Source organism: Lissotriton helveticus, chromosome 5_1 (genome assembly GCF_964261635.1).
Source record: "Lissotriton helveticus chromosome 5_1, aLisHel1.1, whole genome shotgun sequence".
NCBI classification, from domain to species: Eukaryota; Metazoa; Chordata; class Amphibia; order Caudata; family Salamandridae; genus Lissotriton; species Lissotriton helveticus.
The window spans coordinates 500,686,665-500,815,717 of record NC_136065.1 but is presented as its reverse complement, the minus strand read 5'-3'; the positions used below and the strand labels follow the sequence as shown (position 1 = coordinate 500,815,717).

Sequence of the window (129,053 nt, the reverse complement as noted above, 5' to 3'; positions counted from 1 at the left end):
GCCTCACACCCTGGGAGAAAATTACCAGGGTGTGAAGTTCATTAGCTTCTTGTTTTTCAAAATCTAAACCCAGCTCTGGGAGTTTAATTGTTCGGTGAAGGGTTGAGAATTAGGGCAGGAAGAAGTGGCACTCGAGCAGGTACGCAATGTAGTTAGAGATGTGATGAATAAATACGGTGCCACAAGGTCAGGGAAAAAAAAACCCTAGCAAAACAACCCGTACGAATATGTGGGTCAGGACCCACACTGTGAAAATAGAACCAAGTCCTGTGCACAAGTTTTCAAAAGGTTTTAGTGTAAAAAACATTCTTCAAAGTACTTTAGGTTCAGAAATCATGAAGGTCGACATCAGGAATATATTTAAGAAGTTTCTTTTATATTAAATCATGTGGGTCAATACAGAAAGAAAGCCAGCCGACGTGTTTCGTCAATAAGGAATTATCCTGTGACTCTTCAGGGCTGTGGGAGTGAACCACACGGCTGCGTGGAAATCGCTAAACCGGTAATATTTCTGACCCGGTCGATAATGGGCTAAATATTAAATAACGTTGAACGTGGAAATGCCATGAGAGTGGTCAGGGAAGGACAGATCCGTTGCTTACCCCAAGTGCTCTGTAATGATAGAAAAGTAGGGGGACGTGTGAGTCCGTCCTACGGGTGGACTGTAGATGCGGGTCCGTAGTGAGATCGCTCCGTCTCGTGTTCCATTATTCAGAATACGAGACGGAGCGATCTCACTACGGACATCATCCAGTGAAAGTTGTTTGGTTCGTTATTTAAATATGTATTATATATATAGCAATCTGCATTGAAGAGTGAGTGGATATATACATATCTGGATGGAGGATTTAGTAGCAGTGTGATTGACTGTTTACTTGACTAATTTATAGTGTCTCACTAAATATATTGCATAGTGACTAAACTGTGTGAATATCTGTATCACTTTGTCAGTTGTGTAAACCAGCCGCGGGCCGTGGAGGGAGTTCTGGTGGGGCAGGGAGGCGGGGAGGGGGAGGGGCAGTGTGGAGAGGGCTAAACACCGGCATATGGATAATTACAGGTAAGTAAACAATTTAATTATTTTATTTTTATTTATTTTTTTCTCCCGTATATCTTTTTCTATTTTTTCAAGTCTTATTTCCATTTTGTTATAATCAGTGTCGTAATCGGCCATGTTTTCATAAAGCCCCTTCAATTTACTTGTCAATTCTTCGATTTCATTGGAATATTTCTCAACTTCCTTTGAAGCGTATTTAACCAGTAATTTAAGCATGAACATGGAACATCCATGGCTGTTTTCAGCCCATTCTTCTACCAACTGGGGATCAGGCTCATTGGATGTGGGGGTAATGTAAATACGAAGGCCCCTTGGGATTCTATTCGCTTCTAAATATTTTTGTAGGGCTCGTGCTTCCCACCACTTATTCTGCTTGTTTTTCATCGCCTTCTAAAGTTGATTCCAGAGTGCTTGTTTGTTTGTCGTATTGCTTCCAGCCGCCCCCGAGTGTAATCGCTGTTCACGGGTGCATTTCTACTGTCACATAAGAACATGGTATCCGCCATCTCTGCTCTTTTCTTATTCCTAGTTGAAGCCATAGATATATCAATTGCTTCAATTCCACTTGAGGCACGTCTTTGTTCTGTGCCCGCTCGTTTTTTTCTGCAGACTGTGGCAGCCGTGTTAGATTTCCGGCGTTTCAGTCTATCCGTTTGCCCTTCCGTGAAATCAATGACAATCCTGAGTCTCCGACTTCACTCCAGGAAAATGGAAAACAAACAGTCGTGCACACTCACCCGATATTGTGTGAATCAGTTCTACGTCCTCCGAAAATGTGATTACGGAGGTCTTCTGTAGACACACTAAATCTATCCGGTGTGTGTTGCTCTTCAATCAGCCGACTGCGGCTCCCTCGAGATTTGTCAAAGCACTCGATCAGTGTTACGGATGGCGGGCGGGGGTCAAACACAGTCAAATCCAAAGCTATTTTTTCGCTCGGAACCCCTGCCACTCAAAACAGAGGGCCCAGACGGGATAGCGAATCCCAAGATAAATCCAAACTTAGATCCAAGATTTGGTAATGAAAAAAGGATTGTCCGGGCCAGCTTGTTGCAGAATAACGAGCTCTTTATTTCGGCTCCACTCGACGTGTTTCGAGAAAAACTTTCTCTTGATCACGAGCGTGAGTGTAAGTGCATTGGTGCTTTAAATATGGTCACATGTTAATGGACATAATTAACAGACTCCCAGGTATGAACTTTGCGAGCTACAATGCCCATTTGTTTGTAACTCAAAATTGTGAAAAACAATTTAGACACGTTATACGGCAATATTAATGCATTCCCATTTCAACATATTACCATTTTATCATTTTTAACATTTTCAATGGCATTGCACTAAACCAAGTAAATAAACAGTGTGCACTAGTGAACCACTTATTCTTTAGTGTAATTTCACAGCATGTGTCCCGCCCAAGTGGGCTGCCCCGTGTCATTACCTCAAAAAAGAAACAAACCGTGCCTCCTTACAGGACTGTACGGATAACCGCCTTGATAAGCGAAAGTTCTCAAAAGCCCTAGTGGGCAGTAATGTTTACCACGTTCTACGTGAGTTCTCACAGTGCCGCCCTAGTGGGCATAACCAAGAGGCATGCTTGCTCGGGCACAATAGTCCCAACGGGGTGATGCAGCACCAGTATTCCAATTCATACGTGCTCAACTGCCATACGTGTCGTAAAGTTAAATGATGGTGCAGTGAATTCTCTTGTGCATCCTTTCAGAGATCTGATAAAATAAAATAAAAATAAAAAACAAAACATTGTGACCAAAAGTGAAAAGATAAAAACATGTGCATGTCAGTAAATTACACAAACAACGAACATCTCACAGACCATTAAAATGTGACTAGCTAGATTGGCATAATATGATACCGCAATAAATTGTGGACACTGTGGGGCAGCTAACCTAGATGCACTTCTAGTTCTTCATCTAATTTGTGCCCTCTTGGCTGCATTGTGTGGTATTTGATAATCAATTTTGATTCCAGTCTGCGTAATTCTTGAAGTCTGTCACCTCCCCTTTCTCTCAGAGGGACTGACACCAAGACACAGAAGGACAAAAGTTTAGCATTACTCTTATGGTGAGCCTCGAAGTGTCTGGCTATGGGATAGCTCCTGTCTTTTTTCGTGATGGCCCTCATATGTTGCAGTACCCTGTCTTTGGCTGGAAGTTTTGTACTGCCGATGTAATTGAGTTTGCATGGGTATGTGAGGGCGTAGACAGCATAGTCAGTGTGACATGATGTGTGAAACAGAATTTTGAATGCCTCCAGGGTTTTAGAAAGTTTAATAGTCTTGGTACTCCCACTGTGTCTGCAAGCCTTGCACTTCCCACAGACAAAAAATCCCTTAACAGGATTTGATATTGTTTTCCCGGGGATAAGACTGGTGCAGACAATATCTTTGAGAGATTTAGCTCTCCTGAAAGTAATTTGGGGATGTAGAACCGATTCCTGCAGCAAGATCTTTGTCCAATTTGAGGACATTCCAATATTTGTCGAAGGCTTTCCTAACCTCTCTTGTTTGGCCATGATAGTCGGTAATGAATCTGGTGGTGTTGGTAACTCTGTCATCTACATCTTTGTTCCTTTCTTGCAGGAGGTTGCCTCTGTCAAGTGTATTGACTTTGGCAATGGCTGACCTTATGCATTTGTTACTGTATCCTCCGACTCTGAATCGGTCTGTCATAATCTTGACCTCTTTGGTGAAATCTCCTTCATTGGAGCAATTACGTTTGGCCCTGAGGAATTCAACCACCGGTATTGAGTCGACAAGATTCTTGTGGAGACAACTGTGAGCATGTAGGAGACTGTTTCCTGCAGTCTCCTTTCTGAACAAGACAGTAGTGAGTACATTGTCCACCATCTTAACCTTGAGGTCAAGAAAATCTATCTCTTGACTGTCCGAATGGCAGGTAAAAGAGAGATTAAATTCATTATTGTTAAGAATTTTCACAAAATCCAGGGCTTCTTCTTTGGTGCCATTCCAGAGGACGAAAATAACGTCAATATATCTAAGCCAGGTCATGACTTTTGATTGAAACTCCTGGGACTGTCGGACCACCTGTTCTTCCCACCAGCCTAAATACAGTCCAGCAAAGCTGGGAGCAAAACAGGATCCCATATATATATATATCCTCGCAAAAACTCCTTCTGGACCTCTCTCAGGACCTGTGAAGGGTGGCGCGCACGCCGGCGGAGCACACCGGCAATTAAATGTTCCAAAATGCAAGTAAATAAGCGCGCTCTCAGGAAAATAGAAAACAGCAATTCCAAAGGTGTTTCAGTTGTTTAATCCACAACGCGTTTCGCCACACGAAATGGCTTGATCACGTGAATAATGCGCACACCAATCAGCACATATGTACTACACGAGTGTATCAACATAGAAATGGGACTGTGTTAACCCACAATTGGCATCATATCTCATACGTATGTACAGCCACGTATCCAAATAAAGCACGCTGTTGCCAAATGATACTATAAAGTAATAGAATCATGAGACATACAGAATTTGCAAATGCGTAAATAAATACATCACATCGGTAATTGGAAAATTAGATAATCACATAGAATGTCAGTGCCCCGTATGGATAAAATAAAATGTACAGTACAATTCTTCACATCTTGATTGTTGCTTTCAAATGTCTGTGCGGCCTCTGTACAAAGATATAATAGACATAGTGCGTATCAGTATGTCAGAAGGGAACCGCCCCTGAGAACACGTGGTCACCGTCTCCGGAGCTCCACCACCCCTGCAATGTGTGACGCATGAGGCGTGAGTGTTGTACCGATTTAGCAATAAAGTTCGGTATTCAAAATAGCAAAGCAACACAAGTACTGAGGTATAAATAAATATACTGTTTATGCCAGAAATAAGCAACAGAACCTCCCAAAATGGGGCAACACACATTTTGGCAAGAGTTCAAAATATGGCAGTATTGGCAAGTGCCAGAACAAGTAAATGTGTGATCATCACACAGGCTGGGGCAAAGTCTCCAAATTGATGAACTCAAAAATAAGCAAAAGAAAAGTGATAGTGATAACTAATAACAGTGCCTGACTGTGCTTCTACGATATAGTCAGAGTCATGTTCAATTGAGGCAAGACGATATAACAGAGACTGGAAGCACACAGAAAGCAGCTGAAATAACAGCTGAAAAAACACAGTTCCACACATGTGTGTTACCCGTGATGTCAATGGTGATGGTAAGCGCAGCAACGTCCTGGTGCTCGTGAGTAAGAGAGGAAAAGAGAGGGAAAAAACGCCTGTGACAGGTGAGTGCAGGTGACTTTGGCCCCTCTCTTTCCTCCTAGAAAACAAACAAAAGTAGAAAAAGAAGGTTAAAAACAGGCTGAGATAGCTGGTCAGCCCGTAACATGTTTCATATAGATGAAAAACAAGGGCACCAGACTGTAAAAAAATTACACAAGGAATGGAGAATTATGTGGAAACCAGAGTATGTCGCAAACATTAATCTTTTAAATGCACTGATAATTCTTCCTCAAGATTAAGACCCCCCCGGATCCTTTGTTTGGAAGTCTATGATCATCTTAGTCAAGTCAAGTCAGAAAATTTATATAGCGCGCTACATACCCAGAGGGTCTCAAGGCGCTTGAAGAAGGGTGGGGAGTTATTGGTCGAATATCCAAGTTTTAAGTTGTTTTCTGAATGCTGGGTGGTTTTGAGTGAGGCGAAGGTGAGTGGGAAGTGAGTTCCAGGTTTTAGCTGCCAGGTAGGAGAAGGATCTTCCTCCCATGGTGGTTTTGTTGATGCGAGGTACAACAGCAAGGGCTTGGTTGGAGGAGCGTAGCTGGCGGGAGGGGGTGTAGAAGGAAAGTCATGTGTTGAGGCATTCGGGTCCAAGTTCGTAAAGTGCTTTGTGAGCGTGGGTTAGGAGGCGGAATGTTATCCTCTTATTAACGGGGAGCCAGTGGAGGTTTTTCAGGTGACTAGAAATGTGGTCTTTAATCGGGATGTCTAGTATGAGTCTGGCTGATGCGTTCTGGATGCGTTGGAGTTTTTTCTGATTTTTTGCGGTGGTACCGGCGTAAAGGGTGTTTCCGTAGTCCAGGCGGCTCGTGACCAGTGCGTGGGTGACCGTTTTTCTAGTTTCGGTGGGAATCCAGCGAAATGTTTTTTTGAGCATGCGAAGAATGTTGAAGCAAGATGATGAAACGGCGTTGACTTGTCTGTTCATCGAGAGTGAGGAGTCCAGGATGACGCCCAGGTTCCGTGTGTGGTCCGTCGGGATGGGTGCTTTTCCGAGGGCCTCTGGCCACCAAGAGTCATCCCAGGCGGAGGGGGAGGTACCTAAGATAAGGACTTCTGTTTTGTCTGAGTTCAGTTTCAGACGGCTGTGTTTCATCCACTCGGCTACTTCTTTCATTCCTTCATGTAAGTTGGTTTTGGTGGTGTTCGGGTCATTGGTGAGTGAGAGGATCAGTTGGGTGTCATCAGCGTAGGAGATGATGTTGAGGTTGTGTTGGCGTGCGATGGTCGCGAGGGGGCTCATGTATACGTTGAAGAGGGTGGGGCTGAGTGAAGATCCTTGTGGCACGCCGCAAATGACTTCAGTGGCCTCTGCTTTGAATGGTGGAAGGCGGACTCTCTGAGTTCTTCCGGTAAGGAACGAGGAGATCCATTCCAGTGCTTTTCCTTGGATTCCGATGTTTCTGAGGCGTTGTAGCAGGGTGCTATGACAGACTGTGTCGAAGGCTGCGGAGAGGTCAAGGAGGATGAGGGCGACTGTGTCTCCATTGTCCAGTAGAGTGCGAATGTCGTCTGTAGCTGCGATGAGTGCGGTCTCAGTGCTGTGTTTTGCTCGGAATCCGGACTGTGAGGAGTCGAGGGATTTGTTGGTTTCGAGAAAGGCGGCAAGCTGGTTGTTGATGGCTTTCTCAATGACTTTGGCCGGGAACGGAAGGAGCAAGATGGGGCGGTAGTTTTTGAGTTCGGTGGGGTCAGCTGTGGGTTTTTTCAGAAGGGCGCTGAGTTCGGCGTGTTTCCAGATTTCCGGGAAGGTGGCGGAGTTGAGGGAGCAGTTGATGACGTCTCGGGGGTGTGGTGCAATGATGGAGTCTGCTTTGTTGAAGATGTGGTGTGGGCATGGGTCTGTGGGGGATCCTGAGTGGACGGAGTTCATCAGGCGGATGGTGTCTTCGGTGGAAATTGGGTTCCAGTCATTAAGGATGTTCAAGGGGGGTGAAGGTGCGGCAGAAGGTTGTGTGGGTCGGTCTCCGGGTTGGTTGTTGAAGCTGTTGTGGATGTCTGCGATTTTGTTGTGGAAGAACGAAGCTAGGGAATCGCAAAGGGTTTGGGAGGGAGTGATGTCGTTAGAGTTGGCTGAGGGGTTGGTAAATTCTTTGACGATGTTGAATAGTTCCTTGCTGTTGTGGGAGTTGTTGTCTAGTCGGTCTTTGAATGCGGTTTTCTTGGCAGTTCGGATCAGTTGGTGGTGTATGCGGGTGGCGTTTTTGAAGGCGTCCTTGGTGCTGGTGTTTGGGTCTTTTTTCCAGGCCTTCTCAAGGGAGCGACAGAGTTTCTTGGATTTCTTAAGATCTTTGTTGAACCAGGGAGCGTTTTTGCTGCCTAGTTTGATTTGACGTTTTTTCAAAGGTGCTACGTTGTCGGCGCTGTTAGTTAGCCATTGAGTGAAGTTAATGGCTGCTTGGTTGGGGTTCGAAGAGTGGGCAGGGGGGTTTTGAAGAAGCGATGAGGAGATCTGATCAGTGGTGATTTTGTTCCAGTTTCTTTGCAGAGTAGGTTGAGGATGGTTGTGGGTTGTGATCTTTTTGTAGGAGAAGTGAACGCAGCTGTGGTCCGTCCAATGGAGAACTGTGGTGTGACTGAAGGAGATATGTTTGCTGGAGGTGAAGATGGGATCGAGTGTGTGACCTGCGTAGTGAGTGGGGTATTAACAAGTTGTTTGAGTCCGAGGTTGGCGAGATTGTCCAGAAGGGTGGTGGCGTTGCTGTCGTTGCTCTTTTCCAGGTGAAAATTGAGGTCTCCTAATAGAATGTAGTCCTCGGAGGGGAGGGCGTGTGGGGTGATAAAGTCAGTGATGTCTTCACTGAATTGTGCACGGGGTCCAGGTGGCCTGTAGAGGAGGGTGCCTCTGAGTGTGGTCTTGGGGTCGGTGTGGATCTGGAAGTGAAGGTGTTCGGTGTTCGCGAGGTTGATGTCTGAGCTGGTTGAGATGCGGATGGAATTCTTATGGACGATTGCGATGCCTCCTCCTGTTTGTTTGGTGCGGTCCCTACGGATGATCTTGTAGCCGTCCGGGATGGCAATGGTGATGTCTGGGGCTGAGGAGGCGTTCATCCATGTTTCTGTTAGGAAGGCGACGTCCGGAGAGATGGTGTCTAGTAGATTCCACAGGTCGATGGCGTGTCTGTGGACCGAGCGGGTGTTGAGCAGGATGCATTTAAGGTGGTTAGTGTCGAAGCTCTGTTTGGTGTTCGTGGATGAGGAGTTGGTCTTGGTGCCGTCATACTTACAGGAGTTGCAAGTGAAGGGTCCATGGGTGTGTCCAGGAGCGGCTTGGGCGCAGTTAGGGAGTCGGCCGGGGTTTAGGGCAAGGAGGGTAGAGGCGTCGTAAGTAATGCGGGTGGGGAGGGTGGTACGGGGGCCAGGGGGTCTGGCGCTGGGCGCAGGCTTGGCGCGGACGGGCGTAGACGGGCTTACCTTTGGCACACCTTCGGCGCAACTGGGGCGCGACCGCTGCGCGTGAACGCTGCGCGCAAGTGCTACTGACATAAATGGGTGGAGGGGGAGGGGCGAGGGGAGCTCAGCTGGGAGGCGGGGCGGGCTCTAGAGGACGGGCTTGCAGGAAAAACAACAACAACGAAATGGCGGCGGATGGTAAAGCACTATCAACAAAGCGCCAGAGATGAGTGCAACGAAGGCACAGTGAAAGTAAATGCGCAACAAGTAATTGTATGCTGAAAGAATGAGGCAGACTTCAATAGTTATCGTCACAGCAGTCACAGTGCAATTATCGCGCTACAAGTTTATATGCCAGATCTCAAGCGCAGCCCAGTGCAATTATCACGTTACAAGTTTAAAAGCCAGGTCCCAAGCGCAGTGCAACGATACCAGTTCAAGCAGGGAGCCAGGGGAGCGACCGCTCACAGACTCCTTGTCTTAGTGTTAGGACCCTATTGCCTCCCCTCGGACTCTTGGTAACCTGTTCTAGGATGATGTAACTGAGATCTTTGGTGTTGGAAAAGTGATTCTCCCTAAAATGGCGTGCCACGGGGTATTTGGGGTCAAAATTGATAATGGCCCTGGTGTTCTCCAAAATCCGCTTCTTTGCCATACATGTGGTACTCCCAATGTACCACTTGTTACACGTGCATACTATGACAGACCACGAATTTGGAGCTACACGTGAGAAATTGGGCGATGTTTTTGGTAATCCCATTATAGCAAACCTGTTTATGGCTCTTACTTTTGGCGCAGGCTTTGCAGTGGCCGCAAGGGAAAAAAACATTGAGGCCCTGCATGGTGGTTGGAGGGTATGTCATATTATCGCTGTGTACCAGCATGTCCCTGATGTTATTGTTACGCCGGTAGGTGATACTGGGTCTGTCTGGGAAACTGTTCCCAATCACAATATTCGACTTAAGTACCCCCCAGTGTTTTACAAGGATTTTCCTGATGGCCTGGGCATCGGAGCTGTAAGTGAAGACTAGTCTTGTGGTGTCAATTTCACTTTCCATGTCTGAGAAATTGTCAGCAAGGGTGTGCAACCTCTCTACTTTATTCACTCCTTTGAGAGCAGTTTTCAACACCCAAATCGGTAGCCTCTTTCTCTGAACCTTTCCGCAATTACCTTACTTTCCAGTCTGTAGGATAGATCGGTGTTGCAGTTCCGTTTAGCCCTCAGCAGTTCCCCGTACGGAATGGACCATTTGAGATTGTCCAGATGACTGCTGAGGGCATGCAGAATGCTGTTCCCAGCAGTTGCTTTACGGTGCAGGGATGTATGGACTTTGTTGTTTTTTATTTCTAACTTGGCATCAAGGTACTCAATTTCAGTCTTGCTCATGGTACCACTGAGTACAATATTACGATCATTGTTATTAAGCTTCCTGATGAGGAGGTCCGCTTCATCAACGGACCCTTTCCATACAATGAACAGGTCATCGATGTAGCGAAGCCACATCAACACGTTCATAAAGTCCTGATGGAATGTAGGATCAGACCGTATGTTCTCCTCCCAGCTTCCCATAAACAAATTGGCAAAACTGGGAGAAAAACATGACCCCATGGCTGAGCCATTGACCTGTCGATACAATGTGCCGTTGAACAAAAAAATATTATTACTCAAACAATACTCCATCATGTCAAGTAGCATGCGTGAATGTTCACGGAACATGATAGGTCTGTTGGCTAGATACCATTTGCATGCCTCCAAACCCTGTTGGTGGTCAATGATGGTGTACAGGCTCTGTACGTCAAGAGTGATGAGTACATAGTCCGTATCCCATTCCAATCCCTCTATTTTATTCAAAAATACAACCTTAGTATCACCACCATTTGGGAACGCTTACTTGAGTGGAGAGATAAGGGTATCCTCACTTGGCAAAAGTATTGTTATCTAAAATGTGATCACCCGGTGCTCCCAGTACTTTACCTCCTGCCCAAGGTTCACAAGCATGCCACTAGACCACCAGGCAGACCCATAGTTTTGTCCCGTGGTAGTGCATCAGAACGCGTGTCCAAGTATATTGATCATTTCCTCAGGAAATCTGTTACCGACCTTGAAAGCTATGTGAAAGACACAAAGGATTTTTTGAACAAAATAGAGGGATTGGAATGGGATACGGACTATGTACTCATCACTCTTGACGTGGTAGTCTCCATGGGTGGAATAAGTTGGTGGAAGGAGGAAGGCCAGATAGCAGGTACCAGACCAGTTACGGGGGAGGCAAGTGTAGGCGGCAATGCCACAGATAAAATAGGTGTTGGGGGATGCCACGAGCTTTGGAGGAGATGTAGATTTTAAGGCTTTAGTGATATCACACGTACTGGTACCAACTTTCTTAGTCCCTAGTCCATGGATGCAGACAAGGCCTTGCACATTTATAACATTCAGAGTGTTTCGTTCATCAGGCAGTATCCTTCTGGTACGGAATCTAGAAAATGTTCGTCGAGTGGTTGAGTTGAATACTACCATCTCACCGAGTTCATATGGTGGTAGTAGCAATGTGGAAGAGCTGGTTGGGCAAAAAGGAGCATTGGCATTGCCAGATCTGTTCCGCCAGAAGTCATCGCGGAATGTCCCAAGGACAGAATTGGCAGTACCATTGACAGTGTAGGCCTCCTGCATCAACATCCACCAGGCAAGACAAGACCCAGAGATGGAAAATGGGTAAGGAAAGAATGGGACAGGGTGTATCATGGAATGCGGCATCAGTCCACACACCCAGCAGTTGGAAGTGTTCATGATCAGCTGGTGATGATGCAACATTTTTGATGAAGGTGTTGTTGAAGAATTCTGCACAGCGGGGTAATTCGTGTGCTGGTAGCGTGTAATATTGGTGCTCTGCAGGAGTCAGTGTAGGAGTTGGTGAGGTAACAGGATGGTAGATTAGTAACAGCCAACCAAGGATAGACAGGATGAGGGAGACAAACAGTGTCACCACGGTGGCCATGAAGCATTTACTATGTCAGAGACTGACATCTGGTTTCTGGATTTGGGCGTTTTGGACGGCTGCCATTGTGCTAAGCCAGGGACCTCTAGTGGCTGTCTGTGATTGGTGGTATCTTCACTGGGCGCAGGTGCCAAGGAGCCCTATGGCATACCTTAGTCTGACACACCAGCACTACTCTCATCTGGGAAGATCACAGCCCTACAGCCTATCGGCACTTGGCGAAATCAAGGGCAAGCCTTCCCTCGTGGGCGCAAGTTATATCGGTCGGAAGTAGGAACAGTATGGTCGGGAAACAATTGTTCTTGGTGCTGAGCAGAGATAAGCAAGGGTTCCACCCTTCCTTTCAGTATGCTGTCACTCTCTGCTTCCGTAAATGTAGAATGCAGACTGGCATCGCTGAACGGGACAAACGTCGGGACTGTTTCTGTTTCTGCGTCTCCTTGTCCTTCCCTTACCCACTGATCATAGGGGAGGGGCAGAGGCACACGCCTGCAATGCGACGCATGCACCCAATTCTTCCTACCTTCTACTTTCACGGCGGTGCGGGTGGCCAGCAACACCTGTCAGGGCTGTGTCCAGAGGGGCTCGAGGCTCTTGGTCCATTGAAAATTTCTTATTAGGACATATTCTCCAGGCTGGATAACGTGTCCTGGGCCCTCGCTTTTGTCAGGTATGGTCTTGTGCAGCTGGTGATAAAGAGTACGAAAGCTATTAGTTAGACTGTACAGATAATCAGTTAATACAGGGTATTCAACATCAGACAGTTTCTTAGGCTGTGGGACACCCCATATATTGGCAGGCCTCCCGAACACGATCTCGTGGGGGGGATAGCCCTATCCTGGTGTGAGCCATTGTTCTTGTCGACAGTAGGGCTAAGGGCAGAGCATCAACCCAAGCGACACCTGTCTCGGCTACTATTGTGGCCATTTTAGTTTTTAGGATGCCATTGTACACCTCCACTAGACCTGCTGACTGGGGGTGGTTAGCTGCATGAAATTTCTGTTTTATACCCGTTGCTGTACAGATATATTCTATAATTTGAGCCGTAAAGTGGGTCCCGTTGTCACTCCAGACCAAGCGGGGCAAACCGAATCGTGGGAGGTATTCTTTTAATAGCACTTTGGCAGTAGTGATAGCGGTGATGGGGTAGGCCTCCACCCATCGGCTGAAGGTACAGACCACCACCAGGACATATTTTAGATTGTTACATCTGTCCATCTGGATGTAATCCATTTGGAGGACTTCAAAAGAGAAGGTAGGAGGAGAGAATTCTCCCTTAGGAGTAACTGTGCTTTTTCCTGGGTTATACATTAGGCAAATCGTGCATGTTTTAACCAGCTTTTCAGCATGTGCTGGTATCTTAGAGTTGTACCATGTAGGTTCCAACAGTTTACATATCCCTTTTGCACTAATGTGAGCAGGACCATTGGCCATCGTAGCTACTGGTGGCACGTGACTGTCAGGTAACATTCATTGTCTTTCCATAGTCCTACGGACCCAACAACCATCAATTCCCTCCTTTGCTAATTGCTTCTTCAACACCCTTAGTTCCTCAGGAGTAGTATGGGACTGAATATCAATCACACTCTGTACTGTGTTTTCAACCATGCCTTCGTCTGCCACCCACCTAGCGGGACCTCCTACATACATTCCTTCCCTTTTCTTAAGAGCTGTTTGTCTGTCCGTATGGTCAGCCAGAGCATTGCCTTTCCCAACATCATCTTTCACTTTCTTATGGGCCTTACATTTTATAATGGCCACCTTTCTGGGGAGTGTCAGGGAGTCTAACGGTGAATTAGGGGGCCATGTTGAATCTTGGTCCCAAGGGAAGTAAGGAAATTCTTTTCTTTCCACTACCTCCGGAAGTTGTGGGCCACCCCAAAGGCAGACTGACTGTCAGTATAGATATTTACTGTTATTCCCTTGCTTATCTCACAGGCTTGAGTGAGGGCCACTAATTCTGCTGCCTGAGCAGAGCACTGCGGAATCTGAGCTGTTTCTACTACTTGCCCCAATGCCGTGAGGGCGTAGGCGGCTGAGATGTTACCATCTGGCCCTCTGAGACATGATCCGTCCACATACAGTGTACCTTCTGGTTCTGCTATCGGGGTATCCTGTAAGTCAACCCGTCCCTTCATTCCTCCTCTGTCCTCAATATGCAGTCATGTGGGTCTAAGCGGGCATCCTGAGTATCCAGTGGGAATAATGTGGCGGGGTTTAGTGCAGTGCATCTTTTGATGTTAATGTGGCTGGCAAAGAGTGTCAGTTCATATCCTGTAAGTTGTGCGCTAGTGAGGTACTGTGTCTTGGTGTTATTAAGGAGGGTATCTGCAGAATGGGGGACCATCAGAGTCAGGGGGGAGTTCATGACGATTCCCGCACTCTGACGGACCATGAGGGTGGCCGCAGCTGTCGCCCGTAGGCATCCTGGGAGAGCCCTTGCAACAGGATCTAAGGTGGCTGAAAAATAGGCACATGGCCGTTGGTGCCCTCCAAACATCTGGGTCAGGACAGCGCATGCACAGCCGTCTGTCTCATGTACAAAAAGAAAAAATTGTTTGCTATAGTCAGGAGTACCGAGGACTGGAGCAGTACACAGGGCCCTCTTCAAATCTTGGAAGGCCTGCGCATGCTCTGTAGTCCATGGAAAGGATCTGTCTGATATGTCTTTAGTGGTGAGGGCAAGAAGAGGTTTGACCATGGCCGAAAAATTGGAAATCCACTGTCTACAGTATGAGGTTAGGCCTATGAAGGCTCGCACCTGCTTTTGTGTTCGTGGGGCCGTCATAGCATTGATAATGGCTACACGATCAGCTGTGAGCTGCCTTTCCTCCTTCGAAAGGAGATGACCTAAGTAGGTCGCCTTCTCTTGACAAAACTGAAGCTTTTTCAAAGAGACTTTGTGGTTATAGAGGGCAAGGTGGCGTAACAGACAGAGAGTAGCTTCTTTACATGTTGGGGCAGAATTTGCAGCAATGAGGAGGTCATCTACATATAGTAATAGTGTGGAATGATCAGGGAGTTCCAAGGAATCTAGTTGACTTTTTAGGGCTTGACTATAGATACTGGGGCTCTCTGTGAAACCTTGAGGGGCGCGGCAGAATCTAAAGCTCCACCCACCAAGGGAGAAACCAAAGAATTGTCTGCTGTCAGGATGTATAGGAATGCTGAAAAAAGCATTCTTCAGGTCTATGACAGAAAAGTGCGTGGCGTCAGAAGGAACCATTGTTAAGAGGGCTGTAATGTCGGGACAACAGGGTATTGGGAGATTGTTATTTTGTTAAGGGCTCTCACAATCACAAATCTGTATATTTTAGGGGAGAGAGCATTTCCATTGGTCTTTTTAAGAACCGGAATAATGGGACTGTTACAGATATTGCCACGTGTCTCCTCCACTACGCCCTTGTCCATCAATTCAGATATTATTGTGAAAAGGGCTACTTCTCCTTCAGCGGGCAGTCGATACTGCCGGAGGCGGGGAAGAAGTGCACCTGGCTGTATGCGTATCACATGAGGGGGTATGTTGAGACACCCCACATCAGTGTCTGATGATGCCCAGAGGGAGGAAGGTAAAGACTGCAATTCTGGTGGGAGGGGACCGGACAGATAATGTAGGAAGCTGCGGTGGGGGAAATTGTTAGGGATACACCTTGGGGACTACATGATATGGTCGCATACAGAGCTTTCAGTAAATCCATGCCTAACAAGTTTTCACTGCAACCTGTAGTAAGGACCAAGGGAGCGTCAACATGTGCAGGGCCAATATTGAGAGGGAGGGGTTCAGAGACAGGGCTGGTTACAGGTGTTCCTGCAAAACCCACGGAGACATTCATATTGCCAGAAAGGTGTGCCTCCGGGACTGACAGACGTGCAATAGAAGACCTGGTGGCACCAGTATCCAAAAGAAAATTCTTATTGTTCCCCACAACTGACATTTGAACATACGGGCCCCTTTGATCCACTGGAATTTGCACTCTGGTAATACCCCTTTCCTGGCTGTCCTATGCTTGGTAGGATCCTGTCTCATCAACTTCGTCATAATCATCATTGTAATAAGTGTGTGTTGCTTCGTACTCATCAACCTATTGGCTGGGCGCGGCCGGACGGGAGCGTCATCCCTGGGCCTACGTTCTTTATCCTGTGGATGGGGCGGGCCATGGTCCCTAGTCGGCCTCGCTTCCCTAGGAGCGCGAGGCCGAGTCTTCCCTGTTCTTATGTTTTCAGCTAACAGGGCACACTCATCTATCCATTGGCCGTACCCCTTACAATAAGCACACTGATCTGTTTGGAGGGCTCCCGAACATTGAGGGCTGGAGGGGGTAGACTGGCAAGCCCTCGGAAGGGGTTGGAGTTGAGGTCTAAAATTACCGCGGGCATCGGGACCTCGGGGAGGGTAAGCCTGCTGCAGAAGTGCCTTAGCCTGCTGCAGAAGTGCCTTAGTCTTAAGATCCCTAACCTTCTTACTTTCCCTGTCTCTATCTTCATGTTCTCTATTCTCGTGATATTGCGCCATAGCCAAGTCATAGTTTGGGCAGACCACGTACTTTCAACTTTCTTAAGCCTGGCGGAGATCTCAGGAAGCAGGTTGCCGACAAACTTATCGACAAACACTGGGCCAGAACCTGGGGTCCGTGGATCCAAACCACTATGTACGTTGTATTCTGTCTCAAAACGGGTAAAGAAGTCAGTCACATTCTCATCTTTTTGCTGCCTACAGGCGTTTATTTTATCCAAGTTAATGACAGTTTCCGGCAAAAGTGTTTTCATAAACGTCATTATTTTACCGGGTAAAGTCAGGATGGCAGCTTCTGGTTTAGTCCCTCCTACCCTTGCTTCATCCATAGCCTCTAGGTCAGCCCATTTACCTCCTAACGCTACTTCAAGTCAAGTCAAGAATTTGTATAGCGCACTACTCACCCAGAGGGTCTCAAGGTGATAGGGGGGGGGGGTCCGTTACTTATCAAATAGCCAAGTTTTGAGTTGTTTTCTGAAGGAGAGGTGGTTCTGTGTAAGGCGGAGGTGGGTGGGGAGAGAGTTCCAGGTTTTGGCCGCTAAGTAGGAGAAGGATCTTCCTCCCATGGTGGCTCTTCGGATGCGTGGAATCGTGGCGAGGGCTTGATTGGACGATCGTAGTTGGGGGGTGGGGGTGTAAAAGGTCAGGTGCGTGTTGGGGTATTTGGGTCCCAGGTTGTGGAGGGCTTTGTGTGCGTGGGTGAGGAGACGGAACGTGGAACTTCATGGTCAGTATGTCGAATTTTGTCCCAAATTTCAGTGGGGACAACGGTACCAAAAAGTAAATCTATATCCTCAAGAACGAGAGTACCTGCAGATATTATCTGACCTAATTCTCTGTAAAAGGCAGCCGGATTCTTCCGGGGATCTAGTAATTGTCCTTTTAACTGCATTACTTCTGACCTTTTCCAAGGAACATGAACCCAAAGCCTGCGCCAGTGTGTTTAAACAACCCCTCGGCCATTTTTATGGGCATCGGTAAGTGCGTTAATAAAGACAGTGGCCGCCTCTCTCATTGGCATAGCGGTTTCCAGAGGGTGTTGAGAAAAGCTGTCATATCACAGTAAGCCATTAAAGCAGACATAGCGCCAAACATCCCCTCTCCCTGAACATCGCCTTTTTTTATTTGGGACCTAAGGTCCATTAATCCGGCGGGTATCTGCATAAGCGCATTCTCTTTTTTTTTTTTTTTTTTTTACTTTTATTGAGCAATCAAATAAAGGTCACAAGGATGGGCCTACAACCACACGGGCTGGCCGCTAAAATCAAGGCACAATGTAAGATCATACGATCACTTCCGTGGTCAGGCACAAATCAGATACCAAATGTTACTCGAAGTATAGAACAGGACACAACAATTTTCTGTTATATACATACAAAAAACAACAAACCACAAAAAGGCGAATGCATACTAATCAAAGTCAGCCCAGAAGGAGGAGGGGAAACTCACTAATCAGGAAGACGGAATCACAATCGATAGGACTCGGCCAGGCGGGGGGGGGGGAACAGCGGGGAGGAAAGGCAAATCATAAAACAGCATAAGAAATCTCGGGAACACCAGCCTAGGGAGATAGGGTAACATCGGGTGTGTCAACCAAGGGAGGAGTACAAATATTCCCACGATATTCGTTCCACTGACCCCAAATCTTCGTCCACGCCCTGGGTCTGCCCCTAGCTATATAGACGGTCTTCTCGCGGAACATGGACCAGTCCATGTTGTCCTCCCACACCGAGACGTCGGGAGGTCTAGATGCACCCCAGAGTTGCGCAATGTCTCGCTTTGCAACCATGTATCCCAAGGTCGCCCATCTGGTCTGGGCCACAGAATAGTCGGTGGGTTCCCACACATTCAACAGGCATCGTCGGGCCTCAGGCCGTAAGGCAATCCCAGTCACAACTGCCATCACCGCAAGTACTTCAGTCCAGTAGGCCGCCACCCCCGGGCACTCCCAAATAATATGTAGAAACGTCGCACTCATTCCACATCCACGTTTGCATAGACCATCCGGGGAAAAACCCATCACAACCAGACGCGGACCAGTAACATACACCCGGTGGAGGATCTTAAGCTGAACCAAACGGAGACGGGCAGGGATGGCGACCTCTTTCGGAGAAGAGAGTGCCGATTGCCAATCTTCGTCATCTAATTCCAGCCCGTCGCCGATCCAAACCTCCCTAAGTCGGACAAGTAAGTCAGTGCGATTATTGATCAGCTTCTTGTAAATCGGGGAGATAGTGCTATCGGGAAGGTGGCCATCCAGAATGCGATCCTCGAGGGGAGAGGACTCGGGGAGGGCCACATCAGGAGTCAAAACAGAGGCCAGGGCATGTCGGACCTGCAGATAACGAAAAAATTCCCTATCACTCAAGTCATATTCGGCCCGAAGGGCCTCAAAGGACTTCATTCTACCATTCACACAGACATCACCCACTCTACATATTCCAATCATATCCCAGCGGTCAAAGCCCTTAGAAGACCAGAGACATCCCAAACGCTCGGAAGCATAAAGCGGCGTCGCCAGTGTCAGACGATTCTCCCATCCCAGACTCACATTCGCGGCTCGCCACACACTGACTGCAATCTTGGACGGGCCCATAAGATGGCGCCCAGCCGACCTGGAATAAAGCGCTCTATTAAAATCCCCTCCCGGCAGCTGGAGTCTGTCCATCTCAAAGGCCGGATCCCGACCCGGGGAATACATTGCATGGTTAATGGCCGACAGCTGGGTAGCCCAGTAATATCTCTTGATATCAGGGAGCGCCATGCCCCCGTCAAATCAAGGGATGGTAAGTTTCGCAAGGGCGATACGTGGACGCCCGTCCCAAATCAGCTGCCTTTGGAGACTCTCAATCTCTCGGAAATAGGTAGCGGGAACGTCATCATAGGAATTCTGAAGTGCGTATAGGAATCGTGGCAAAGACATCATTTTGAAAAGGGCAGCCCTGCCCAGAGGGGACAAGGGCAACTTACGCCAGCGAGCCACATCCAGTCGCAGTCTAAGAAGCGGGGGGAGGAGATTACGTTCAAACCGGAGTGAGGAGTCCAGTGTAATAAAGATCCCCAGATATTTGAAGCCAGACTGGACAACCTGGATAGGGAATCTATCCGGCAACGGGGGCAGAACACCCGAAAGAACATATACACAGGACTTAGCCCAATTAATAACCAGACCAGAGTTAGCGCCAAACGAAGTAAGAAAATCAAATAGAACATTTAAAGATTTGCGCGGGGAAGTAAGGTAAAGAAGAATGTCATCCGCGTAAAGCGAGACGCGGTCTTCAAAATCTGGTGACCAACGGATCCCTTTGAGTGAAGGTTCCCATCGAAGCCACGCAGCTAACGGCTCCAAGGCAAGAGCAAAAAGTAGCGGAGACAAGGGGCACCCCTGTCTGGTCCCCCTACCAAGGCAAAAGGGAACAGAAACTCGACCGTTGACCACAACCTGCGCCAGGGGTTCGGCGTACAGTAACTTCACCCAACCAATAAATCCAGGGCCGAAACCAAATTTCTCAAGAGCTGCCCAAAGATAGGGCCACTCTATCGTATCAAAGGCCATCGAGGCATCAAGCGAAGCCAAAATGGCCGGCTCCGTCAGATGCCCCGCCCTCGCAATGACTCCATGGAGACGACGCAGATTAAGAGCCGTGTTACGATGCGGGATAAAACCGGACTGGTCCGGATGAATCAAGTCGCTAATAACCGTCAGGAGGCGGGTAGCCAGGAGCTTAGCCAGAACCTTGGGCTCAACATTCAACAGGGAAATGAGCCTGTAAGACGAACAAAGGTCCCGGGGTTTACCTTCTTTAGGAATAACAACGATCGTAGCCAGCCGCTGATCGTACGGGAGAATACCCCGTTCCCGGGACTCCAAAAACATGGTACGAAGATAGGGCGCCACCCTATCAGGACGTAGCTTGTACAACTCAATTGGCAATCCATTCGGGCCCAAAGCCTTGCCCGAACGGAGTGATCGAATGGCAGTCGCTATCTCGTCCGTGGAGAAAGGAGACTCCAAAGAGACTCGGTCTAAATCGGAGACACAGGGCAGAGCTATATCACACAACAAGAGGCGAGAGTCATCCACATCCCGTTCAGACACAGGGGAATAAACCACACGAAAATAGTCTGCAAAACATTCCACTATTTCAACCGGGTCAGTCACTCTCACACCATTCAAAGTCTGAATCACCGGTACCACACGATTCGCCCTCTCCTTCTTGTCCAACCACGCCAGCAATTTACCCGCTTTGTCCCCCACATCATACAAACGACCCTGTTGTTCCCGAAACATCATTTTAGCTGCGTCCGTAACCAGAGACCTATAAGCAAATTGTTTCAGACCCAGGGCGTGAAGTTTATCAGGAGTAACAGTCAATTCCAAGTCAGCCTCTATCCCAACAATCTCCCTCTCGAGTTCCACCACCTCCCGATTCCTCGCCTTTTTGGATTCAGCAATAAGGGAAAGGGCCTGCCCGCGGATCACTGTCTTAAAGGCCTCCCATAGGGACACCGCAGAGGAGACGGACCCCTCGTTGTCTAGAAAATAATTGTCCAACGACTTAATCAAGAGACCACGGGTCTCGGGGGAGGATAGATACCATGGATTGATAGGAGCCACCCGGCCCGCCGCCTCCACCCCCATCTCAAAGCAAAGCCAAAGCGGAGAATGGTCAGAGATGCCCCGGGGGAGGTGTCTAATCTCCCGAACAGCCGACGACTGCGCCGCAGGCATCAGGAAATAATCCAGTCTAGACAGACTCCCATGGGCCCCGGAATGGAAAGTGTATTGAAGCTGAGTAGGGTGCATGAGTCTCCAACAATCCACCAACCCAAAAGTATCCAGAAACCCACCCAGCCATTGTTGGACCGAAGGAGTGTCCCTAGGGGGGTGACGATCATGTAGACCGGAGAACACAGAGTTAAAGTCACCCGCCATGAAAAGAGTACTATCTGGGAGGCTCAACAACACTCGGCCCAAATCGGAAAAGGTAGAGGTCTGTAGACCGGGGGGCACATAAACGGCAAACAGGGAAAGGGTCTGACCCTCATAGCGCCCCACGAGGACGGCATAACGCCCCCGATCATCAAGGATCACATCATCAATCGCCAGGGGGAGGGAAGCCCGGACAAGGATGCCCACCCCCCTGGAACCCGTGGTAAACCCCGAATGTGTGACGAGGCGATAGCCCCACCTGTTCATTTCGCGACAAGTATTGCCCACTAGATGAGTCTCCTGCAGAAAGACAATATCAGGAGACAAACGTCGTAGACATTGCAACACCACACCCCGCTTTATACGATCCCCCAGACCATTGACATTCCACGAAATAAACCTCAACCCGCTACCCCCCATCCCACACAGTGATGCCGGACCCCTCCCCCAATGAGCATGACATCGAAAATACCATTAGCAAAATAGAATCGCCTGGAAAAACAAAACACAAACATCAAACTTCCCATCAACCCACCCCCCAACGACCAAGAAAACACCCCCCACCCTGCACCCCTGCAAGAAGCTAAAAAGCCACCCCAACATGCAGTGTGCCTGTCGCCCAGAAACCCCCATTCTACAAAAAGACCCCGGAGGAGGAAAGGCCCTGTCCCACCCGCCACCCCGAACAAAATAAAGAAAGAGGAGAACACACAGAAAATAGAGGCACTTAGGCATAGAATCACAGAAGAAGTTTCGTGGCACGGTGACCGAGGCATAGATCACAAGTTCAGCTCTCTACACCACCCTCTGCACCACCCAGGTGTTCGGCGGGCTCAGTCCTAGGAGGTCGGTCCGGCAGAGAGTCCAGCCAGTCATTCACGGAATCAGGCCGATCAAAGAAAAGGGTCCGGTCATTGTATTCAACTCGCAGCCTGGTTGGAAAAAGCATAGCGTAGCGCAGTCCCAAGTCTCGGAGACGCTTCTTGACTCCACGGAAGCCTATACGCTGTTTCTGCACCAATTGAGAAAAGTCCGGGTAGAAGTTCACCGTGGCATTCTCAAAGGCCACCGGGCCCTTCACTCGCGATGCCTGCAGGATAGCGTCCCGGTCCCTATAGTGAAAGAGTTTCGCAACAATAGGCCTCGGCGGGGCGCCAGGCTTGCCCTGGCCTCCCGGAACACGATGGGCACGTTCCACTGCGAAGAATTTACTCAACCCAGACGGAGAGAGGTAGTTCTGTATCAGGTCCTCGACCAGGAGATCAACAGAATGCAGGTCCGGATTTTCCGGAACGCCAACCACACGCACGTTACAACGACGTGCTCTGTTTTCAAAGTCCTCCAAGCGCCGGGTCATGAAATCGTTCACCCTTCGGAGGTTGCCAATCTCCGTCTGTATCTCCGAGACGTCGGCCGTGAGGCTGGATGACTTGAGATCCAACGACTTCACCTTCTAGTTGGTTTTAGATAGGTCGGCCCGAATCAAGTTCACGTCAATGGCCACGGTGTCAATTTTGTGGGCCAAAGCTTCATACTGTTGGCCTAATGTTTCCTTCATGCCAGAAATGGCGCCCATGATGTCCTGCAAGGAAGGCTCCGTCGACTCTTCCATGGTGTGGCCAACCGCACTCGGGCCAGGCAAGGCGGCTGCAGGGGACCCCTTCGAATGGGTGTACCGGTCCATGACATTAGACTGGACCGGGCCCCCGCGAAGGGGCGTTTTGGTCTTCCGTGTCTCTCGGTCCCCTCTGCCCGCCATGTTGGAGACCGCGTCCCAGGGGACTCACTCGACCCGGTGAAAATGGCCACAGGAGAGCAGGGCGTTGTAGCCGAAAGGCAGCGGCGAGGGCACCTCTAGGTGTGAGCCAGCCCGGAAGGACAATAAGCTAGCCAAAGGCACAACAGCAGTCTCGTGCCGCCGGACCCAGCAAGGGCCAGACTCCTTTGCCAGATGCACAGTCTGAGGCAGAATCGAAACCGAAACTTAAGAGGGGGACCCACCAGTCGAATCCCCCTGCCGTTGTTGTTCAACTCAGACACGGCCACTGTGCCTCACCCAGACCCGGGCGCACCTCCAGGGCGGACCCCGAAAGTTCGAGTCGTCGTATCTTCGGTGTCCCTGGTCCAAATCAAAATTCAAAAACCACAGGAAGATCAGCCCAGTGTCCTCTAAACAAATCCTCGGGAAGAATCAGGATATGTTCAGGATATTATGCCGGGAGTGGCGGGGGTCCGGAGAGCTCTGTGCTCACGCGGCCATCACGGATGCCCGCCAAGCTCCTCCTCTCCATAAGCGCATTCTCAAATTTTTGCATGACCAAAGTACACATATATTCAGCCCAGGTGGTCTGTTTCATAATCGTCCACTGAGAAAAGGTGGACCATATTTCTTTAAAGGTATAAATATTCCCGTTATTTATCCAACATCCACACTGTTGCCTCTGTACGTCATTTTCTCGAAGGGACGAAAAGCTGACTGCAGATCGCAGGGAGGCCAGTCGGGGGGAATCCAACAATTTATATAAATCCTGCTTAACTGTAGACCAAGGGGAAGTAGGAAAAGGGCGGGTAGGGGTAAGGCCGCAAGGGTTGGGCGGATGGAGACTTGTTGTCATTCCCGCATCGAGGACAGTGTTAACGGGCATGGTTGGTGTCATAGGAAAAGTCGGGAGGGTCGGTGTGAGCGGGCGAACAGTAGGAGGGGCAGTGGGGGCAGGAGTGGGCTGCGGCGGGGAGTACATGCGGGGTAGGAGGCGTCAGGGCAGGGTACATTGGGGCATATGCAGGAGGGATTTCTAGCATGGTATCAAGCAAGGAATCACCTTCTTCTCCCCCTTCCATGTGGCCCTTGCCTTTCTCCTCACGAGCTGGATAACATTTTTGTACCCGAGCCCCATGCTCCCTATCGGCTATTTCTACCAATTTAGTCATTTGATTTTGTAAATTTTCTCTAGCGTGGTCGGCCATTGACATACGTTCCTGTTTCCTTTCTTGAGCCTTCTGCTTTCTAGCTTACTGCTCTATCTCTTTCCTCCAAAATCGGACAGATTCAAACATAGATGGGCGCGTTTTTCTTTTCATTAATTGTTCCTCTAAATTGGCGAGAACTTGGGACTTAAAGGAGCCATAAAGTGGCCACTGTAATTCCGCATAACTTTGTTTGGTATACTTTACCCAAAATGAGGAAAACATTATGGCAGAAGGGCCATGTTTAACATACATCGTATGGCCAGGGGTCCCTTCTGGAGGAAGCGGACAGGCCGCTGGGAGTCCTGCGTACACATACAACAACATATTTTCTTGAACTTACTACTGACTGGCATGCTTAAAAACAGATAACAGACACCAGCGGGTTTCTAAAACTCACCTCGCTTGCTTGGCTTTTGCAAAAGTCAATAACAGCAGAATCATACAGAACAGACACCAGCGGGTTTTTAAAACTTCACCTCGCTTACTTGGCTTTGGCAAACGTCAATAACAACTTGGCTTTTGCGAAAGTCAATAACAGAATCATACAGAGTTTGTGGATGATCAGTCCACCCTTACCTTACAGGGGTAGTTCTCTTCTGCAGACATAGGGCTGTGTCCTGTTCCAGAAATTATTTGCTAGGGGACTCCAGCGAGGACGCGGTCATGTGGCCCAGCCCGGGCGGGGAGGGACAGCGGGCGAGTAGTTCGGTCTACCGGAATACAAGAATCCCTCGGGTAGGGCGCCTCCATCGGAGTCTCTCCGTGCACCTCCTCACATCCACCGGGCTTGACCTTTGTGCTCGTGGAGTCCCTATTCGGGCGCCATTTGAAGAACTGGGATAACCCACTTACTGGGTCTCGGCGGCGGAGGAACCGCCCAAGTCTTCCATACTTAGTAAAAGGAGACACAGGAGCCTTCCTCTGCAGGAGGAACCCAGATTTATTTCAATAGCCCGGGCTATGGAACAGAGTCCCAACCTAGTCAGAGGCAGGACAGAGGAGGCTGCTACTTCACTCTGTAGCTTACAAGTCTTTTATACATTTTTCATCCCAGTCTTTTGGTTGTTAGTCCATTGTTCAATCAGGGCAGTGTTTGCAGTTGATAACCAGATCCAGACGATGTTTGTAGTTGGTGACCTGGTCAAGGCTTGGTACACAGATCATTGTTCACTCGGCTTGATCAAAGCCGGTCTTTCAAGTCATTGTTTAATCACCCTGATCAGGGCCCAACAGTCAGAGCATTGTCCAGATAATCTGATCACGGTGTCAAGGATGTTTACCAGGCTGGGAGCAGGAGATGGAAAACAAGCTTGTTTACACAGGGCATGGGTGTCTCATGGCTTTCTGTTGAACTGCAAAGAACAGGGGGTTGGGTGTGCGACAGTTCCTCTGTAGAAATGCAGGCTGCAAGATGGTCTCTGTCGTGTCAGTTTATATTTTCCTCATGCATCAGCAGAAACGACCAGGTGGGTCTTGTGGAAGTGTTTGACACGAGATGGCAATGAAAAAACAATGGAGTCCCGGTACAAATGATGCCGATCAGAAAAACACTTTTCCTCAGTGCCTTTGCTACATCGACGACCTGTTCATTGTATGGAAAGGGTCCGTTGATGAAGCGGACCTCTTCATCAGGAAGCTTAATAACAATGATCGCAATATTGTACTCAGTGGTACCATGAGCAAGACTGAAATTGAGTACCAAGTTAGAAATAAAAAACAACAAAGTCCATACATCCCTGCACCGTAAAGCAACTGCATGCCCTCCGCAGTTATCCGGACAATCTCAAATGGTCCATTCCGTACGGGGAACTGCTGAGGGTTAAATGGAACTGCAACAACGATCTATCCTACAGACTGGAAAGTGAGGTCATTGTGGGAAGGTTCAGGGAAAGAGGCTACCCGATTTGGGTGTTGAAAACTGCTCTCAAATGAGCGAATAAAGTAGAGAGGTCGCACACCCTTGCTGACAATTCCTCAGACATGGAAAGTGAAAATGACACCACAAGACTAGTACTCACTTGCAGCTCCGATGCCCAGGCCATCAGGAAAATCATTGTAAAACAGTGGGGGGTACTTATGTCGGATAATGTGATTGGGAACAGTATCCCAGAAAGACCCAGCATCACCTACCGGCGTAACAATAACATCAGGGACATGCTGGTACACAGCGATATTACGACATACCCTCCAACCACCATGCAGGGCCTCAATGGTTTTTTCCCTTGCGGCCACTGCAAAGCCTGCGCCAACAGTAAGGGCCACAAACAGGTTTGCTATAATGGGATTACCGAAAACATCGCCCAATTTCTCACGTGTAGCTCCACATTCGTGGTCTATGCCATAGTATGCACGTGTAACAAGTGGTACATTGGGAGTACCACATGTATGGCAAAGAAGCGGATTTTGGAGCACACCAGGGCCATTACCAATTTTGACCCCAAATACCCCGTGGCACGCCATTTTAGGGAGAATCACTTTTCCAACAGCAAAGATCTCAGTTACATCGTCTTAGAACAGGTTACCAAGAATCCGAGGCAGTAGGGTCCTCACACTAAGACAAAGAGAGTCTAAGATGATCATAGACTTCCAAACAAAGGATCCGGGGGGTCTTAATCAAGAGGAAGAATTATCAGTTCATTTAAAAGAATAATGTTTGCGACATACTCTGGTTTCCACATAATGGCAGTTCGGGCTGGACTGTTCCCATGAGGCACAGGGTCAAGGCTGATTTTTATATGGCCATGTCTGAACTGGGGTGGTGTGGAGTGCAAAAAAACAATGGATTTAGGCCCAGATCTCTGTACTGGGGTGAATGTATGACAGTGTTCTGCATTCTGTCCATCAACTGTTGTTAGGTCTCGCCTGTCGATGCGCATGCGCATCGAGCTTGCGAGCCTATTGCGGCTTAAACAAGCTTTAACTAAGAAGCAAGGAATCGTGGCGATTCCTTGCAGTGCCCGTGACTTTTAAGCTCAATGCGCATGTGCATTGAGCTTAAAAGCGCGTGCACATGCCCCCAGCCGCCTGGATGTCTTTTCCCTCAGCCGCACTCCTCCCACACCCCCGCTCCGCCCCCTCCCCTGTCTGCCGTGTCGCATTTCTTCAGGGCACTTTCTCCACGGCCGCCAGGCCACATCAAAGGCTTCCCCAGCACTGCCCCACCCATCAATCACCATCCCACTGCCACCCCCCTCCCTCTCCATATGGTGCGCTCTGCCTCAGGCCTCTCTAACTCGGCCCCCTCCTCTGCCCGTCGTGTCGCATTTCTCCTCCCCCCTCCCCTTCTCTTCCTTACCTCCGTCTTGTTTATTTTAAACATTTGCACGACTTCAGTGTTTGCCTTCCTCTCTTCTTGCTGCCCCCTCCCCACTCTCTCCCAGCACACCCCCCCCTCAAGCCCCCTCCCCTGCCCGCCGTGTCGCATTTCTTTTCTCCTCTTTGCCGCTTTCCCTGCTCCGCCCCCTGTACCCGCCCCCTCCCCACTCTCTCTCCCAGCACACCTCCCCCTCCAGCCCCCTCCCCTGCCCGCCGTGTCGCATTTCTTTTCTCCTCTCCTCATGTTAGACCATCTGCTGACCAGTATGAACAAAAGCAGCCTTGGAAAGATGGCAATACCCACTGGACAGAACATCTCACCCACACCAATACGGCACAGACGTGCCACGCATTCAAGAGATGCATCGATATCAACAGAACTAATACAGCCATGCTACGAACAAATTGGACATTTCCAGTACCGATCGGACATGCCACACTCCAAGCAAGGGCTAACCGCTGGGAAACTGGCCTTTGTCGACCTAAGACATATAGGTCAGCACTCTGCCTACACCACTCCCAAGCTACAACCCAAAACCCACAACTCCATCATTAAGGTTCTACCACCCTGCTTCAACCTGTACACCAGACACTGGACATAGCCGTCTTAGGGATGACTCACAATACAGTGCCGGAAACGACTCATATTGAAAGAGCCACGCAAGAGCACACATCCCCAATAGCCCACACAGTACTCCAGGCCACCCAGCAGGAGGCCATACTGCACTCTACCAATGTTGATAAAATTACTCTAAAATAAGCAAATTTCAGTGACCAAGAGTTAATGTAACAAACTTTGAGGCCGATGTACGTATTGTCTCAAAATTAAATTCTGTTTTAAGCAAATACAATCTGCAGCCTGAATATTTTACAAAAATATCCCTGTGGTCGACTTTACTATTGGACGTAGAAGGGTAGTACTCTCCATATGGTGCGCTCTGCCTCAGGCCTCTCTAACTCGGCCCCCTCCTCTGCCCGTCGTGTCGCATTTCTCCTCCCCCCTCCCCTTCTCTTCCTTACCTCCGTCTTGTTTATTTTAAACATTTGCACGACTTCAGTGTTTGCCTTCCTCTCTTCTTGCTGCCCCCTCCCCACTCTCTCTCCCAGCACACCCCCCCCTCAAGCCCCCTCCCCTGCCCGCCGTGTCGCATTTCTTTTCTCCTCTTTGCCGCTCTCCCTGCTCCGCCCCCTGTACCCGCCCCCTCCCCACTCTCTCTCCCAGCACACCTCCCCCTCCAGCCCCCTCCCCTGCCCGCCGTGTCGCATTTCTTTTCTCCTCTCCTCATGTTTACAACATGGTATGTTTCCCCTATCAGTGCTGGGGGGGCTAGGGTGGCACCCCTGTGTCCCAAGTGTTCTCCGTCGGGAGCCTGCATGTTTCTCCCCACTCGGTGGCATGCACGGACTGCACGGATGCACCCAGCTCGCCTGCCTGCAGTGTGAGTGGAGGCCATTAATAATCCCAGGGCGTGCACCCATTGCACTCAGCGATGACTTCATTCCCAGGGCCACCCGGTCGATGGCAGATGCACGCACTGCATTTCAATGCGCACCACTGGAAGGCAGCCCTCGAGCATGAGCACACCCCGACCTGACCGCATGCAGACGCCAAACCCAACTACCCCCAAAGCAGAGAATGCACTCCCAATATCCACCGGCCACTTTTCCTTCTTACGTTATTATGCATACAACGGCGCATGTTCTGAATGTAGGTTTGCAGGATTGTTTCTGAGGCATGGTTAGCAGTGCATTATTTGTTGGAAATGTTGTGGCGGTTTCTGTCTGGTAACTTTGCATCCAACAACTTACTAATGCAATAGGTCTTGCATTTGCGAGAGTTAAACCTATTGGTATTGTAATTGACAATGCCTTTTATTTACGTTTTAAAAACCAACACAAATAAAAGGCAGTGCCATTTACAATGCCAATGGCTCAAACTCTAACAACTGCGAGACCTATTGGCTATGCCAATGCTTGTTTTTGCATTTGTCACCCCGAGTGTGGACGGGTATGCTCAGACGTGAGTCCTGTGCTCTCCACACCACTGGAGTCAAGCTATCCTGGCTGATGACGGCTGATAGCCAGAAACCGGTCCTAGGATGCTTGATTCCGGTCCAGGGAAGACATGGCTTGGCAGTTCGGACTGGACTGTTCCCATGAGGCACAGGGTCAAGGATGATTTGCATATGGCCATGTCTGAACTGGGGTGGTGTGGAGTGCAAAAAAAACGATGGATTTAGGCCCAGATCTCTGTACTGGGGTGAATGTATGACATTGTTCTGCATTCTGTCCATCAATTGTTGTTTTTGCATTCCACATAATTCTCCATTCCTTGTGTAATGTCTTTACAGTCTGGTGCCCTTGTTTTTCATCTATATGAAACATTTTACAGGCTGACCAGCTATCTCAGCCTGTTTTTAACCTTCTTTTTCTACTTTTGTTTGTTTTCTAGGAGGAAAGAGGGGGCACAAGTCACCTGCATTCACCTGTCACAGGCGTTTTTTAGGGCTCGCCTGCTGATGCGCTTCAGCGCATAGCTGGCGAAGCTCTATAGGGGCTTATCCAGTGTTTATCCACTGGCGATTCCACTGGCGATTCCTTCAAGTGCATGTGCTTTTTAGGTCATTGCGCTTGCGCAAGCCCTAAAAAGCGCGTGCACAATGCCACCAGCCGCCTGCCTGCCTGCCTCGCATTACCACATCAAAGGCAGCCCTCCGAGCGCATTTCTCACCCCCTAATTATTCACGGCCGGCCGGCAGGCACATCAAAGGCTGCTGCTGCCGTGACTCGCATTTCTCCTCCCTCCTCCCCTATCACTGCCCAGGCCGGCCGTACTTTCTCTTTACAAGGGCGCCCATTCCTGAATCACTTGAAATCTCTCCACATTATTTGCATTTTGTTAATTAAAAAAATTAACTTCAACACAGCGTTGCACATTTTTCTCGACTTCGGAAGGATGAGTCCCAATCTCATTTGTACAAAGTGTTGTAATGGGATTATTGGAGAGTTAGAGAAACGTGCTCACAAGTTACATTTTTATGCAAATCATCTGAGTAAATAAACAATAGCATGGTGCCGTTTGCGTCCTTGACTTGATCTGGTTTTTATTTTTATTTTGCTATTATTCTCACAAAGGCTAAGAAGGTCTGCCTACTTTAGTATTAAGTGCTATACGTCGCATAAGCAACAGCTAACCATTCACTCACCCACGCAACGCCACTCACCCATGCAACGCCACTCACCCACGCAACGCCACTCACCCACGCAACGCCACTCACCCACGCAACGCCACTCACCCACGCAACGCCACTCACCCACGCAACACCACTCACACACGCAACGCCACTCACACACGCAACGCCACTCACACACGCAACGCCACTCACACACGCAACGCCACACACGCAACGCCACACACACACGCAACGCCACACACACATGCAACGCCACACACACATGCAACGCCACTCACACATGCAACGCCACTCACACATGCAACGCCACTCACACATGCAACGCCACTCAACCACGCAACGCCACTCACACACGCAACGCCACTCAACCACGCAACGCCACTCACCCACGCAACGCCACTCAGCCACGCAACGCCACTCAGCCACGCAACGCCACTCAGCCACGCAACGCCACTCACACACGCAACGCCACTCACACACGCAACGCCACTCACACACGCAACGCCACTCACACACGCAACGCCACACACACACACGCAACGCCACACACACACGCAACGCCACACACACACGCAACGCCACACACACATGCAACGCCACTCACACATGCAACGCCACTCACACATGCAACGCCACTCACACATGCAACGCCACTCACACATGCAACGCCACTCACACACGCAACGCCACTCAACCACGCAACGCCACTCACCCACGCAACGCCACTCACCCACGCAACGCCACTCACCCACGCAACGCCACTCACCCACGCAACGCCACTCACCCACGCAACGCCACTCACCCACGCAACGCCACTCACCCACGCAACGCCACTCACCCACGCAACGCCACACACACACGCAACGCCACACACACACGCAACGCCACACACACACGCAACGCCACACACACATGCAACGCCACTCACACATGCAACGCCACTCACACATGCAACGCCACTCACACACGCAACGCCACTCACACACGCAACGCCACTCACACACGCAACGCCACTCACACACGCAACGCCACTCACCCACGCAACGCCACTCACCCACGCAACGCCACTCACCCACGCAACGCCACTCACCCACGCAACGCCACTCACCCACGCAACGCCACACACACACGCAACGCCACACACACACGCAACGCCACACACACACGCAACGCCACACACACACGCAACGCCACACACACACGCAACGCCACACACACACGCAACGCCACACACACACGCAACGCCACTCACCCACGCAACGCCACTCACCCACGCAACGCCACTCACCCACGCAATGCCACTCACCCACGCAACGCCACTCAGCCACGCAACGCCACTCAGCCACGCAACGCCACTCAGCCACGCAACGCCACTCAGCCACGCAACGCCGCTCAGCCACGCAACGCCGCTCATCCACGCAACGCCGCTCATCCACGCAACGCCGCTCATCCACGCAACGCCACTCACCCACGCAACGCCACTCACCCACGCAACGCCACTCACCCACGCAACGCCACTCATCCACGCAACGCCACTCATCCACGCAACGCCACTCATCTATATGCAAAACGAAAAATGTCAAACTCTTCTATTGCGAGACCTATTGCATTTTCAATGCTTGTTCCCTTTCTTTTCCTCTCTTACTCACAAGCATCAGAACATTGCTGCACTTATCATCACCATTGACATCACGGGTAACTCACACGTTTGTGGAACTGTGTTTTTTCAGCTGTTATTTCAGCTGTTTTCTGTGTGCTTCCAGTCTCTGTTATATCGTCTTGCCTCAATTGAACATGACTGACTATATCGTAGAAGCACGGTCAGGCACTGTTATTAGTTATCACTATCACTAAATGAGAATGCAATTTCAAGGGGGGGGTCCAAAGGACCCCCCCCTGCTCCCCTGAAATGTACCTTTAAGTACTTTTTACACACACACATGCCCCAAGGGCATGTGTGTGTGTAAAATGAAACTTTCAAAAATGCACTTTTGTGCATTTTTGAAAGTTTTCGCAAATTACCATGAAGTTTAACTTCATGTTAATTTACCACTTCCTATTTGCGATTTAGCAATTTAAAAAAAATCATGCATTGCATTTAAGAAATCGCAAAATTGCGATTTCTTAAATTCAATCGCAATTTAAGAAATCGCAAATAAATTGCGATTTCTTAAATTGCGAAAAAAGCAAAAAAGCTTGATGCATCCCAAATCAATGAATTGCATTCGCAAACGGACGAATTTTGTGATTCGCACCGTTTGCGAATGCAATTCAGTTTGATGCATGTGGGCATTAGTCTATTATATTTTTGTACAGAGGTCGCACAGACATTTGAAAGCAACAATCAAGATGTGTAGAATTGTATTGTACATTTTATTTTATCCATACGGGGCACTGACATTCTATGTGATTTTCTAATTTTCCAATTGCCGATATGATGCATTTATTTACGCATTTACAAATTGTGTATATCTCATGATTTTATTACGTTATAGTATCATTTGACAACAGCGTATTTATTTGGATACGTGGCTGTACATATGTATGAGACATGATGCCAATTGTGGGTTAACACAGTCCCATTTCTATGTTGATACACTCGTGTAGTACATATGTGGTTATTGGTGTGCACATTATTCACGTGATCAAGCCATTTCGTGTGGCGAAACGCGTTGTGGATTAAACAACTGAGACACCTTTGGAATTGCTGTTTTCTATTTTTCTGAGAGCGCGCTTATTTACTTCGATTTTGGAATATATATCTATATATATATATATATATATACACACACAAAAATGATTAATGGAATGCTGAACAGGGCCAAACACTCACATTCAGTCTGAGACTAAATGCATCGTTTTTTTGCTCACCAAACCTTTCTAGTTTGAACCTAGCCATATGCAAATCAGTCTTGACTCAGCTCCTCATGGGAAGATTCCAGTAGGAACTGACAAGCCACATCCTCCCCGGACCAGAAAACATGCATCCTGGGACTGGTTTGGGGGTATCACCCCACATCAGCCAGACTAGGTTAAAACAGGTAGCGTAGCGTCCACAGGATCCACGTGTGGGCATACACTTGCCACTCAGGGCAAAAATGAGAAAACAAAGATGATGGATGGAATGCTGAACAGTATCAAACATTCACCCCAGTGAATATATATATATATATATATATATATATATATATATATAAACACAGTTCACCCCAGGCAGGGTGAAAAATTGGACGAACTCTCGTGCAATGGCGATTTTGCTATTTTTATTATTTAATTTTCACCTTCAAATAGATATTTGTGGCAAAGTACAAACAACACAGATCAATGCGTTTCGGGAGCCTTCTCCCTTGCTCACGATCACCTGTTCACAGGGTGAATTCACATTTAAAGGGACCCTGTGTTACTTCCCGCTCATTATTCGTATTGCCTCTAAGCCTTCTGGAGCTTTTAGTTTTTAATGTTTTCTCTTTTTTTTATATTTCTTTTTAATTACTAAAAAATTCAATGTCCCAACAGTCTCTGTCTTTTTGAAAAATGTTGTATTTTTGTCTCTTAAGGAATTATATTGCTTTTTTTGTCTTTGATTAGTCTCTACAGTTGCTTTACATTTCGTTAACAACTGCGCCACACACTTGATGTGAATCATGACATTTCATTTCGCCATGTAGACCGTGTCCATCATCATTCTTCTTGAGTGGTTTTCAATTTTATAATTAGTTCAGGGTTCTTTTACTTCCCCAATATTCTTTGGTCCCCCCAGTGGGTAAACCTAATACGATTTTCCTTATTCTCTTATGTTTATTTTTCATGCATTTTTCTTCTTATGACTTCCTGACCTCCAGTGATCATTACTTCAGATGTTATTTCTTTTTCACTTCACTCTTCTTGTTTTCTCTTTTGACATTGATTCTACTAATTCCTATGTTGATTTTTGACATTTTCTTATCTTTTATTCTTTGGTTTCTTGCATTTATATTTTTAATTGCTGTTGCTTCCTTATGTTTTCCTTTTTTTATGTTTTGAAGCCTTTCTTAGAGTTTCTTACTGGTACTATTCTCCTTAAAGATTGATGTAAAGTTCTTCCGATTGGTTAAGACCAAACTGATGCATTGTTCTTAATTTCAGGACATAACACGATTCCTTTTGGCGCAATTCCTTTTCACGGTCTCCACCCCTTTCCTTTTTTGGGACTGTATCTATTCCATAGAATCTGAGTTGTTTCCAGTCTCCCTGATGATAATGTTCCATATGCTTTGCCACAGCATTGGCACGATCTTTATGTACGTGTTCCAAGATCCGTTTTTTGAGCTCGCAAATAGTACTTCCCACATACTTTAATGGGCACGGACATTCAACTATATACACTGTATATTGAGTTTTACATGTTATCAATTAACGAATCTCCCAGACTTTGTTGTTGTTCAACTTGATCTCTTTCGTCTGTTTGGCAATCTGGCACACCTTGCACATATGGCATTTCACGAATCCTTTCGTATTGAGCCATGTTCCGTCTTTCTTTTTTGGTTTGAAGTGACTATGGATCAAATGATCCTTCAGATTTCTTGATCTTCTGTATGTGATGATTGGGTGTTTACCTGCTACTTGTTTTACTCTGTTATCCAGTTGTAGGGTTTTCCAATTTTTCCTCAGTATGCCCACTATTTGTTTACATTCTACCGAGAAGTCTGTTATCAAACGGATAGGTTCCACCTCCATTGTATTTTCTTTTTGTTTCGGCATTAGGCATTCCTCTATTGGTTTCAAATTGGTTTTCTCCCAGCTTTTCAGAAATATTTTCTTGTTGTATTTCCTCTTTTTAAATCGTTCCGCTGTGTGAGTTCCGTGTTTCTTCCACTCCTCATCTTCACTACATATTCGTCTGATTCTCAAAAACTCCCCGTAGGGGATACTTGCTTTTAGGGATTCCTGATGAAAGCTAGTTGCTTCCAGTGTTGAATTGGTGGCTGTACTCTTCCTATGTAGGGTAGTGTGGATTTGGTTGTTTCTTCTATAGATTTCTGTATCTAAAAATACCACACGTTCTTTGCTTGTTTCGAACTTGAATTTTAGTTGGGTTGTACTGCTGTTCAATACCTCGAAGTATTCTCTGAATTCCTCTGCTGTTCCGTCCCATATGATCAAAAGATCAACAATGAATCTTTTCCAACTTATGATCTTACTTAGAAATCTGTCATTTTCTGGTCTCCATGCCACCTCTTTTTCCCAGTATCCCATGGACCAGCAGGCGTAACTGGGGCTAAAAGAAAACCCCATGGCTGTGCCATTCCGCTGTCGATATACTTCATCACCGAAAAGAAAAATGTTTTTCTTCAGACAAATTTCAATCATTTGTCTGAGAATGTTGGTATGATCTCGATATTCCATGTTGCGCTCTTGAAGGAAAAAGTTGCATGCCTCTATGCCAAAGTCGTTCCCTATGGTGGTATGCAGGGATATGACATCCATGGTCACCAACAAGTATGTCTCCTGCCATGGAGTATTTTGTAACATTCTCAGAATGCCGTTGTATCTCGTATGTAGGAGCTCAGTTGTGTCACGTAAGGTTGCAAAAAATAGTCTATGAAGTTTGCCATAGGTTCTAGGAGTGATCCCTTAGCAGAAAGAATAGGTCTCCCTGGGGGTCTTTTTTGATCTTTATGTAGGTTAGGCAGGAAATAAATTGTTGCCATTACAGGAGGAGTCACTGTTAGATATTTCCATTCTTCCTCATTTATTTGTCCATTTTTCACCCATTCTTCAAGTTTTGAATCCACTGATTCTTTTATTTCCAAAGTTGGGTTATTTTTCAGTCTTTCATAGTAGGCATTGTTCCACAATTGGCGATGAACTTCCAGAACATATGCCCCTTTCTCCTGGATGACGATGTTCCCGCCCTTGTCTGCGATTTTGATCTCTATTTGTGTATCCTTTGTCAGATTTTATGGGCTTCTCTCTCCTGTTTTGACAAATTGTCACTATGATCTCGTCCTTCCAGTTTGTAGTGGTCCTCAATGACAGCTTCCTGGAACAAGTCAATTTTATTTCCTGATATCAATTGTGGGTACAATTTGGATTTTGGCTTTAGACCACTCAAGCCCCCACATTTTTGTTCACATGTTACTTCTAATGGGATTTCCTCCCCTTCCAATGTGTGCAGGTTTAGTAATGTCAGATAATTCTCAGAGTCTTTAACTGGTAGGCCCCCAATGTTTTCAATTGGTTTCATTCGTGTTGTCATATTTTGTTTCTCCCAAAAATATTTTGCCAATTTGATTTTGCGCAAATACAGATACAGGTCTATTCTCACTTGGGCTATATCCATTCTTTTCGTTGGGTATATATATAAAATAAAGAAGGCTTCCTACCGTTTCCTCCAGGGTCTCTGTCTCTTTTCTTTGGAAGGAGTTTGTGTGGATCAATGGCAGCGTCACCCAGAGACGCTTTTCAGAGACCCCCACCTCGTTTTGGGCACCGGCTTCACTGGGACCTGAACTGTTGCAGTTCGTTTTGTTTCACCAGCATTTGTTGGAAAGGCCAGGAGTCCGCCACCGACACCGGGGGGAAAGAAAGCAGTTTTAGGATTATTAATCCCATGCCGGGCAGAGCACATTGTGGATCAGCCCCTGCTCTACAGACTCTCTGGATAACGTGGCTGAGGTGGTATTGGGGGACCGGAGGAGGCATTCGGCAATTTGCACACCAAAGCAGGAGATTCTATCTCAGTGTTCTGTGGGGCGCATGCTGTTCCCTGCCCCCCCGTAATGACATTTTGGCATTTGTGTCTCGCTCCTGCACCGCAGTTCCCAGACTTCATCACTCTGCATTCTGGGATATGAAGTCCTGCTCTACATCCGGGACTTCACACAGGTGCGGGAAATCATTACAGGGAGTGGTGCTGGCTTGCAATAGCAAGTGTTTAGGAGGAGGGACTTACTAGCAGCTTGTGACTACGCTTACAGGACGCTGAAGAAGGCAGAGGACTGCCGAAATGCATTCGCCATTGTGCAAATAAAAGAAGGCTTCCTACCATTTCCTCCAGGGTCTCTGAGTCTTTTGTTTGGAAGGAGTTTGTGTGGATCAATGGCAGCGTCACCCAGAGACGCTTTTCAGAGACCCCCACCTTGTTTTGGGCACCGGCTTCACTGGGACCTGAACTGTTGCAGTTCGTTTTGTTTCACCAGCGTTTGTTGGAAGGGTCAGGAGTCCGCCACCGACACCGGGGGAAAGAAAGCAGTTTTGGGGTTATTAATCCCATGCCGGGTAGAGCACATTGTGGATCAGCCCCTGCTCTACAGACTCTCTGGATAACGTGGCTGAGGTGGTATTGGGGGACCGGAGGAGGCATTCGGCAATTTGCACACCAAAGCAGGAAGTTCCATCTCAGTGTTCTGTGGGGCGCATGCTGTTCCCTGCCCCCCCGTAATGACATTTTGGCATTTGTGTCTCGCTCCTGCACCGCAGTTCCCAGACTTCATCACTCTGCATTCTGGGATATGAATTCCTGCTCTACATCTGGAACTTCACACAGGTGCGGGAAATCATTACAGGGAGTGGTGCTGGCTTGCAATAGCAAGTGTTTAAGAGGAGGGACTTACTAGCAGTTTGTGACTACGCTTACAGGACGCTTTGGGCGCTGAAGAAGGCAGAGGACTGCCGAAATGCATTCGCCATTGTGCAAATAAAAGAAGGCTTCCTACCGTTTCCTCCAGGGTCTCTGTCTCTTTTCTTTGGAAGGAGTTTGTGTGGATCAATGGCAGCGTCACCCAGAGACGCTTTTCAGAGACCCCCACCTCGTTTTGGGCACCGGCTTCACTGGGACCTGAACTGTTGCAGTTCGTTTTGTTTCACCAGCATTTGTTGGAAAGGCCAGGAGTCCGCCACCGACACCGGGGGGAAGAAAGCAGTTTTAGGATTATTAATCCCATGCCGGCCAGAGCACATTGTAGATCAGCCCCTGCTCTACAGACTCTCTGGATAACGTGGCTGAGGTGGTATTGGGGGACCGGAGGAGGCATTCGGCATTTTGCACACCAAAGCAGGAGATTCCACCTCAGTGTTCTGTGGGCGCATGCTGTTCCCTGCCCCCCCGTAATGACATTTTGGCATTTGTGTCTCGCTCCTGCACCGCAGTTCCCAGACTTCATCACTCTGCATTCTGGGATATGAAGTCCTGCTCTACATCCGGGACTTCACACAGGTGCGGGAAATCATTACAGGGAGTGGTGCTGGCTTGCAATAGCAAGTGTTTAAGAGGAGGGGCTTACTAGCAGCTTGTGACTACGCTTACAGGACGCTTTGGGCGCTGAAGAAGGCAGAGGACTGCCGAAATGCATTCGCCATTGTGCAAATAAAAGAAGGCTTCCTACCGTTTCCTCCAGGTTCTCTGTCTCTTTTCTTTGGAAGGAGTTTGTGTGGATATATATATATATATATATATATATGTGTGCGTGTGTGTGTGTGTGTATGTATATATATATATAAATTCCTGTACGTCACTTGAATAGGGCTGTGGTGACATTGATTAGTGCATAGTGGCATTGATCACCTCAGATACGCTTACTATCAGGTGTAGGAAGTACAAATGGTCATGTCAAAGAACTGTATTATATTTATATCAGGGCTAAGGGGTTGTATTTGATGTCACAAGTGGGCATCCTATCTGATTTGTGCAGAATGGCACCAGTGAGAAGGGACAAAGTACATTATCCTGAAAAATGAAGCGACCGGAAGTGAAGGAAAAGTGGGAAACTGAAAATCGCTGTCCTCCCATCTGGACAATGTAATTTCCTCTAATACCGTTTTAAACCTATTATGACTCTTAAATCTACAATTTGGACATTACAAGGTATACATTTATATTTTTGTTGACCAGAGGCACATAGCATGTTGTTGCCAATATCACTGCTCTGCATACAGCTCCCCTTTATGGCAGTAAGTAGCACACAACTAATTTAATAAACAAAAATGAATAATGATGAAATACATTTTATAGAGGTTTCTTAGTTTCACTAATATTATCATTTTTAGGTCGAGCTGACGTTAGCATTCATGCGAAGCATGAATGCTGTCAGCTCGACAACTAATGTGATCCGTTTTTAGGAGAGTGGACACCAAAGTGTTACGAGCGTTTTCAGTGCCGGATTTCACCTCGGGAGCGCGCAGCATTGTCTGCAGTGGCAGTGTCAGTTTCGCTTTTTTATTACTTTCGTTTTTCCCGAGGCTGGCTGAGGCTGGCTTGGAATGAACAGGCTTGCCCCCGCGCATGCGCAGAGTAACTCACAGCCCTTGTTTATATTTGTTTTAGTTCCGTGATGCTCCGATCTTTGCCCCTTCCGAGTGGAGCTTCCGAGTGGAGCTTCCGAGTGGAGCTTCCGAGTGGAGCTTCAGAGTGGAGCTTCAGAGTGGAGCTTCAGAGTGCAGAGTGGAGCTTCAGAGTGGAGCTTCAGAGTGCAGAGTGGAGCTTCAGAGTGGAGCTTCAGAGTGGAGCTTCAGAGTGCAGAGTGGAGCTTCAGAGTGGAGCTTCAGAGTGGAGCTTCAGAGTGGAGCTTCAGAGTGGAGCTTCAGAGTGGAGCTTCAGAGTGCAGAGTGGAGCTTCAGAGTGGAGCTTCAGAGTGGAGCTTCAGAGTGGAGCTTCAGAGTGGAGCTTCAGAGTGGAGCTTCAGAGTGCAGAGTGGAGCTTCAGAGTGCAGAGTGGAGCTTCAGAGTGGAGCTTCAGAGTGGAGCTTCAGAGTGGAGCTTCAGAGTGGAGCTTCAGAGTGGAGCTTCAGAGTGGAGCTTCAGAGTGCAGAGTGGAGCTTCAGAGTGCAGAGTGGAGCTTCAGAGTGGAGCTTCAGAGTGGAGCTTCAGAGTGGAGCTTCAGAGTGGAGCTTCAGAGTGCAGAGTGGAGCTTCAGAGTGCAGAGTGGAGCTTCAGAGTGGAGCTTCAGAGTGGAGCTTCAGAGTGGAGCTTCAGAGTGGAGCTTCAGAGTGGAGCTTCAGAGTGGAGCTTCAGAGTGGAGCTTCAGAGTGCAGAGTGGAGCTTCAGAGTGGAGCTTCAGAGTGGAGCTTCAGAGTGGAGCTTCAGAGTGGAGCTTCAGAGTGGAGCTTCAGAGTGCAGAGTGGAGCTTCAGAGTGGAGCTTCAGAGTGCAGAGTGGAGCTTCAGAGTGGAGCTTCAGAGTGCAGAGTGGAGCTTCAGAGTGGAGCTTCAGAGTGCAGAGTGGAGCTTCAGAGTGGAGCTTCAGAGTGGAGCTTCAGAGTGGAGCTTCAGAGTGGAGCTTCAGAGTGGAGCTTCGGAGTGCAGAGTGGAGCTTCAGAGTGGAGCTTCAGAGTGGAGCTTCAGAGTGGAGCTTCAGAGTGGAGCTTCAGAGTGGAGCTTCAGAGTGGAGCTTCAGAGTGCAGAGTGGAGCTTCAGAGTGGAGCTTCAGAGTGGAGCTTCAGAGTGGAGCTTCAGAGTGGAGCTTCAGAGTGGAGCTTCAGAGTGGAGCTTCAGAGTGCAGAGTGGAGCTTCAGAGTGGAGCTTCAGAGTGCAGAGTGGAGCTTCAGAGTGGAGCTTCAGAGTGCAGAGTGGAGCTTCAGAGTGGAGCTTCAGAGTGCAGAGTGGAGCTTCAGAGTGGAGCTTCAGAGTGCAGAGTGGAGCTTCAGAGTGGAGCTTCAGAGTGGAGCTTCAGAGTGGAGCTTCAGAGTGGAGCTTCAGAGTGGAGCTTCGGAGTGCAGAGTGGAGCTTCAGAGTGGAGCTTCAGAGTGGAGCTTCAGAGTGGAGCTTCAGAGTGGAGCTTCAGAGTGGAGCTTCAGAGTGGAGCTTCAGAGTGGAGCTTCAGAGTGGAGCTTCGGAGTGCAGAGTGCAGATTCGGAGTGGAGCTTCAGAGTGGAGTGGAGCTTCAGAGTGGAGCTTCAGAGTGGAGCTTCAGAGTGGAGAGTGGAGATTCAGAGTGGAGATTCAGAGTGGAGAGTGGAGCTTCAGAGTGGAGCTTCAGAGTGGAGCTTCAGAGTGGAGCTTCAGAGTGGAGCTTCAGAGTGGAGCTTCAGAGTGGAGCTTCAGAGTGGAGCTTCAGAGTGGAGATTCAGAGTGCAGATTCAGAGTGCAGATTCAGAGTGCAGATTCGGAGTGGAGCTTCGGAGTGGAGCTGAGCTTCAGAGTGGAGCTTCAGAGTGCAGAGTGGAGCTTCAGAGTGGAGCTTCAGAGTGCAGAGTGGAGCTTCAGAGTGGAGCTTCAGAGTGCAGAGTGGAGCTTCAGAGTGGAGCTTCAGAGTGCAGAGTGGAGCTTCAGAGTGGAGCTTCAGAGTGGAGCTTCAGAGTGGAGCTTCAGAGTGGAGCTTCAGAGTGGAGCTTCAGAGTGGAGCTTCAGAGCGGAGCTTCAGAGTGCAGAGTGGAGCTTCAGAGTGGAGCTTCAGAGTGGAGCTTCAGAGTGGAGCTTCAGAGTGGAGCTTCAGAGTGGAGCTTCAGAGTGGAGCTTCAGAGTGGAGCTTCAGAGTGGAGCTTCAGAGTGGAGCTTCAGAGTGCAGATTCAGAGTGGAGCTTCAGAGTGGAGCTTCGGAGTGGAGCTTCGGAGTGGAGCTTCAGAGTGGAGTGGAGCTTCAGAGTGGAGCTTCAGAGTGCAGAGTGGAGCTTCAGAGTGGAGCTTCAGAGTGCAGAGTGGAGCTTCAGAGTGGAGCTTCAGAGTGCAGAGTGGAGCTTCAGAGTGGAGCTTCAGAGTGGAGCTTCAGAGTGGAGCTTCAGAGTGGAGCTTCAGAGTGCAGAGTGGAGCTTCAGAGTGGAGCTTCAGAGTGGAGCTTCAGAGTGGAGCTTCAGAGTGGAGCTTCAGAGTGGAGCTTCAGAGTGCAGAGTGGAGCTTCAGAGTGGAGCTTCAGAGTGCAGAGTGGAGCTTCAGAGTGGAGCTTCAGAGTGCAGCTTCAGAGTGGAGCTTCAGAGTGCAGAGTGGAGCTTCAGAGTGGAGCTTCAGAGTGGAGCTTCAGAGTGGAGCTTCAGAGTGGAGCTTCAGAGTGGAGCTTCGGAGTGCAGAGTGGAGCTTCAGAGTGGAGCTTCAGAGTGGAGCTTCAGAGTGGAGCTTCAGAGTGGAGCTTCAGAGTGGAGCTTCAGAGTGGAGCTTCGGAGTGCAGAGTGCAGATTCGGAGTGGAGCTTCAGAGTGGAGTGGAGCTTCAGAGTGGAGCTTCAGAGTGGAGCTTCAGAGTGGAGAGTGGAGATTCAGAGTGGAGATTCAGAGTGGAGAGTGGAGCTTCAGAGTGGAGCTTCAGAGTGGAGCTTCAGAGTGGAGCTTCAGAGTGGAGCTTCAGAGTGGAGCTTCAGAGTGGAGCTTCAGAGTGGAGATTCAGAGTGCAGATTCAGAGTGCAGATTCAGAGTGCAGATTCGGAGTGGAGCTTCGGAGTGGAGCTGAGCTTCAGAGTGGAGCTTCAGAGTGCAGAGTGGAGCACTCTACAGCACCCCGCACTCTACAGCGCCCCACGCTCTACAGCGCCCCACGCACTACAGCGCCCCGCAGCGCCCTGCACTCTACAGCGCCCCGGGCTCGACAGCGCCCCGCGCTCTACAACGCCCCGTGCTCTACAGCGCCCCACACTCTACAGCGCCCCGCACTCTACAGCGCCCCGCACTCTACAGCGCCCCGCACTCTACAGCGCCCCGCATTCTACAGCGCCCCGCATTCTACAGCGCCCCGCACTCGACAGCGCTCTACAGCGCCCCGCACTCTACAGCGCCCCGCACTCTACAGCGCCCCGCACTCTACAGCGCCCCGCACTCTACAGCGCTCCGCACTCTACACCGCGCTCTACAGCGCACTGCACTCTACAGCGCCCGCACCGCAGCCTACAGCGCACCACAGCGCCCCATACTCTACAGCGCCCCGCACTCTACAGGGCAACGCGCTCTACAGCGCAACACACTCTACAGCGCAACGCACTCTACAGCACTCTACAGCGCCCCGCACTCTACATCGCCCTGCACTCTACAGCGCCCTGCAGCGCCCCGCATTCTACAGCGCCCCGCACTCTACAGCGCCCCGCACTCTACAGCGCCCCGCACTCTACAGCGCCCCGCACTCTACAGCGCACCGCACTCTACAGCGCCCCGCACTCTACAGCGCCCCGCACTCTACAGCGCCCCGCAGCGCCCTGCACTCTACAGCGCCCCGGGCTCGACAGCGCCCCGCACTCTACAGCGCCCCGCAGCGCCCCGCAGCGCCCCGCACTCTACAGCGCCCCGCACTCTACAGCGCCCCGCACTCTACAGCGCCCCGCACTCTACAGCGCCCCGCACTCTACAGCGCCTCGCACTCGACAGCGCCCCGCATTCTACAGCGCCCCGCACTCGACAGCGCTCTACAGCGCCCCGCACTCTACAGCGCCCCGCACTCTACAGCGCCCCGCACTCTACAGCACCCCGCACTCTACAGCGCTCCACACTCTACAGCGCTCCGCACTCTACACCGTGCTCTACAGCGCACTGCACTCTACAGCGCCCGCAGCGCACCGCAGCGCACTCTACAGCGCACCGCAGCGCCCCATACTCTACAGCGCCCCGCACTCTACAGCGCAACGCGCTCTACAGCGCAACGCGCTCTACAGCGCAATGCACTCTACAGCACTCTACAGCGCCCCGCACTCTACAGCGCCCCACGCTCTGCAGCGCCCTGCACTCTACAGCGCCCCACAGCGCCCGCACTCTACAGCGCCCCGCACTCTACAGCGCACCGCACTCTACAGCGCACCGCACTCTACAGCGCACTCTACAGCGCACCGCACTCTACAGCGCACTCTACAGCGCCCCGCACTCTACAGCGCCCCGCACTCTACAGCGCCCCGCACTCTACAGCGCCCCACACTCTACAGCGCCCCACACTCTACAGCGCCCCACACTCTACAGCGCCCCGCACTCTACAGCGCCCCGCACTCTACAGCGCCCCGCACTCTACAGCGCCCCGCACTCTACAGCGCCCGCACTCTACAGCGCCCCGCACTCTACAGCGCCACGCACTCTACAGCGCCCCGCACTCTACAGCGCCCCGCACTCTACAGCGCCACGCACTCCACAGCGCCACGCACTGCGCCCCGCACTCTACAGCGCCCCGCACTCTACAGCGCCCGCACTCTACAGCGCCCCGCATTCTACAGCGCCACGCACTCCACAGCGCCACGCAGCGCCCTGCACTCTACAGCGCCCCGCAGCGCCCTGCACTCTACAGCGCCCCGCAGCGCCCTGCACTCTACAGCGCCCCGCACTCTACAGCGCCCCGCACTCTACAGCGCCCCGCACTCTACAGCGCCCCGCACTCTACAGCGCCCCGCAGCTCACCGCACTCTACAGCGCACCGCAGCGCCCCATACTCTACAGCGCCCCGCACTCTACAGCGCCCTGCGCTCTACAGCGCACACACTCTACAGCGCACCACGCTCTCAGCGCCCCGCAGCGCCATGCACTCTACAGCGCCCCGCGCTCTACAGCGCCCCGCAGCGCCCCGCACTCTACAGCGCCACGCACTCTACAGCGCCCCGCACTCTACAGCGCCCCGCACTCTACAGCGCCCCGCACTCTACAGCGCACTCTACAGCGCCCTGCACTCTACAGCGCCCCGCACTCTACAGCGCCCCGCAGTGCCCCGCACTCTACAGCGCCCCGCACTCTACAGCGCACCGCAGCGTCCCGCACTCTACAGTGCAACGCAGCGCCCCGCACTCTACAGCGCCCCGCACTCTACAGCGCCCCGCGCGCAGAAACTTTTACAAATAATAGAAATCCCACCATCGACAGTAGTCAATTTATCCACGAAAGTATTGACAAGGGATGAGGAATCTGTCCTCAATCTAGGTTTAAAATGTGTTCCCAGTCAGCAAACATACAAGGCAGCTCCAATAATATCCTATTGGCGAGCTAGTCCTGACAATAGTGAAGAACGAAATTAGCAGTATTTCACTATCATGACATGTAATACATACCTACACATGTCCCACCTTTAACATACACTGCACCCTGCCCCTGGGAGTGTCTTGGGCCTACCTTAGGGGTGTCCAACATGTAGTAAAAGGGAGGCTTAGGGCCTGGCAAGAGACTGCACTTGCCAGGTCGACTTGGCAGTTTAAAACTGTACTCAAAGGCACTGCAATGGTAGGCTGGAGACACGTTTACAGGGGTGCTTATATGGTTGGCACAATCACTGCTGCAGGCGCACTAGATGCATTTGATTTACAGGCCTTGGGCACACACAGTGCACTTTACTAGGGACTTACCAGTAAATCAAATATGCAAATTATGGAGAACCCAGCAGAATTAAAAATGACAGAGGTAGCATTTGCACTTGAGCACTGATTAGCAGTGGTAAAGTGTACGGAGTACATAAAACAGCAAAAAAGAAGTCCAGCATAACATCAAAAATACAGGTGGTAGAGCAAAAAGACAGAGGAAAACACGTCAAGGATGCCAGGTCTTGCAACTGCTTAGAGATCTTTAAGTGATGACAGGTCACATTGCCTCTCTCTCATCGTCTCATGACCCCAAAAGACAGAGGTCAGTCGCAGGTGTCTAGGGATAATTGGTGCACCTGAGCCCACTACAAGAGAGCGCTTCGATCCACGAGAATCCACTGCAATAATCAATCTAAATTACACCGCGCTGTGTTTGTTTACACTTCCTCTCTCGGGTGGGTTCTTTTCAGATGTGATCCCATTTGTAGCTCAGCAGACAGCAGCTTACCCTGACAGAGCAAGAGAAGGATGATCCGCACTCTGCTGCTTTTGGTCCAGCTCTCTCATTTATGTGTATTTTGTTGCCTGCGAGTGTTGTTTTTGTTATCACAGGAGAGGGGCTTGGCCTGATTCTACTCCCCACTACGAGCAAGGAGCCACGTGAATATCACCTGTGTATGTCCATTACGAAGTGATGCTAGAACACGTTTTATTTTAAAAATGGATTAGGCCCCAGAAGGTGTTCAAACAATTTCGAGGCATGGTGCTCATCTTCTCAGCATGAGAAGGATGAAATGCTGAGCCGAACTTGCTTTGATTCCAAACTAGTGGCCATTAGGTTGCAGTTGCATCATTGTAACAGGTGCATCAACCAACTGAGCTAGCTTGAAAAATTCCGGAGTGCAAACATACTAGATTAATAATGTAAGGTTCCTTTTGTAACACCTGCTTAGGACAGCTGCTAATCACCAAACATCTGATGCAGAGACACGCATTTTTTCCTTGACTGAAGCAACTATAACGATGATGCATATGTCATAAGTACATAGAAAGCTCACGAAAGTAAGCATGTGATGCTGAACATTTAAAAACATGATGGAATAACAATCTAGTATTTTAGCTATTCATCTTAACAAGACCAATGCATTGAACACCGTTACGTTGGCTGATAAAAGCGCATTTTATTTACAGTAGTCTAAAAGAGCAAAACTGCAGGAAAATGACCACTATACAAAATAAAAATAGCACTACTCTGCGCGCCGCCACTCCCGTGCACCATTTTAATTATGAAGACCCGGCCCGGCTCCAGTGCGTACCACTACCAACTATTTAATTAATTTTAAAAAGGCTCAGGCCAGGCCGGTAGGGCGTGCGCACCACGGCACCATAATTAATGTTTATAGGCCGGGGCCCGTTACCATCCGTCCCTGGCGTGCGTTGCGCACTGTAACTATTATAATATAGGCTTGCCTGCTTGCTTGCTTCAGCAGCAGCCGAGGGCAAATGGAGCAGGCGAGGAAGCAACAGGGGTTGGGGGGCTGGTTGAGTGCAAGGGCGAACCCAATATGGAGGGAAGCGGCACACAGGCAAGAACAGAGAGCAACACTGAGTGCGGCCCCGGGAGCAAAGAAGTACAGAAGCGAGAAAGCATGTTCTATAGGAGGGACAAACACGAGTGACAAGTTGGGACATAAATAAGAAGCAGGCAAATGCGCGACAGGAAAGCAACTAATTAGTGCACGCAGCAGGCCTGGAGGCAGGCAGCCAGCAGCAGCCCTGCCCCGCCGGTCGGTGACGGAGACGGAGTGACAGACTCTGAGTGACTTACTTTGGTCTTCGGACTCGGATTCGGAAATCGGACAGGGCAGCTCAGCGTGGGCGGGCCTGGCCGCCTGGCTGCTTTGTCTTGGACTTGGAAGGCAGTTAAGTTCGTAGTTTTCGTTGTTCTTCTCTTGTCTTCTTCTTTGGCTATGCGCGCCGCCTGCCGCGCCCCATATGCCACGCACAGGGGCTTACTGCTTATTGGCCCGCATGATGTTGTGCGTGCCCTGGGGCTGCCTGGCATTGCTCACCACCACTCAGCAGCAGCCAGCCCTGCTGCCCACGCCCCCCACGCACGCGGCACGCGCATACGCGGCGGCGGAAGTGCGGAACGGAAAGTGAAAGAAAAGGATAAAGGCCTGTCCCGCGTCCCGCCGCCATTTCATAGAATCAGGCGGGCTTAGACTAAGATAACAAAAAGTGCCTTACACACTGTGTAAGGCACGGTTTGTTATCATTGTCACTTTTGCCTCATGTAATGTAACGTTTGCCTTTGTATTTTGTTCACTAGTAATGTTCTCATGTATCAGTTCTGTTTCTATTGTGAATTCGCTCTGACACCTTCGGGTGAAGTCCGCACATCCCTTCTTACTCGGCTTGCTTAGCTGGCAGAATGGTGTTGCAGCGTTGGCTAGGAGTTTATTATAGTTGAGCTTTTTTCTTTCAGTCAAACAATAAAGTAACATTCATACAACCTAAATTCAGGATGCTGCCTCCCTGCCAATGTTTTAGTCATCTCTCTTTTTAAAGTCGGGAACATTCTGTTAAAACAGCTGTTTAGGATGTAAGGTATTACTTCTCACGAAACACACTGATTTTTGATAATGTCCTGAATGCAGCAAGGACCGTCTGAATCAATGTAAAGAATTGCAGTGTTCCTAATGTTCTATATGCGATTTGCCTTCAACTAGTAATTACCATTGGATCATTGTGTGCTGTCTCACTCTTAATGCCTGTTTAAAAAGAGTGCTCTTTATGCTGGACCCAAGTATGTTGCTATTTAAACAACACCAGCGATCAATGCACGCTTCCACCACACGCACACAGAACCAGACGTCGGTGCACGCTTTCACCAGGCGCACACACACACCACCAACCGTCAGTGCACACTTTCACCAGGCACACCCCATCAGCCGTCAATGCACGCTTTCACCGGGCACACACGCCACTAGCTGGCAGTGCACACTTCCACCAGGCACACACACCATTAGCCATCAGTGCACATTTTCTACAAGCACACACACACCACCAGCCATCAGTGCACGCATCAATGGTTAGCACATCCACAATTAACTATTGTAGCAATCGCAGTATGGCGCACTTTACTTCTAAACATGTCAGTGCACGCTTTTCCACCATGCACACACACCATCAGCCATCAGTGCACACTTTCAACAGGCACACACACACCACTAGCCATCAGTACATGGTTTCATCAGGCATACCCACCACCGGCCGTCAGTACACACTTTCAACAGGCACAGACACCATAAGTCATCAGTGCACGCTTTCACCAGGCACAAACACCACCAGCCGTCAGTGCACGCTTTCACCGGGCACAAACACCAACAGCCGCCAGTGCACCCTTTCACCAGGCACAAACACCAACAGCCGTCAGTGCACGCTTTCACCGGGCACAAACACCACCAGCCACCAGTGCACCCTTTCACCAGGCACAAACACCACCAGCCGTCAGTGCACACTTTCACCAGGCACAGACGCCATAAGTTGTTCGTGCACGCTTTCACCGGGCACAAACACCACCATCCGTCAGTGCACGCTTTCACCGGGCACAAACACCACCAGCCAATACAGAGTTTGGAAAAGAATTCATGCAACACATTGTCATATACAATGCCAATAACTCAAACTTGAATGCTGCGAGACCTATTGCATTGCAAATGCTTGTTTTTATTGCTGTAAAACTCCAGAATTATGTTTTCTCATGGTGAGCCTCGGCCTAGAGGGAAGAACACTAGTGACATGAACGTGGTCAAAATTAGCTTTTTTCCATTTCAAGGGCTGTTTGATTTATCGGTGGCATTTTTGATGACGTCTTTTCTGTTTCTTTCCCATCTTGTGGAATCGCCTCTCTTTTCAAATGTGCGTCTCTTCTTTTGACGATAGGCCAAGCTATTTTGTTAATCCCACAAACGCAGTACACACATTACTGTATGCAAAATAATTTTATGTTTTAATCAACTCTACAGCATATTTGTTTCTATGCTTAAATACACGTACATGTACGTCAAATAAAATAAGGTTTCAAATATTCACGCAGTCCTCCTGGATTTCAAACATGTGGAATATTTTAGTAATGATGTTACACACTAAGGGGCAGATTTACAAGCCCCTTGCGACAGTTTTGCGCCACCGTTGCGTCACTTTTGTGACACAGCGGCAGCGTAAAAAATGCGACCAATTTACAACATGACACATCTAGGGAGATGCGCTACGTTGTAAAGCCCTGAGTCACATTATACCTGCGTCAGGTATAATGTATGCAGGGTGGGGTTCCCACGCAGGAAAACCTCGTAAAAGTGATGCAGTGATATCTACAAGATTTCACTGCGTCACTTCTAGGACGCTGCTGCTTCAAAACCTTACGCCTGCTTGAAGCAGGTGTAAGGAGTGACACAGTGTAGTGTGAATAGGACTCAAAATGCATTGCTGGAGTTGCGTTGTGCTTGCGACATAACTCCAGCAGTGCGTGACTTTTGCCCCAACAGATGTGTCAGAATTTCGCATCTGTCAATCCTAGCGCCATGGTGCGCCGTATTGTAAATACGGCACATCCATGGTGTGGTGCAAGGATTTCTCAGAAAAAGTGACGCATCTCTACAGATGTGTCCCTTTCTTATAAATCTGCCCCCAAACATATTATTGAATACTTTCCCTAAACAGTCCTGTGTTTAGAAATTTCTGGTGTATCACCTGAATGATTGGTTCTTCGGAGTTCCTTGTGTAATTCAATCAGTTAAATGTATTGTATAGCGCCTAAACCCTAGGAGAACGGCACCAAAGCGCTAAAAACAACAAAGGAAATTGCAGATGAAAGTTTAAATACAAGTGTAATTTACTTCTCATCAAAACTCCAAGGATCCTAATCGTTCAATCACACTTTTTTATGCTGGCCAACCGTCTTCATGTTCAGATGGTACTTTTACCAAGAAAGGTGCCAATAAGTATCAGGAAGGTGTAATTATGTGACATTAGCCCATCAGCATAATTACTGTCTGTTTCAGAAACCCACTTAGCACTGTTGGGGGGGGGGGGGGAAGGATGCCTGAATTTTCTATATGTCTTTGAGAGGGTTCTGCCACTAAAAGTCTGTTCATTTTGAAAAACTTTCGGATTACTGATTAAAAATATATTTTAAAAAAACAGGAGAGATACAGTGGACGGGAGAGAGATCATGGAATCACATTAGCATAATCCACTCAAAGAGCTAGTAATCGATTGACATTCATACATCCAAAATTGCATTATTGTTGCAGATACTTGCCCTGTTCATTTTGATCTCAAGATCAACAAAGCTAATGCTAGCTAATATTAATACACTATCTTTGGGCATTGATCAGTTAACCACAGATTACAAGCGTTTGCACCAGAATAAAATATGATAATCAGTGGTTAAAAAATAATTCTTGTATCATGTTAACTTTTTTCCAACAGCACTAAAAACCTTCATTTTCATCACGATCCTGGTTGTTTTTCTGCTGTCATAAGCTTTAATTAATATAGATTCTGTCCGCAGAATGTTCTTGTAAGGCTATGTTGATGACTTTTAAACACTTGTGTAATTCCAGATGCTTACAGATAATTTTTCTTTAAATAGTTATGTTTGGCACTAAACTGATAAAAAAGCCTTGAAAACCTTTCCCTCTTGTCCAAATATCCAAAAAGTTATTCTTATCAAATTGTGTAATAAATAACAACACATAGAGCAATACAATATCATTTGCAACTCTATTCAACTTTAATTTAGTAAATATGGTGTAAATATAATTTTAAACCGATTACTCAGTGATTTCTTTTATCCAATCAAATGTCATTATTAGACTAATAAATATGCACTGATAAAGAAATTATGCTTAAATCTAAAAAATAAATATATACTAAATGTTCGTAGGCAAGCCCACTTGCCTGTCTTCAATGTGGGAGAGCTCTGCTATGTTTCATAGCTCTCCTACGCCACTATGAAAGGTAAACAAACAACTTGTAATCTTACATACAGTACAACTCTTCAGAGGTAGGTCAGGAAAAAGTATTAGAAAAAAAGAGCTTTTTTATAAGGTGTAATCGAAGTATCACTGAACATTGAACAGTAGCTGTTGTCATAAGTACAAAATCCTCAGCATAAAAACTCTGATTTTTAAAAAAAAGTTTTAAAACTCAATTTTGAGATTTGTTCATGTGACACTGTCATCCCAAACGCTAAAACGATCTTCTTGAAAGTAGAAACATGTAGGAAAGATTGTTCATAGAACCAGACTGCATTTGATCAGTCTTCTTGATGCGAGCGTGAAGCAGAATATGTTCAATTATGGAAAAAAGTTTCTGCGCATGAATGCTCACACATTCTTGACAAAAATAAGTGTCTTTTTTAAATTAAATAAGTGCCTGGCAGGAGTTTCACAAAACAATTCTGTGATGAACATAATAAAAAGTAAAAACACATTCAGTTCATTGCATCAGTCCCATGGCATCCTTTGAAGAGGTGATCCGCCATCAACACTCTTTTGATCTTCTTATTGTGAAATGGTGGTAGGAAGGATTTCAGGCCTCCTTATTTTCACCTGTATCAATAAAAAAATATAAACACAAGTCACTGATGTTGCTCACTATGCTTACTGTAAAGTTATAAATATAATCAACTTTGGTTAAGAGATGATAGTTTCTGTGTTACTATTATTCAATGTATGTTGATGTCATTCGTAGAGTCAGAGCCAGTCCAAAATGCCTCTCTATGGTAGTGATGTCTGATCAGCAGATAATGACTGTATTACTTAAAAGGAATTATCATTATGCTGAGTCCAACTCTCCCTCCTCCCAGTCCTTTTAGGTTGCAGCACTGTGAGAATGTGGGATCCAGAGGAGGATGCAAAGTCAGAGAAGGGGTTGATCAGGAAAATGAGGTGGAAAACTATAATGAAAAAAATCTTGCTTTTTAGGGAGATAGCGATTCCTCTTATACTTTTTCGACAGACGCCCCTCGCAATTTTCAGATTCCTTTGCTTTATGCCTCTATTCTGTATATTCTGTGATCCCCAAGCCATCATTTCATACCTTGTACAGAGAACAATATAGTGAAGCAAGAGTGAAGCTGCTTCCAACTCCTGACAATGAGGAGGAAAGGCCAAACTTCCTGTCTACTTGGTTCTCTGGGAGACAGGAACTAATACAAGGAATCCATCTAAGGTAAGAAAAAAATGTGTGTGCTTTGGCGGGACATGTCACAAAGACAAGATGTCCGTGCATCTGAAAGCATCTTGCTATGTTGTTTTGTGAATTATGGAGCCTGTGTGTGTACCCTCTAGAATAGGACATTTCACTCTCAGTGACTTCAAGAAGGTCCAATGTAGAAAGCACACAAACAGTGCAAACAGTGCATACCTTTCGCTCAAAGGAAACACAGAAATTTGGCACTGTCCTTGGCCTTAAGAATCAGGACAATTAAAAAAACATTAAAATTAGTGCCATCTTTGACAGACAATGAACACACTAGAACAGAGGATCAAATCCCACTTCGCCCTCCCGCTCAAACTTTAATCACAAAAAGAGAGATAAAAAATATATTTCATAAAGATAATAGGTTTCTAAGAGTGAGTGAAAGGAAAATACACCTTGCTTTTTTTTTTTTTATTCTTTTTATTGAAATTAACAAAAGAAACTAGCATCAGGTGAACAATAATTGACATCATTGTGAGGTTTAGGCTGTCATTCGTACAGAGCAATAATCACAATGTACATAAAATTTGGGATCACAGGGATTCCTGTGGTTCTACTTCCCTTTGTCGCATCGGGGGTGTACAATAACTATTTCAAACCCCCCAAATCGTCCCCCACTTCTCTGGACAACCCCTGGCCACATACACTGCCCTTTCTCTGAACATGCACCAATCTAGATCCTCGGCCCATTTAGTAATCCGGGGTGGCCTGCTGGCTCCCCACAGCTGAGCAATATTTCTCTTTGCCACCATACATGCCAACCTTACCAACTGTTTCAAATATCCATTCAAATCCGTGGGTTCCCATACATTCAAGACACACCTCCGGGCATCTGGTCGTATCTCCACCCCCATTACTCTTTTAATCTCATCGTGTATCGCTGCCCAGAAGGTTTGTATCTCCTCACAGTGCCATAATATATGCATGAAAGTGCCAAGTTCCCCACAACCCCTCCTACATTCTCCGCTTATCGCACGCTCCATGTGTACTAGCCTAGGCCCAGTGATTTATGAGGTGCCGCTCATTGCCTGGAGATCGCGGATACCAGAGGACCCTCTGAACTCTGACCGGGTGTTCTACTGACAGCGGAGGGCTGAATCTGTGCCTTCATCTGTGTTGTTCCTGCCCCGGAGACTGTGGTGGCTATAGAGACGGGACTGCGAGGACCAGCGTGCCTAGCGGCCCCTCACCTGCCGCACTTGGTCTTCTTCACAACTCCACCTCCTCCTATTTAGCACGCCCACTACCGCGCTCGTGGGACGTGCCCGGGCAAAGCCCGGGCCAAGGGCGGGCCCGTTGTTGCCCGGTGGAGACCGGACCGGGCCACCCCTCTTTGCTCTGTGCTCTTCGGCTTTAGCTTGAATTACTGCAGTCTGCTACTTGCAAGTCCTTTGTGGAGGGAACCAGTACTGCTATTTCCAAAGGGCATTGTGTATTATGGCTGTACGGGAGCCCAATAGCAAAGGGCATAACAACAAACTCACAGGAACACTGGATGATTTCATAACAAGAACCAACCTAGCAATTGACCAGGGTATTAAGCAACTGGAACGAAGGGTCTCGCAGGACCTACTTATGGCCAAAAGATCCTCGCTGGGACCCTTTGCGAACGCTCGAACACCAGAGGTTCCCAGGCTTCCAAACGTGGACAACGTACACATGGACCACGTTTTAATTACTGCCCAAATTCACTCACCGAGACAGGACTTGGCTCAAACTCCCCCTCCCATCCAAACGATGCAACATGATATTTCCGTGCGATCGGACACACCTACCCTGGGTAATACTCCAGAGAGACCAATTACACGGCAGTTCCATAGTAACCGCACGGGTGCAATTCCCAAGAAAAAGCAGCTCATCGAAAGAAAGACCGGAGCAAAACCTGCTCAAAACCGCAGAAAACAGGTAATCCCTCCAAGCCCCGAGGTCGCGGAGACGCAAGGTCCAGGTCCTGCACCCGTTTCATCTATGCAGCTGGGAAATTATGACTGCAATAATGTGCTAGGTCCAGGCTCTTTCAGGATCGATCCATTGGCATGGGAGTGCAAGACAATTACTGCCCACCTGAGTGCCTTATTACGTCCATTGGAAGAGAGACTTGCTAGTATAGAAAGCCAACTATTTAAATTTGAACAAGTAACAGTGGCCACCTTAAATAGTCTGGTTAACAATGCATTAATTCAGGGCAACCAGCACATGTCAACTGAAGTGGGAGGGGCTACGAGGCATGAAAATCCTTAAACCCCTGTGACACAACAAAATGCTGTTAATTCTATAGAATCCACGGGGGGAGTAAAAGCTTTGCCAAATAAAGCGGGTGGAGGGTGCAGGATTGAACAGCAGACAGTGCCCAGTAGTGTAGGAGAAGCTCAGATTGATACTACTTCCCAAAATGGGCGGGCTATTGCGGATGCAGGAATAAGTAGGAGAACTCGAACAGAACCCCGAGTGGACCTACCACCTGAAGTCAGTCCCTATCTAATCATTCTTACAGGGGTCCCAGAAATCAGCATGTCGAGTGTTGAATCATTTTCAATCTTAAAAAACAAAGTTATTTGCTGGCTTAATGTGCATAGACCTCTCCCTCCACACATGAGTACTGAAATAACTATGGTCAGAAGGGTAGGATGGGTAGGGCGCACTCCAAAAACTTCAACCGGCGACTGTGTATTGGTCAATTTTAGGAATCCACTCATTACAGATTACATATGCAACTGGAACCTAGCCAACGTTGGTACAAAGATAGAAGTTAGACCTCTTTCCCACTTTTACCCCAGCAATCAACTGAGAAATTCAGACTAGGGCTGGTCCCTCGTACCACATCACAGAGCGGCGAGAGGTGGGAAGTTTAGGGACGGCCACCAACTATCTGTTCACAATCAGATCCCATGCCATAATAGGTTTAGCGGCTTGGACCAGGTCGACTGACTCATTAGGGTCGACCAGGTTACACTTGATGATGCCCAGTCGCTCACAGTGGATACTAGGGCTGGCCGAACTTTGGTGGAGAGAGACGAGGCATATGAGCTGTCTGGAGCACAAAATCCCCCAATAGGGCATTTGAGGAATGGTGAATTGTATGTTTTGGACAGGGCAGTTGAAGACCATCCACCTCTAACGCCCCTACCTTCTAACGGGGCTGAAAATTTAACGGGGAAAGTCAATACCACTTCGTATTGCATACTGCCTAGCATAGGAAACACAAACTCTATGTCAATTCTATCATGGAATGTGGCAGGTCTACCAAATAAGTTGGCCTGCCCAGAGTGGGGTACTTTTGTGGACAGTAGTGATATTTGTGTATTTCAAGAAACCTGGGCCAGGGAGGACCAACATAGAGTTGGGTTCGCTGCATATAATATTGCTGCACGATGGGGAGGCAAGGGTCGCCCATCGGGGGGCCTCACAACCTGGGTGGGTCTAAACTTGGGGTGCACGGGCGAGTCTATCCCAACGTACTCTGATGATATCCAGTGTGTTCTCCTGTCCTGGCCAAACCATTACAAACTTGCTATTGTAAACGTTTACTCACGGCCGACAAGTGTGGCAAACGAGTCTAAAACCATTGAAGATCTATCAACTTTCCTTGGCTCCCTTAGCAGAGATACCCATTACATGGTCGCGGGGGACCTGAACTGCCATTATGAGCCACTCAATGGTATAACGATGGAGTACTGACAGGCGAGGATGAACATTGGGGAGTCCCACCCTGCCAGTCCCCACACCCAAAGTCATGGTCCCCTCTGGCCACTCAGATTCTGACCCTAACCCTGAATAACTCTATCAGGGCTTGTAATGGTCACATGCCCTCTGACATTCCGTCCAAGTGCACATTCAACAAAAGGGGACAGGAATCAAGATTGGACTACATTATGGTGGAGGTATGTCTATGGCCAAAGGTCATCGACTTTGAGGTACTGCCCAGGCTGGACAGTGATCATAACGCATTGAGTATGAGGATAGAGTGCCCATGGGCTAGGGCAAATGTAAAGGAATCTGGCCTGGAAGTTGTAGATGGGTTGGTCATAACTAACAACAGGCTCAGAGTGAAGTGGGACAAACTGGTTGTATCACGTAATGCATTACCTAAACTATACAGTGCTGCTGTACCCATTCTTGAGGAAGTGGCCTCCCTAATTTTGCAGCCTTTGGTAGCAGATTTTAATGACAATATGCTGCGCGTCCATCAGGAGCTAGTTGCTTGCCTAGCAGAATTTCTTAACCCGCCGGGCCCAAATAGGAGGCGGAGGGTGCCTGTATCTACATGGTATAACACCTCATGTAGGAAGGCAAAATCAGAGCTTATAGGGGCCCTTAAAGACGGGAGAGACAAAAATAATATTCGCACCCTAAGATCACAATATAAAGATATAATGCACCATGCAGGAAGGAGTGGGATATGGAAAAATGGTCTAATCTTTCCTCCTCACTGGATTTCAGATACGCACGCAGATTCTGGGCAATAGTTAACTCAGGGTCAGGAGAGCCCAGATCGGCAATTGAACCCAACATAGAGGCGGGGGTCTGGGAGCTTCATTTTAAGACCTTATATGCAGCAGTCGCAGGTGTAGAATGTTCGCTGGTAAATACATCCAGACCAGGGGAAGGTACTGAGCCAGAATTTTTGGTTGAAGAAGTCTATACTGCCATAAGTAAGTTGGCCAAGGGCAAGGCCCTTGGCCTTGATAGGCTTCCCTGTGATCTATTTGGAGAACAACCGTTGATTTGGGCCCCCTACCTTTGTGCCCTTTTCAACGCGAGCTTGGGAGGCATGGAGATACCAGGTACTCTGCTCCCAACCAATTACAGGCCCATTAGCCTCATAGATGTCCCTCAGAAAAAAAAATTCCGACTAATTCTGGATCGCCTACAAGATTGGATTGACGATAACGACATCCTCAGCCCCTACCAGGCGGGTTTTAGAAAAAAAACATCTACCGTGGATCAGATTTTCCGTCTCCTAATGCTATTCTGGAAGACGGCAACTTTGGGGGGTGGTAGCCTCTATATGGTCTTCGTGGACCTCCGGTCCGCGATTGACCTAGTACCTAGGGGCAAATTGTGGGCGGTGCTCCAGGACATGGGAGTCCCAAATGCAATTTTGGCCGTCCTGATAGGCTGCATACACAAAACTATGCTCAGGTTAGATGTGGTAGGGAAGGAGTGTTGTCGTCCCGGTTTCCGGTCGCTAGGGGGGTCAGGCAGAGGTGCGTCCTGGCACCAACCCTATTCTGTCTTGTGTGAAGGGTGTTGTATCGCACCTGGATGCAGTCCCCAACAATAACGCACCGAGATTGGCAGGCAGGAGGGTGCCAGCGATAATGTTTGCCGATGACACCCTCCTGCTTTCCAAGTCCCCCATGGGGATCCAGCGAGTGTTGGATGGCTTTATCGACTTCTGTCGACGCCGGGGACTCGAAATCAATGCTGATAAGACCAAATTCATGATTTTCAGTCCCCCGGCACACACTCGCCCAACACCGCTCCTCGGTAGGGTCAGACTGGAGAGGGTACAGACTTTTCAATACCTGGGGGTGACGATCGATGAAAATCTTTCTTGGGGTCCTCAACAGGTGAAATCCCAACTTAAACTCTCCCAGTTAGCGGGTGGCATCCTTAAAATGGTAAATACATAAACTTTTAAACCAGTGAGCCCCGCAGTGAAGATCTACACAGTCAAGGCAAGGGCATCGGCACTCTATGGTGGGGAACTCTGGGGGCAATCGTGTAACTCTGACATTGTTAAAGTGGAGAACAAGTTCATGAGGCAGTTACTTGCACTTCCTCTAAGTACTCCTCTCCTTCCACTGAGATTGGACTTAGGACTGAGTTTTATCCAGGATGAGCTTGCTCTGAAACCCTTAAGGTTTTGGCGTAGGCTATGGATAACACCAGAACTGTCCAACTATAGGCATGAATTGAAGGATGTGTTGAGCCATGGTAGTGCAGTTAAAATCCCCTGGCTTGTATTCGCGAAAAAAAACCTAGGAAAAATGGGACTACTGGACCTCTGGTACGATCCAGAACGGGCATGCAGGGGGGTTTCCAGTAAAATGCTTGCGAAAGCCTTCATGGATCACAAACAGAATATATGGTTGCAAGATTCCAAAGCTGGCTCCCTGACAATAACTTTTTTAACACTCAAACACTCTTTTGCTTTTGAGGAGTTTTTGAATGCTATCTACCCAGTAGGAGCAAGGAAGTTATACATCCAATAGAGGCATGGATCATTACCGCTAGGGGTATTTGTAGGCAAGTGGTCGTCTCCCATGAGTAAACCTTGCCCTGGGTGTGGTGCGTCTAAGGAAGATGAAATGCACATGCTCTTCTTCTGCCCTGCCTACAGGAAAGCCAGAAAGCACTGGCTTGTACCCCTATGTAAGAACATGGGTTTGATAAATGCTCTGTTGCAATGAGAGTTTTTAAGACAGATACATCACCACATATAGTTTTTGCACTCTCAAAATTCCTCTTAGCAATGTGGTCCAAAAGATCCTCCCTCATCACAGCGGCACCCAGAGGTGTTCTTATATAGTGACATTGTATATTTCATGACAATTTTTATCTGTATTTAATTAATTGTATGCTTTTTATGTACAATGTTTTTATTGTAATCTTTTATGACTGAAATAATGTGGAAATCAAGATTTAATGAATGATTTATGACCTATGCAAGATCTTAAGCTGTACCAATCTGAGCCTCATCTGGATTGCAACCACTTTGGGGGAGGAGACTGCCTCTACCCAGTCTTCATCGTCTAATTCCAGTCCGTCCGCTCCCCATGCTGCTCGAATACTCCCCAACGGGTCATCCATATTATTACCAAGCTTCCTATAGATTAAGGAGATAGTCTTGTCTGGGATGTGTCCGTCTAACACTCGGTCCTCGAGAGGAGAAGCCTCTGGAAGTTCCGCATCTCCGGGTATGTGGGTAAGAAGAGCTTGTCTAATCTGTCGGTACCGAAAGTGTTCATTATCATTCAACCTGTATTGTTGTTTTAAAGATTCAAATGTCTGCACACTGCCCTTCCCCCACACATCCCTAATCTGGCTGATCCCAATGAGGTCCCACTTATCAAACCCCTTAGATCTCCACAAGCTCCCCAGCTTTTCGGAACAGAACAGTGGGGTGGCCAACGTCAATCTTCCCTCCCACCCTAAATTTCTGGTTACAGCGTGCCAAACTTGTATAGCGTGTGCTGTCGGGCCTGCCAACATGAACCTCCCGGGTCTGGCATACAAGGCTTTCATAATATCTCCACCCAGTGCCTGCCCATGATCCATAGCATATCCTGGGTCCCCAGGGGGCCCATAAACCCTGTGATTCACTGCCGCAAGGTGGGAGGCCCAATAATGTTTCCTCAAGTCCGGGAGACCGATGCCTCCATCGTACCACGGGAGGGTTAACTTGACAAAAGCTATACGGGGCCTGCCTTCCTAGAGAAGCTGGCGTTGAAGTGTCTCAATCTCCTTAAAATACAGTAGCGGTACAGGATCCATTGTGTTTTGGAGCATGTACAGAAACCAAGGTAAGGCCATCATCTTGAATAATACCGCCCTCCCGAGTAACAAGAGGGGGAGAGCCCTCCAGCGCTCCACATCCTTTTTAAATCAATCCAAAGGGGACCCCAGGTTATTAGCATATCTCATCTTCGGGTCTAAGGATATATAGATACCAAGATACTTAAATCCAATCAATTCAATCTTTATCGGGCATGACTGTGGGATCACAGGCCGCGCTTCCGACAAAACGAACAATACCGACTTTGACCAGTTAATGGCAAACCCGGAGTATCGGCCAAAAATGGCCAGGACATCCCAAAAATTACTCAAGGACGCCCTGGGGTTAGTGAGGTATAGCAAAATATCATCCGCATAAAGCGAAATTTTGTCTTCCCATTCACGTGTCCACCGCAGGCCACGTATCGACCGGTCCCACCTGACCCATGCCGCCAGAGGCTCCAACGCCAGCGCGAAAAGAAGTGGGGACAACGGGCACCCCTGTCTCGTGCCTCTTCCGAGGGAAAAGTCCACCGAGTTACAATTATTTACAATCACTCTGGCCAATGGGGTGGCATACAGCAATCGAACCCATCCGATAAACACCAGGCCAAAGCCCAACTTGGTCAAAACAGCAAATAGATAGGCCCATTCGACCCTGTCAAATGCCATAGTGACATCCAGGGAAACCAAGACTGCCGGCTCCAGTATCTTGTGGGAACCACCCAGGATCCCATGCAGCCTCCGCAGGTTCAGGGCCGTGCTTCGACATGGCATGAAGCCGGATCAATCGGGGTGTATCAGGGTCGTAATGACCTTGATTAATCTGGTAATTTCGCCAAAATCTTGGGCTCAGCATTGAGAAGTGAGATGGGCCTATATGAGGAAGGAGATGTCTTAGACTTGCCGGTCTTGTGAATGACCACAATGTTTGCCACCCGCTGGTCGTACGGAAGCTGGCCCAGCTCCCTACTCTCTAGAAACATGGCCCGAATATGCGGAGCGACCTTATGGCCATTCAGTTTGTATAATTCTATCGGTATCCCATTTGGACCCGATGCCTTCCCAGACTTTATGCCTCTAATCGCCTGTGTGAATTCATCATCCGTGAAAGAGGAGTCTAGGTATTCCCTATTGTCTTCAGATAGACTCGGCATGCAAATATCTTTGATCATTTCCGCATTTACGGCCTCCGCATAACTGCCCATTGAGGTATAGACTTCTTTGAAATATTCAGAAAATACATCTGCCACTGCCTGTGGATCCGTGACTCTGTCGGATCCCGACCCCTCTATCTCCTGCACCAACCTAGAGGCCATTTCTCCACGCTCCAACCAAGCAATCAGCTTACCGGCCTTGTCCCCATGCTCATAAATTCCACTTTGCAGGGCCTGGTTATGAGAAATTGCCCTCTCCCTGGAGAGGCCCTGATATTCCTCTTGTTTTAACTTCAGTAAGTGGAGGTCTCCCGGGACAGCAGACTCAGCGACCCGTTCCTCTAACCTTATCACTTCCGCCTCCACCCTAGTCACCTCCTCCTGTTGTTTCTTCTTCCTGCCGGCAACCAGGGAGAGGACTTCACCAATCAGCACTACTTTATATGTCTCCCACAGTGACTGCGTGGAGTCAACAGCGCCCACATTCACACGGAAATAACAGTCCGACCCCGGAGAATCTCCTTCTTAGTGGCCGGGTCTTTCAGCTGCCAAGCATTAATCGGAGCTACCCTGCCAACCGCTGGTTGCCCGAGTTCGACCTGCAACCACATCGGAGAATGATCTGAAATGCCCCTGCCAAGGTACCATGCGTCTCTAACTGTGCCCGCCATAGCAGCCGGTATCAATATGTAGTCCAACCTGGAAATACTTTTGTGCGCAGCGGACACATGAGTAAAGCATCTCTGAGTCGGATTGTGGACCCTCCAACTATCAATCAACCCCAGTGTTTCCAGGAAATCAGGGAGCCACCTCTGCGACGGGGTGCAAAATCGTGCCGGGTGCCGATCCAGTCTCCCATCGAGCACTGCATTGAAATCTCCACCCAGCACCAATAGCCCCAAGGGCAGTGTCAGAAAAACGGCACTCAAATCTCTGAATGTATCGGACTGAAGGCCGGGCGGTACATATATAGACAGGAAAGTAACTGTTTTACCTCCCAACCGTCCCGAGACACTCACATATCTACCTCTCTGGCCTGACCAAGTAGCCTGTATGTCCAACGGAAAGGAATTCTTTGTTAGGATACCCACTCCTCTAGAACCCGATGTAAACCCAGCGTGTGCCACAAGTTTATATCCCCCTTTATGGAGGGCCATACACCGATTCCCGACAGGATGTGTCTCCTGTAACAATGCAACTTCTGGGGAATGTCTTCTGATTAGCTGATTTACCATACTTCTCTTTATCTTGTCACCCAGACCATTAACATTCCAGCTCAACACCCTTATCCCCGATCCCTGACTAGTACGTGACATTCACCCCACACCTCTAGCATCTAATTGCAATGCTGTCACCTGATGCAAAAAGCAAAGACATAGCATACCCCCGAACTGTGCATGCTTTAACCAAAGAAAATGAGCGAACCCTGGATCCCCTCCTCCCTCCCTACACCCCAGATTAAGGCTTACGCCCATACCCAACTGGCAGTGTGCCTGTCGCCCCTCACTCAAACTCACACTTCTAACTAAATGTAGTAACAGGGAGGAGAATCGATGTACTACGCCCCTCCCCCAGCTCTATGTCAAACAATAATTCGGTGTTTCGGAGGCACTCTCCCGCTCCCCACAGCCCCGCCCCTGCATTTCAATACTACAGCGGGGACAGCCCCTTGATTGACCATAGTCTCAGTGTCTCGATCCCACCCTCCGCTTTCACTCAGCCTCCTGCCGGTCACCCTCTCCCTCCTGACCATGTCTCTCCGGCTCCGTCGAGTGGAAGCAGTCTATCCAATCCGCCGCCACCTCGGGGTTATCAAAAAAACATGTTTTTCCCCTTGCCTCCACTCTCAATTTCGCCAGGAACATCATTCCATATCGCAAGCCCTTGTCTCTCAGTTTCTTCTTTACCGGCAGGAAGCTTTGGCGTTGTTTCTGCACGAGTTGTGTAAAGTCTGGAAAAAAGGAGAGCGAGGCATTTTCATATTGGAGGGGCCCCCCTGTGCGGGCCGCCTGCAGTATCACATCCCGGTCCCTGAAATTCAGGACCCTTGCTATCATCGGGTGGGGGGGGGAGCACCAGGCCTGGGCCTGCCCCCTGGTACCATGTGTGCCTGCTCAAACGTGAAAAATTGCCCTAGTCCCTTGGGCTTAAGATGATTGAGAATAATATCCTCAACAAAAAGATCTGGGGCCGGATTCTCCGCTTTCTCAGGGACCCCAAGGATGCTCACATTGTTTCGTCTGGCCCTCCCTTCTAGATCGTCCAGCTTCCTATCCGCCAGGGCCTGAGAAGCTTTAAGATCACGTACCTCCTGCTGAAGTTGCGTCACGTCCTCCATCAGGCTGGCAGTCTTTATATCCAATATTTTAACCTTCTCATTTGCTTTTGTGAGATCTGCCCGAATGAGGTTGACTTCTATTGTCACAGTGTCCAATTTGCTATCGAGAGACTCCATTTTCTGCCCCAATGACGCCTGGACTCCTTCGATAGCCGCCATCACATCCGACAACGTTAGGTCCATCGGCGCGTCCGAGGAGTCTCCACTCATCATTTGGGACCTTTTCGCCTCCTCCGGTGATCCCCTAGGCATGGTATACCGGTCCAGCTTGTTGGACTGGACCGGCTTTGGACCTCTTGATGATCTGGGCATAGGCTTGTCAGTATCTCCCCTGGCCGCCATAGTGGTTGTTCCCCATGGGATTCGCTGCTTCGTCTCCCCACCGCCTCGTGGGCCGAAATTTAAGTCAGACCCACCAAAAGACCCACTCTCCCGTTACTACAAAATTGCCGCCTGAAGCCGGACCGGCCAGATGGTATCACACGGGAAGCAACAATCCACAGGTTGGAAGCAGGCCACTAAATCACCACGCTAATAGCGCCCAGATGGATCAAGGCCTCGGCAACTCAGGGTCCACTCCAAAGCGCATTATATGCAGGAGCGTCCACCAGGGTTCAGCGGTTCTAGCTAATAATCAGTCATGGGGCAGTAGGAATAACCAGGCGAGGCGCTCCAACAATGCTCGCCTCGCCGAAGAGCGCGCGAGGCCAGGAGCCACGGGGTCCCTTCAACACTACTCCGTGGGCCGACGGTGGGACCGGGTCATGCAGGCCACCAAGAGCCTCAAAGACAGAGGCAGTCAGCCCAGCCGGTGCGACTCGCCCCCTTCGGACCTTGTCGCATGAACTGGACCATCAGCACCTCTCACTGGCAGCACCTCTGCCCCCAGGCTGCCTCCACGCAGTAGGGGGGGGGGAGAAAAGAACAGTCCCGGCACCCCCGACTCCGCTGAGCATGGCCGCTCCTCTCCGGGGTCCGGCCAGACAATTTCAGGCTGCCGGCCCTGCGGCGAACTCACTATGCCGCAGCCACCAGCAGCGATGCTCCTTGTCTCCTCCCGCACTCCAGGGCACCACTCGCGATCGCCTCAACTCCGGTCCTCGGCACCACCACGGGACCGGAGAGTCACGCAGGACCCCAGCCAGCAGGTGGTTACTTTCGGTGTCAATTCTGCCACTTTTCGTGGGCCGGGCCCGGGCACTTCCGGTCGCCGGCGCCGCTGTTGTTGCACTTCACTCCAGCCACAGGAATCACGCTGGTCCCGGGGCTCTCCCACACCGCAGGCCGCAACTCCTCCATGACACAACTTCGGCCCCCGTCACCGCAGCGGGACCGGAGAAAATAACCGGAGCTGCAGTGGCGCCTCGGAAAGCGGGAGGCACCCTTCAACATCAGGATTTCAGGCAGGATTAGCGAGCTGGGGGGTTAGCTACGCGGAGCTGAGGTCCTAGGCGGCCATCATGCTCGACACGTAGCTCCTCCGTACCTTGCTTTTAAAACTGCCCTCACACACAGCAAGCTGTGTCATGCTTCATCATAGGGCTGCTAACACACCTCCATGTTTACCCAACACTGGAGGTGGAGCAATAGAGTGGGAAAGACAAAACAACATACAGTGACTAGTCAGTGAAAAATCAAGGGTGAGAAATGGTGCAGACGAAGTGGTAGTAAAAGCTGGTCCCAGGGAATCCTTATTACAATTTTAATATTAGGTCCCCGGTCCAGGATTAAAAAGAAATTAGTGGATGCAAGGTAGAGGAGCTTGTAAGGAGACTCCACCGACTCCACTCTGCATGGGTATCAACATGTTTCAGCCGGCAATTGACAATGCCCCGGCTCACCTCTGTGACCCTGGGTGCAACCCCTCCCCTTCTATCAATTCAGAAGTGAAAAAGGGGGATATCACCTTTCAAAGAGCCCTTCGCCTGTGAAGGGGAACCTAGTTTATATTAATCTAAAACTAGAAAAGGCAGGGGAGGAGAACAGCCTCCTATTAGCACTCTTGCTTGCAAGGTAAGCTGTTACCAATCAATGTCGTCTCTCCAGCACGCCGTGTAGAACTGACTATTCACTGTATGTTGTATTGTCTTCCCCTCCCTATTGCTCCACCTCCAGTGTTGGGTAAACACGGAGGTGTGTTAGCAGCCCTATGATGAAGCATGACACAGCTTGCTGTGTGTGAGGGCAGTTTTTAAAAGCAAGGTGCATTTTCCTTTCACTCACTCTTAGTAAACCTATTATCTTTGTGAAATATATTTGTTTATCCCTCTTCTTTTTGTGTTTACGCTTTGGCAGACAAACAAAAAGGGCATTTAGGATAGGGCAGTGACTAGAGAGCACTATTTTTTAGTCACATTATGAATGCAGTTAGTTAGCTGGTTGGGAAGGCCCCACATATACCACAAATAGGTCGAGATGTAATTCATAAAGGGAGCTGTGACCAACAATTGAGTCTATCTTGGAATGGGTTCAGCCTGCGAGGAATAGGACGATTAGAAATAGGGTGGGAGATTGTAATTCCCATTGGTCTGACATTCCTATGGTGATAGTACAATAGTAGATTGAATTTCCCCAAAGTTTTTTTTTTTTACCTCCCCTCATCTTTATTTTGTGGAAGATAATTTTCATTAATTATTTTAGGACTAAAGAATATGTCATTCCAGAATTTCACAATTATGATGATGAAACTTCAGTGTGAATGTGTTTACTTCTCCGGGTTCACAGTGATGTCACTCTGTTTGTGCCCTGGTAAAAAAACACCACCCATTTTGTGATGGGCTAGAATAATGATCTCTCTACACCTCTCCCAGTGACAGCGGCGCCTGATCCAGGTAAACGCGGTGAGGCGGGCGCAGTGTGGTGGGAGCGGACGAAGTCGACTGGCGACGGAATAGGTATGAATAAATAAATAAATAATGCCTATTCCGTCATCTGTCTACTTCCTCCTCCTACCACGCCCCACAGCCCCACGGCGCTTACCTGTGCCGGCCTTCGCTGCCCAGTGCTACCTTCAAAAGCCAACCTGCATCACTTGCTTGTTACGCTGTTCCCTTTTATTTATGACTCTACCTCATTTACTGTGCTTACTTTGCCTCAACGCTGATCTCCACATAGTGGAGATATTGCTTACCTTAATGTTCCTCCTGCCTTAAAAGACCATTCATTGCTGCTTAACTTGCCTCATATTTTCTTGTTAATCTGCTTTATAGTTTGCTGTCTGAAGCGGCTCATTTTTGGCTGTTCACCATACCTTCTTTATCTCATCGCTGCTGCTTACTGATCCATATACTGCTGGCCAGTCCCACATATTACACTTGTGATGACTCTCTGTATTACCAAAAGTTCAAGATTAAAGTAAATAATTGAAAGAAATTACAAAGAAATGCATCTAGTTCGAATGGAAACGTCTGTTTCTAAATTATTCCTAAATGACAATTTGTACTGAAATGGACATTGGTTTGAAAATACTTTTATTTGGTAACTGAGTTTATTTCACTTTATTCACCCTCACCCTTAAGACAAATCCTATTAATAACACTGATCTTAATCATAATCTTTATTGTAATCTAACCAGAAACATAATACCCCTGACTCTAACTCTCTAAACAACGATGTGATCCTAATAACATCCCAACCATAATTCTTAACCTAGACCTGATTTACACCTAAACTTAATTCTCACCCTCACCCTGAGTCTGAAACTATCCTTTTCCCTAGCCCTAATCATAAATGTTGCCACAACCTTAACTTTCACTCTCACCGTAATCAAAACCATAACACTAGAATAACCCCGTACGCTTACCTTTTTTTAAAAAAAGAACTCCCTTTGTGTTCTCACTAAATCCTGTTTCCAACCATTTGTTGTGCCCTACATACAATTTGCACCAAATTAATCAAAGTTACAAAAGTGCAATGAATAAAACAGAGCCGTCTGTTCTGCCTTAACCCTGTTTGACCTTACTAACACCAGCTATACCCTGGAAAGTGGGATGAAGAGTCACCCATAAGAATACATGCATCAAAATCTCCTTGTATGTGAGTTTGAGTTGGACTGCAGACCCATAAGTGAATTAGCATGAGCTCTTATGAATCTAAAACAAGATTCCCTCATTACCCTAAATGAAGCAACCCAATCTGCATTGACGTTCTCTATCGACAGCACGTGACACCCTGAATAACTCTACCCTCCTGAAATGGGTCAAGGAATGGTTGGGGAGCTGGGACAGCCTTAGGGTTGATCTTTTTCCCTTTTCAGCTAGACTAAAGACTAGGAATCATGCACATGAAGGGTCTCATAGGTGTATGCTGACGATACCAGAATTAGAATCCAGCAAAAAAACGACTAGGGAACCGTACAAAGATTGCTGAAGGCCTAGACCACACATGCAACTGAACAAGAGAGAAGATATCCTGCATGTTTGGAGAAAAACTAAAATCATGGCTCGAGGCACACTTCGAAGCACATTTTCTTTAGATAGGTAACCAAGCTGGGGAAAATCCAAAGAACAGAAATATGAATAAAGTTGTTTTAAAGGTTGCTTGTAACTCAACTTAGTGCAATGGCTCAGGTCAGAAATTGCAATGGCCATGCTTTGGTACATATTCTGACTCATCATCAGGATGTATGACGTTACAACGCATGCTTTTACCACGCATGCTGTTACAACGCAGTTTTTACAACGCAAACCTTTACAACGCATAGCGCTTTGGAGTGCTGGATAGTGAATAGTTTAATTTACTATTCCAACTCCAGTCCCCGTGGACAGTAGGGAAGGGATAGTAAATTAAATCTATTCCCTATCCTAGAGCGCCCCCCAGCGCAATGCGTTGTAATGGTTTTCGTTGTAAATGGTTTTCGTTGTAAAACCTGCGTTGTAACAGCACTGCGTTGTAAAAGTTTTGTTGTAAAGGATGTTCCCCCATCATCAGGGCAGCAGATGGGGACTTTGTAAAAGGTGTCCCAATTATTACAATGTAATGTATTTAGAAATGCATAAAAAGCCCATTGACAGGAGACATGGTTTACAGAATCAGGCTTCATAATGGAAAAGTGGCCATGTGACACCAAACATAAATCTCGGTGTTGTTAGTCATCAATTTCAAAACACTTAACACCATCCACGAGGCACACTCAGTGCTTAACTAGAGCTGGTGTTTGCTAGTGGTGGGCAACTAGCACTCATTTTTGTGAACCAGCACCTATTTTAAATCATAATACATTACAAGAGAGGGAGCAACACACAACCAGGAGAGATAGAAAAACCAGCAGAAAGGGAGCAAAGAAATAACCTGTAAGTTTGAGCTAAAGGGGCAAAAGGAGTGTTTGGTGGCGTTGTGGTGCTCCACAAAAATCCTAAATAAACAAATAGCGATGATTTGAAAAGGAACATTTCCTTAAACATGCAACAGTATTATGAATATCTATTTTCCTTTTCATATGAGGTGCATACCTAATGTTTTCAAGTTTTCAAAATATATAAAACAGTAAATATCACAGTTTTATTAATTATTTATGAAGGAGAAATATCAAAAAGAGAGCTAATACAATGAACATAATTATTTTTCGTATTCAGTCACTCCCTATATGAACAATTAAGTGGTATGAGGTGCGGACTGAATAGTAACATTCCAAACCTCTAAAAGTAGGCAACTGTGTCACCCCAACTAGTTTTAGATTTCCAAAAATTGGTCGGATAGTTGATTTGTTTCTTTAAAACTTTTAAGTCACCTCAGTTCCATTCTTTTTAAGTGACAACTTGGCATTATCAGGTTTATTTATTTATTTATTTAATTGCTTATATCGCGCAAGAATCGACCCATGAGGTATCTCCGCGCTTTGCTCGCAAAAGTTCTAAAATATATTGTCTCTGCGGAAGCCACAGGGAGCATTATGCCATCTGAAACAGAAGAGTTTTTAAGGCCTTCCTAAAACATAAGTGGTTGTCATTGTGTCTTAGGTCAGATGGAAGTTTATTCCACATGGTTGGGCCTATAAATGATAGGGCACGTCCACCTTGTCTGACTTTTTTTACAGTGGGAATTTCCAGTAGGCATTGGTTGCTGGAACGTAATAAACGTTCAGGTTTATATATCTGAAATTTTTGTGCCAGATATCTGGGGCCTTGCCCATAGAGACATTTGTGCACTAGGCAACAGATTTTAAATGTGACACGTTGTCGTATGGGCAACCAATGAAGGTGACTTAACAGAGGTTTGGACGGGGTCCTTGCGGGAGCATTTAGAATTAATCTGGCTGCCGTATTTTGGACCACCTGCAAACGATTTAACGCCTCCTCGTTTGCTGATATGAGGAGGCCGTTGCAGTAGTCTAGGCGACTTATCACCAGTGCCTGTACAAGGGTCCTCTTGTGATTGTCAGGCAACATAGGGAAGATTCGCCTTAACTGGCCAATTGTTCTAAAACAGGCTCCAGTAACATAGTTAGCATGTTCCTTTAAACTCAAGGTCTGATCCAGTTTTACCCCCAAGTTCTTAACAATTGGCTTTGGGCATGGGACGGGGCCAAGATCTAGAGGCCACCAGTCGGGAGACCAGAGCATGCTAGCTTTCCCAAATAGCATTACCTCGGTCTTCCCGACGTTACACTGGAGACAGTTGGTGGCCATCCAGTGGGACACCGCTCTCATGCCCTCGGCAAATTTGTTCTTCACATCGGGCGTAAGAGAGTTGAAAGGGAAAAGCAGCTGGGTGTCATCAGCATATGACACTGGTGTGAACCCAAACCTTCTCACAATCGCTGCAAGGGGGGCCACATACACATTAAATAATGTGGGGCTTAGACATGAGCCCTGTGGCACCCCCTTAGTGAGTACCCTCGAGGTGGAACGATAGGGTCCCATGCTAACAGATTGTGAGCGGCCGGAGAGAAAACTCTCCAACCAGGACAGTGCCAATCCTCCGATACCCACTCTCTGCAATCGGCCGAGAAGAATCTCATGAGACACAGTATCAAAGGCTGCCGACAGGTCTAACAGCCTGGTTGACGAGGTTTCAGTTTGAAGCATCCCAAGTCTGAAGATACTAGACATCATTTTGAATTCATGAAATACTTCACTTGATCAGGAATCGAATCCGCACTGAAATCTTTTTAATAATATAGCAGATGGCAAAATCTTCCAACAATTATGGAAAGTCTGTTAATTTTATTTTTAAAAGCTGTGGAAAGTGGGAAAACTGCAACGTAAAAAGTGGGCCCATGTAGTTGTTTTTCTAGGTTTATCACGACCTGGGCCCATGTAGTTGGTTTTCTAGGTTTATCGTGACCCGGGCAGTAAAGAGGAACAGGACAGTGCGCCTATTCAGTTCAATTGGTTACAATGAAGAGTATACAAAAATGTTTCAATGTGATCTTGTGCATGTTTCAACCGTGCAGCAATCTCTTGTGTTGTTCTAGATAAGTTCTAAAACCTTCAACATATTGTTGCAGCTCCCAGTTATGTTAACCCCTTCCACGCTCATGACGAGCTGGGCTCGTCATGGTGTAGCCTCCTGGCACGCTCATGACGAGCCCAGCTCGTCATGAATAATGGAAAATGGGGGATCCCAGCACCGGGGGGGAAAACGCATAGCAGCCAAGTGGTTAAAACACCAGCATTGGCCACTTTGTTTATCACAGATGGGATATCCTATGTAATAATAATAATAATAATCCACATTTGCAAAGCGCGAACAATCACCCGTAAGGGTCTCTAGGCGCTGGGGGCCGTCGGGAAGATTAAGCAAGCTATTGCCCAGAGTCACATGGTGCTGGGCTAATCTGCCGCTGGTACCAGGGATCGAACCGTGATTCCCAGATTCCAGAGTCAGTCGCCCTGGCCGTGGCGCCACACCTCTTCCACTATTTAAGTAATGTAAATGTAAATGTAAATGTGTTGGACTTGTAAAGCGCACAGCTGCCCGTAAGCGTCCCGGCGCTTGCTTAGGGAACCCGTCCTGGTATTCCCCTGTGAGAAACCCCGTCACAAGGTGAAAGCCAGGCATCCCGCCGCGAGGGGCCGTAGTGGAGATTAAGCAAGCTATTGCCCAGAGTCGCAGAGTGTGACCCCGTGAGTTGAGTAGGCACCAGAACGAGAATTGTCGAGTCCATGGAATTTTGAGCCCGAGACCCGCCGAGGCGGGGAATTGAACCCTGGTCCACGGTTGATCTCAGCTTCCGGGTCTGCCACCTCTAACCACTGAGCCACACTTCTCCATGTGAGCAGATCCTACTGGGCCACTGAGGAAAATTTAGTAGCCACATTTTCGGGAATCTTCCTTGGAAGAGGCGGGACCACCATATTGGATTCATATTCTTCCTGAAGAATCATGTCCCGCAAGCCAAATTGGTGCTCGTCTCTGAATAATCATGATCAATGGGAAAGTCGCTCAAACATTAGTCCTCTTGTCAATCACTTTCAAATGCCTAAGTGGGCCACATCCTAGAAGTGCACTGCAGTGGCCATCATGTGTACACAGATGACCAATGTATCTCCTTCTAATTGGAGGAAGGGCCTCAGGAAGGATAGCATGTGTTAAGTCATCTGAGTGATGTATGCTACTGGACGTAGTTTCACTGACTGTACCTTAATAGTGAAAAGACTGAAATCCCGCTCATAAGCCCAGTGAACCAATCAGCTCTTCCATGCACTTTGCTTGATACATCGATATTCTTTAGCATTCCTTCCTTTACTCCCCAGGTAAAAGTTGTCACAAAGAAAGCATTCATTTCCATGTTGCACATCCTTGCAAATTCATGTTGCTACTCAATATATACCTCACATTTATTTGACTACAATGCAACTTGAACAGGACTTTTCGAATTCGAGAACCATGCCTTTAAGCACCAGATTCGGAATGTGGTGCACAAACTTCCACAGAGACCCTGCACTGTCTCTCAGTCAAAGAAATGTCTCCATTTAAGACACTGTATCGACTTGACAATTCATTACAGAGCTGCGTTGAAGAATACTTCTCCAAGATCGTACCATCCATACAATCCACCTCCGATCAGCCAATCTGAATCTTCTTGCAATTAATCAGCCAAATAGATACAATGCATTCAGTGGCAGAACACTTAATGTAAAGGTTGTTAACGCTTAAATACCTTTGGTGGCAATGGAAGACTGAAGAAGGAATAGCTAAAAAATGTGTAAATACAGGAGATCCACCTTGTTCGGCCACCGGCCAAGTGCAATATCTGTTTGGACCCTGCACTATGCTGGCCATTTGAACACATTCTAACACACTCTTTCAGTCCATCCAGCTGGTGTGAGGTGGAAGACTGGTGTGGTCGTTTTCCAGTGACACAACACAACAAATACAGGTTTTCTGTGTGCCCCAATGCAAGTCTTCTCCATTAAACTCACTTCAGCGAACGAGGACTCGCAGAGATGTTGATAAAACAACATCTAAAGACCGTGGAACACACACAATTTACTCATGCGCCTATCTAACCACCATAGGAACCAATCCTTCGTAGATCACTCTGAGGAGGCATTTAGCTAAATATACTTTGAAAAACGATGAGGGCCATATTTACATGCCCCTTGCCCCGCCAATGCGTCATTTTGTTTTTTAACTTACCGGTGGCGCTCCATATTTACAAGGACATGTAAAGTCACCCTGCGTGGCTGTTTGTGGCCTTGTAAATAAAGCCCATTTTCACACAGAACTTTCCGTTAAAGGGGCGTGCCATGGGTGTGGCTGTGGACGTTCCCAAGCATCACCCAAATAGATTTTAAAGCATTCCCATATTTACAACGTTTTGTAAACCTGGGAATATGTCAGAATCCTATGCCTCTCCAAGGGAGGCGTAAGGAGGGGCAACGAGCAGAAATACTTTTATTTCTCTTAGTTTTTTCTCTCTTTCTATGCGTACTGCATTCTGCAGCACACATAGAAAGAAGAAAACACCTCTCTTGATTGTTTTCGTGCAGGATTGTGTCATGACACTGCCAATTGGCTTTTGGTGCAGCGCTGCATTACTTTCTTGTAAACAAGGCTCTAAATATTTTCAGGGATAACATTTGATTGTATTTGGTCCTTCCATTTCTTCTAACCTGTAGAGATGCCTCATGTAGGATATCTGTTGGATACCCCAAAAAGAGTCACATGCGTCAAATTCTGACTGAGCTCCGGAGTAATACTTGGGGCTGACAAACGTTTAAAGTGCTTGTAATGATTTTGCTGAAACTAAATATAAACAGCAAGTGAATGTGCACTATTATTATGTTAAGGTAAAAGGAAAAATGTAATATTCAGTTAATTTAGCAACTTGATCAACAGCATGGACAAGAAGTGTGACAAAGTACTGTATGTGTGTGTGTGAGAGTGTGTGTGTGCTCACTGTTGACCTATTGACATTATGTGTTTTAAGTTGTATTTTCTGTGATGATTGCGGACTATTTCTGACATTTACATATTTTTATAAGATATGTTTTAACTTGTTACTTTTGCATGCTGCACTTTTCTTGTTCGTTGGTATAAGAAGCCGATTCGTTTAGCTCTCCACCATTCATGTTAGTGACAGTCGCCATTTTGGAAGGAATAAAACTTTGGGGTTTTGTTTTTTAGGTTGAGTCTGGGCAGTGCATGTGATTCTCTGTGAGGCATACTACATTGAGGTATGGAATAGAAGCTCTGTCCATCTTTTCAATTGGCTTCTGTTACTGTCCTTTCGAAATAGTTTATTTATTTATTTATTTATTTTGAAAGTATATTTTTATTGCAGAATTACGGACAAAACATCGGGAAAAATCAACCATCAGCACCACCTCCATACAAGGTACCACACGTTCCCTGGGTTGTACACAGCCCATCAGCCCACATCCCGGAGGCCGGGCGACGTAAGTTCAATGTCCAACAAGGTCTCCTAGTATGTTACAGAGGGGTTTCTGGTCAACAACATAATCATGCTTCTGCATTTTGTGCCCCCTCAACAACAACTTCCCCTTCCCCCTAGAAATCCCCTGGAGGGATCGTGCCTACCGTGCAAGCAACACTTGGGCCCACTGGATCTACAGAGCCGGGTCCCGCTGGTACATCAGCATGACGACTCACCCGGTTCCTACTCGTCGCTACCTGCGTTCCAGCCCTAACAGGGTAGTCTACGAACTCCTCTATTCCCCACTCCCCCTAACTGCTGCTGATGTGGGTGGTGATTGTGTGTGCTGGACAGAGTGGCGCGCCATCAATAATGGTTAAGTGTTCGTGCTTCTGGTCTCATGGAACTCAGTCTCCGAAAGTCTCTCCTCTACATCTTCCGTTAAATAATCACACAAGGCCTGCACAATCGTCTCCCAAGCCCTAGCTGCCTCCATGCCCCTCTCATTCCCCAATCTGGTGGCCTGCCGCATCCTCAGTACACTCTCACACCTTGACCACTTCAGCAACTCATTCGTCCATCTCCCCACCACAGGGCCTTCCTTGGTTTTCCAGCGCCATGTGATCTCCCTCTGGGCCAACATAAGCCCCAAATCAATGAATTTGCTCGTGACTTTCGTTTTCGCTGTGTGGGGAAACCATAGTAATAGGCATGCCGCCATGTCAAATTCCACTTCCCTATCTGTGACCGCGTTCAGAAGGGCGCCCACCTCGGGCCAGTACGTACCCAGCTTTGGGCAGCCCCACATCATGTGGTCCAGTTCAACCTCCGGTGTCGAGCACCTCGGGCATGCCGCATCTTGCACTTGAAAGTGCCGGCGGAGCTTCCCCGGGGTCAGATAAGCTCTGTGCAAAAGGAAAAAATGTACCTGTTGGACCCTAGCATTCCTACTACCCTTCCATGTCCGTGCTATAACGTGGCCCCACTCTGCATCCGGGATAGGCTTGCCTATACTGTCCTCCCATCTGGCTTTCAGTGCCGTGAGCGGTTCTAGCCCGTCGTTCAACATCCGCGATTGGAGACAGGTCACCGCCTTGATCGTACCCGCGGCCATCACCACGTACTGACAGGCCATGGTCGTATCCGGCTCCGTCAGTCCCACCTTCCAGTGTTTCTGCATCGCAGCAGATATCGCCGCATGCAGGAGATAATCCCCATCCGGGAGGTCAAATTGCTCCTGAAGCACCGCAAACGGGGCCATCACTCCCTCCACAAACAGATCACCCACAACATGTATTCCCAACTCTTCCCAATCCGCCAGCGGAGACCAATCTCCTCCGTGCGGCTGCGCCGTCAGCATCCCGAGAGGGATCTCTGGGGCATACGGTCGCACTGCCCGTGCCCGCTTCAGGCTCCTATTCCAGCATAGCCGGAGGGTTTTTTCCTCTAAGGTGAGCTCACTTAATGCCAATCTCTGTTGCATAACAATATAGGAGAGGACGTGCCTCTGGATACCCATCCCTCGGATCCGATCAGGGCCCCTAAATTCCCTGGCCACGTTCTGCGTCAGAATCTGGAGCTGGGCTGCTAGGTAGTATAGTTCGAAATCTGGCACTGCCATCCCCCCCTCAAGTTTGGGTCGAATCATGGTGTGCAACGCCACCCTGCGTCTGCCATGCCCCCAGAGGAACTCAATAATCATCGACCGCAGGTCCCGAAAGATCCGCTGCGGGATCCAGATAGGCAGGGTTCTGAAGTAATACAGCAGTCGAGGGAGTGCCACGATTTTTAACAATGCCACTCTGCCCTGCACCGACAAAGGGAGAGAGGCCCAGAAGGACATGCAGCCACGTAATCCCTTGATACACCGCCCTATATTTCCCTCCAGTAGGCTCGCCGCATCATGATAGATCCGGACTCCCAGGTACGTAAAGCATCTGTCCGCCCAGATCACGTCCACCGCAAGAGGAGGGCGCTGGATATCCGCTCGCAGCGGGAAAACACAGGTCTTAGCCCAGTTCACCTTAAGTCCCGACAATTCGCCGAAGGAGGAGAGCAGCCCCATGGCCCCACTTAAAGCCACCTCCGTGTCCTCCAAATACAGCAACAGGTCGTCGGCATACAATGAAATGTAATGAGTACTCTCGCCGCAGCGGACTCCCATAAAGGAGTCCCCCATCCTGGCCTGTGCCGCTAGCGGTTCCATCGCGAGAGCGAACAGAAGGGGAGAGAGCGAGCATCCCTGCCTAGTCCCTCTGCGTACCGGATAAGCGGATGATATGAGTGACCCCACTCGCACTCTAGCGGTGGCCGAGGAATAGAGAACTTTCGTCCAGCGCGCAAACCCCTCACCGAGTCCGAACCTCTCCAGTACCCCATCTAGATAACACCATTCAAGGCTGTCAAAAGCCTTCTCAATATCCACCGACAAAACAGCCAACGCACCGTCCGAGATCAAGGCACCCTGCAGTATACGGATCAGCCTACGTGTGTTAATGGCCGTGTTTCTAGTAGGGATGAACCCCGCTTGGTCATCGTGTACCAACATGGTCATGTGAGGGAGCAGTCTGGTGGCCAAAATACGGCTCAAGATCTTGTAGTCCACCGTCAGCATAGAGAGGAGTCTGTACGACGTCACCTCCAGCGCATCCCTACCCGGCTTCAGAAGCGGAACCACCAGCGCCTCCCTCATGGAGACGGGGAGGCGCCCCAGAGTCATCGCCTCCGAGTACACTGCCAGTAATATGGGCGCCAGTACATCCACGTACTTCGCATAAAACTCAATTGGTAGGCCATCCACCCCTGGCGTCTTGTTCCTGGCCATCCGCTTAATAGCCCCTCGGATCTCCATTAAAGAGATCGGGCCGCCCAAATCCTTTGCTGTCTCCTCGTCTAATACCGGGAGCTGTACCGTGCGTAAATAGTCACTTATGTCCGAAGGCCCCGCCTCCAACTGAGTATCATAAAGGCCCGTATAATATGACTGAAAGCGCTTCAAAATGGCCGTTTGAGAATGGACCTCCTCCCCTGTGTCGGTTCTAATGCACATAATCGGGCCACTCTTCGGTGCCAGGTCAGCAAGCCTCGCCAGCAAAGTGCCCACCTTATCCCTCTCCGCATGGACTTTTGTGAGGTATAGCTTATAATCATAGCATCGCAGTCTCTCCGTTTCTCTCGCCACCACTTCCTTCGCTTCCATCAGTCGTCCCTGCAAATCCGGACGTTCAGGCCTACTCCGCTCAATCTCTCTCAGCACAGATTCCGTTTTCTCTAGATCCGCCAGGACGGTCGTCCGTACATTCGAGAAGCTACCCATGCACACACCTCGCACCACCACCTTCATTGCGTCCCACTCTATCGATCTCGTGGCGGTCGAGCCCTCATTCTCATTGAAATAAAGCGTTATACCCTGGCTAACCCTGTCCCCAAACACCAAGTCCTCTAGAGTGTCCGGCCGTAGCCTCCATGTCGGGATCGCAGATCTCGCCCTCTGCCATCTGACCGCCATCAGCAAGGGATTATGGTCTGAAATGGTCCTAGCAAGGTATTCAGTGTGTGTTACCATGGCTGCTATGGGGGCGCTACACAGTATGGAATCTATTCTGACATGTAGAGCGTGCAGTGTCGAGTGGAAGGAGTAATCCCTAACAGTAGGGTGTTGCGTCCTCCACACATCCAGCAGACCCCATCGTTCCTGCCAGTCCCTCCTACGCTCCGACAGCTTACGCACCGGGGAGTCAGCCAACGGTGGGTGTGACCTATCCCACACTATATCGGTGATTGAATTAAAGTCTCCCCCTAGGATAATGGGGCCCGCCAGAAAGTGGGCCAGTGAGCCCTAGAGAACATCAAAATATCGGGCCTGATCGACATTGGGGGCATAAACACTACATAATACCACCTCAGAACCATGCAGCCTCCCCTCCACCGCCACAAACCGACCTCCAGGGTCCACCATCTGACCCGTGACCTGGAATGGGACCCCCGCCCTGACCCATATCAGCACCCCCCCTCGCAAACGCCGAATAAGAGGTTCCAAACACTTGGCCACGCCACCTTTTCTGCAATGCATCACACTCCAGTTTGGTCAAATGAGTTTCCTGCAACATGGCAATTTGAACCCCTCTTCTCACCAAATAGGCATGCACCTTGTATCTCTTCGACATAATCCTGAGACCCCGAACATTCCATGTGAGGCACTTTACATCAGGTAATGACCCCATCGCTGCCGTCTCTCCTCCACCCCAACAGTGTTAACCAACCCACCACATCGTTGCAGCCATACCCTCCCCCCCGAACACCCCAACAAACTTCCCCAACCCCACTCCCCAGGACAGGACCTAACAGCGCTGCTTTAGCCCCCATCCAAACCCGTAACATCACACACATTCTACTATCCTGTGGCAGTCACCACAGGGGGCCTTAAGGGCGATAGGGGGTGCTTTGGTACCAACCCGCGGCGGGCCAACCCTCACCCCAAGCCCACGATCCCTTGTGAAAGTTACAACAGAGTACCTGCCAAACGCCAACCAACAGGATAAATGTACACCAGTGGAGAACCATCATCATGCCCCCACATTATTCATTAAACAGTCCATCTGCTGTTTGTGGCGTGACCGTCGGTCCTGCAGAGCTGTCAGCTTCAGAAAGTTCTCCTCCCGATTTGCGCCCTCCGCCCTCCGATTCCGAGTCCTCCTCCAACTCCCCATGCTGCGAACCCGTGATAGTCGCCGTGGCAGCCAGCGCTCCCCTCCGTTCTGCCGCCATCAGGCCTTCTCTCATCGCCTGCTTGAGCCTGTCGCGTTTGCGGATCCGCTGAGATTTTCGGATCTGAACCGGTCTCTTTTTCTCTTTCCCATCTTTGTGCTGACGGTCAGTTCCCGCCCTGTACGATTCTAGCCACGACCAGGTCTCATAAGGGGTTTGGAAACAGTGGGTTGTACCGTCCAGGATCACTCTCAGCCTGGCTGGAAAGAGTAGCGAGTATTGAATACCCTCCTCCCTGAGCTCCTTCTTGACCGCAAGGAACGTTGCTCTGCTCCTCTGAACTTCCTGGGTGTAGTCCGGGAAGATTGTGACCTGGCTATTGTCCACCTGGAAGGGTCCCGCAGATCTCGCCCTTTGTATCAACAAGTCACGGTCTTTGAAATGCAGAAGCCTGGCCACCATCGGTCTGGGGGGACGACCCTGCATGGGCGGACGAGACGGAACCCTATGCGCCCTTTCTATAGAAAAGAACGGAGATAAGCCTTCAGGAGCAACGGTGGATCTGAACCAGTTCTCCATATACGCCACTGCATCGTCCCCTTCGATTTTTTCCGGCAGGCCTACCACCCTTACGTTGTTCCGGCGGTTGCGACTTTCGGAATCCTCCGCTCGTCTCTCCAGCGTTGCCAGTCGGGTCAGGATATCGGACAGTTTATGTCCTGCAGTGACCACCGCTGGTTTGAGCTCCTGGAGAAGCAGTTCGTTTTCTTTCACCCTATCGGAGAGTTTGGCGTGATCCGCCCTCAGGAGGCCCAACCCCGTGGCCACCTGCGCTATGTCCTGGTGCAATGACTCTTTGGTCGCTGTGATCGCCTCCAATATATTATCACGGCGTGCATTCAGTCTGCGTTCCTGTGCTGATGCATCCGGGCATTCCTGGAGCGCGCTAGCCATGTTCGGCTCATTCGTCAGATTCTGATTCAGTCTTGCCGCCATGTCGCCACCGACGTCAGCCATCTGGTATAGCACACGGATTTTCGCCACAGCACCCGAGGGCGAACTGTCCAGCCTGAGCCCCAAATCCCTGGGCAGGGCTATCCCTCTATTCCAGCACTGCACGTGCACCGGGTATGGGCGCTCCCCTCCCAACCCTGGGTCGCCTGGCGTGAGGGAGAGCCCACGAGCTATCAAAGTGACCGAAGTTCACGTGCCTCTCTCGGGATCAAATCATCGCTGTGCAGACGGCAGGCCCCCGTGACATTCGAGCACGGGTCCAGACCCCACCATGTCCTCGTGCATGTTGTTGATTCCCTGCCACTTTGTGCTCCGTTCCACGCCGATGCGGAAAGCCCGAAGGGGGAAAGGAGCCCGCAGTCCCTCCTCCTCCGCGGGTCCCCCAATCCATTCCCCCGCTTCAAGCCCTGCAGGGGCCCCCAGCCGCTCGACGCGATGTCCGCCAGCGTCCCCCTGGTCAGTGCACCCTGAATGTGGGTGACAGCGTTATTCCGGGCCAGCGCCGCTCCAGCGGGAGAAGCCCCACACTAGGCACTCCAAGAGCCTGCGCTCCGCCCCCCGCTGTCTCCTCAAGCTCTCCTGATGTCAGGGTGGTTCTTAGGACCCCCCTACCGAGCAGCCGATCCGCCTCAGCTCCGGGGCCCGCTGCACAGTGTTGTCGCCCTGCAACCCCAGGGGTTTCCGCCTTCACTGCCCCACTATGCTTTCCAGCGTCGGCCCCGTCGTCACAGGGCAGCCCGCTTCTCGGAGTCAGCCAAGAACAGCGGTGGGGGAAGGGCCACCAGTCCGTCAGCCGCGGGGCAGCCGAGCGCTCACCTTGTCGCGGGTGCTGCCGGCCCCCTCTGTGCGGTCGGGCCGCTGTCCTGCCGTGCTCACTCGGCGGCCGCTCCCAGATCACTGCGGCCGGACAGCGCCTCGGACCTCCGTCCCTCCAGCCTGGACCGTTGCCGCCGCCATCTTAGGTCCTGGGGCGCAATCCTTCGGGATCTCCGTGCTGGTTCTCCACTCCGCTGTGGGACAGGCGCCGGTCTCACAATGCTCGCCCCCGTGAGTCCGACGCGGAGGGCGAAAGCTCCGGACGTTTCGTCGGCTCGGTAGCAGGGTTTGCCAGGAGAAATTCGGGTTCCGGGATGGAGCTCCGGGCTCACGCCGCCATCCCAGTCGGCGCTCAAACCACCTTCGAAATAGTTGATTTTCATTCGTGAATAGGTCTAGTAGTCCTTCCTTGGTACCTACAGCCTTTTCTGCATTTGCAACCTCTCATAAGGACTGGACTTTTTACTTGTGTTGTTACACGGCCTGGTTTATGTAGTCGTGAGCACTATTTTCTTACATAATATTCCCCTATTTCACCCATGACGTTGCAGCACGCCGCCCGTTTTTATATTGTTATTAGTAATATATTTATTTAATTTACAGGGTGGTCTGCTTTAATTATATAGCATCCGTGCTTATTTATTTATTTAATTAATGGCGCGGTCTGCTTTCACTTTTGTGGTTGCGCTTATTTATTTATTTAATTTACAGCCCGGTCTGCTTTCACTTTAGCGCTGCGCTTATTTATTTATTTGATTCACAGCACAGTCCGCTTTCACTTTAGTGGCCGCGCTACAGAACCTTTCTTAATTTATTTATTTTTCCCTTTTGGTTGAATGTGCCCTATAACGCTGTGATCACTGTAACCTGAATACCGCAAGCAGCGTCTAAAGAAAAGGGCGCGGGCACCAGTAAAGTGATCTCGCATTTGCAAGAGTTTGAGCTATTAGCAGTTGAAATGAAAATGCCTTTTATATATGTGTTTCTTTTAAAAACACATTAATAATAGGCGTTGTCATTTACAATGCCAATCACATAAACTCTTGCAAATGCGAGACCTATTGCATTGAAAATGCTTGTCTCTTTGGGCTGTGATGTGCAAACGAGCCGCACCTAATTACGTGGGACGGCTGCACGTGAGTGCTCAGAAAGCACTGTATGTCTGCACTGTTGATAATGACATTGTGAGTTTTAACAAAATGCCTGTTTTTATGTTCTTGATGTTGTATTGCTGGGGCAATTTTCTGTGACCATTACTGACATTATTATATTTTCAAAAGATACATCTTTAAATTGTTACTTTTATACGGTGGACTTTACCTGTTCAGTGGATATAAAAAGTGGATTAGTTCTGCTCTCCAGCTTTCATTTTAGTGACACCCACCACTTTAGAAGCATTTTGGAAATATTACAATTTCTGTCTAGTTTTTCTCTTTCTGGTGGTGATGTACGTACTATTCAGGAGTGCTGGTTGCATGACCATGCAGTGTCTGCACACCAATTGGCAGGAGGCTGTTTGCACCCATTTGCATCTCGACCGCACCTGGTGGCAGAAATCTAACCTTGTTCACAAACTGACCAACAAATAAGCTACTTTGCCTCCAAGCTGCTCTGAATTGCACTTCTGGGTAAGTGCTGTTCTAGGGGGTGGATCTTTGGATCTCTGATAATGGAGAATGGTGGTTTCTTCTTGTGTAGGTTCTGTCAGCTCTCATCGTTTATGACTTATCAGCGTGTGATAGACAAAACTGTTATCATATCTGCTAGCAGCAATGTGTGTTCACTTAACGTCTCTTCTAACAAGTACTTGTACTGTCTTCTGATGAACACACCTGCACTCTCTAAATATCATTTGGAGGCATGGGAGTGTATTATGAATGAATAAACCGTACCGGCTTTTTTTTTTAACAGAAACATGGTTATAACTAACCCTGGGCGTAGTTCGCGTAGTTGCACTTTGCACTACGTGAGATATGCATAGCGCTTTGCGAACTGCGTAGTGCGCTGTTCACCATGATTGCACAGTGCCGGATGCTTGTCCGCACTGTGCAATCATTGAAAACGGCATCTCACACAGTGCGAGCTGTAGTTTTCTGCCGCTTGAGTACATTTTTACTAGAGCGGCAGCTTTCTCAACGCGGACTGGTAGTTTCTCATCGCGAGCGGTCGCGAGCATATGCAACCACTCGCGATGAGAAACCTTACCTCCCCGCGTTGAGAATCTCGCCGTGAGGTTTATTTTCCTCGTTCGCGATCACCAACTTGATGTTGCTGATCGCGAACGAGGAAAAAGTCTCGCTGGGATGTCATTTTGCTCGCTCGCGCTCCCCAACTTAACATTGAGGACCGCAAGTGAGCAAAAAATGCCACCTACGCACTGTGCTACGTGCAATTCGCGTAGTGCGAAGTAGCACAAACTACACAAACTTCACGAGCGTAGCGTAGTTGGCTGCCCAGGGTTAGTTATAACAGGGTCTGCCACTAATATCTACAATGCAATTCCCTCCAATTTTCCTCACGATTCCCCATGATTGACAAGATTGGGTGCCGGGTGTCTATATAAATAAAGCAGACTACAAATATAAAATAGTTGACCCCTATAATTAATAACGCAGAGTGCCTCCTGTTTAACCTATCGATCCATCCCCAACTTTACTTTGCGGGTGCTCTAATTTATAGATGGCGGCTCGCAAATATCTTCAGTACAAAATTGACTGAACTTATGTCGCCTTAAGTTTTAAAGACAGCCAAGTTCATCCTCTATGGGGATCTTAACGTTCCTTTGGATTCAGCGCATGAACCTGCAGCAAAAGTCCTGATCCAAGGTCTAGCAATGCTGAGTCTTAATCAGACAGTGGCAGGCCCAACACACACTGCATGACACCTTTTGGACTCCGTTTTTACCAATTTGGAGGACTAAATGCGGGGGGAGGGGTCACTTCTACTCCGCATGTATGGTCAGATCATCTTCTGATCCCTTTGCATATCCCAGCCGTGAGAAGCAATACTCCTCTTGATGGGGTCATCCGTGGTCCAGAGTATCCACAGACAATTTTCAGCAATTATTTGAATAAGGTTGGCAGGGAAGCATGCGAGGAGGAGAATACTGCTGCACTCGCTTACCAGTTTTTAATGGTTGAATCAAAAGAAGGCTGAATATTATTGCACCTTTTGCACAATGTGTTAGTAAACACCACAAACCTTCTGCACCATGGGTTGAAAATGAACTCCAGAAACTAAATCTAATTGCAAAAGTTGGGAACACAAGTGGCACATTATTTATAATCAGACTAAGAAAGATATTTAGAAGATAGCGATCCAACAATAGCATAGGCTTATAACAGTGGTGCGTTTCACTTACCCAGCCAATTAAATCTCAGCTGCGAATAATGCAGGACGGGAAATTTTCAATACTATTGATAATTTCTTACCTCCTAAATCCATTTTCCAAAATATAATAACCTATCAAGGAGCTCTTCAATAGTCTATTGAGTTACTTTCTGAAGAAAATAACTAAAACTTATAAAAATATTCAGGGCTAATAATTTTTTATGTATATTGGCTACCTCTGTTTACTATGATCAGTGCCTTTGTTTTCAACACTATTTGTTAAGCAGACGATATACAAATCATCATCACTATCGATGATACATTGTGTATTCCTCAATCCAACTTCAAGAATTGTGTAAAAGAGGACACCTCTTGCATGCCCTCCAGCTACCTTCAATTCAATTCGTATGAAACCAAATTGCTTCTTATCGGGAAGCAGGTTTGTTGCTCACCCAGTGAGCGGTAGCCATTTGATTAAGGTGTGGCCCGCTTGCATGTTTCTGAAGTATAGAACCTGCATGTCATGGTGGACTAGTAACTCAAAGGTTAAGGACCACCTATTTCATGCCCTTGAAGATGCTAAAGAAGATCTTCAGAGATCTCCCTCATGAAATACGTAACACAGATCTCCATGGTCTCATAAAGTCCAGATTATTCTATGGAAATGCACTATATCTCGGCACTTCTGGGGTTGTACTGAATGGTCTTCAAATGATCCTAAATGCAGCGAAGAGACTTAGTCTCAATTTACATCGGAACGTACACATGTATAAACACTTTGGCTTTAGGTGTGGAAGAGAACTGTTTTCAAAGCACCCTCATTTTCCCACAAGCCTAATAACAGAATTAGCCCAAAGTATCTTCAGGGCAAGATACTCCTGTATCCTCCTCGGATTAATCTTCAATCATCCAATGCGCCCTTGCTGTCTATTTCGAGATTACTGAACAGCCGTAGGCATGCATTCTCTTAACTAACTCCTGAGCAATGGAATGCCCTGCCCCTAGAGATACACTGCAAGACAAACTTCTTGGTGTTCAAGAGCCACTTAAAACTTGGATGTTTCAGTGAGCCTTGTTGAGTTTCATGGCTACAGCATCTGTATTCTCTAGGCTTATGCCAGATGCTTTCAGCACCAGGACACCCTTGTTGGGTATTAGAGTGCCTCACAAATTGAAAAATAAATAAATTAGTGCATTTTTGGGTGTTTTGGAAGTTCAGACCTTCTAAACCCCAACCGGGTTTCATTTCAGGCCTAGTCAATCTATTAAGTGCGAGGAAAAGTTCATCAGCACTTTCAGAAGTCGCTGAAGGAAACTTACAGGAACATACAGGAATTACCATCCCTGAAGTCAGTGTTGTTGCTTCTTTGAAAATGTTTCACTTTGTTCCCTATTAAAAGATACGAGAAGTAGTCAATGCTTGCAAAATATCTAAGAATATCTAAGCCCCCCCAAAAAAGTGTACCCCTCCCCTTTGAAATAGAACCCGCTTTGAAAATGATTGTCTCTGCTCTCTACAAGGAATAATGGGTTAAAGTGCACACCTAGAAAATATTTAATAAAAAACAGATAGCAGTATCATATCAGACCTGTATAAAAGTGCCTCTGGCACTGAAACTGTCTAATGTTGCACCCCATATGAAGCAATAAGGCTGACTTTATCAAAAGCTTTGCAAAAACAATCTCAAACCCACAGTGAGCCCCATTAAAATAGGCTACAATATATTTCGAATTTTGCACACAAGAAAATCAATTGGAAGGATCCGACACAAATCAGAATTGAAGTGCACACAGGCTCAGACCTCACTATAAAGCCTAGTTTAAAACTATTTTTCAGTTAAAAAAAATGTATAAACCCATACACAAGGTAGATGAATACTCTTTATTACAGAATTTCTCTCCTGAAGGAATGGAAAGGGTGTTCCATGGTGAGCAACGGTTTGACCTAGGATAGGCCCTGTCCAAGTTTGGAGTGTTGTTGCTGTGGTCCCTTTGGTTGGTGAGGAAACTTGCCACATAATACAATAACTGACGTATAATTTGCAGATTTCAACAAAAATTTATTCTAACTTAAACAGATCAAAGGTTACTTTAAGAATCAATAAGTGATGCTGCACAGAAGCAAACCTTTTATAAAGGCTAACAGCTCATGTGATAATTGCTGTATTCAGCCATTGAACTGGTGCTAATAAGGAGAATCTTTTGCTAAGTGTTACTACTATGACAAACTGTGCAACAGTGTACCACATAATTTGCCTTTTCTTGCTGTATAATTTAGTTAGCCTTTTCGCATTATTTAAGCCTACATTGCTACATAATTCTAGTCGCACCAACTAAGCATAATCAGTATGCAGTATTTATGTAATTTTTATTTTTTGAACAATACATCTGTAGAATAATAAGAGACTGGTCATTAAATTACCTCATGAAGAGTATCAATGGACTCCAAGTTGGGCTGAAAGACCCCGGCTGAGAATTCACTGTCAAATGAAAGGCTTCCCGTCACATCATAGCTGTCATACCGCTCCTTAATGTCAAGAGTACTCGTTTTAGAAGGTGAATCTGTATCTGAAAGAAAATGCAACATAGTTATATCTGAGCTGTTTATTTAACAAAGGCCTTTTGGTCAAGAGTTTTTCATTAGCATCATTTTACCAAAAGCACATAGGTAGCATAGGTGAAGGCACATGCCTGTTGATCACTTGATTACATTACAGGAGGTGGTATCACATGGCATTTGACTTGATGACATCACATGATGCGACATCAAAAGAAGTGACTTCTCACAGCCATTTGACTTTAACAAAATCACTGGACGTGGATAAGAAAATAAAACTTTTGTATAAAAGTGATAAGTAACTTCAAAATCTCACAAAAAGCAAATGCAATACGATGGACCAATCTCAACAGAAAAAGAAAGCAACTGTATATGATAACTCTCCTAAAAACATAAACTTGTGGCAAAGTGGACAACCATTTTTGTTAAGACCACTCTACAGTGAAAAGGGCTTTGATAGTTTACTGACTGACAAGAAGCTACACAATAATTTTTCACTTTTATGGACAAGCTGGTCAGTGATGAATGACCAAGGTTTAATCTTGTTTTTGACTGCATGGCTCACCGGTTACAATGGAGATCCTTTGTAAGATGATCAGACACCTGCCTGCATCATGTTTAGAAAGACACAGGTTTTAGTGAACAGGAAGTGATGGCGCTCTAGCACTATTGACGTTTAATCAGTATTAAGTACAAAAGTAGGGATGGTGCTGTCAGGGAGGGGAGACCCTAAAACCCCTCAATAAGTGGAGTGCAAGACCACTCCAACGTCGGAGTCTATTCTTAAATCTTTTCTTTTTAATTGGTCATCAGGCATAGGTTACACACAGCCAGCCGACACGTGTTTCATTGTAGAAAAACAGTGTTCTACAACTCTTCATGGCTCAGTGGCTGAATCTAAAGATGGACGAGCCCAATTCCGGTGATAATTCCAACCCGGAAGGGTAACTAAACTCTTGGTAATCAAAGTAAGAAATGGCAGAGTATAAGCCTGTCGGCATATAAATTAGAATCGTGACTCTTTTGGAACTGGCATCACGATTCTAATTGATATGCCGACAGGCTTATACTCGGCCATTTCTTACTTTGATTACTAAGAGTTTAGTTACCCTTCCGGGTTGGAATTATCACCGGAATTGGGCTCTTCCATCTTTGGATTCAGCCACTGAGCCCTGAAGAGTTGTAGAACACTGTTTTTCTACAATGAAACAGGTGTCGGCTGGCTGTGTGTAACCCATGCCTGATGACCAATTAAAAGGAAAAGATTTAAGAATAGACTCCGACGTTGGATTGGTTCCTTAACTTCAGAACATTCATCTAAATTATGTGTTATTTTGATATGAGTGCGCAGGACTGTTGTTAATACCTGCCTGCATCATGTATGTTAAGAATTCTTTAAAGAACCTCTCTGATACATTTTCAAGTGTCAATTCTGTCAAGCATTCAGACTGTCAGTAAACCCTATTTGTTGATGCTGAGTTTGTCTCCCTGTTCTCCAGCACGTTTTCTTTTCTGGATATTCTCTATATGCTCCAATTTTACATGTTTTAGTAGTATGTCCATTTCAGAGGAACCTTAAATGTGGAGCAGTGACCAACTAAAACCTGGGGGCTAGCTGAGCCTTACATGTTATGGGCAATATCGCCACACCTAGTAGATGTTTAGAGGTAACATCCCATATAGAAACAGTGATATTTTAAGATAGGTATTACTTGACAAGGGGACCCCAATTATTAGAACCTGGGGTATTAGATAGATCATAAAAGGCTATTTGGTCCTAATAATGAAGAATTATCTTAAGAGAACAGCAATCTAATCAATGATCCTATGGTATACAGCATTATTCTAAACAAGTATGGGAAGGGACACATGTGAACATTGTATGGCAATTCATTTATTTACAATATTCATTTTATTATTACAAGCAGATTATAGATCCAGTGCTCACAAATAAGAGAAAAGGAACGTGATGTGGTGAGTGAAAGAGATTTTAAAAGCATACATCGCATTGACATCAAGAACAAAAATTATTATTTTTACAAGAAATAAAGGAGTTTGGTTGTAAAAGGGTCGACAGCATTTTGATCTCAATGATTTAGAGATATTCATAAGGACAGTTAGGTGAGCAAGTGGTATTCCAGGGACCCAGGGTTGCTTGGTAACTCCTGGTGGAGCGCGATGATGTGGGCTGTCGATGCCTAATTGAGGATGCGTCTTGCAATTATGTTGAGGGGCCACGAGTGTTCGGTCAAGGGCCTCAGAAGCCCTGGAAGCCTGTTTAGGGAGGAGGAGGGGAATCAAGCCCCCGTAGAACTAGTTCATAGTCGGTCATCGCTAAGTCGATGTGACGTGAAATGAATCGTGAAGTAGGTAGACCGGGAGACAGGCAGGAGCTTTGGAAGGGCTTCAGAAGCCCGTCTCCCGGTCTACGTACTTCACAATATTTTAAGATAGAACAGATGTCCTCTGTAGTGTTAGCAGAATCAGAGAAATGTAATTGCTGTTTGCGTCTACAGTCGCTGTTCTATCAATTATCTAACATGAATGGAAGGTGGTGCCCTGTGACAGAACAGTATGAAGGGGAAACCTTTTACCTTGTTCATATTGCGTCCATCTTATGGGGTCCACTTAAATCTTTGACATCTGCAATGCATAGATTTATCATCCCCAAAGTAAAAATAAATAAGAATGAGACGTGAAAGAATACATACCCTTGTGTGAAAATTGAAGGAACTCCTCATCAAATGTAAACCATCTGCGAGAATCACGTCTTTGGTCCACTTTCCTGCAAAAGGCCAACATGTTTCATAATGAAAATATTTCTAGGGATTAAACCAAAGCTCTATTGTTCAAACCTGATGGTGTATCTAATCACTGTAAATCTATAAGGTAGTGAGTGTGTAGAACATGTGCTCTTAATATGGACATCCTCATTATTGTTACAAAATATTGACTTTCCAAAGATACAGTTTTCTTTCCTCTATTGTTCTTTAAATGGTAAATTTGAGTTTTTGGGGTTATTTCTCATATATTACATGTGATACTTTTGAAAGAAAAATAAATATTAAGAGGTTTGGGTAATCCATACAGCTTTTTAGACAAGGGCGGTAACTTCTAGCACTGTTACGTTACTGCTAAAAACTAGTCAGAGTGAAACAGAAGACTACTGGCTTTTCTACCAAAATATCATATGAAATATATATTGATCTGCCAAATTATCATAGCATGACTATCGAGGCCCAAAATATTGTGAATATAATGTATGAGTATCCTATTCTTAACTCCATTTATATGTACCCAGACAATGTGTGTATATATATATATATATATATATATATATATATATATATATATATATATATATATATATATATATATATATATCTCCAAGGTATTTATATGTGGAGTTATGAAAGGTGAATATTTACTCATCTGTATAGACTTACTTTCCCAATATTTTAGTCCTTGGATATGTAGGTTGCAATATTTTGGCACACCGATATTTCCCACGCGATATTCTGACATGCAACCAACTATTGTGCCAGTGGCAACAGTGGTGGCCATGTGAGGGGGATAGAGAAAGAACGTGCAAATGGGCATGTGCTTGTAGGCTAATTTTTCTACTGTGACGTACTCTATGCTTCTGGGATCAATGGTGCCATTCCTATTACAATGTGAAGTGAAAAGTAAACTAAAAGTGGAATGGGCCTCAACATCATAATAGCTATTCTTATTGGATGGAACTCTAGAAATGTTCTCCATTTTTACCACAGCAATAGAAAATTGTCTTTGCTTGGGCACTTGGCTAGCCAACAATTACAATATCTTCTAGTATATCCAGATAGTCAGGCACTTATACTTAACTGTTCTTATTTTCAAAAGTGAACAGGGACTACCACCCCCTTTCCATTTTCTTTCACTATTAAATGTGCACACTGGAGATAAGCAAGTGCTTATAGCTTCTGCGCGGACAGTGTGTGCACCATCAGCTTTACTTCTTTATCCAATCCCACAATCCCTATAACTATGTTTTACAACATAGAACATTGATATCCTTTACTCTACATGTGATACTGAGACAGTTCTTGGGTAAAGACGTTTATCTCAAATTCACACGATTTTGGCACCTGGACAGACAGCCTTAGCTGTATCTTGCAAGCGCTCATGTAATCAATCAGGCTGTTGCATTTTATACATGTTTACACTGTGCCACTGACTTTACATTATGGTTTTGATGAAATGAGAAAGTAGAACCTTACCACACACAGTCAGTGCTGATCTGTCAGTAGAAAAAGCAGCTTATCCAATCCTGAAATAGGCTCACATTGGAGGTTCTAAGTCCTGCCAGCTTCTTTGGCCTAGGACCCTCAAACTAAAGGATGATTCTCTATGAGTAACTTTCTGCAGTGCCAGTCACACAGTGCAAGCCAGGTATCTTGATTTAGCCAATCCTTGTTTGCTATAATGATAGTAACTTTTTAAAAGACACTAAAGTGATGTTTTCATTTTCAGAGTCTGTAGATAGTACAGAGACCTCAACTCTCACTTATGCGAGTGAGACTCAGATTTGGGAGGGCTAGGTTGAGCTCTCACCGCTGGCTTAAATATCTCTCCAGGTAAAAAGTGATAGAACTTGAACACCAAATGCAACTCTTTTCCTAGCTCTGCTGTGTGCAGAGCAGCTCCTGGGTGCTAAAATGACTTCAGAAGGCCAATCCATTCTACACAACGCCTAAATTAAAGTCACAGGTGTTTTGGACACGCCATAATATTGCTCCATTCTTTTTGAAACTCATAGCCTATTTAAGAGAAGTTGTTCAATTATTTTTTTCATTTTATATTTATCTTTAGTTCTTTTTTAATTCTGTCAGCAGTCACTTCTCATGTTATCAATGTGGAAGTTTGTGTGATATCACTTCCAGTGAGGTCATCAGATTTGCTAATAATTCCCCACTCTCACGAATTCTCAATACGTGAAGGACCTCTGATGGTCACTCAAAAAATACTAGACATGTCTTTTGACGTTACCAAACTGGTGGAAGCTCACATCTCCTTATATTGGACATCAAACATTGGTACTCCATATTCTTAGAGATCATGCAGATAATATGGAGTCCTTTACTATTGGGAGCTGAGTTAAGCGATCCTTTGCTCTGTTGACCTGAAACCATTCTTGTTTCAGAGATGCTCTCATTCAACCAAATCCATACATCTGTATGTCTATGCAACTATTTTAAATCCAATATTTGAAATGAACACAGTAAAATATATTACACACACAGAAGAAAGGAGCATTGCACGGAAGGTCAATAAATGGGAAATGTGATTCTGAAAACGAGAGTAAAGTAAAAGATTCAGTTCTTGATCACACTGTCACCATGTACATGACACCCTCTTTCTGAAAATTTACTGACCATAGGCTATCGCTACAAACCATCCACATCCAACCCTCATTTTTCATTCATTCGACACACACCTGTAGCACTAGTTCATACACCTTCAACTGCTACTCAAGAGTTGCATTTTGTTTCATCAGTTCTCATCCAACGCATATCTCTTGTGCGTACCTGTGCATACTCAACCCAGTCCTCTTGTGATAACATTGCAGTTTTAACATTTCCCACTTGTGACATCTGTGGCCATCCAACCCATGTCTCTCATTGCGTATACTTCACGCGTGACATCAGTGACTGCTTAAGCTTTGTGGCATGCCTTATCGATAAGCATTTAACTCTTGACTTTTGTGAACCCAGTGCTAATGATGACTCAGTGTCACCCTCATTTATTTGTGCTTAATGAGATGTTAACCTGTGACACGCATAACAATTACTTGTATGTGTGTGCACATTATTCTACACTTAGATTTAGTGAAACAAGTGGTTTATATGTTTTATACTAACTATAGTTAGGATGTGCATCTTAAAATTGACATGAGTTGACAGAGGCCTTAGACGCCAAACTCCATTTTGAAAATGAAACTTTGTATTTCTGCTTGCTGTGCATAACTCTCTTTCCTTTCAAGGCACCAAAGTCACTGTGTTCTCATTAACTGTATTATTTTTGTTAGCTTAGTGTGTAAGGGTCATGTTGGTTGCAAATAATTGGTTTGATGATCAATCTCAGCACCTGCACAGGATCGGAGACAGAGAAGGGGTATTCTCCTTTGTGAGATATCTTGAATGCTGTGATGATTGAAGAATTTGGCAGTGCATTATCCGTGAGACAGAGGCCAACACTGAGCTCATCGGGGGTGTTACTTTTTGAGTGGTTCTTAGTTGGTGATAACCTATGCAATGTATCACTTAGAGGAAATGTCTTGTTTTTACTGTGTGAATTTGCCTCGAGTTAGTCAGACTTGTCCTGTCCTCCTTTACAGAGACACTAAGTAGCATCTGTCAGGGTATTAAATCCGGCTCCCCTCGGGACCCTGCACCTCCGCGGGTGTTGGGGTAGAGCCTCACGGTGCTGGAACCATATATTAGGCATGTGCTTCAGGTCTCATTTGCCTCCGGTACACTCCCGGATGACTGGAAAAAGCAGTTATTCTTCCCATTAAAAAGAAACCCAATATTAGTCTTGATGTACTCGAAAATTTAAGACCGATCTCACTACTACCGTACCTGGCAAAGTGGCGGAGAAAGTGGCCAATATTCAACTAATGGCACACATAGAGAAGAACAACCTTTTACATTCTTCTCAATCAGGCTTCCGATCGGGCTTCTCTACGGAGACGGCCCTTTTGAGAGCGACAGAGACCCTGCGTCAAGGGGCGGATTCCGGACACACCATGGCACTGATAATGCTGGACCTCAGTGCGGCGTTTGACACTGTAGCTCATTCAATCTTGCTACAGTGTCTGAACAAAGCAGGTGTCACTGAGTCCGCGCTATGTTGGCTGAAAGCATTTCTCACTGACCGTAGCTTCCAGGTCCAACGGGGATCTTTTAAATCTGCAGCTATAGAGTTAGAACAAGGGGTGCCTCAGGGCTCAGCCCTGAGCCCAAGTCTGTTTAATCTGTACATGGCCCCTTTGGCAGAAGTGGTGCAAGCGTATGGAGTGGAATTGGTCTCCTACGCCGACAACACCCAACTGCTGATTTCCCTGTCCCAAGCTCCTTCTACAGCGGCATCTAACTTCAAGGCCTGCATGCAGGCCTTGGCAGGATGGATGAATTCTCACTGTCTAAAGCTGAACGGCTCCAAGACGGAGGTAATGGTGATTGGAGGGAGCAACTTGAGCTGGACGGCGGACTGGTGGCCATCATGCCTGGGCCCCATGCCCATTCCCTGTAAGGAGGCAAAGAATCTGGGAATATGGGTTGACCCCAAACTATCGTATGAGGGCCATGTGCACCGACTAGTGGGAAAGTGTTTTGGGATACTAAAAACTCTCAACCACACCTTAGATTTACTCCCGCTAGAGGCCAGATGCACTATGACACAAGCACTGGTAACTTCCCGTATGGATTACGGAAATGTCCTGCTCTTAGGCACCACGGAAAAAAGCATGGGGCGTCTACAAGTCCTTCAAAATACAGCCGCCCGCCTGGTGCTGAGACTCCCTAAAAGAGCAGCCTCTAAACCTGCTCTTGCAGCGCTACACTGGCTTCCGGTCAGAAAGAGAGTGTTGTATAAGGCACTCCTAATATGCCACAGGATTCTATGGCACAAAGCACCATCATATCTTCAAGACCTGGTACACACTTATGAGCAAAACAGAGCGCCACGCTCAGCAGGAGCGGGCTTACTGAAGATTCCCCGCGTAAAAAGAGCAAAATTAGGAGGTCGCTCCTTCAGACTGGTAGCGGCTACCAGCTGGAATAGACTCCCGATTAGTCTCAGACAGGAAGGATCTGAAGTCAAATTTAGAAAACTCCTAAAAACACATCTGTACAATCCTTAATACACGGCTGGCCGAAGGAGCCTACCATTGTCAGCGTTAAGTCTCTATCTCCACAGTGCGGGGACACGCCGAGATGGCGTCACCAGGCGCTCTATAAACCTCTTTATTATTATTATTATTATTATTATTATTATTACAGGGGGTCATCTCTTTCCCCTCTCTCTAGACCAGATATTCCTTATATTTCTACTTTTAGACGTACTTTCTAGAGCAAGTACACTTCTCCTTTTCTTGATCGGAACCGTTTATTTGGTTCTATTTTCAATTTTCAATGTGCCCACCCCTGCTGCTTCTAAATTTCCCTACTTACCCTTGATCTTAGCTTTGCATTAGGTAGTTTCACTTCATGGGAACATAATTTATCTAACATTGCACATACTCTCTTTTAATAACTTGTTCTTGCATTTGTCATCTGTACCTGCCTGGATTATACTCACACATGCTGTATTCAGGTGATTATTGATTTGGGATTCATCTGATTCGATTTTGATTGTAACTTTACTAATTTGCTAATAAACCTTCATGGTTTGCAAACGTATTCCTCTCTGTCATTACTGTGGAGCAAAATCCACCTCACTCCTATTGAGAAGTTACGGAATTAGTGATTTCAGCCTCAGTTTGAGATACAGGCCCATCCTAGTCGTTCTATCAGAGTTCCAAGTTTGTCTGGTGCAAACACCATTCTTACATCTCACACTTTCACTACTCAATGTTCTTTCTTTCTTCTCATTTGTGCTCACTCAGTGCTTGTCTGTATATCATTAGGATGTCACATTTATATATTGCGACCACAATACTCTCACAATGCATTCCTCTTGTGACATCCCTGACACTTGCAGTGTGTGTCTTTTCCCTGCCACGGTGCGCCAGTCTATACTGTGGTCTACATTCATTTCATCCTTTGTCATGACCCTGCTCCTGATTTCTGCCACAAGCATTTCATACTAGGAACATTGAAAAAAAGCATAAGTAGCAATTAAGAACACATGTTAAATGTCATTAATGATATTACTGATATATGCAAAAAGGATCAGTGTTAATACATAAGTATATATGTGTAAAATTGCCTCTTGATGTCTTTGCTAAAATGGTGTAAAGTAAAGTTATGCTGAATACTAAAAAGTGCCTTGAGTGCCCAACAATGGATGTAGTGCCTCGTGGGTACATGATTCTTTATGTATCGTCTGATGAAATGCAACATTTCCTCTCCGTAGTGATATGATCTCAACCAGGAACGTGAATAAGGGACAGCAGTGGGTAAGAGCTGCTGTCCCTGACATGCCCTTTGATACTCAAGATACTACCCTTCCTAGCCCTGGTTTCAAGTATTATACAGACAGTGGCGGCTGATTCGGAACAGGGGTGGCGGGATGGGGGCAGGGGGCATGAAAAAGAAAAAATCCCACTTACCTCTGCTCACCGCCATCTGTCCTCTGCTGTCTCTCCTCCCGGAAGCAGGAAGCACACAGGCTCCACTAAGCCAATCACGACATTGCTGTCACCAGCATGACAGCAGTGTCGAGATTGGTCACAGCACCGTGGTTCGGCACTCAGACGGGGACTATGAGCCTGTGCCTGTTCTCCAACCAGACTGTGCATTACAGCCCGGCTGGTCAAACCGTCATGCGCACTTAAGTTCACATATTTCGTCCTCCCTCTGCTGGCTATGATGACAGCCAAGCCCCGCCCTGCTCCAAAACTGGATTCAACACGGAAGAATTAAATGATAATAACAATGCATTATCATTTTATTTTTCCTTTTTTTGACTGCTGTAAAGCAGTGGGGCGACGCTCCACCGCCTTAACGGAGGAGCTGCCGCTGCACAGGGAAGGCAGGAACATAAGTACAAGGGGGCTATAACAGCACTGTTTACCTTGAGTTGTGTCCATTCATTGCCCTTTACTTGCCCCTCAGCAATACATAGGACTCTGTTGACTGGCTAAGGGCTAGGCAAGTAAATTTGAAATTTAGCCACAAAATATAAATTTCACAACGTTTTTGGACTTCATGAGGATTCCAAAGTCTCTCGATTTTGCAATACTTAGCCCACAGGCAAAACTCCCCACCAAAAATTGTTTTTGTATGAGAACTCTTCTGCTAACCGTATTTCTTTTTCTGTAATTTCTTTCGAGCGAAGCATACATATGTATGGTGTTTTCTCCACAAATGAAACTTCATAACTGCCCCCAAACCTCACGATGTTTGTGATGGTTTGGACAAAAACTTCACACTCCTTAATGTGACGTGACTGGTCTGCATATTCCAGTGCTTTTCTTTAAATTTAGAGTGCTTAATTAAAAACTGAGGGTGCCAACAAACTATTAGAGATTAAGAAGTCTACAAGGCAGGTCTCTTCTTGTTTCACGCAGCTTGATGGATTGCATCCATTGTGACAAAATGCTTCATGTTTTGCAAGAAAGTACGCCCTTTGAGGTGGAGCCAAATGTGTGGTTTGCGAACACAATAGTTTGGAAATTCCCTCATTAGTCACACTTTCTCGGCTTCAATTTCCTGACTTCTATAAAGGACTCCTGATTTGCTCATAGTTCTGTTTGAAACCCACAATGCGGATCACCAATTCTCCACAATGGCCCATCCATTGTTTTCTTCATTGGATTGCATAACATGGCCGCCGCATGCCCTCTGCTACAGCTTCCTTTGTATATAATTTGCAATGACTACCAAGAAACCGGTTAGTGACGTTTTCCATGAGGCCAGATTTTGACCGACATGAGAAAAACTTGGCAACTGGACAAAGAAATTGATTGCAAAGCTTTGTTTTGCTTTTTCCACTTTCCTTGCCCTCAATAGTAATAGCTAAGCTTACGGCAAATTGTGCTATGCATGTATTTTTGAATCAGTGCAGGATCCAAGACAGATCTGAGACTCATAACCTTATTACGAGTATGGGGCAAAGTAGAAAATCTGGCACAAACTGTTTCTGTGCCTAATCTTTCAATTTGCGCCCATGATGGGATGGTCACAAAAACCGCTCACTCCCTTCCCTGCTTCTGTGGGCTGCCCTTGCAAAAAAAAAAACGTCCCCAGGCTGACAGTGTGAGGTGAAAAATAATAATAATTGCCATAGTGTACAGTAACTATAGAAGACACGCAGGCCTGCCCAGGAGCGCATATGTTTTAGTTATGCGTTATGGTTAATATCTACATTCTACTTATTGAGATCACGGATTAGAATACCATGCAGCAGGCAAGAAGGGAATGTGGGTAGCCGCCAGTCAACACAAGAAAAGCCTAGATCCCAGTTCCAACTCTGCAGGACAGTTTTCACTATTTTTATGTATCATTAATTTTTATGGTCCTTTCATTTTTATGCAACCTTTTTCCCAATTAATTTAATTTCTGATGGGTTTTTTCCGACAACTGGGGAACACCTTATCCGTTTTATGGAATTTTCAAACATTTTTTCTTTTTTTAAATTATAATTGTATTCAAACTTGATGTGGTTATTTAAGTTTTTTAACTGACTTCAAATGTTGGTCGTTTGTAACAGGTCATGCTTTTTTCCAAGGTTTGCTTTGCTGCTTAGGTCAAGCTACGAAGGGTGAACCAAAGTTACCCTTGTTGAAACCAGTTTATCTTTGTGAGACCCTTATGTTTGGGCAGTGTGATAGCTTCATCATAACTTATATCAAACCTCTGAATTATGAGTTAGGTGGCGCAAGTTCACCAGAATTGCTGGGGCCAGAATGACTGATTTTGGTTGCTAATTGCTCCCTTGAACCCAACCTCCCTGTTACAACGTATTCTACCCGGAATGGGGAATAACATGCATACCCAATATATGGGTATACATCTACATGCTGATCCCCATTCTATGTGAAATAACGGGCCTTTTTCCACTCAAATGTTTTCACATTGAGCCAGTGGGAAATGGGAGCCAGGGGACCGTTGTGAGTCAGGGGTGGGAGGGGGGGGCAGCCTCCAGGGTAGTGAAGGCTGCGGACAGATACAGGTTGGGGGAGGGATTTCCTTGCTCCTGTTTTCCATAGGAAAGTGTTAGGCGGTGGCCGGGATGTGCTTTCGCCCGTTGCCCCTGCCTGAACCACACTCAATTGTACGGATGGGACCTCTCAGGGAAACAGCGTTTACAACGCTGTCAACACAACGCGCTTCCATTACAACGTGGTCGTTACAACGAATGCGTTGTTTATACGCGATCCATTACATCGCAAGTCATAATGACGACTTGCTGTAGGGGGCGTGCAACACCTGGTAATGTGTTGGATTTGAAATCCAACACCTTCTCTGCTGTTGCGCAAACTGGAGTATGAATAGTAATTAATACCATTCCTAAATCCAGCGTGCCCCCTACTGTAAGTCGAAAGTTGAAACGACTTGCGATGTAATGGATCGCATAGACACAACGGATATGGAATGGAATGCGTAGTGAAAACATTCTTTGTAAAGGGCCATATTCGACCTCTCGTGGTCAGGCGGACCGGGATCCCACCCAGGGATAACACTACATGCTTGGTGATAGATGAGGGTGGCCCTCGTATATACTGCCCCATGCTGTGTTTTTTTTGTCCTGCATGGTGTACAGCTGCAGCCCTTAACTAATATGCGATGCCCCTACAATACCCTTACGTTTCAGTACTATGTACAATGGAATGGCTTGTGGTTCAGGACACCCTCTGCCACAAACATCTGTTTTTTGGTTGATTAGTGGGTCCTGCTGATCCTGTCCCCACACTAAAAATCCACCCAGAAGCACGTTGTGGTAACATAACAGCAAACCGGGACGATGATGAGTTTGGGGTAGGGGTGGGGGGCATGATTTTATATGTTTGTAATTTACACTGGTCACGGTTCACTAACCATAAATATGTCATACTTATGTTTCTTCACATTTTTACTATTTGCTCTGTGCCTGCCTTTTATTTATGCTATAATTTTCTCATGGCCCGAAGATTGATAAGTATATTGGGCCTTTCCTGACCACACGGTGGCATATGTCTGTATATGAAAATGCAATAAAGTTTATGATTAAATAAACAGCAACATTCGATTCTTGGTGACCCTTCTTTCACTATCACCTAGCTGTACCCCTTATGTGAATCAAGGCTGATCTGGGGATTGACCAATATAAAGACTAGCTTGTAATTGCACAGATCAGCTAAAACGGATGAAGTGGAATGGCCCCACACTCAGAGAGCAGAGACTCAAACATTCTTCTTGCCTTCTTGCAAACATTGACACCAACGTGTTACAAAGTAAATGTACCAGCTTTAGTTACCTTTAACAACAATGACCTAATATATTTGTATGTATGTTTCAGATAGCTCAATGGAATGATGCACCTGCTTCATAGATCAATCTAACCTAAAGTGCAAACACAGGGTGAGGCTGGAGAGGGCTAGTTTCTTCCTTGAATCCCCCAAGTTGGACAACATCAATGTGGTTGTGCTCCTTATTAATTGAACTACTTATAGACAACATTAATGCACAGAGGCTTTCCGCACATACTAAATACATACCAGGATACTTTCTTGTGTCGAAAGAAGAGGGCAGCCAAAATAAGGACAAGAAGAAGAAGCAGCGCTGCACCCAACACTCCAAACAGCACCCCGTAGAAGCCAGCACTTCTTTCATACAGCTCACACTGCTTTCCAGTATAGCTGTAATAGTCAAAAGTGTAGCACCTGCAAAACAAAAAATACTCTTTTAGTCAGCATCCAGAGATTAAATACAACAAATTACAACCAAAGCCCTTCTTCTTCACCAAATGTGCTCTACCCCCTTTTGAGAAGGTCAGGCCTACAGTTTCACTGCTCATGCTGTTACGGTTAATAAATGTTTTCAATGTCACGCTTCAAGAGTGACAGGTACTCGTGAGCTCGTGAGGTAGGTGGAACAGTGGGACAGAGCTGTGCAAAAGGAAGAAAGACGTCTCAATCTTTGTCTCGGAAGATAAGCAGATTAATTTAGAGTTGCCGTGGTGGAACTTCTGTCAGCCAGTGTGGCAAATAAATGCCCTGGCGACAGTGCTTAATTTGAGCTCATGGTTTCACGCACTCAGCGCCGGGACTTAATCATCAAGACCAACACTTGAGAACCAGTCAAGGACGCATTCAGTTTTTGGTAGGCGTGGCGAGATTAGGTGATTCGCCAAGAACCACAGGATGTTGAGCCAACACAGAGACTCAAACCTGGTTCCCCAGCTCCGAAGTCGGCAGCTGTGGCCAATTCACCACATCTACACCCTACTTTTAGGATTCCATGGTTCTGCTATAGGCAGCCCTAACAGGAGAAATGGGCTGGTGGAAGCTGTGTCATAACGACAGCTCTGGTACTTACTTTTTTTTTTTTACAAATTAATCACTGCCTTGCGAGGGTTAGAAGAAGCCTGTATTCATTGTGCTTCATGCAGTCAGCCTTTGTTGTAATATGTGGGAAATCAACAATAAAAACCGACCCACTAAACCATAAAACAGGCACACATTCAGCCAGAAAAGTAGCCCACAAACTGACCAGGCCTTCTAACACTGCCAGATTGCCCTTTAGCCAGACCCTGTTCATCGCCCTAGTGGCTAAGGATTCTCAACAATAACAGGACCACTTTGGCGGTGAAAACCATAGCGGGAATTCTCTCAATGTCCATGGCAGATGTTGGAATTTCTTCCACCAACTGTGGGCACTGACAGCGTACCCTGAAAGTGGGGCTCAATTTGATGAAAGTTGGCCTCTCTTTGTATGGTGATATTTCATGGTTATTTGACTGCCAGTATTGGTGGCAGAAAAAGTGATCCTAGACGTGGCAGCGCTTGGCAGTCACCTCGGGTGGAGTTGGCACCTCATCCTCGCAAACCTGATGGCGGAGCGAAAAGAGGCTCCGCTGGCAGCAGGTCTGCCATCATAGAAACTCTAAGTGGAGTTCAACTTCCAGAGGTACAGGAAGAGATCACATAATTTTTGGCAGCTGCCCCTTTACCATCCTCTTCTAAACCAATCTTATGGTCTGCTACACTTGAGGAAGATACAACAGCACTCTCAGCCAGTTCAAGAGATTGGGAACAGGAGGGATGGGCTACAGGTCACATATGGTGCCTGGCCTCAGCCTCTGTTCTCCTTCCCTAACTAGGATTGCACCCATTTTCTGGGCAAACATTTTCAGAGCAGACAAATAATCCCGTTCCAGGGAGGGTTATGATAGTGTCACACGTCATGCAAGCCTCTCTGTGATGAACCAACCCGAGGATGCGGTAATGCTTTATCTGACTAGCAGAGCAATTCCAGCCTCCTGTGTAGTGAAGGCCTCTCACTGGCAGGTACGGCCCCTTGCGACTCGCAAATTTGGGATGTACAACAGTTTCTCAGACACTGTTTACAAATTGCATACCTCATTAATATTAATGAGGCAGGCGCAATTTGCGACCCCATTAGGAACGGCTGGCACTCACAGGGATGGTGGCCTGCTGGGGTCAGCAGACCACCATGTCTGTGACTGCTTTTAAATAAAGCAGTTATTTTTTTTTTAATGTAGCTTGTTTTCCTGGATGCATTTTAAAAACGGAAAAATGTAACTTTCCAGTTTAATTTTTTAAGGGCAGGTAGTGGTCCCTGGGACCACTGTCTGCCCTTAAAAAATATTTTATGACCCATTCACAAAGGGGAAGGGGTCCCCTCGGGACCCCTTCCCGTTTGCGAATGGTTTTACCACCTACTTGAAGTCGGTGGTAAATTGCAAGTGTTTCGCGACCGCAATTACGGTTGCAAAACATTCATACATACAAATGCGAGTCGCTATTAGGAAGGGACGCTCGAGTCGCTATTAGGAAGGGACGCTCTTGGCACGCCCCTTCCTAATAGCGAGTTGCAAACCTCATTTTGCGAATCAGTAAAATTTACCGATTCCCAAAATGAGGTTTGTATATGGCCATGCCCTAAATTGCGGTCTCACGCGGGCTGATTGCCCGCAATTTAGGGCCGTACATCTGGCCCTTAGAGAGGTTTATTCTTACAAATAACGGATGAAAAGATCTAAGCGCGCAGTTTCTCAACGTGGGCACCCTAAACTGTAATACTAGTAAACGATGGTGGAAACGGCATTCAATACAGGGTTGGAAATAAATCTGTACCAAATGTTAGGTCTGTTACTCTTCAGACCAGGCTAGAAAACGTATCGGTTTGTGTGCATTGGCCACAGACGTGCTTAGCCAGGCTGATTCTACGGAGGTTTTACGCGTCTTACTCGCAGACGGGTCCATTCTCTCGGTTGTGGCAGTCGCCTCTGTATGTACAGTAACTCGGGTGCTGGTAGCAGGGTCCAATACAGTAACAGCTTTGATTGTTGCAGGTGACCTTGTAGTCGGCAAAGTTGAAATTACAAGTCATGTATTTCTGGATGTCAGAAACATCTGGAAGAAACAAATGAATAAAATACATTTAAATGATATTTATGCATTAACTTTCAAGTGTCAGAGCACTCCACAATAAAACAAATTGCACTCAAGGAGGGTGTCTGGCGTACATTTAACTGAGCAGGAGCAATACAGTTAGAGAAAAAATCATGCAAGGAAAAGTGTTTAACAAATGAGTGATGGGAGTATAAAAATACAGGGGAAGGAGACAATTTTGTAACAGGTACTTTATAGGAAAGAATCAAGTACTTTAATTTCAGTGCGAGGATGACAGATGTTAACTTCTTTAGATACAAGTTAAAGAGCAGAGGGGTATATTTACAATCCCCTATCACCAGAGGAACGTCACTTTTTCCGATGTTATAGTGGCAATAGGGGCTTCGCCTTAATCACTAAACGTGGCTTATCGCCGCCTTGTGACTAAGGCACCCTTTGACGCTACACTTAGAGAGCAGCTAAGGCTTATCCAGGAGGGTGTAAAGCAGTTGCGAGTACCACTATAGTCGGTCAGTAAGCTTTGCACACAAGAAACAACCACATCAGTTGAGTAGAAAAATATTTTATATTTATTACTACACACTAGACACTAACTTGGTATATCTCCTACCCGGAGATATCAAGTACACACAAAGAATACTTTAAAAAAAGAGATACGTAGTATAAAAAAACACACCAGGCCCAACCCGATATACTATTATAGTGGGATGCGAGGTGAGTACCAAAATGGGACTAGTAATCAAGGTTTGGAGGACCCCAGGGGAAGCAAGGAACCACCCAAGGTGAGAAGCCAGGGACCCCAAAGTGCTTGGGTGCAGTGTGGTAACACCGGGTCAGACTTCCATAGGACTACACAGGGTAAGTTACGGTTGGAAATTTAGAGTTCTAGGACCATTCCCAAAAGACCTGATGGAACCACTTGGATCAAGGAAGGTTGGAGAGTCACTTGCAAAAAACACAGTTGATGGACGGAATGTAGAACAATGTCATACATTCACCCCAGTACAAGGATCTGGGCCTAAATCCATCGTTTTTTTTGCTCTCCACACCACCCTGGGTTAGACACTGGCTATATGCAAATCAGCTCTGACCCTGTGCCTCATGGGAACAGTCCAGCCCGAACTGCCAAGCCATGTCTTTCCTGTACTGGAATCAAGGGATGTATGACGTTACAACGCATACTTTTACTCCGCATACCATTACAACGCGGTATTTACAACGAATACCGTTACAACGCATAGCGCTTTGGGGTGCTGGATAGTGGTAAGTATAATTTACTATTCTAACTCCAGTCCCCGTGGACCCTAGGGAAGGTGTTGGATAGTAAATTAAACTTACCTCTTATCCTAGAGCGCCCCCCAGCGCAATGCGTTGTAATGTCATGCGTTGTAATGCCCGCGTTGTAATGGTAGTGCGGAGTAAAAGTTGCGTCGTAACGGGTGTATACCGGAATCAAGCATCCAAGGACCGGTTTCTGGCTATCAGCCGTCTTCAGCCAGGATCGCTTGACTCCAGTGGTGTGGAGAGCATGGGACTCCCGTCTGAGCATATTGGAGAGTCACCCCACCCGTGGATACCCGGAAGATTCTGATACCTGCACCAGGGAGTCCGAGGCTTAGGGGTGAAGTGGTGTCGGAAACCTATGTAGACGCCATTGAGGATTGTGGAAGTACAGAAGCTACAGCGTCTTGTGAACTAGGCCGGTGGAACCAGGACAAATAATCCAGACGAGAAGATCCTGAAAGCAGAGGGGACAGGGTCCAAACCACCCGGAAGTGACCAGGAAGCACAGGAGCACAATACCAGCCCTGGTTGAAGGTTCTTGGTGTAGCAAGAAGCAGAAGAAACAGCAGATGTGGAGACCAGGTGACATTGCAGGAGCCCAGGAGCCTTTCACGAGCTGTCCCACACTAGTCGTCGAGTGCAGGAAGGTCAGTAGCCAGCAAAGCAAAAGCAAACAATGGTTCACATGAAAAGATGCTTGGTTGCTGACCAGCGAGGTCTGAGGGACTAACCCTGTCAGAGTAAGTCAGGACCGGCCCACAGCACGATGGAGAGCCAGCAGGAATTTGGTGCACCCCCTCGAGGACCCTCTGGCAGCAGGCACATGAGGTCACAAGGAAGCCCCAGCAGCACAAAGAAGACAAAGGCCCCAGATGGAGGCAGCATGACATGCTTGGCACTGAACAGTGGCATGGTCTGAGGGACTAAACCACTCAGGGTAAGTCAGGAGCGACCCACAGCACGATGGAGAGCCAGCAGGAATTGGTGGACCCCCTCGACGACCCTCTGGCAGCAGGCACAGGAGGTCACAAGGAAGCCCCAGCAGCACACAGGAGACAAAGGACCTCGATGGAGGCAGCATGACATGCTTGGCACTGGACAGTACCGGAGGCAGGTGCTACTTGAAGCTTGAACATCTTCTGTGAAGAGAGCCAACAAGCCTTGGTAACGACAAACAAACACAGTGCACAGGGAAGCCGTCCCTGTTGGCTGGAGAGAAATTACAGTCTCCCCACTTGCAGAACTTTGAACTGGGCAAAACTGGTTTATGCATGGAGGGAACCATTTGTGCCCTTCAATGCAGCCTGGTGTCGCTTGGAAGTGCCCCCACCCTACTTAATTATAAAGGAGAGGTGGTCATACCTCTCCTTAGCAGGAAATACTTTGTTCAGCTTCCCATGCCCGATTGAAGCTCATTAGCAGGGGGCAGAACACTGTAATGGGTCAGCAGCAGCACGGTCTGGCAGTCAGACCCTGTAAGGCTACACAGGTAGGTATTGGGGGTCCTCTAAGGAGCCCTCAAGTACATAGTATAATGCAACACTGGAATAGGTGAAGTTGCATGTTTCCAACATGTTTGATACCAAACATGACCAGGTTCAGGGCAGCCAATATGTAGTTAGACATCTCAACTTGCCAGTGTCCACAACATGTCTGATGATGGCTGTCCCGCACTTACAAAGCCCAGAAAAAGGAGTCCAGGGTTTGTAAAGGTACCTCTGCTCGTGCAGGGGTGCACACTCTTGGAACCATGCCCCCTGCCCTTGGATTGAAGGGCCTACCTTAGGGGTGACTTATTGGTTAGAAGGGCAGGGACCGGGATTTAAGGGAAACCTTATATCCAAAATGAAAGGTGCAAGAACCCTTTCACGCAGACTGCAATGGCAGCTCTGCAGACACAGTTTGTATGAGCCCCTGTGGGTGGCATAATACATGCTGCAGCCCATAGGAGACCCCTGGTGTATATAGTACCATATACTAGGGACTTATAATGGTACTCCAGTATGCCAATTGTGGGGTGTACAAAGTACTTACCAGAGAATTGAGAGGAGGGAGCACTGCCACTCGGGTCCTGATTAGCAGGATCCCAGTGAACTACAGTCTAAACACACTGACACCAGGCAAAAAGTGGGGTTATCTATGCCAGAAAGATCCTACTTTCCTGCTATCATTTGGTTCGAAGCCTCTAAGTGCAGTTTCTTTTGTGTACAGTGCATAAGCTAACCAGTTATTAGGTACATTCAGGGTTCTATTTCTTGGTGTTAATGTTGCCAGGGTATCTGCAGTGATTAGTATGGTGGTACTGCAATGGCTGACCATTTTGCGGGATTCAGATGTTGTCATATTTACTGAGAGAAATTCATTTATTGATTTTTCCCCAGCATTTAAGTAGTGATCCTTTTGAATGATCTTTATAAACAACTTCCTCTGAGTACGTTGTCTTTCACATGGCTTTGCTGGGACACTATATCAAATCATATCACAAAATGGTCAGACCATTCAACCCATACAGGCTTGTGTCCGGTGAAAATTGGCTTAGCAGAAATTATTAAAACCATGATTTTGTCTTTTTTGTGGGTAGGAAGGAAGCATAGTTTTTCGAGATTGTTATTCTGGAGGAGTAGTAGCTGAACTTCAACATACATATTGTTTCTTATAGAGACTGCTAGTCACAAATTCCTCACCTTTTGAATATTCCCCAGGTGTCAGACTGGATCATGAAACAGTTTTGTTGTACTTCATCTCACCAGAAGGTGGTGCCGTACTGCTTCCCCCTGAGCTGTTCGGCTCCAGAAATGACATTATTATTATTATTATTATTATTATTATTATTAAATCGGTTTTGTACAGCGCACGGTTACCCTGGAGCATCCCAGCGCTTTGCCAGACAGAGTATTAGTACAAACAGAGGGGAGAAGGAGATTTAACAGAAAAGAAGGGTTTTCAACTGTTTTCGAAAACGCAAAATACAAGGTTCCGCGCGTAGACCTAGGGGCAGGGCATTCCAGAGGGCAGCGACATTGACGGAGAATCTCCTTCCTCCTGATCGGGCCTTTTTTACTCTGGGGACGCTGATCAGGTGTTGCTGGTCCGAGCGTAAGCTTCTGCAGGCTTTATATGGGACCACCATCTTTTGCAGGGCTGGGGGACCTTTGCCTTGCAAAATTTTGTGCGCAAGGCAGAGGGATTTGAATTTCACCCTTTCCCGTATGGGCAACCAATGTAGCGCCCTCAGAGTAGGTTTGGCCGAGCGAGACATAGGGATGTCATATAGCAGTCGTGCGGCCGCGTTCTGAACTTGTTGGAGTCTGTTCAGGGTGGCCTCAGGGGCCCCAAGGTAGATCGCGTTGCTAAAGTCCAGTCTGGACATGATCAGACCCTGTATTAGAAGTTTCCGGGATAGAGGGGGAATCAGGGGCAGTATTTTGCGTACCGATCGGAGGAGGCCAAAACAGAGACCAGCTAGTTTAAAGGCCTGGGTCCCAAAGGAAAGGTCTTGTTCCAACCAAATGCCCAGGCTCTTGATCTCAGCCTTGGGTTCGGGAGGAGATCCTAAACAACTAGGCCAGGCCGAACAGGGAAGAGAGGGAGATTTAGGACCCAACAGCATTATCTCCGTTTTAGACCCATTCAGTTTCAATGCTGAGTCCCCCATCCAAGAATGGATTTTTGAAAGGCACGCATGAAGTGTCTGAGAGTTCTCCGTGGATTGGGAAAGGGCGAACACCAGTTGGGTGTCGTCGGCGTAGCTCACGATCTTGATGTCAAAAGAAGCCACCACACCCTCCAGCGGGGCCATGTACACGTTAAATAGTGTGGGGCTCAGGGATGAGCCCTGAGGCACACCACAGTGGAGGTGGGTGGATGCTGATCGTGAGCCTCCTTCCCAAACCTGGGAGGATCTTTCGCTGAGGAATGACCTGAGCCAATTCAGCGCAGTCCCCCTCACTCCGGCATCTGACAGTCGCTGGAGTAACACTCGATGGTTGACAGTGTCAAATGCTGCACTGAGGTCCAGGAGGATCACTGCCACTGATCCTCCTGAATCCAAAATGCAGCGTGCCTCCTCAGTGACTGCCAGCAAGGCGGTGTCAGTGCCTTGGCCAGGACGGAAACCTGTTTGGGAGCTTTTTAGCACCCCGTTGGACTCAAGGAAGTTGGACAGTTGATGGTTGACCAATTTTTTCGTGATTTTGCTGAGTCCCGGAAGGAGCGAAATGGGTCTATAATTACCCATATCTGAGGGGTCCAGGCTCGGTTTTTTTAAGAGAGCTTTCACTATTGCACTCTTCCAGTTGGGAGGAACAATACCCGCGCCTAATGAGGCATTGATAACTTCAGTGACAGGCTCCACAACGGAAGGGGCGATCATTTTCAAAATTCTCATTGGGACGATATCCCGGGGAGAGCCATTCTTAATAGAAAGGAGGACTTTAAGGGATTCATCTTGAGTAATGGGGCCAAAAGATTCCAAGATCTTCTGGGGCAGGCTCTCATTCTCCAGAGGCTCAGGTCCTATCTTGGGTTGAGGTAGGGAGCTCAAAATTTTTTCAATTTTCGAGTGGAAGTACTTTGCCAGATTGTTGCATTTATCTTCTAAGTTCTCCGAGGGGGCAGAAGGTGTGGGAACCCTCAGAAGTTCTTTAACCACCAAGAACGTTTCTCTTGCGGAGTTTGAGGCATTACTAATTTTCTCCTCAAAGAACTGAGTTTTGGCTAGCTGGATAGAGAGCTTATAGCTTCTTATCGCTGAACGGTATTCCGTCTTACTAGCGACTTCCCAATTTTTTCTCCAGGAACGCTCTAGTTTTTTACATGCCCTCCGCATCACCCTCAATTCGGGTGTATACCAAGGGGCAGTGTGTAGTCTTTTCTCCTTTTTTCCTGCCGCTCTCCTAGGGAGGACTGCATCTAGGGTGTTCGATATCCACTTACGGAGATCTGCTTCTGCTAGGACAGGGTCCTGTGAAAGCAGTGGGCGTGAGGCTACAAGGCTTCGTGAAAATTTTTCAACAGATAGCCTGGCCCAAGGTATTTCAGGTGCATCCACATTGGAGGGAGGGGAATTCTTAGTTTCAATTTCCCAGGTGAAAGGGATCAAAAAGTGGTCCGTCCATGGCAAGGGGATGGGAGGGGCTGCTTTCATGGTGGAGATATTTGCGAAGATAGAATCTAACAAGTGGCCCTTGTTGTGAGTGGGCTGTTGACATTCGGCCCTATAAAGGCAACATTCCTGCGCATTGACATCAGTTCCTTTCTTTCTGCCCCTCTAGAAGCAGATCCAGAGTTTCTTTCACCTCTCAGAGACTGCTTTTTGCCAGCTATTTGTTCAAATATAAGGGATGTCACCTCCTAAGGTGACATGTTTTAAGCCCCAAACAGATGTCTGTGACAGATCCCCACCAGGTGTGCCTGTGGTATTGAGATTCGGGACACAACTCCAAGACCTGCAGGAACCGCGTATCACTGAAACCAAAGTCTATCAAGGAACACAAGGTGAAACTTTATGTTGCCAAGCACAAGAAGATGTAGCACCTGGCCCGCTCCAAGTCTCACTCCCAGTATCGTTCTCGGAGTCGACAGAGCTGCTCTTGAGGCTGGTCTTCGTACCTCTCTAAATTCTCAGGTAAGCATAACAAACATAAGAAGTCAAAAAGGAGTTTCAGGCCTTCACGCTAATCCCACTCTATTACAAATGGGGTCACGAGTTGGCAATGGGTGGAACCCTGTCCAAGTACAGACCCACACTCTAGTCAGAGTAAGTGTAGTACACACTAAATGTTTACCTGGGCTCACACTCAGGTAACTTGGCACAAAAGCAATCAGGCTAAAATAAAGAGGCAATGTGTAAAGTATTTGTGCACACCAACAGTAGTAAAGTGAAAACACCACAAAAGTTCTCCACAGCAGTTCAGACAAATAACCAATATTTATCTGAGAAAAACAAGACCTGAATGATAAAAATCCAACATACACAAGTCAAGATATAAATTCTTCAATATTGAATGAAGTTATAGGGTTTAGAAAACAATAGCTCTAACTGGGGCTAGTTGGTCGCACTTGACCGAGTCTGATCCACAAGTTCAGTCCGAGTACGATGGAGTGCGGGCCAGTTACAGAAGTAGCATGAACCCCAGTACAGTACCATGGGTGGGTCGTTAAGTCAAAGACGGTGCGATGCACATAGGAGGTGAGGCATTGCGAAGGCAGGTGATGCGTGAGCTTATTATTGATATGCAGGTCGTTGGCACGTTGGCGCTCGGGGATGATGCGTTGCACAAAGGAAGTGAGGCATCACTGTAGCAAAGTGATGCATTGATTCCTCAAGGGAGTGCAGGGTTGTTGAGCCGCTTATCCCCAGGGATGATGCGGGGCACAGGGGAGGTGATGCGTCGGTTGCAGGTGCAAGACCTCGTGTCGACGATGCGTTGATGTCACAGCGGTGCTTTGGTTCCACAGTGTCGATGTTGAACAACCAGGCCGCAGGTGCTGTGTCAGGGCAGTGTGTCACGGATTTCGGTGAAGTGGTGCTTGAAACTCATGCAGAAGCGGTGTTTCGGAGGTGCTGCGGTACCATCGGAGCTTTATTTGTAAGTTGCGGTTGTTGCACTGTGCACTCAGCAAGCGTGGACCATGGCTTCGGTGCAGTCAGCGGCAATTGGTAGATTTCGCAGGGATGGGCTGGTCCTGAACTGATGCTTGGAGTCAATGCATCGATTTCTTGGTTGCAAAGCCAGAATCACCTCAAGGGTCCTGGACTGGATTTGGCACCACTTGGCAGGTCAGGACTCACAGCAGAGGTGCCCAGGAGCTGATAGCAAGATGCAGGGGAAGCTTTTGATAGCCCTGAGACTTTCAACGGGAGTGCAGCTAAACTCAAGCCTTTGGAGGAACTTTAAAATGCAGGGTGCAGAGAGTAAAGTCCAGTCCTCTCACTCCCAGGCAAGAAGCAGGAGACAACAGACCAACATAACAAAGCAAGCAGCTAAGTGGCAGTCCCTCCTGACAGACCAACTTCTCTTCTTCCTGGCAGAATGTCGTCTGTCCAGAAATGTTTTCCTCCGTTATGGTGTAAGAGCCCCAGTACTTATACCCATTTTGGCCTATGAAGTAGGGAGACTTCAAAGAAAAGTATTTGTAGTGCACAAGACCCTGCCTGTCCTGGCCCTGGCTCCAGACACACTACAGGGGGGTATACAGTCATTTGTGTGGGGACATGCATAGCCCTACTCAGGTGTAAGTGTCAACTCCTCCCACCACTCTAGCTCAGGAAGACCTATCAGCCTGGTGACGGGCCATTGCGATATGCAGAGCACACCACAGCTCCCTTTGTGTGTGACTGTCTAGAGTGAATGCATAAAGCCCAACTGTCATCCAACCCAGACGTGTATTTTAAGGACAGGAAGAGACACCGAATGGTTAAAGTAAGAAAAGGCCTAAAAGTGCGATTTTCAGGCCCGTAATTTAAAAACCATCTACACTAAAAGATGTGTTTCTAACTTGTGAGTCCGGAGACACAAACCTCCAATTTTCTATCAGCTTTCAATTGGAAGATACTCGTGTAAAATGATACAGGGCAGCTACAATGCTAAACTATGGGAGAAATAGGCCTTGCTGTAGTCAAAAGCAAATTTAGTGGCTTTTCACAACCAGGACATACAAAACTCAGAAGTACATGCCCCACCTTTTAAATACACATCATCTGGCTCCTGGGGCTACCTAGGGCCAACCTAAGGTGTGCCTTGTATGTAGTAAAAGGGGAGGTTTGGGCCCTGCAGTGGCAGGCCTGAGACACGTTTGGTGGGCTACTCATGTGGATGGTACAATCAGTGCTGCAGCCATTAGAAGGATTTGGTGTACAGGTCCTAGGCACATGTAGTGGATTGTACGAGGGACTTACTAGTAAATCAAACATGCCAATCATGGACAAACTAAATACCATTTCATTTTAGACACGGAGCACATGAACTTTAGCACTGGTCAGCAGTGGTAAAGTTCCAGGAGTTCAAACACCAGCAAAAACAAAGTCTATCTCGCAATCAAAAACAGGAGACCACAAACAAAAAAGTCAGGGGAAACCACACCAAAGATGCCAGGTCTAACATTCTCCCTTGATCAACGGCATGGGTGACACCAATCCTGTTCCCATTCCCATTGTCTGCCAACTTTGTGGGCCAAATCTGCAGTTGGTTCCGGCACAACCTGGGTTTCCAGAGCCCTCAGCCATGCCCCAGCTCTTTGGTTCTTTTCCAACTTTCTCTGATATGCTTTTAGGCCCTACGGAGCAAAGAGGCCTACCACCTAGAATACTTCCTTCAGGCTCGCCCTCGGAGCCAGTTGGACCCTCTGTGCTGATTCTGCTCTCTCCTTCAGTACGGACACCACCTTCAGTGCCTTTACCCAATAAACCTTTACCCAAAAAACCCAACAGCAATGCCAACTTCACTGCCCAAACCGGTGGTGCTCATTGTCCTTTCCAACACTGGTCCAAATTCGACTGGCACCTGACTGAAACCTACATTGTTTTCTGCTCTCACATCACAGCTAAAGTATACAAAAAAGTGATGGATGAAATGCTTGAATTAATTTCAGCCACTGGTAATTACTCTGGCCGCATCCCAGTCCATTGTTATTTTGCACACCATGCCTCCTCAGTTTGGACTCAGCCATATGCAAACCGTTCTTGACCCTGCTCCAATGGGAAGAATCCAACTGATCTGCCAGGCCAGGTCCTCCCTGACCTAGAACAGAAGCAACCGAGGACCAGTTTCATCCTAGTTAGGATTCATAAGAAGGTGTAGCTTGTTTCCAGTGATACAGTGCACATGGGGCCCATTTCTGAGAATACCAGTCGCACTTAGTTTGCCACACCAAAGTAGACATAAAAGTGATGGTTGAATGCTTGAATTAAGCTTAGCCACTAGTAATTACTCGGGCCGCATCCCAGTCCATTGTTATTTTGTACACCATGCCACCTAAGTTTGGATCCAGCCATGTAAAAATCATTCTTAACCCTGCTCCAATGGGAACAGTCCAGCTTGAACTGCCAAGTCAAGTTCACCATGAACCGGAATACAAGCAACCCAGGACCTGTTTCACCCTAGTTAGGGCTCATCAGCCAGGTATAGCTTGTTTCCAGTGACACAATGTGCACGGGACCCACGTCTTGGCATATCCAGCTCACTTAGGGCCACTTATGGTGACACACTAAAGTACACAAAGAAGTGATGGGCCAAATGCTTGAATTAATCTCAGCCATTGGTAATTACTTGGGGGCCGCTTTCCACTTCATTATTTTGCACACCAACAGGAATCCCGTGCTCCACTTTTTTCCCTAATGCAGCATCGAGAAACAGCCTTCTTGGAAACTATAGCACACAAAAGGTTTGAACTTATGCATTCTCTGCGGTGATCTATCCAGGATTCTACGCATTGATGAAAGACTTCCTGTGCTACCTTGGGGTCTAAACACCAATAATGATCCACCAGATGCTGTTGTGCGAGCTTGTCCAGCAAGGCGTTCAAAATCCCGCCAGATGGCTAACCACCAGGGAAATGGTCTGTTACTACAGACAACTCCAGAGGCGAAGTGCCTCCTGCCACAGGACCCCACCATACCCTGCTTGTTGCAGTAACACATGGCAGTGGTGTTGTCTGTAGGAACCTGAACTAGCCTCCCTTTGAGGGGTGATAAATAAGCCTTTAGCACCAGGCGAATAGCCCACAACTCTTACAGGTTGATGGAGAGATGGGACTCCAACAGGGACTAGCTTCCACTGACCTCCACCTCTCCCATATGGCCTCCCTGAACCACCAGTGATGCATCTGACACCACCCTCCGCTCTGGGTGGGGCAGAGAGAGAGGTCTGCTACTGATCCAAGTGTGGTTAAGCCACCACTGCATAATCTGTAAGGTTCCCCTGGTGCTGGACACTCTGAGGCTTCAGGGGCCACTGAACACCCTGCATATGCCGCCTGGCATAGTCAATAAGCAGTCAATAGTCAATAAGCAAGATGCCAAGAGGCCCAGAAACCTCAGAGCCACTCTTACCAAGACCCAAGCCGAGGCTGAAACATTGGGTTCATAGCCTGAATATCCTGGACTCATTGTGGTGGAGGGAAGGCTCGAAACTGCACAGTGTTCAGAATGGCTAAAATGAAGGGGACCCTCTGCGAACAAGTCAGGTGTGACTTTGGCACATTGATCGTGAAACCCAATGATGTCAGCAGGTTTGCCGTCATTTGGAGAAGACCACAACTGCTTGTAGAACGCTCATTCGGCGATGTTGGGGAAAACTGGTGTTCCCAACCTCGGAAGCAGTGCTGCGACCACTGCCTTCACTATGATGAACACCCAAGGAGTATTGCTGAGGCCAAAGGAGAGCAAATTAAAAAACTTTCTTGCCCACACTGAACCACACATGTCATCCTTGGAACTTCAGGATGGGTACATGATGGGCAATCACTTTGAATTTGTTCTTTCACAAGAAGACATTCACAGTGTGGAGATCTAAAATAGGGTGAAGGCCTCTGTCCTTCTTCAACTCGAGAAAGTAATAGGAGTAACAGTTGTCCCTATGGGCCAGAACCCTCTCTATGGCTCTTTTGGCAAAAACAGCCTGTACTACTTGAGCAAAATGGACAAGTTCTCCTCTGAGAGATGTTTAAAGGTGGGTTGGAGGTGCGGTGGGATCTGGAAGCTCCACCTGTCGGATGTTAAGTTTTGCGGGAGAGAAAATATCTGATTCTCTCTCCCACAAGATGGCTGTGTGCCCCTAAAGCCAAACTAAAAAACGGACTGCCTTTTGCGGGTGTGGTGGACCTTGAAGTGGGCAGTATGCCTGCCCTCTGGAGCAGTCTTGGAAAGGGCGAAACTGGTGAGGATACTGTCTTGATGGGGTGGAAGGTCTAGGGAATCCACCTACGGCTTAGCCGTATACAAACACAAAGTGCCCCAATCAGGGCCGGACTGGCTACCGGGCAGTTTGGAATGCTGCTGAGCTGGGGGCTAATTTCGTTGATGGGAACCTGCGTGTACTAAACGAAATTCATTTTGTTTTTATTATTTCGAAGTACACGCAGTCTCCATGTACGAAATCAGCCCCTACTGCAGTAAAAGCTTCCAGCAGCTCGGCAGCATTCCAAACTGCCCGGTAGCCAGTCCGGCCCTGGCCCCAATGAGGTGAGACAGTAATGTTGATATATCCAAACACACACTGACCAAAAGCAGCACAAGCAATTCTACGGTGTTGATGCCACCAAACACTACCCAACCCAACCAAAACAAGTATTGATATGACATTGCTGTTCTGAACACCGATTTGGACTGTTCAGCCATCAACCTTCTACAGTTATCTATCCACACTTTTGCATCTCCCTCCTAGAAACTATCAGGACCACAAGTGACCATTGCTGCAATAAAACATTACAATCCCTAATTTCAAGCAAACACTCTTCCTTGTGAATGCTTTGGCATTGCCAACAACCAGTTGTGCCATCCCAACAACCCTTGTGTCCTTGCTGTTCAATCCTCTACACCAACAGCAATCTTTGGTTCCCACCTGTTTTAGAATACTTCTCTGTCCTAGTGTTGTACTATCTCACACTCCCGCCTCTTACCATGCATGCTAATACCATGGCGACCTGTGATGCACAAAACACATGAAATAGTTACAAATCCTGTTGGATTGTTCACTATTTTCTTCTTGAAGTTAATAAAAAACAGTGCTGTTGGAGTGTAGGAACACCTACAGGAAATCTGAATTGTGTAGTGCTTTAAACAAATGTTTATTTTCATTATTATCTATTAGTGAACTCTTTTATCATTGTTACCTCACTCATCGTACCTTAGCGCATGGGTGCGCATGGGTAAACTAATTAATTTATCAAACCGTATCCCTCTTTTTCAGAATATTAGCAATGCTTACTTGTTATGGGTGCCGAAACAGACCCTGCCGACAGTAGCACGACTTGAGCCTTAACTGCTGTTGAGAGGTTTGTCAAGGTCTGCGGATCGTTAAAAATCGATACAATCGTAGACTCCAGGTTGTTGTTCAGAAAGTTGATGCCATTTTGGTTATTTGGGTAGTCGTATGTCCCAGTGCTGTGTACTAGGATGCTGCCTTTGCTGCGGAGGAAAAAGCGTTTGTTAACAATACCCTCAATTATTTGTTGTCTAGCTAGAGACAACATCTGTCACAGACAGAATTGTACATGATACGACACACATGGGCCGTTAGCTTAGCCCTGTTCTCATGATTTGATGACTTTCTTGTCCACATCAATCACTGCTCTTGATTCAATGGCTTTCATCCCTATTTCTTTGTGCTTGTGCCACCCTTGAGTTCTTCTGCAATAGCATGTTTTTTCAGTGCATGAATTCTATGGCAGGACGGAGGCTCCGATTATGCTTACTCAATTTCTTTACTGACAAACAGCAGCCAATCAAAAAGCAGTAAAGAAAAAACTACAATACCCAGAAACACAGGGTAACCATAGAGTATGATAAGGTATAAATAGGGTCATAGAGGTGAACACTTCCTCTTTCTTTGCTGCTTCGCAGCCAGTTAAGTGCTTTTACATTACTCGCTTATTATTAATACTGCGTAGCCTTACCGCTTGACTTATGCTTTATTGCTGGTGTCTTGTAACGCTGTGTGCGTAGTTCTGCGCTTGCATTGCCGCTTTGTCTGTGTGCTTCAGCATTGTGCAGCGCGTCTATATCCCTCAACCGGCTTCTGTGCCGGTGTTTCAGGAGCGTGTGCGTCATCTCCCGACAGGGTTTTTCTCAGCCCGGTCTTCTTTTGTGGAGCGGGAGCGGAGCTGAAAGGGCGCGCGTCTTTCGCGCACCCTTTCTAGGCGGCAGCGGCTGTTCGCGCATGCGCGACGGTTTGTTTACACGTCTCTTGGAGCGTGTACATTTTTCTCCACACGCCGCCTGTGCCTCAGCCTAACAGACACGGAAGACTGCTTCTGAGCGCCCTGCTTGCTGCCGCTTGAGCTCCTTGACGCCCACACTCCATTAAAAGTTTGTGGGTTGTAAAATTTTAATTAGGCTTTTGCCTAGAGTGGGAAAAAATTGTTACTTTTCATATCGTGCGAGTCTGTTCCCTCCACATCTAATTCAGTACTTTTTCACAGTGTCCCTGTGTTATCAGACTTGCGCAAGGGGTACCACTCCCCCAATTTACAAGGCTTTGCCTCTTTAAGTGCTAACCTTCACTGGGCATTCTCGACTGACCTGTCGCCATGGCAGATTACTGTGATGAAGAAGGTTATGGATATTATGAGGAGGAGGAATTCTCAACTTCATTTGATGATTTTATGGGTCAGGCGCTTTGTCAAGCAATTGCGCCTTTGAAGAAACATCTGGCAGATTATGCTGCGCAACATGGCTGGGTGCCTCCTTCCTCTGGGCGTTCCAAAAAGTCCCCAAAAAATCCACATTCCAGCCATTTTGAAAAACTTGCAAAGACCCTGTCTGCTCCTTCTGCAAAGAAGCGCAAGAAGTCCTCTCGGTCTGATCCTCCATCTGACACGGATGACGACACGTCCTCGTCTTCTTCCTCCGAGCCTTCTAAGCCTCCTCCCTCCAAAAAATCGCATAAGGAGCATTTTGTAGACGCGCCTTCTTCACCTCAATTGTTAACCTTCAATCCCTCTGATATTATCCACCCACATTCTTCTTCTTGGTTGCCTGCCCCCGAGGTGGCTCAATACATTCAATCCCACATCCGTCAATCCTTTGACAAGGATGTGAGGGCGCGTTTGCGCTCCGAGTGCCCTCGTCCTGATTTACCCAATAAGTTGGCCGCTACTCCTGATGTAGATCCTACGATGATCACTTACATGAGGAAATATTCAAAAGACCCTACCAAAGGCTTGGATAGATCGTGGCGATTGTGCCAAGACAAACTTTTGGATCTCTTGGGCCCACTTACAAAAATACTGAATTTGGGATATCAAGCCAAAGAATCTGGTTCCATAATTGACCCGGATGACCTGGTCGGTTGGTCTCAGCGGGCTATCTGTATGCTGGGCAACGCTAACTGTGCCTTGTCCACTGAGCGCCGGCGCTCCATCCTGATGAAACTTGATCCACGTCTGACAGATTTGGCCTCTTCGGAGTCGGGCCCTATGGCCCAAGGTTTACTTTTTGGTACCCCCTTCCTGAAAGAACTGTCAAACTTTGTTTCCACCTTTAGTGGCCTTGACAAGGCCCAGTCTAATTTGAAGCGGGCTTTCCGTCCGGTTTTTGGCAGGGCCGGACGAAGGGGGCGTTCGTCCGGCCGTGGTTCCGACAATGCTCCCCAGCGAGGGAACAAGTCCCAACGTGGTGGTCAACAGCAATATTCTTCAAACAAGTCTTCCTTCTACCCCTCTAAGAGGAATAGAGGACAGCCTGGCAAAGGTGGATATTCCGGAGGTCATGGAGGACGACAAGACTCATCCCCATCAGGTGAGCTTGATTTCAGCTTCAAATGTAATTCTGGGGGGCAGGATTCAATTTTTTCACGACAATTGGCGTTTGATCTCAAACGATGCCTGGATTCTGGAGACGGTGAAAGGGTACAAGATAGAATTTTACTCTCGCCCTCACCAAGATCTTCGGCCTCGCCCCCTTGTTTTTTCCCAACAAGATCAGACCTTCATAACCGAGGAAGTCTCCTCTCTTTTGACAAAGGGAGCCATCATTCTTACTTCTCCTCATCCCCAAGGGTTCGTCAGCAATGTTTTTCTCGTGGAGAAAAAAGGGGGAGGATCTCGTTTAGTCCTCAATTTAAAGGACTTCAACGGCAATGTGGTTTATCGCCATTTCAAGATGGAGGGCATTCATCTTCTACGAGACCTTCTTCAAGAAGGGGATTGGATGGTTCGTCTCGACCTAAAGGATGCTTATCTGTCGGTACCGATTTATGCTCCTCATCGCAGATTCCTTCAGTTCCAATGGTTGGGCAAGTGGTACGAGTACAAGGTTCTTCCTTTCGGCCTGTCCTCCGCTCCGTGGTGCTTCACGAAGCTCCTCCGTCCAGTGATGGAGTCTTTGCGGTCACGTGGAGTGCGTCTTATAGTCTATCTAGACGACATTCTCCTTTTAGCTCACTGCCCTGTTCTTCTACAGTCTCACTTGCACTGGTCCATAGACCTTTTGCAATCCTTGGGTTTTCTTATCAATCCCCTGAAGTCAGATTTTTCTCCATCCCAATCGATATCTTTCCTGGGTTTTCAGATGGACTCGGTCTCTTGTCAGCTTCTTCTTCCAGGTCAGAAGATGAGATCCATCAAGAGGGACTTGAGATCGTTTCTTGCTCAACAGACTGTTTCGCTCAGGTCAATAGCCAGGATTGTAGGTCTCTTGTCGTCTTCCATCCAAGCGATCTTTCCAGGACCTCTGCACTATCGGGCTCTTCAGCGCCTCAAAATTCGTCATTTGCAGAAGGGTCTTTGTTATTCAGATCACATCCTCCTCTCAGAGGATGCCAGGACGGAAATGAGATGGTGGTTAGACCACATGGATTCCTGGAATGGCCGGGCTCTCTTTGGGAGGACTCCCGATGTTGTGAGAGAGTCCGATGCCAGCCTTTGGGGCTGGGGAGCCCGTTGTGGATCAGTGTCGACCGGGGGTCGTTGGTCTCCGGAAGAACTGACACTACACATCAATTGCCTGGAGCTGCTGGCGGGCTCCTTCGCGATTCGGTGTCTCACCCCTCAGAGAACGAATTGTTGCATTCTTCTCCGAATGGACAATGTATCGGCGGTTCGTTATGGGAACAAACTGGGGGGTACCAGATCCAAGCTTCTCTCAGAGATTACGAAGGATTTTTGGCACCTTTGTCTGGAGCGCAAGATCACGATTATTGCGGAATACCTGCCGGGTTCTCGCAATCTGATCGCGGACTGGAACTCTCGTCACCTGAGAGATTTCAGCGATTGGAGGCTCCATCCTCGTGTGTTCCGCAAGCTGTCCCGCATTTGGGGGACTTGTCATCTGGATCTATTTGCCTCCCGGCTCAACACCCAGCTTCCCCAATTCTACAGCTGGCGTCCGGATCCAGAGACGCTGGCCACGGACGCATTTCTCCAGACGTGGCCTCGCCATCTGTGCTATGCATTCCCGCCGTTCCTCATGATTCCCTGGATGCTGGCCCGAGCACGTCTTTTCTTGTCGGAATTGATTCTAATCTCCCCTCTTTGGAGGGCTCAAGCGTGGTTTCCAGTTCTTCTGGAGATGAGCTGCTCGACGCCGCTTCTACTTCCTCACATGTGGAACCTCCTGTTGGATCCGCTCTGCGAGCCTCACCCACAGGTACTGTCCGGTCAACTCCTTCTGGTAGCATGGAGAATTTCGGGAGACGCTGGCAAATCCAAGGCTTATCGGGCGACGCTACCAGATTTATCAACGAGGCTTGGGCACCCAACACACACAAGCGTTATGCATCAAGTTGGAAGCGCTGGTGTGATTGGTGCTCACAGCGGTCGGTGGATCCCGTTTCAGCGGATCTTTCTCTAATTCTTAATTTTCTGGCGTCCCTCGCATCTTCGGGGCTCGCCTACAGAACAGTTAATAACTTTCGTTCTGCAATTTCTGCAGGCCATGTGCCTCTTGATGGCAAACCAGCGGGAGAACATCCCCTGATCTCTAAATTGTTGAGGGGCATCCGGATGGTAAAACCTCCTTGTCCCAAGTACGTAGCCCTTTGGGATGTCTCAGTTGTTTTGCGTTTCTTGTCAGCCTGGCCTTCTAATTCTCTTTTGACACGCAAACAACTGTCAGCCAAACTCACTATGCTTTTGTGCTTGGTCTCTTGCAAACGAGTTTCTGATGTGCGGGCCTTGGATCTCGCTGGTCGCTCTTTCTCTCCTGAAGGTGTTACCTTTATTATTTCTAAGAGGACTAAGTGTAATACACCCTCAGTCTCTTACCCTTCTTTTCCCCACAATCCTCAGTTGTGTGTGGTTCAGTGTATTAAAGATTATGAGGTAAGTACGGCGCCTTTTCGGCATGATTTACAGGGCCAATTGCTTATTGCATTGCAGAAACCTTTCAAACCGGTAACTCCGGCTACTTTGGCACGTTGGTTACGTTGGCTCATGCATGAAGCGGGCATTGACATTTCTCTGTTTGGTGCTCATTCTGCTAGAGGAGCCATTGCTTCTAAAGCTTTATCCATGGGTGCCAGCCTTCAGGACATCATGAAGGCTGCGGATTGGTCATCTGAAACTGTGTTTAAAACTTATTACTTTAAGCCTATTCTTGATGTTGCATCTGTTGTGGTGGCGAAGCTTTAAACAAGCATAATTGGAGCCTCCGTCCTGCCATAGAATGGAAAATTTGCTAACATTCGTGCCAAGAATTTTCAATTCTATTAAGGACAGGAGGCGAGGATTATCCCACCCTTATTTCATGATTGTTTTTATATATGCATATTGCTTTTATACTGTATACCTCTGGTTCTTCTTTATGAAATGTTTCCCTCCCTGTAATGATTACTATGTTCAAATTTTGGGTAACAGTTTTTACGGCCTTTTGTCTCTTCCTTCAGGCTCCGACCTTAAATGAGGTGTGCCGGGATTTTCTTCTCCTGATTGGTCTCTTGCTGTTCCTCTGGTTCTTTGAAGTTCCTTCTCCACGTCAGCAGGATGAAGCTTTCTCCGGGGGACCCCTTTGATGGATTGCTTACCTTATGTTGCTTTACTTATTATTGACTATGGACAAAGAAAGAGGAAGTGTTCACCTCCAGGACCCTATTTATACCTTATCATACTCTATGGTTACCCTGTGTTTCTGGGTATTGTAGTTTTTTCTTTACTGCTTTTTGATTGACTGCTGTTTGTCAGTAAAGAAATTGAGTAAGCATAATCCTCGCCTCCTGTCCTTAATAGAATTGAAAATTCTTGGCACGAATGTTAGCAAATTTTCTATTGTGTCTTTTCACTGCCTACACCCAAGCCTACTGTACTGGCATTGGCGAAGGCAAAGCGGTAACTGGCCATCTTTGAATCCAACTTTCTATACTTTAAAAATGGCCATCATAGTGCAATTAGCCACAATGTGGCAGCCATCTTAAAAGCATAGAAAATAATAATTGGCTTGTGAAAAACTTTAAACACGCTTGTATTAGTGTAACTGTAATCTTCTCAGACGTGTTTTTGCCCAGACTAACACTGCCCCCAGGAAGTACCCATTTCTCACATTGATGTGCCTTGTGCTTTGGCTCTCGAGATGTGAAATGGGTCAATAGCTTGCTCATCTACATAGTGTTTAAATTTTTGCTATGCAAGCCGGTGATGTGGGTGACGCAAATGCTTGTATTTTGGTGTCAAAATCCACAGTGTGTGCAATACCAGAAATGTGTGTATATACAAATGTGGGTTTTCCCTGTATTTGTCGAGCTTGTCTGCGCCAATAATTGCGGGGGTCCCCTGGCCCGTGAACTGTGTGATTCACAGAGAAAAATGTATTTAGTCAATAAACACTTTCACCCTTTTCACAGCTAAAACTAACCCAAATGATAAGACAGCTTATCGGAAAAGAAGGGCAGTATATCCAAACTCTTGGAAGCCATCTTATTTAGTGGACAGACAGCAAGTTTTCATAAAACTAGGCCTCTTTCTATCGAGAAGGCAGCTGGAACAGCACCATCATTAATAAAAGAAGGCGAGTCCAGCCTATGCGCTAGTTTGCCCGTAGATTCGGAGAACAGCACAAGCGTGTGTTTCTTACTACCATTCCACGCTCGCGCTGCACGCTGAGTGCATTCTGCTGCCCCGCACACTACAGTCCTCAATGTGTAAAGACTGCTGTTGGAAGGTCAGTGATACTGCAACTTTACGCCATCTGAAGTAGGGTGACCAACTGGTATAGATGCAAATTCAGGACAGTTAGTGTAAAAATTCAGGACAAAGGGTCAACATTCAGGACAGAAATTCAGGACAAAAGGTAAAAATTCAGGACAAAAATTCGGGACAAAAGGTAAGTTTCACAGACACATCAGAGGAGGCCCCACAATAGTACATAAGTAAATAAATAGACAAACAACATAAGTACAAGTCTAAATAAGTTTATATTAGGTTGAGACAATCGTGCATTTCCATTTCTGTCGCCGCTTTTGGCTACTTTGGCACCCTTTGGCCCCCTCCCCACAGCTGCATCACAGTGATTATTCTGCTGTGTTTATTTGTTATTGTGTCTTATGCTGACCTGCGAGCCAAAGATCAAAGTCAGAACGGGCCAAGAAACACTTTTATCTGACCCCATGACTCCCCCACTTAAGCAGATATAGTGGATTTTTCATTACGGCTTGGGCTATTGTCATTTTTTATGTGATAATCCACAGTCAGAATGACAATGGGCCTGTCCACAGACTGAGAGAGGCCGGGGAGGGGATGTGCTGGCTTGTTCTGATTGTTAGAGGGGAACAACACAGCTTGCTGCCATCCCCAAAATTACGGAAAAAGGGCGTCCGTGAAAGAAATCCTCACAGACAGCAGACAAAAGTCCCAAATAACGGGCAGTCCGTGAAATTTACGGACGGTTGGTCACCCTAATCAGGAGGGGAGCACAGGGGTACACTGGAACCACCATACACAACTCCGTATGGACCCCTTGCATGCTGCGGCCTGCTATCCAATCTCCCCACCTCTTTCTGGACATCAGAGTACAATCACACTGACACGCCTCAAGGAGGGCTTTCTTCAACAATAAGCAAAACAAACTTTGTGTAACTGTTGCTTAAATAATGAAACATCTGCCATTTAAATGTGTAACCATTACATTAGCCTTTGGCAACGCTGTTATCGTTTCAGAAACCCAAGGGTCAATTTTTCTTTTTCAATAATAAAACTTTAAAGACACCACACACTCACATTTCATATAATTCAAACACAGCAAGCAATAACATGAGTTTTTGGTGTGCATACTATACCTGAAGCCTATAATTTTTGTACTGACGTAATACTGTGGTGCAGCTCTTCGGTAGATACTTATCAGCTGTAAATAAAAAGGTAGCAGTCAAATAAAATGGTAACCGGGCATCTTAAGCGATTACTGCTTCTGCCATAAAATCGTCACAGTTGAGTACACAAAGCTCGTTCATTATTGTGTGCATTGTGACTTGGAGCTAAAAGCACCTTTACATTGTAGGATATACTTTTGGGAAATGCGTTGTTAGAGGTACTTGTAAGTACCCTTTCAAGGTCAGGAGTGACAAATATTTGTTATTGCCAAATCTATGCCAGATATTGAGGATAACCACTGATGCTATTTTAAATTTAGTGTAGGTAAATTTATTGCATGGGGATATCCAGAAACTTTGGCATGGATCTAGCTCATATGGACCAAAGCTGAACACCTCTCCAGCTACTCAAAGTAGTCCTGTCTCTTCAGTTAAGGAAGGTGTTTTTGCTCAAACTCCTGTTCATGAAAAGTTAACATTCAAAGCTTGTACAAAATATATTCCAAAATATACTGCTATTTGTAATTTGAAAGACATGTTGATCTACGTCCTCCTCTACGTATGCCACTCCCTATACCTTCACCTCTCCCATCAACCTCTTTTCTTTTTAACTTTGGGCTGTTGTGGGGACTCTCAAAGTTCTGAAAGGCCCATTTCCACCTTAGATACAGTCAGAGATTTAGCCAGGATGGGATTTAGGTGGGAACACACCCAACATTAATTGGAGATTAGTGGAGAAGTCTCTGCATGGGGAAAATATCCTATGAAGAACAGATCAATTTGAAAGTGCAAATGCACTTTTACAAAGTATTTACAGACACATACAAGGACACCTGTTACATTTATCTTATATAAATTCTTAGTCATTTGAATACCCCTGGAAGGCAGCAACTGTCACAACGTCCCAGCAGTGCACCAGCACACCAGGGTACATTTCAGACTTTGTTTTGATAACTGGGTCCTGTTTTTTCATGTATTGTATGGTTAAACGTACTGTGCTGCATCAAGCAATTGAGTAACCATCAATGTTTTATTATTTATTGTTACTTACTTTTTGAGTAACCTTCTAATTTCTTCTTAAACGCTACTAAATCCTTCCATTGTTGTATATTTTGTGCTGAACTATTCTGTTCCTTCTTAGCCACACTAAGAGTCAGATGGTAATTGGAGGAGAGGAATCCTTGGCTGGAGATATCGTTTGCAGATGTAACTTCTCCCTAGCCACCCACCATGATTAGTCTCTGGGCCTGGATTCAGGGTAAACATACAGGACCCAGGCTTACCGCATCCAATTCCACATGTTTTCCTGATCCAAGGTCCATTACTGTACACATTTTCCTCCTGCTCTTCGCAGGTGCAATATTTGCAGAGCAACTCTCTAGGTTTTACTGGGTGGAGGATGTGATTGGGCTATATACCCCAGTAATATTGCTCTACCTGACTCATAATGGGGCACTTATTCTATGCTGAATAAGTTCTCTCATTATGTATTCTTTGCTCAATTTTTCTACGTTCATATATTCGCAACTAAATCATTCTATTCTTATGTACTGTGTGTCGAATCATTCCACTGTTACCTCTTTGTTGTGGATTCATTCCAATGCTACCACTTTGCTGATGAATGTTTACATGATAAGTATTCTCTGAGAAATGATCCTGCTTATGTTCTCAAAAGAGCTAATAGCAGTCATATAAACCTTCCTACTAAAATCTCTGCCAAACTATTTAACTGTTACACATTATCTGCTGAATCTTTTCATTATTTGCATTTTTTGAAGAATCATTCTATTGTTATTTTTTCTATGGTGAATATTTCTATTGTTATAAACTCTATATTGGATCATTCTATTGTTGTACATCCTCTGCTAGATGATCCTATTCTTATTTATTCTCTGTTGGCATCCTATCCCTGCAGTTTAACCATCCTATTGTAACATATATTATGCTGACTTCTTCTATCATGAACAACATTCAACTTAATGTCCATATTATTATTGTTTCTCTAATAAGCATTTTCTTAAACTTAAAACACTTGTCACCCTACGGGTAATGCTGAAATCGATTTTGGATCTTAATAAAGTGTCTCAAGAGTCTACATTGCTTTTCACACTTATATACAGTCACACTTTGCATGCACTAAAATCTTATTACCTTATTTATTCATTAAAGGTACACCACTTATGAATTGATTGTGAATATACGTTGACTTATTTACTTCACAAGTGTCTCTTACCTGCTTCATCAGTGACTTTTCAAGATTCTTGTATTGTTGGGATGCAGGATTCTTTAAACTCTCAGTAAAAGTTGTGTTAATGGAAATGGTAGTATAAATGCTTCTTTTTGGCATACTGCCACTATCTGCAAAAAATGTCACATTTTATGAGCACAATTGTTCTTAGTTATTTTGCTTTCCATGCTTATGGGATAACTAACACACAATAGTTAAAGTGCAGGCAAACTTTTAAGCATTTGTCCTGCACTATGGCCTCTTTTAAAAGAAAGAACACCTGTATATATAATTATAACAGTTATATTTGACTGTTAGAACTGAAATAATGCATATTCAGGTTATTAAGTTGAACCAATCTAAAACGAAATATTACATTTCATTTCAAATTGTATTAAGTTTAACCAACAATAAAAATGAAAGCAACATTAATAATGTGCTGCTTCAGGATGTGTGCAACAACAAGAACAGGACACATTCGTGGTTTATTGATTAGTTTGATGTGTTATAAAGAAGAATAGGACCATGTGGAGTGTTGTTGAATAGGAAGAAGAGAGCAATTCTTAAACTCATCAAAATCATCATCACCCAGTCTGTATTGGTGAGCATACCAAACCTATTCGGTGAAAAAGCTATAAAAGCACACTCATGCATTAGGTCAAAAAGAGTATACTATTTTACTTACACCTGTTTATAACTTTAAGCTGGACATGTGTGGGCTAGAACTTCAATGTCTATTAATGTACATGAAACACACTCTAGAATGTATTAAAAACCATACACATACGTCTCTTAGTCCCTATGTGGGCCCATAGGTGTAGGCTGAAAATCATTTCTTGAGGTCGCTTTGGAATCTCCCAAGAAGCGCCACATTGCTCCCATGGTGCCTCGATCTCAACTTGAAAAAGCTGTCCCAAGAGACTCAATGAAGACTGTTACTTTATTGGTGTTGTATTTGGTCAGTCGATGAATAGAGAAGTTACTTTTTGTCTCTTAAAGAATTATTGGAAAGAGCCAATATGTCTGTGATTCCTTGGCTTAATTATGTAAGAATTTGGCTGTTTGCCTAAAATGTTAAAGATTTCTGGGACTTTCAGACTGGTCTAAAAGCTTCCTCAAAGATTATTTTAAAACAATGCCAGGGGGTGTGCGTAAATAGCAAATGTAAGGTACGAGGGGGAATTTTCTAACCTTCAAATCTCTGCGAAATGTGACCATTTTATGGAGAAGGTCTTGCCGCATGAACCTAAAATCTTCATGTACGATTCAGACTTGGGATTTTGCACTCGTTCGTCTCAAAATGGTCCAGAGAATCAAGAGGAACTGACCATTGCCTAATTTGTAATTCCCTTTTTGAAAGTGTGGAGCATTCTGCACTCTTCTGTCCAGGATTTCTGTCACTAAGGAAAAGATGTATCCTACCAGTGTAAGGCTTGGGCATTCAAAACTACCGGGCAGCTCACAGGATCCTTAGATCTGATAGAAGCAAATTAATTGTTTTCGGGGGTATCTAGATTTCTGTATAGACCGTGGTGACTGAGAAAATATTTGAATTGCCTACTAGTAATTTTATTACTCAGAGTTTCTTATTTTCCACTCCAGTCATTATTCCCTCCCTACCTCAAGGCGATTGGTCAGCCAGGTTGATTTATGGAGGAGGCATTGTAATTTTCCATTACTCTTCTGCTGTGAAGTACTCTTTTATTTGACATCAGTATGTGTCTGCTGGTGTTTTTTTAACAATTTTATTTTGTATTTTCAAGTGAAAGTACAGATTTGCCAGTGATGATCATTCTACTCTCACTTAACAGGAAGAACAAATCACATACACTTGTATACATTGGAAAAATAGTATCCGAAACAACTTCCACCCTATCCCACACATAATGATCACATTTCAACAACCCATTGTCCGGTTCAGAAGAAGACATAATGTGAATTTCAGAGGCACAAAATGTTTTAGACATCATCATATGGAGACCTCCCACCCTTTGTAC

General features: G+C 47.0%; 1 protein-coding gene across 1 annotated transcript; it reads right to left on the bottom strand.

Moving 5' to 3' along the window:
- Window positions 1-51,573: 51,573 nt before the first annotated feature.
- On the bottom strand, window positions 51,574-117,643 carry LOC144752503 (uncharacterized). Its single transcript, XM_078640412.1, has 7 exons — window positions 117,490-117,643; window positions 116,802-117,053; window positions 103,425-103,590; window positions 100,711-100,875; window positions 90,020-90,093; window positions 87,174-87,319; window positions 51,574-52,415 (listed from the first exon to the last, which is right to left on the bottom strand). The coding sequence occupies exons 1-7, from the start codon at window positions 117,641-117,643 to the stop codon at window positions 52,368-52,370; spliced, it is 1,005 nt and encodes a 334-aa protein (XP_078496538.1). The 3' UTR covers window positions 51,574-52,367.
- Window positions 117,644-129,053: the final 11,410 nt, after the last annotated feature.

Excerpts from the sequence above, each read along its gene's own strand:
- LOC144752503 (XM_078640412.1), bottom strand. The coding sequence starts at position 117,643 with ATGACGCACACGCTCCTGAAACACCGGCACAGAAGCCGGTTGAGGGAT. Across the intron at positions 100,876-103,424 it reads GAGAATGGACCCGTCTGCGA|GTGCTACACTTTTGACTATT; the intron begins GTAAGACGCGTA and ends TTTGTTTTGCAG. Across the intron at positions 87,320-90,019 it reads CCTTCAATTTTCACACAAGG|ATACAGATTCACCTTCTAAA; the intron begins GTATGTATTCTT and ends ATTTTCTTTCAG.